General features: G+C 36.8%; 4 protein-coding genes across 5 annotated transcripts; 3 read left to right on the top strand and 1 right to left on the bottom strand.

The window, feature by feature from the left end:
• Nucleotides 1-2,012: 2,012 nt before the first annotated feature.
• rx2 (retinal homeobox gene 2) lies at nucleotides 2,013-17,708 on the top strand. The gene is made up of 4 exons (XM_051700887.1): nucleotides 2,013-2,204; nucleotides 4,417-4,834; nucleotides 14,060-14,316; nucleotides 16,928-17,708. The coding sequence occupies exons 2-4, from the start codon at nucleotides 4,543-4,545 to the stop codon at nucleotides 17,369-17,371; spliced, it is 993 nt and encodes a 330-aa protein (XP_051556847.1). The 5' UTR covers nucleotides 2,013-2,204; nucleotides 4,417-4,542; the 3' UTR covers nucleotides 17,372-17,708.
• A 13,781-nt stretch (nucleotides 17,709-31,489) lies between these two features.
• On the top strand, nucleotides 31,490-43,799 carry LOC127442682 (calreticulin-like). The gene is made up of 9 exons (XM_051700881.1): nucleotides 31,490-31,668; nucleotides 32,391-32,492; nucleotides 34,532-34,735; nucleotides 34,844-34,938; nucleotides 35,227-35,436; nucleotides 38,032-38,145; nucleotides 38,249-38,392; nucleotides 38,942-39,034; nucleotides 42,488-43,799. The coding sequence occupies exons 1-9, from the start codon at nucleotides 31,578-31,580 to the stop codon at nucleotides 42,647-42,649; spliced, it is 1,215 nt and encodes a 404-aa protein (XP_051556841.1). The 5' UTR covers nucleotides 31,490-31,577; the 3' UTR covers nucleotides 42,650-43,799.
• A 2,676-nt stretch (nucleotides 43,800-46,475) lies between these two features.
• Nucleotides 46,476-95,010, top strand: eps15l1b (epidermal growth factor receptor pathway substrate 15-like 1b). 2 transcript variants are annotated; one of them, XM_051700877.1, is made up of 24 exons: nucleotides 46,476-46,535; nucleotides 47,025-47,066; nucleotides 48,798-48,887; nucleotides 48,969-49,016; nucleotides 49,149-49,250; nucleotides 50,189-50,254; nucleotides 50,334-50,459; nucleotides 51,824-51,883; nucleotides 54,241-54,516; nucleotides 57,464-57,624; nucleotides 60,917-61,073; nucleotides 61,355-61,417; nucleotides 61,536-61,621; nucleotides 61,733-61,805; nucleotides 63,427-63,588; nucleotides 64,111-64,308; nucleotides 64,475-64,624; nucleotides 69,286-69,400; nucleotides 69,712-69,812; nucleotides 70,188-70,245; nucleotides 75,452-75,534; nucleotides 77,242-77,335; nucleotides 85,846-86,006; nucleotides 93,551-95,010. In XM_051700877.1, exons 1-24 carry the CDS (start codon nucleotides 46,509-46,511, stop codon nucleotides 93,689-93,691), a joined length of 2,640 nt encoding a protein of 879 aa, XP_051556837.1. In that variant the 5' UTR covers nucleotides 46,476-46,508; the 3' UTR covers nucleotides 93,692-95,010. The 2 variants fall into 2 exon arrangements, with proteins under 2 accessions (XP_051556837.1, XP_051556838.1); XM_051700878.1 differs by lacking the exon at nucleotides 85,846-86,006 and having other exon boundaries at nucleotides 93,551-93,693.
• A 14,841-nt stretch (nucleotides 95,011-109,851) lies between these two features.
• On the bottom strand, nucleotides 109,852-112,755 carry klf2b (Kruppel-like factor 2b). The gene is made up of 3 exons (XM_051700883.1): nucleotides 112,413-112,755; nucleotides 111,159-112,047; nucleotides 109,852-110,756 (listed from the first exon to the last, which is right to left on the bottom strand). The coding sequence occupies exons 1-3, from the start codon at nucleotides 112,482-112,484 to the stop codon at nucleotides 110,581-110,583; spliced, it is 1,137 nt and encodes a 378-aa protein (XP_051556843.1). The 5' UTR covers nucleotides 112,485-112,755; the 3' UTR covers nucleotides 109,852-110,580.
• Nucleotides 112,756-144,179: the final 31,424 nt, after the last annotated feature.

Raw genomic sequence — 144,179 nt, 5'->3', positions numbered from 1 at the left:
ACAATATGCCATTAAAAATTAAATATTCACAGTGCTGTGAAAAACTGTGAACCCTTGAGTTTAATAACTGGTCGATCCTCCTTTGACAGCAATAATCTCAATCAAGCGTTTCCTGTAGCTGCGGATTAGACCTGCACAACGTTCAGAAGGAATTTTGGATCATTCTTCCTTACAGAACTGCTTCAGCTCAGACATATTTTTAGGATGTCTGATGTGAACGGCTCTCTTGAGGTCATTCCACAGCATCTCTATTGGATTAAGGTCTGGGCTCTGACTGGGACACTCCAGAAGGTGGATTTAATTTTTTTGAAAGTGTTCTGTAGTGGATTTACTTTGATGTTTAGGGTCATTATCCTGCCGCATCACCCAAATTCTACTGAGCTTCAACTGGCACACAGCCACCCTGACATTATCCTGTAGGATATCTTGAAAAACTTGGGTATTCATTTTTCCCTCGATGATGGCAAGCGGTCCAGGCCCCGAAGAAGCAAAGCAACCCCAAATCATGCTGCTCCAGTTGGGATGATGTTTTCATGTTGGTATGCGGTGCCCTTTTTATGCCATAAGTAGTGCTGCATGTTCTTCGCAAACAATTCAACCTTAGTTTCATCAGTCCACAAAACATTTTCCCAGAAGTGTTGTGGAGTGTCAGTGTGGTCTTTGGTCAACTTCAGGTGCGCAGAAATGTTTTTGTTGGAAAGTAGCGACTTCCTTCATGGTGTCCTGCCATGGACACCATGCCTGTCTAATGTTTTCCGTATAGTAGACTCATGAACAGAGATGTTTACCGGTTCCAATGATTCCTTCAAGTCTTTATCTGTCACTCTAGGGTTCTTCTTTGCCTCATTGAGCATTCTGCGGTGTTCCCTTTGAGTCATCTTGGCTGTACGGCCACTTCTAGGGAGAGTAGCCACAGTACTAAATCATCTCCATATATAGACAATCTGTCTAACTGTGGACAGATTAATATCTAAGCTCTTCCAGATAACTTTGTAAACCTTTCTAGCACTTGCCAAGCAACAGTTCTAGATTTTAGATCTTTTGAGATCACTTTTTTGCAAGGCATGATCCACATCAGCAGATGCTTCTTGTGAATAGCAAACTCAAAATGTTTGAGTGCTTTTTATAAGTCAAAGGAGCTCTAACCCACACCTCCAATCTCGTTAAATTAATTGAATGCCAGGTTTGCCAACTCCTGACTCTAATTAGCATTTGTTGACGTCATTAGCCTAGGGGTTCACATACTTTTTCCATCCTACACTGTGAATATTTGAATGATGTATTCAGTATGTACAAAAACAATACAATAATTTGTGTGTTATTAGTTAAAACAGATTGTGTTTGTTCATTATTGTAACTTGGATGAAATCAACCCAGATTTAAAGTTTTGGGGCATTTAAAACATTTTAGCCATTTCAGGTTATGGTCATAGTTGCACATTTGCCCAGCTTTTGGACATGTCCAACTACTGGACATTTTCTGAACCCATATAACTAAACCATTAATCAATCCAATATAATAGGACAAAATGATGCCATTTTTATTCATCACTTTCTATTTCATGGGGGGGGGGGGGTTTAATACAGTATTTAGGCTTTCAGCTATGATGGAAATAAACAATAAAATGTATATTAAGGTGTTTACAGTATGTTGATCGTTTTCTAAAGCACTGAAGGCATTTGGCTGCACAGAAAAAACACACATCTTTGTTAAGTTTGGGATTAGAGGGCACTTCAGTGGCTCGCCATTATCATTTAGACAAAAGATTGTTGAAAGGACATTCTGTCGGAGCTTCATTAGCGCAGGCCTCCCTCTGTGGCCAAACCATGGCCAGCGTTTAGTGCAATTACCCCAGCAGAGAACAACTGCCAATCATCCTTAAAGGGGAAGGATTCCAATTATTAAACCTCTTAAGTCTTTTCCTGTTAGCACCGCTCTCAGTGCGTCAGGCCAGTTTTCATGGCTTCATCCGAAAGATCAAGACTTCCATATGCTGTAGGAATGGGATGTATCTGAGTGCCTCGGAATTTAATATCACTTTTGGGACTTTGAGAATGAAATAGTCGTTAATGGTATTTTTATAGTCTGCACCATCTAAACAAAGTGCACTCTGGGTGTAAAGTTGTGGTCTGTGATTTGCTGGGATGTTTGGAGGCGACGACCAGCCTGTGCGATTCTGATGACTCAAGAAGTTGACACAAAAGGTGAGTGAAGTTTAGATTTTCTATTTTTTAACCTATCTGAATTGTTTTGTATTTAAATTGAGATTAATGAGATTATTAATAGATTATTAGAAAAAACTCTGCTTATAAGAACATACGTTATGTATAAAATGGTACATACTTTTGTTTTTTTGACTTACTTAACATTTGTTTGAATACATATACCACATAGGTAAGAACTTAAGTTTGTGAAACATCCTTATTGTGCTGACACTGTATTTCAATAGAAATTAAATTGATACAATTTCAACATTTGTCAAACTCCTAAAATTTGAATAGCTCAGCGAAGGCTTGTATGATTATAATGACTCAAGAAGTTGATGCAAACCTCGTTTGAAGTTTATGTTTTCTATTTAACTTTAGATTGAATAAGTGACATCACTACTTTATAGAAACTTACTTTGCATTTGTGCATCTAAAGATTAAACATTTTAACATGGATCATACTTTTGGTTTATTGCACTGTTTGATTTATATCTGTTTGGTTGAAGGTCTCTATTACATTGTTATAAACTAACAGCTACAGTATGACTGGCCAGTAAAATGAGCTGAAACTATTTCTATTTCTAAAATTCTAACAATTTGAAACTTGTTCTGTATAGAAGAATCGTATTTCAGATTGACAAAATGGGACAAAACTGACAGTTAAATACATAAAAAAGACAACCTTTGTCATGCACAATGTGTCTGTATCATTTGAGAATAAAGCGTCGGAACTCAGTGCCCCAGTTATCATTCAGGGAAATTGATGAAGCATGGAAACCATAAAGGATCAGAGCAGTCAAAATAAGTTTATTGTAACACATGTTGTGCGTTAGCAACATAGTTTTTGGCCCAACATTGAGAAAACAAGTTTTCTAGAGAAATGACTTGGTTTAAGCAGAACTTGAATTAACTTGGCATTCACTTTATCTCTTTATCTCTGATAAACATCCAATATTAACTTGTTATAGCTATATCTATAGCATTAAAATGTCAAATGTAAATGTACTGTATATACGATCTCTATACAGACATTAAATAGATCTATATTGTGACTTCGGTAACACTTTCTATGAAGCCCATATTTATAATGCATTGTAAAGGCATTATAAATGCATTATACTGTATTCATAATGTCTCATAAAAACCCTTATAATAAGATGTAACTTCTCATAAATAATTATAACTACAGTTATAATACATCCTAAGACTTTCCATATTCATAGTTATAACTCTTAGAGTATAATGCATTATAACACAAGCAACATCCAATTTATAAAGCAGCAGAAGTTAATAAAGTTTATGGAATAAGTGCTGTTTAATGTAAACAGTCAAAAGGCTTTATGATGTGATCATATTATAAGTGGTCTTTGCTGCTTTAAGTAAAGATACAAAAGTAATATCTTCTCATAAACAGCCATAACATGAACTTTACATACTACAAGTCAAATGTATATAATGGAAGTTATTTATAAAATAAGTCTCTACAATAAGATGCACAAACAATACATTTTATTGAATAGAGTTCAGTATAGAATCAGTTTGATGTTTTTATTCTTGGGTGTGTTTACATGTGTGATCAACAGACATATTTATTTAGTTTTTGATATATTATAACCTTGTAGCTTGACAAGTGTTTTTCATAAAATCAGAAAATGTACATTGAATGTGTGTTATTTTGTATGTTGTGCATGTGTAATGTATATAACTTCCAGCATGACTTGTAATGTCTTATAAACACTTAAAGATATCTCATGGATGTTTATAAGAACACATTGCTTTTGTCACTTTACTTAAAGCATACCTATTATATATATATATATATATATATATATATATATATATATATATATATATTACAGATATACAGTATAATACATTATAACTTCTGCAGATGCAATTGATCGTTGCTTGTCTTATACTGCATTATACTCTAAGGTATAACTATGAATAGGTAAGTATTATAATGTATTATAATTGTAGTTACAATTATTTATGAGAAGCTATAACATATTATAAGATGTATTACTAATGTATTACAAGGCATTATAAATATGGGCTTGATAGAAAGTGTTACCGTGATTTCTCTTTCCTGCTGGTTTATAACTCTTTTATTACAAGATACAGAACCATACCTTGTAAAACAACAGTTTTACATATTAACAAAACACTACCCCTTTAAAATCACATCAGTCCTGCTCTTCTTCAACAGGCCTTTGAAGAAAGGAATTTTTACGTTGTGACGGGCTTCTTGGAACCTTGTTACGGAACCTGTTCCACTTTTGGGCATAATTTGAATGCTGTTTCTCCAAGGAGACTTGCCGAAAGAGCGGATTGGATGCTTTTGTCACCGGACACAATGAATATGGTGGATGATGGCTGCCTGTCAATGGACACCTACCATGACCTGGGTAAAGGTGGGGCATCGGGCATGGGTGGCCGTGTCCACAGCATCGATGTTATTCTGGGCTTCAGCAAAGACCAGGACCCTCTTCTCAATCCGGTGGGGCCCGTTGGCACACACAAAGTGGACGGACATGACCTGGGAGAACAGGAGAAACATGTGACCTCTGACCCCTACAGTCACCTGCAAAGTGTCCCTGACAACTCACAGCCATCGGCCTATCACGGTGAGAATGGCTACTTCCTGTTTTTGGTCTACTGAATGACATTGCATATAGAGAGAGAGAGAGAGAGAGAGAGAGAGAGAGAGAGAGAGATTTAATGACTATAAAAAAGTGGTGTAACCATCAAGTAAAAGTATTTCACGAGTCACTGGTTCATATAGTCCTGGAGCGCTTTAAAGTAAATAGATTTGATAATGGATTATATGCCTAAAGCAAGAAATAGAAAGACGATTTTGGATAATAATTGGAATTGGCAATATAAAAAAGTGGAGATGCTGCAAGGGAAGCAGCTTTACATATCCTGGGATTTGATTGGCAGGCCTAGATGAGCAAGCTGCTCCCGAACTTACATTTGAAACTTTATTAATACTTCACTTGCTCCTTGAAATACATGTGAGTGTACACTTAATCATTCATTTAAAAAAAACGGTCAAGAAGTTTCAGTAAAAATGTCAAAATAGCAGATATTTTTTAACCCTCCTATTGCATTTGGGTCATTTTTGACCCAGGAGAGGTAGATTCTATTTAATGTCAAAATGCACAAAATTTTCTACATTTTATTATTTCTAAAAAAATGGCATATTAATGCAAAACTTTTATATTTGTCAGTTAGCATGCCAAAAATATAAATCTTTTTACATAAATGAATAGTTAAGAACCTATTAATGACTTACAATATAATTTTAGATGAAAACCATCTCATTATGAATGATTTATAAGCTTGAATTCCACGGGGTCAAAATTGACCCTCGTATGCAAAAGGTGTATGCAGATTCTGAATGCAATAGGAGGATTAAAACTTCACATATACAATAAATATAGCAGAAAAGATTAAATACTTTCTACATTGAATAAATCAGTTTAAGCGTGCACATTAAAATATTAAGTAAATTCTACATTCAAACATGTACAAATTTATGCTTTAGCCTATTTATGATTGTTTGTTATCTTTACCATCTGTCATCAAGTAGAAAACCGTATCATATTTATTTGCTAATTTGAGTAAATTTCTCTGGTAAATAAAAGAAGTACATTTTCAAAGTTGGTGTTCCACGCATGCACTGGGCTTGAATAATTAATGAGCTTGCATGATTTATTTACACCATTTATATTTTGGTCATTACATTTGGTAACTTCATGCTTTGGACAGTCTGAAGTTCATTTTCCACTCAAAATGACCCGTTCATGATAAAACAAATAATAATAAAAAAAAAGGATCTGTTGATTGTCATCTTCATCGTGTTTTGTGCACCAAGTGTTGAGGTCTGTGTGCATTAAGCTGTCCTGTGGGGGAGCTTCCACAAGTCACGTGGTACACCATTAAACATGTGTTTGTAAGGAAAGTTCAAATCATGACATATTCTAATAATATGTGTATTTAAAGGTGCTGTGAGCGATTTCAGCAGTTCTACGTCTTCCACAAGACTGAGCCGTTGAATTAGCCTCGGCCCTCTTTCCAAAACCCTGCACTCCAAAGATACCAAAATGAGCTTTATTGAGAGCAGAATCGGTTGTTAAAAACAACATCTGCAAAACTGCGCCCTCAATTGACAACTGATATGAACAACATGGCATAAAAATGTCAGTATGCCTCAATAATTCGCTGTAACTACAATACTATGAGAAGATGCAAAATGATTGACAGGCAGAAAGCATCAGAGACCGCGGCCTGCGGATACATTTTTTTTTTTTTTTTTTTGCTGTTTACAGAGTCTAGAGCTGTCACAGAGACCGATGAAATATCTCACAACATTTTTTGAATGAAAAAAATCGCTTACAGCACCTTTAAATTTTACTACGTTTTTTAAAACAACATGTATGTCATATTTGTAAGTAACAGTTACTGTATTTTACTATAGTGCTTAATTTACATTTATTCACTTACTTTAATCAATAATATGTCATGAATTTAGTAGATTTTACTTAATTTTATCCCATTAAGATTTACTTTGTAAAAACATAAAAATTAAGTAAATCTTGCTAGTCATTTTTTTCAGTGCAGTCATGAGGGTCTAAAGGGGTCTTGTTTTATTATTATTATTATTATTATTTTTTTTTGTCACATGACAATAAAATGGCTACCTGCATGTTGGTTACACCACCTGACTTTGATGTGATGCAAAAAACAAAACAAAATTTATAATATTAATAAAATAAATTAGATTATTCCAAACTCTTTTTCAAAAATGTAATCTTTTAATGAAAATGTAATTCTTTTTATTATTTTATTTATCTATAGATGGTTACACAATTTAGACATTTATGACTTTCAGCCCCAGGAAAAATATAAAAATGACATCAGGAATTTAAAACATGTTCTGTAAAGTAGAGGTGTATTTAAGCAGTTGTTTTAAGCAGAATGTATTTTTGAATACCTTAAAAAATCCTGACAAAAACAAATCACAGGTCACATCACTGACCCACATTCAAAACTGTCACACTTCAATTTCAACAGAAGTTAACAGTAGACACCAAAATCACTGCGGCCTGTATATAGTTTACAGTATGTTTAAAAAAGTTGTATACCTCAAGATATTTAACACTTGTGCTACCATATAGGCTAACCTAAGATTTGTTTCTAATCCTGCCTAACTTAATTAGATTAATTTTGGCATGGGTCCGTGTACCTTCGGATAATAATTTTTTTTCTTTTTTTTTCTTTTTTGTCTTCAAAGCGGATAAACCAATAAACCAGCCGTTTACTTGTTTTCATCTAGAAAGAAATGAGCAAAATAGAGAAAACACTTTATTTTTCAGTTTTTTCGTTTCATCTAAGAAATAGAAGAACAAGAATCAATCTCGATTTCTCGTTTTTTCATTCAAGTGCATAAAAAAGTGTACAACTTGATTATTTGATTTGCACAGGTGGATGAACATGACACGCCCATTTCTACTGATTGGTTAAACCTGCAATGTCATCTGCTCTTCCTCATTCCTTTTCTTCAGAATAAAAGCCTTTTCATACGGGACGTTGCAAGCACTAAATCACTGCAAGTTTATCGCTTAGCCTACATTGAGTTGAGTACATTTATGTCCATATTTTTGTTAAACAGAACAGAATGAACCTTCAATTTTTAATAGTTTTCATTTATTTTTAGGATACAACAACTAACCATGAACTGATTGAATAAAACGACACCCTCATCTATTAATTAGTTGTATGTATCTCTTTAACATCTGGGCTATCTGACCTGCATAAAGACAAGATTTTACCTTCACTATATGTGTTCAACCATTACACAATAAAATATTATATTTTATGGACAGCAAATGTGTTTAAAACTTAATGGGAATTAAATAAAATAATTGTTGTACATAAGTAAAGCTCTTCTAGCCACAATTTGATGATGGTTTTTAATATTATTGCCTCATTTTAATAGCCGGCCTTATTAAGGCTTATACCCCATGAGAGTGCCTTGGATTTTTGGTTTGATGTACCAGCAATGTGATTCAGTTTGGATGAACAAGGCTTCACTTTTAATACACTTTTGGTGTACTACATTTACCTTTTTGTTACAAAAAAGTTTCAAACAGATGAACAATTACTCATATCAATAAACTGAGTAGGGATTCATGCTTTTGAGTGCGAGCGGTCATTATCGGGTTCAAATCTCTTCATTTATTTTTTTAATAAACCAAGCTAAATGCAACTGCATGTCAGCCAAAGTAAAGCAGGAACAGGGGCTGTTTGGTTGCATTTTATTTCAATGAATTCAATGGATAGGTGGTAAGTGAAGAACTGCGCGTGGCTCGCACCCCGACAATTAACTTAACACTTGCCGAATATTGACTAGAATGCAAATGCTGTTACTACGAATTAATGAAGAAAAAAAAAGAGAATAAAATAAATAATAATACATGAACATTGAGGGATGAGCCCTTACCCTAAAAATATCCTAAATGTCCTAAGATTTTGTATCCTCACTCCTCAAAACCATGACGATGCCCTGCAAGGCTTATTCACATCCAATATATACAGCTCTGGAAACAATTAAGAGACCACTGCAAAATTGTCAGTTTCTCTGGATTTACTATTTATAGGTATGTGTTTGAGTAAAATGAACATTTTTGTTTTATTCTATAAAGTACTGACAACATTTCTCCCAAATTCCTAATAAAAATATGTAATTTAGAGCATTTATTTGCAGAAAATGACAACTGGTCAAAATAAAAAAGAGATGCAGTGTTTTCAGACCTCGAATAATGCAAACAAGTTCATATTCATTTTCAAACAACACAATACTAATGTTTTAACTTAGGAAGAGTTCAGAAATCAATATTTGGTGGAATAACCCTGATTTTCAATCTCAGCTTTCATGCGTCTTGGCATGCTCTCTACCAGTCTTTCACATTGCTGTTGGGTGACTTTATGCCACCCAAAAATTCAAGCAGCTCGGCTTTGCTTGATGGCTTTTGGGCATCCATCTTCCTCTTGATCACATTCCAGAGGTTTTCAATGGGGTTCAGGTCTGGAGATTGGGCTGGCCATGACAGTCTTGATCCAGTGGTCCTCCATCCACACCTTGATTGACCTGACTGTGGTAGGGCTGTCAATTGGGCAAGTCGGTTCATATTCTCAAAAGTAAAAAGATGGGGGAAATGCTTCAATAGGCGGTTCTGTGTTAACATGGTGTTACACTTGCACTGGTGCCACAGTATATACTACCACAGACTCAAACGTCATAATAACAGCGATATACCACATTGTTTTTCATTAATTACAGCTGGATGCAGGGTAGAATTATTCCCAGATAGCAGTGGTATTTGGCTGAACTCAGTGGTAAAGCGGCTCATGATCCCTGGTCAGGGGCTGTTCAAAGAGATGGAACACAACAGAAAGGATCTCGAGACACACATTTCCAACTTGAACTCCTTTACAGACAAACCCATTGCTTAATCTGAGAAATGCTGATAAGAGAGCAAGATGCAAAGGCCAAAGACTCCCACCTATTGTAAGGGGCTGTTCACACCAAACAATTTTGCAACCATCCAGTTTACCACTTGTTTTTCTATGTAAATGTGCTAGACGAACGTCTTTGTTTCGCTTTGTTTTTGTTTATTCAGTATCTCGTGCAGGAGCACTGTTTTTTAGATGTCGTGTCAAGTTAAAAAGAACTTTAAAACGTGTCTCGAGACACCTGGTTTCTGTTAAATTGTATTTTGTTGCGCTTCATCTAGCATTTTTTAGCACAAGAATGCGATCAGTCTGAAGTCATCGCCAGTGTTTGGCACACATCCAAAATTCGAATGCGCAGTTTTAGCATTCGAATGTGCGTATTTTTCTTAAATTCGACAGCCCTACTGTGTGGCATGGAGACGAATCTACCCGATTCCAGTCTTGCTGAAGCACCCCCAAATCATCACTGATCCTCCACCAAATTTCACAGTGGGTGTGAGACACTGTGGCTTGAAGGCCTCTCCAGGTCTCCGTCTAACCATTAGACGACCAGGTGGAGGATTGGTGATGATCTGGGGGTGCCTCAGCAAGGCTGGAATCGGGCAGATTCGTCTTTGTGAAGGACATATGAATCAAGCCACGTACAAGGTTATCCTGGAAGAAACCTTGCTTCCTTCTGCTCTGACAATGTTCCCCAACTCTGAGGATTGGTTTTTCCAGCTGGTCAATGCTCCAAGCCACACAGCCAGGTCAATCAAGGTGTGGATGGAGGACCACCGGATCAAGACCCTGTCATGGCCAGCCCAATCTCCAGACCTGAACCCCATTGAAAACCTCTGGAATCTGATCAAGATGAAGATGGATGGCCACAAGCCATCAAACAAAGTCGAGCTGCTTGAATTTTTGCGCCAGGAGTGGCATAAAATCACCCAACATCAATGTGAAAGACTGGTAGAGAGCATGCCAAGGTGCATGAAAGCTGTGATTGAAAATCAGGGTTATTCCAAAAAATATAGATTTCTGAACTCTTCCTAAGTTAAAACATTAGTATTGTGTTTTTTAAAAATTAATATTAAATTGTTTTCTTTGCATTATTCGAGGTCTGAAAACACTGCATCTCTTTTGTTATTTTGACCAGTCATCATTTTCTGCAAATAAATGCTCTAAATGACAATATTTTTATTTGGAATTTGGGAGAAATGTTGTCAGTACTTTATAGAATAAAACAAAAATGTTCATTTTACTCAAACACATACCTATAAATAGTAAATCAAGACAAACTGATCATTTTGCAGTGGTCTCTTAATTTTTTCCAGAGCTGTATATGTTTCCCCTGCAATTATTCGGTTGTTTTAATTGTCATTAATAATAATAACAACAACAACAACAATAATGACCAGATAACAAAGTCTATTTAGTTACAGTAAAGTCTGTGCACAGCATCCCAGTTCATAATTGTGCTAATTTTCCTTTTGAGATTAAAAAAAGCACTGGCAGCCCATTCCGAGGAGACAAAAGCTAGTTCGTGCATTCAATGGTGGTCGCATCCAGGTGTCCATTGCTTGATGAGATTGCAATAAACATGCAGCAGTCAGAAGTTTTTCTAAGAAATATTAATGTTCTTCATTAAAATGATTAGAATCTATCTTCAAAAACAAAAGGCAAACTTTAACTCTGGTGAACCTCTTATGCTATGGACGGGGTTGAGGAAGAACAGATGACGATGTGTATTGACCAATCAATGGAAATATGTTACACATAATAATATATAACTGAAGTTATAGATTGTGAAATTAAAGATGTGTCATTGTTTGTGTTTTTCAGTTAGCCTAGACTTCACTGACATGCTATCACGATAACATGATTACCCCCATGGGGACTCGATTTACCGGGCGGACTCAATTTATCATGACACCGGTATGGTTTGCTCTTAGCTGATTCTGCTAAATGCAAATCTTGGTGGTTGTCAAGTCTGTTGGCCCCTCGTGGTCAATACGCTGTGGCATTGGGTGAACCTCTTAGCGTTTGGATTAGTAGTCTTGACCACATAAGGTCTACAGGTTTAACCAGTGACATCTGTGTGCTGGCTGAGGGATTACAGAGAGGACTTACTTACAGTGACAGAAGTGATGGAACTTGCAAATCTCTTATTTTCAGGGTATGCATAAAATCGAAAGGTTTTTATTAACATCTGATGCCATCACTGTACCATAGTCAAACCAACAGGATATTTTAGTAAGGGTGGAAGTATGGTAAACACTAATTTTTTTTGAGGACATTTGTTTTTACATTATTATTTTTCACCACCTGCACATTGCAAAAAAGTACATAGACAAGGTATCAAAGCAATGCCACAATGTTTGCAGTGTTGGGGACTAACTAACTAGCTGCAAAGCTACTAACATAACCACATTTTCAGTAGCATGACAGTAATTCAAAATAGTGTAGCTTTTCCAGTGACGAGCTGATTTTTCCAACAAATCGCGGAGTAGCGCGAACAAACGCAACATCCCTGTTTTAAATGTCAAATTTTTGCACACAGATGTACTGTGCAAATTGAGTGAAAAATCTAAATATAAACTTTCCTCTCATCTGTAGCATGGTAAATTTAGAATCATTCTAGTGTATCGGTTCATGCTAAATGGTCCGAATCATTTTAGAAAATTGGTTTGTCCTAAACTGTCTTCTCTTTCAAATGCAGCGTTGAAAAGTCGGAATCTTTTTAGCGAACCAGCTCGTGTTCTCTTATGCTGCGTTGGAAAATCCAAATCATTCTAGTGAATCAGTTCATGCTAAACGATCCAAATCATTTTAGTAAATTAGTTCGTCCTATACTGTCCTCTCTCTGATATGCATGTGGAAAAGTCTGAATCATTCTAGTGAATCAGTTCATGCTAATCTGTCTGAATCACTCCAGAAATTCGGTTCATCCCAAACTGTCCTCTCTCTTTTTATATGCAGCGTTGGAAAATCGGAATCATTCTAGTGAATCAGTTCATGCTAAATGGTCCAAATCATTTTAGTAAATCGATTCATCCTAAACCGTCCTCCCTCTTTCTTATATGCAGCGTTGGAAATCCTGAATCATTTTAGCGAATCAGTTTGTGCTCTCTCATACAGCACTGGAAAGTCCGAATAAATTTAGTACTGTATATTGGTTCGTGCTAAATGGTCTGAATCATTTTAGTAAATTGATTCATCCTAAATGTCCTCTCTCTCTTATGCAGTGTTGGAAAGAATAATTTTAGTGAAGTGGTTTATGCTAAACGGTCGAATTCATTTTAGTGAATTGGTCCGCCTTAATTAACCGTTTTCTCTCTCATGCAACATTGAAAATTCCAAATAATTTGAGTGAATTGGTTCATTCAAGAAGCAAGTAAAACACCCACCCCCCATTATCAAACCAAGCAAGTAACCCCCCCCCCTCCATTATTAAAACAAGCAAGTAAAACACCCCCCAATTATCCAAACAAGCAAGTAAAACATCCCCCCCACCCAATTATCAAAATAAGCAAGTAAAAGACCCCCCATTATCAAAACAAGCAAGTAAACACCCCTCCCATTATAAAAACAAGTAAAACACCCCCCTCCCCCATTTTCAAAACAAGCAAGTAAAACATCCCCCCCAAATTATCAAAATAAGCAAGTAAAACACCCCCCAATTATCAAAACAAGTAAAACACCCACCACCCATTATCAAAACAAGCAATAAACCACCCCCCACCCCCCCACCCCCCCCCAATTATCAAAATAAGCAAGTGAAACACCCCCCCCCCATTATTTATACCATGATCAGTGGAATCATCGGTAAACTGTCCAAATCATTTTACTGAATCGATTTGTCCTAAACTCTCACATGTAGCATGGGAAAGTCTGAATCATTTTAGTGAATCAGTTCTTGCTAAACAGTCCGAATAATTTTAGAAAATCAGTTTGTCCTAAATCGTCCTCCTCTCCCTGATATGCATGTGTACGATAAAACAGTCGAAAAATCCCATAGATTTACATTGATCTGACCTGAGCCATATCTACAGACCAGAATATCTGGAGATTTAATGGTGGACTCTTTTGACTTTGGCCATAAGCAACCACCTAGCAACCACCCAGAGCACCCTAGAAATCACATAGCATCCCACAGATAACGCCTTAGCAATTGCATAACAACGTTCTGTCAACTTTTGCTCAGGCAAGTATAATTCATATTTTCTTCAGAAAATCAAATAATCTAGTTAATAGAAATAATGTACACCTGCCCGTTGTAGAACTTCTTTAAAGAACTTATCAGACAAATAAAGATCTGTCCATTCATTCTTACTGTTCCTTCGCTTTAGATACTGCCGGGCTTTTCTCCACGGATAAGTGTGAAGCAGATTTGGGAGACCCACGGAGTGCCATGGAGAGTGACAGCCGTTCACCGGACCCCCCTGACGAGGATCAACCGAAGAAAAAACACAGACGAAACAGAACCACCTTCACGACCTATCAGTTACACGAGCTAGAACGTGCTTTCGAGAAATCTCACTACCCTGACGTGTACAGTCGAGAGGAGTTGGCTATGAAAGTCAATCTCCCAGAAGTTCGAGTTCAGGTAAGCTTCGGGATGAGACTGGACGGGACTCTTAATGGCATTAGATATGCTGTAATAGTGAAGCGATTAATGCAATAGTAATTAAATTACAATCTTGACATTGGGGTTATTTGTAATGGACTTAGGTTGATAGGGCATTGATTCAATGAAGAGGATTTTGTTCAATACAAGCAATGAAGCCTCTTTTTGGAGCTTTGTTAAAATCACGGTCCAAAAAACCTGTAATCCAGGGATTTGTGGGGTTGGGATTACCAAATTCCTTGTTCAATACAAGTTAAAATCAATTTATAGCATTTGTGGCATAATATTGATCACCACAAAAATTAATTTCGACTCCTTTTATTTAAAAAAGGCAAAAATCCAGGCACTTACAATGGAAGTGAATGGGATTGATTTTTGGAGGGTTTAAAGGCAGAAATGTGAAACTTATAATTTTATAAAAGCACTTCTAGCTATTATTTGAGCTGTAAAGTTGTTTAAATAGTTGTTTTTGCATTGGACTACTGTTCTAGGCGGATTAATTTATAGTTATCTGTCATTGACAACATCATGGCAACGAAGTTATAAAATTGGATATAAGTTTACACAGATGCGGTAAGTACATGATTTTATCTCACAAAAATCATGTTAACACATATTGTTTACGTCTTGTGACTACTTTTGTAAAAGTGAGTATTTTAATGTTTATGGATTGACCCCATTGACTTACATTGTCAGTGCCTCACTGGGACCCAGATTTTTGGGTGGGAAGAGTTGAAATTAATGTTTGTGGTAATTAACATCTTCATCTTTAGTCTTTATGGTGCACAATTCAACAATGTACATTATTCCAAAGAAATCTTTGTCTTCATCATTTTTTATAAAACGTAAACTTGCTCTGCTTTTTTTTTTTTTTCTTTACTAAAAATACTAACATTGAATTAAATCAAAATCTACTTATATATTTAAAGCCGTAACATAGGTATTTGTACATATCACAAGTTGGCCAGATAAAATAGTTTTTTTCCTGGAGGGATCACATATGATTCAATGTCATTTACAAACTGTAAGAAATTTGGTTTACAGAAAGCCCATTTTTTTAACTGTACAATATATATTTCTTTACATTTCAAAAATCACCTTTAAAATAAAATATCACATTAAATACACTAATTCTTACATCCTAATTCTCTCTCAATATAAGGTTCGATGCTCTGCTTCTGAAATGACTTTTTTCAAATGAATTCACAAATCGCTCTTATTTTTACTCCTCCTCTCCAAACCGTAATTAAAAATAATAATTCTAGCAATAATTTTCATGCAATAAATATTCAAATGGTTTATATGTTTATTTTTACTTTTTTGTTTAGATTTTCATAGTTTTAAAAAATGTAATAATTTGTATTTTTAAAATTAATTTTCATAGTTTAAAGGGACAGTTCACCCAAAAAATGTAAATTCAGTCACTGTTTACTCACCCCTGTGTTGTTATAACTCTATATTACTTTCTTTCTTTTTCTGAACACAAAGGGAGAAATTGTTAAAAATGTTGTGCTCAGTGATGTCATACAATGGCAGTTTATGGTGACCACCTCTTCGATCTTCAAAAGAACACAAAAGTATAATTCAGAAGTCTAATAAATTATTCCATGAGACTCATGATTGTTATGAAAGCATACGATAAGATTTGGTGAGAAACAAACTGAAATCTAATGTATTATTTAGTGAAAAAGTTCACTGAAGAGTTTGTAGTTGAAGAATTGATGCATTTCTATGCCCAGCCCAGTACTCCGTTCAATAAAATAAGGCTGGGCATAGAAGTGCATCAATTCTTCGACTACAAACTCTTCAGACATGTTTAGTAAGTTTTGTTCTCTGTTTTGTGTGCAGCTGTGTTGTGTTCTGTTGTCACTATCGCTGTGGAGGACCTGTTTTTAGATAAACAAAACAAGTTTTCGCTTGAACGCCCCAATGTCACGAGGGGGCTGCATGAACTGTTGCTCTCGTGTCCTATCATGAACGCGCACAGGAGATCAACGGCCAGTGAACATTTTCACTAAATAATACTTTCGATTTCAGATTGTTTCTCACCAAACCTTATCGTATGCTTTCATAACAATCATGAGTCTCATGAATAATTTATTAGACTTCTGAATTATACTTTTGTGTTCTTTTGAAGATCGAAGAGGTGGTCACCATAAACTGCCATTGTATGACATCACTGAGCACAACATTTATTCACAGTTTCTCCCTTTGTGTTCAGAAAAAGAAAGAAAGTCATGTAGGGTTATAACAACACAGGGGTGAGTAAACAATGACTGAATTTTCATTTTTGGATGAACTATCCCTTTATTATTGAAATCTGGGTCTGGGACGAGGCAAAAACGGTCAAATCTATACATAAAAGGCATTTGAAAAATACCAAAAATAAATGATGAAGGCCTGGTAAAAAGTTTCTATGTCAGTTTTAATGAGACCTTGATATAACAAAAAGAAAAAAGTTGAAAAATGGTTCATTTTTAATAAAAATCGACCCCTGGGACATGAAAGTGCTGGAAGTTGAAGAAATATCTTGTTCATTATGAGGATAGGTTTGGTCTAATCAGTTCTTGAACTTTGTCACATCGGACAGGTGTGGTTCCAGAATCGACGTGCAAAATGGCGGCGACAGGAGAAGATAGACACTGGCACTATGAAGCTCCATGACTCACCCATGTTGTCCTTTAATCGACCGCCCATGCCTTCAAACATAGGGCCCATGAGTAATTCCCTCCCCCTGGACCCTTGGTTGTCTTCTTCGCTCTCCAGTGCCACGCCCATGCACAGCATTCCAGGCTTCATGGGACCGGGCCAAGGCCTCCAGCCCGCCTATCCAAGTCACCCTGGGTTCCTGAACTCCTCCCCGGGCATGGTCCAGGGAATGCAACCCATGCCACAACCTCCTTACCAGTGTCCCCCGATGTTTAATGACAAGTACCCATTGGAAGACGTGGACCGCAGCTCCAGTATCGCAGCATTGAGGATGAAGGCCAAGGAACACATTCAGTCCATGGACAAAACCTGGCAACCCATGTAGTGGGGAAACATTGAACTCTACAATGTTTTACTGGGATCTTAGAAGTATAAGCATTTTTACAAGTGATTCACTTGGCAAACGCTTTATCCAAAGCGACTTCCAGTTTATTCAAGGTTTACACTTTATCACTCCATGCATTTCCTGGGAATCTTGGCATTGAGCTACAAGAACAAGTTCATCAGATCCGAATAATTTCAGATTAGTACAAGGGTTCACCCAAATGCCATAGATGAGAACTGGCAACGCAAAGAACATCAGCATCCTATTGACGTCAAAATAGCCTGGCCAAGAAAACGTGTCATTTTAAAGTAACAGTTCACCCAAAAATGAAAATTCTCGCATTATTCACTTAACCTGATGCTATCCCAGATGTGTATGACTGTGTTTCTTCAGCAGAACACAAATGAAGATTTTTAGAAGAAGATAGAGCTCTGTCAGGTCCTTATAATGGAAGTACATGGGTGCCAGCACTTTGGCGGGCCAAAAGTCACATTTAGTCAGCATAAAAGTAATCCACACGACTCCAGTCGATCAATGAATGTCTTCTGAAGCAAATTGATACGTTTGTCTAAAAAATTAATTGAAAATTAAAACATTATTAACATTTAAAAAGCACTTCCTGCCAGCACCTGACGCGGTGCATCACATAAGCGCGTTGGCGAGTTCACGTGAGAATTCGGAAGCGGCGCTTATTTACAACAGAAGAACGAAAGTCATGCAAGAGTTCGGCCATTTCAAACAGTGTCAGAGCCCATATAAGTTTCTTACATAAACCTATCGATTCGCTTCAGAAGACATTCATTGATCAAGTGGAGTCATGTGGATTATTTTTATGCTGACTAAATGTGACTTTTGGACCGTCAAAGTGCTGGCACCTGTGTACTTCCATTATAAGGACCTGACAGAGCTCTGTCTTCTTCTAAAAATCTTCATTTGTGTTCTGCTGAAGAAACGCAGTCATACACATCTGGGATAGTATCAGGGTAAGTGAATAATGAGAGAATTTTCATTTTTGGGTGAACTGTTACTTTAAAGACCTCAGATGTTTCAGGGTGGTTTTCATACTGTAACCTTACCAGGAGCTACGCCGTTGGTGAAACCTGGTTGGCACATTCGCTTCATAATTGTTTTGGCAACAAAGCGCTGACAGTTCTGGATTCTGGAATCTACAGTAAGGCATTTCCGTGAAAAATGCCTGCCATTGTTGAGGTCCTTAGGATTTTGTGTCAGTCGTTGCCAAGATCCTCATCATGTGGCCAGGTTGAAGCAATACCAAGTCTGGCACATTGGCAAATCTAACAGGACAGTCCAGCACAGGACAGCTGATACCTCAATGCCTGTTTAGAGGTTAAAATCATGTTCTACCAACAAGACATGAGGAACAACGTACACAAATCAAGGTTAAGAAGGAGTAACTCTCAAAAACGTTGGTAAAAATAAACCCTGAATAAGTCTGCAGGAATTTACTGTCTTCTACTCATTTGAGGTGTCAGACATTAATAGTTGGATTTTTAAGCCATGGTGTGGAGACGATATCCATTTCTAAATTACTAGCAGGTATTTGCCTGTTTGCCATTCAAAATGGGGTTTGACGCAATCATATAAAATTTAAGCATAGACCTCACAAAATCTTGTTGGATTTGTGCTTAAAATAAGAAATACAAAAATGTGAGGTTTGAAAAATTAACCAACATGGTCTCGCGACAACTAGTTATAATTCGTACGAATAATCGTACAACTTGGCTCGTACGAAAAGGCACGACTTTTATTCCCATAGAGACCAACCAATCAACAAACAGAATATAAAATACAGGCATTCAACTTTTTGCATTTCCTATCAAACAGTTTATTTAATAGGAAAATTTAGTGAACAAATTTTGTTACTCATTCCATATTTATTCATGCAATACAAATGACTGATGTATGTCAATAACCGTTAATACACTTCCCTCGTCTTGTTCCAAACTCGATTTTTTTTCTTTCGTACACTGAGAAAAAAATAACAAGTATGATTTACTTAATTTTTATTTCGCAAATTTTTGCACTCAGTTTTTCTAAGTAAATATTAATAGTAAAATCGACTTAACTTCATGACATAATATTGATTAAAGTGAGTGAGTAATTTCAAACAGTAAAAAAAGCAAGCTAATTAATTATTCAAGCACTTGCATGCTGTCAACACCAGCTTCGAAAAGTTAAGTAAAATTAACTTGTTTTATTTACCAGCGGAATTTACTCAAATTAGCAAATAAATAAGACAAGGTTTTCTACTTTAGGACTGATACTCGATGACACATTGTAAAGATAACAAACAATCATAAATGATATTTACTTATAAGTTAGAGCATTCATTTTTTGCTTGAACTGAGGACAAATGTAGAATTTACTTAATATTTTCAAGTTCACACTTTAACTTATTCAGTGTAGAAAGTAAATTCGTTACAACATCGTTTGTTGGTTTGTTTATTTTTCTCTGTGGGAGTAAAAGTTAGAAGAGCTAACTCGTACAATCTCATACTAATTATTTCAAATCATGACACTTAATATCTCATTTCATTTTCCAGTGTTTAGATATTTTTAATGGACAACAAGACAAATATATATATATATATATATATATTTTTTTTTTTTTTGCAGTGAAGTCAATAATGCTTTGAACAAAACTAACTAAATGCAACATTTTGAACAAGCACATAACATTCACCCTATTTGCAGATCAGAAACTCTATGAGGTCATAAGCAGATTGTGTCGCTGTCATAGCAGGTGTGTGTGTTGACGCGGAATGGGCGACTCCCCGTCGCAACTTTGTTAAAGAATATCGATTGGCCCTTTATTCTGAACTAATGGGCGTCCCAGCCAGGTGCCAGAACCTCTACATGTCATTTCAAATGTGCAAACGTTTTCCAGTAAATCGATCAAATGACTTTGACAAACAAGCCGTGAACTAGTTACTTTTATCTACGTCTTTTGTCTACACACAGAGAAGAAAAAAAATGCATATTATGATCATGAGTTTAAATGCACTGTGAGCAAACATGTTTTGAAATAAGTGATGCAAAACAAGGGCTTGACCTGTTTAACTAAAGAAATGTAATGCATTCATACATTATGTTTGAAATATTGTTTATTTTATAGGTGTGTATTGAAGACTCATTAATAAGTTGTATTAATAAACCATAGTTCTTATTAAAGGTTTATGGAATTCAGTGAACTACGATGAAGCCAAAGATGGTGTTTTCTTTAAAGATGTGTATGTACACTTAGATCCTGTCACATATTTGTCACAGCTTTATCAATGAATGATGTACTGCACATATTACAGAAACTGTCAATACTGTATATTTGTTGTTTTTTTATGTGAATTGACATGTCTTTAGATTTGTTTTAAAATAAATGCGGTGAATGTTTTTGCACTAACAGTTGGAATAAAGATGAACTAAAAAAAATGCATCACTTGTTAACTTATAATTCATAAGAAGATATGAAACTATAAAGAGCTCTTATACATTTTTCATGCAATTTAGATCTAAATGTTAACACTGGAAAATAATTTTGTTCAGTCAAAAGTGTTATTTTAAATGACATGATTTTGGTACAGTAAAAACTGTAACTAAAAGGGAAAATATTAACTGTGTTTCAGGTATCATTTCAGCACATTATTATAAATATTAATTGGGTGAAACCTATCAAGAAAATGTCTTGGTCATATTTAACCCCAAATCAATACAAAAAAAAGTAATTATATTTTGCATGTATAAATGCAGCCTTCATTAAGGACATTTAAGATGTTTTTGGATTGTGACTTTATTTTCAGAACACTTAAGCACATTTTACTCTCCAATTCTCATTAGTCCAGATGTTTTCCTTTTATTATTCCCATTGTTTTGGAACACAGTGGGGTTTTTTATTTACTGCATTATAGTAAAAAATATGCTGTTGTTTTATTTTATTAAAATCTGCAAAAATGAAAGGCAGTACCACAGAGTACTATGATGAATAAATACTTTTACATTTAATACAATTTAAATAATATTTTAAATAATTTATTTATTAATTATTATAATTTATTAATTTTATTTTTGTATTAATAAAATGTGCGTAACTGCCATGGAAATAATGTCACAATGTAAAAACTCTTAATGGCCCTACAAATAAGATTTATTTTCTTTATGCAAAATGCAATTTTGGACATTTTCTTAAAAAACAATAAATTAAAAAAATTGGACATTTTCTTGACAGGTTTTGTGAGAATCACCCAACTGATACGTAATACTGCAAATCATAAATAAGGTGCTCAAATTGACATCATCCGAATCATTTGAGCAGCAGTTTTAACTTTTAATCATTCGATTTTTTCATTTTGCATTAGGTCATTTGTTTTGTTAGGAAATCTACATTAGAGATTACACCAATTTAATACATTTTAAGGGTCTAGTGTGGTAGAAAGAGTAACAACTACACATTTAACTTCACATTTACAGTGTAGTTCTCTATGGTCTTCAATTAAAAATACATCACACAAAACCACGGCATTGTAGCTATAGTGATTTCCCCTCATTAGTGAGCGTGTTCAGTGACCCAGACTGTGTTGCGAGCGTAGTGACCTGTCCTCACCAGCTCTCGCAGGTTAACGGCAACAAGCCAGCCCGTTAAGAAGATGAGCTGCCCTTCCATCAGCTCTCCGCAGGGGACAGAGAGAGGGGGGCAGATCTTCTAACCCTATGAACAGCCCTAATTGCCCCACATCGCACTGCTGGTTTCCATGCTTCAGTGACACAAAACACACACTAACATACGGTCCTCTTGCATATGCCATCAAAAACTGATTTAAAGTGACAGTTTGAAACACAGAAGCCATTTATAAAGAATACATTCCCTAATCACACGTAGTTAGAGTGCAACAGGCAGCTTCTTGTAATCCATTTGCATGCAAAGCCAGTGTAAACACAATGCTTTTTTCAGTATCTCTAATCCAAGAATGTGTAAGTATCTTTGAAGGTAGCAGATAAAAACAATCAAGTGATATATTATTGTACACGTAATGTATTTGAATGTTAGTTATGTTACAGTAGTTTGCCTAAACAAATAAAAATCAAATAAAAACTGTCATGCTCACCCTCATGTTGTTCCACACCCATGTGACTTTCTCTCTTCCGTGGAACACAAAAAGAGTAGTTTGGCAGAGTGTGATACCATTCAGTTACCATTCACTTTCAAGGCATCTATTTTCCATACAAAGTGAATGGCAATTCTACCAAATATCTCCTTTGTGTTCCACGGAAGAAAGAAACTCGTAGAGTTTTAAAACCGCATGAGGGTGAGAAAATAATGAAAGAATTTTCATTTTTGAACGAACTATCACTTTAATAATAGGCCTATTTAATCATAGTCAATGTAGTGATGAATGTAAAATATATTATTTTCCTTTAGCAAAAAAATTATAAAAATATATAATCAACAATTCATTCAAACCAAAAATAACAAGTAACCTTTTAAGAAAATAGCACTAAGAAGACTATAAGAAGACTATAAATAACATTTGTAAAATCAGCACAAATCAGCCTGTTTAATCAAGTTAACCAGAAATAGGAAATCAAGATTCTTTAAAAAAATATAAAGTTGAAAATGGTTTAGTTTAGTTTAGTTTAGATTAGATTTGTTTAAAACAAATAAAGTTGAAAATGTTTTACTTTAGTTTAGTAGCACATCAAGGTTCTTCAAAACATATAATGTTGAAACTGTTTAGTTTAGTTTAGTTTAAACAAATTAAGTATGTTTTAGTTTAGTTTAAAACAAATTAAGTATGTTTTAGTTTAGTTTAGTTTAGTTTAAAACAAAGTTGAAAATGTTTTAGTTTAGTTTAGTTTAAAACAAAGTTGAAAATGTTTTAGTTTAGTTTAGTTTAAACAAATTAAGTATGTTTTAGTTTAGTTTAAAACAAATTAAGTATGTTTTAGTTTAGTTTAGTTAAGTTTAGTTTAAAACAAAGTTGAAATGTTTTAGTTTAGTTTAGTTTAAAACAAATTAAGTATGTTTTAGTTTAGTTTAGTTTAGTTTAAAACAAAGTTGAAAATGTTTTAGTTTAGTTTAGTTTAAAACAAATTAAGTATGTTTTAGTTTAGTTTAGTTTAGTTTAAAACAAAGTTGAAAATGTTTTAGTTTAGTTTAGTTTAAACAAATTAAGTATGTTTTAGTTTAGTTTAAAACAAATTAAGTATGTTTTAGTTTAGTTTAGTTTAGTTTAAAACAAAGTTGAAAATGTTTTAGTTTAGTTTAGTTTAAAACAAATTAAGTATGTTTTAGTTTAGTTTAGTTTAGTTTAGTTTAAAACAAAGTTGAAAATGTTTTAGTTTAGTTTAGTTTAAAACAAAGTTGAAAATGTTTTAGTTTAGTTTAGTTTAAAACAAAGTTGAAAATGTTTTAGTTTAGTTTAGTTTAAAACAAATTAAGTATGTTTTAGTTTAGTTTAGTTTAAAACAAAGTTGAAAATGTTTTAGTTTAGTTTAGTTTAAAACAAATTAAGTATGTTTTAGTTTAGTTTAGTTTAGTTTAGTTTAGTTTAGTTTAAAACAAAGTTGAAAATGTTTTAGTTTAGTTTAGTTTAAAACAAAGTTGAAAATGTTTTAGTTTAGTTTAGTTTAAAACAAATTAAGTATGTTTTAGTTTAGTTTAGTTTAAAACAAAGTTGAAAATGTTTTAGTTTAGTTTAGTTTAAAACAAATTAAGTATGTTTTAGTTTAGTTTAGTTTAAAACAAAGTTGAAAATGTTTTAGTTTAGTTTAGTTTAAAACAAATAAAGTTGAAAATGTTTTAGTTAAGTTTAATTAAACAAATTAAGTATGTTTTAGTTTAATTTAGTTTAGTTTAAAACAAAGTTGAAAATGTTTTAATTTAGTTTAGTTTAAAACAAAGTTGAAAATGTTTTAGTTTAGTTTAGTTTAAAACAAAGTTGAAAATGTTTTAGTTTAGTTTAATTAAACAAATTAAGTATGTTTTAGTTTAATTTAGTTTAAAACAAATTAAGTATGTTTTAATTTAGTTTAGTTTAAAACAAAGTTGAAAATGTTTTAGTTTAGTTTAGTTTAAAGCAAATTAAGTATGCTTTAGTTTAGTTTAGTTTAAAACAAATTAAGTATGTTTTAGTTTAGTTTAAAACAAATTAAGTATGTTTTAGTTTAGTTTAGTTTAGTTTAGTTTAGTTTAGTTTAAAACAAAGTTGAAAATGTTTTAGTTTAGTTTAAAGCAAATTAAGTATGTTTTAGTTTAGTTTAGTTTAGTTTAAAACAAAGTTGAAAATGTTTTAGTTTAGTTTAGTTTAAAACAAATTAAGTATGTTTTAGTTTAGTTTAGTTTAGTTTAAAACAAAGTTGAAAATGTTTTAGTTTAGTTTAGTTTAAAACAAATTAAGTATGTTTTAGTTTAGTTTAGTTTAGTTTAAAACAAAGTTGAAAATGTTTTAGTTTAGTTTAGTTTAAAACAAATTAAGTATGTTTTAGTTTAGTTTAGTTTAAAACAAATTAAGTATGTTTTAGTTTAGTTTAGTTTAAACAAATTAAGTATGTTTTAGTTTAGTTTAGTTTAAAACAAATTAAGTATGTTTTAGTTTAGTTTAGTTTAAAACAAATTAAGTAAGTTTTAGTTTAGTTTAGTTTAGTTTAAAACAAAGTTGAAAATGTTTTAGTTTAGTTTAGTTTAAAGCAAATTAAGTATGTTTTAGTTTAGTTTAAAACAAATTAAGTATGTTTTAGTTTAGTTTAATTAAAACAAATTAAGTATGTTTTAGTTTAGTTTAAAACAAATTAAGTATGTTTTAGTTTAGTTTAATTAAAACAAATTAAGTATGTTTTAGTTTAATTAAAACAAATTAAGTATGTTTTAGTTTAGTTTAAAACAAAGTTGAAAATGTTTTAGTTTAGTTTAGTTTAAAGCAAATTAAGTATGTTTTAGTTTAGTTTAATTAAAACAAATTAAGTATGTTTTAATTATTTTAGTTTAAACAAATAAAGTATCAAATGTTTTACTTTTGTTTAGTTTAAAACAAATTAAGTATGTTTTAGTTTAGTTTAAAACAAAGTAAGTATGTTTTAGTTTAGTTTAAAACAAAGTTGAAAATGTTTTAGTTTAGTTTAGTTTAAAGCAAATTAAGTATGTTTTAATTATTTTAGTTTAAACAAATAAAGTATCAAATGTTTTACTTTTGTTTAGTTTAAAACAAATAAAGTATAAATAGTTTTAGTTTAGTTTAGTTTAAAACAAATAAAGTATCAAATGTTTTAGTTTAGTTTAGTTTAGTTTCATTTAGATTAGTTTAGTTGACTTTACTTTAGTTTAGTAGCTCCTCAAGATTCTTCAAAACATAAAGTTGAATTTTTTTTTAGCTTAGTTTAGTTTAGTTTAAAACAAATAAATTATAAAATGTTTTAGCTTAGTTTAGTTTAGTTTAATTTAGATTAGTTTAGTTGACTTTAGTTTAGTAGCTCCCCAAGATTCTTCAAAACATAAAGTTTAAAATGTTTAGCTTAGTTTAGTTTCACTACATATCAATTTGAATAATACTTTAGTATTGTTTAGCTCCTAAAGTCTCTTCAAAACATAAAGTATAAAATGTTTTAGTTTAGTTTAGTTTAGTTTAAAACAAATAAAGATTAAAATGTTTTAGTTTAGTTTAGTTTAGTTTAGTTTACTTTAATCTAGTTTACTTTACTTTAGTAACTCAAGCTTCTTCAAAACATTTAGTTATGTTGGTGGCTGTGAGTAATGCTTTGATGTGATCTAGTTTTTTCTGGCTGTTGATGTGTTGCATGACATCCTATGATGAGCCTGTGACGAGTGTCGAGTAAAGGTCAGAGAAGAGGTCAAAGATCAAGAGGCTGTCTTGTGGACATTTTAACAGAGGATGTCAGTGTAGGGATTTAAATAAGGTGCTGACTGCTTTAATTAAAGAGAATGTAGCTCCAGTTTACAAGAGACAGGTAACTATACATTATTCAACTTATTCATGTGATGCGCAACAGCAGAATGGATGAACATTATAAAATAGTAATGTTTGTAATGTAATGTTTACATTTATTTGCCTCTGCAAATCTCGCTGCCATTTATTTAAAATGTGTCATATCAATATATCATATATAGATAGATATGCATATATGTATCAACAATATATCAGCCATCAGACACCTGCTCAGTAGATGTCGGCATCAGCTTTTGAAAAACCTTATTGGTCAACCATTTATAAGAGATGGGAATGCTTTTAACACAGTTCTGTAGAGGTCTACCATCACAAACCACAACAACTTGCCGTTCCATGCGTTTCACTCCTTGCTTGAGTGATGGTCTGATAATAATGAATCGATTGTGTCTTTCTGTGCAGGGATGTGGAACAGGGGATGTAGTTAACTTGCTGATTAGAGGAACATGTTCTATGGTGAAAATAATAAGGGAAGCAAGCGGAATTAATTGGGTCTGATTTCTACAGCTTTTCTACATTCTCTTCACATGCCGTAATGAGACATCAGTTTGGCATGGTGATAGATGGGGAGAGAGAACGTGCTTGACTGTTGTTTTTCATTTTTAGGTGGCACGTAAGGACATGGGATATGTTCGGAATGGCATACTACCTTATAACGCATACAATTTTTTGTAGTATGTGTATATATATATATATATATATATATATATATATATATATATATATATATATATATATATATATATATATGCAAAATTTGCATGGAATTCCTAAATGACCTTCAACATGTGCCAAAATGTGCAGATATTATATACAACAATGCAAAGCGCTCAACCTGACCTTCCATTTCAAGTGTGTCTCCTTCTTGATGATTTGACCAAGCAGCCAAAAGCTAAGACATTTTAGCACAAAATTGGATTAAAAATGCAAATAACCGTATTTATTTCCACGATGATAACTGGAAGACACTCACTGACTTACACATAATGTAATGTAACAATAATTCAGCATGCAGCATACTGCAATCTGTTTCACATATTGTTTTTAAAAATAGTATGCAGAATACAGTATATACTTCACCATATGCTCGTGTTCTAGTCCAAAACGAGCCAAAAGCTGAGTTCAGAATGGCCTATACTCTATATCTATTTCTTCCATATGTCTACAGTATATACAGCAGAAATAGAAAGTGTATTAAATAAATAATGTTTGGATTCCGAATATCCAAAGCTATAATGTGAATGAGAAGGTGAGAATGAATGGGTTATTCTATAATTGCAGGTACATTTCATGTCCATGGGATATATATTTTCCAAATCACATTATTATTTGTTGGAAAAGCCATCTCTTTTGCTTAAAAAGAAGTTGCGTATGACATAAAACCTTGGTATTCAGCTTTCCGATTTTGTAGAGTTGGTCATTCTACTTTGCAAATATGCATGAAAATGACCTCAAACATAAATAATTTTTATACTTTTGCCTTTATATAGATTACATTATCAATATATTTTATTTACAACAAAAAGTTCTAAGTTTTTATTGTGAAATACTTATTTTTAAGTATGTCCAAAAAATTATTGTCAACTAAGTTACCTGAAAGAAATAGTTTGTCCCAATATCACATGACTTGCACAACATGATTTAATATCCTCAGAAAACACATGAAGGATTTAAAGTCATGTTCTTTCTCTTTTTCCCAAATTTTTGTTAAAAAGCCAAGCCTGGGTCAAGAGTGGATTAATTGACTGTCAACGGTGTTACTCAAGTATAATCGCTTTAAACCTTTACAAGAAAAGACTGCTAAAAATCATTCAATTTTTGGAAAATGCATTTCCAAAGATAGCATGTGTTCAGTAGTTGTAAGCCCCTATGTTGAGTAAAGACACTAAATGTTAAAAATGTCAACAATGTTACCAGTCAACAATGTTACCTAGTAAAGGAAAAATAGTGGACAATGGGTAACATGGTTGACATTTAAAGCACATTCTACAGATATAAAGAGTTAGTAAAAAAAAAAAATAAAATATATATATATATATATATATTTAAAAATATACGTTTTACAAAAGGAGTTACTGAATATTCGCTTAGCATTCATTTGAGACATTTTAAAATCGTGTTCAGTTCAATAACTTTAAAACAAGGTTTTGATGAAATAATAAATACAAATGATCATTGTCATAAATATAACCTGTGAAATATTTTCCCTTGCTCATTTTGTTACTGTACTTTCTCATGTTCAGTCAACTGTTTTACCTGTTAGAATTTTTTTTTTTTTTTTTTGTATGGTCAACTATGTTACTGTGAGTTTTTACATTGGAAAACATTCATTTAGCAGACACTTTTATCCAAAGCGACTTACAACTGAGGAACATAGCAAACAATTTTTCACACAAAGTTCAACACCATCTACAGTGTTGTTCTGCCAAGCTCTCAAGGTGGCTGGAGTAGTATAGGCACTAGCGCAGAAGAAAGAGACAGAAGAAATTATGTCACAAATGATATGACATTACACAGAGAGTTACTTGTTGCTGTCAGTGGGAGTCAGGTGAGTTGAACAAGGTTATCCAGGAAGTTGCAGGGTCAAAGTGCCATCTACAGCTACTCATTTGAACTGCAAGAAGTCATCTTGGTAACACCTCCAGGCAGCTATTTTCAGTCACGCACCTTCTATTCTTGAAATGGTAAAGATAGAAACCCTGACAAAATAACCAAATAAATAACTAAATAAAATCTCACAAAACTGTGGCTTCTTTAGCTCAAACCAGGCTTAAAACCCCTGTATGTTTCAGCCATTTGTACCAATTAATGTCTTGCAGCCCCAATATAATAACAAAGCAGATGAAGAAGAGAGTGTTGAAGGGGAACTCTTTGGCTGTGCACAAGCAGTAAGGCCATACATAAATATCTGTAGCAGGAATAAAATAGTCAATAGTTGTTATGGGCAATTTAGCATTTCTTTATTGTACCTTTTGTGTATTCATACTGAAGTGTTTACTACTCAAAACTTCCTCCACAGTCCAAAAAGAGCTATTTTTTTTTCTTTTTTACTGTTTATTGAAACTAAGTTGTGAAAATGTGTTTTTCTGAACTTTCCGACATCAAACAGTATCCGGGCCGGATCTAGGGGGTTCTGGGATTAGCTTTGTCCCCTCAAATTATCCCTATGCCCCACAAGCGCAAGTAAAGCAAAGGATCGAAATGCATCGTCATGGCGCTTATCCTAACGAAATGCGCCGGAACAGAGGACACATGCAACCCTCCCACCCCGTCGATGACGGAAAACACATGCAACAACTTTTGCTGTGAGAAAAACTGGTTAATTAAGAATTTAAGTATGTTAAGCCAAAGCCAGACTTCCAATATCCATTTATAAAGACCCAGAGCCACCAGGGGGCCCTGCAAAGCAAAGTAATTTTTTGGAATATACTAAAAGCTGCAAGTATAGCCCAAAGTGTACTTCAATTTCGACGCAAACGCTCAGCGTCTACGTATAGTCCAACGTGAGCCTGTCAAAGTATACTCCATTTGACTGTGCGCACATACGCATGCGGTTGGCGCATGTGCGCTAGGACTGCGATGAGACACCAGACTATTTCTCTTCAGGAGTTCAGACCCATAAAGATTTCTTTAACAGTCCTTCAGACTCCAGTTTTACAAATGCAGGTGGTTCCTGACCTTCTCACAAACGCACTCTTGACTTGCAACATCCACTGTTGTTGTTTTTACCTTCGTCTCCTGATGTTTACAAGTGATTACATCTTATTCTAGGCTTCTTTGTGACAGCAACTACTCAAATGTGAGTGTTGCCACCTTGTGGACCCACTAATTAATGCAAATACTTCCAGGCCCATGTGCATTCTGCACGTTCAAAGACGCGAGGTTAGAAAAATCGGGCTGAGTGCATTCAGTGCTCGAGCACTCTGCTGATGATGAGATTTACGTAACGCAAGTCCAAGTAGGATTTTGCTTAGGGCCCCCATATGCTCAGTAATCCACTCTTTATGTCTGGTGACATGTCCCGGTCAGATTTTTCTTATGCCAATCCCCCACCCCCCAGAAAATTAAGATGTAACCCAAGTGAAATTTTGAAGGAGGAGCACACCATAGACAAATACATAAGCTATTGCCCACCCTAGAGATCAGAATGCCCTCCCCGCCCCCACCCCCGGCCCCATCTAGTGAGGTATTAAAACTGTGATAAGCTGAAACCTCAATGGCAATTTAACAAGCTGGAATATATAACTTTACAAAGTAGCTTATTATAAAGACGTTATGAAGGGTATTAAGACCCACTCTTAAGTTGGTAGCTATGTTTTGGAACATGGGAGCTGGTCCATGATGGTCATGAACTGGTCCAGGCTGGTTTGTAGCTACCATGTTCCAAAAACCAGCTTGATCATCTTAAACTGGTATGACCAGTTGCTAGCTGATGGGAGACCATCTCGGACCAGCTAATGAGCCACTTGGACCAGTAAATGTCTTTTAGATTGGGATTCATGACTAAACGTTATTGGAATTAACTTATTAGAAAGCCTTGCGGAATTATCTAATTTTGGAATTTTTGGTTCTCCGTTTCAATTTTCTTGTTGCTGTAGGCGTGTAGGAGGTGTAGGAGTTATAATGATAAATCTTTTAAGTCTTGAAGCCTTTAACGCCTTCGTTGTTGTATACTGGCACGTTTTTAGACTTCTAAAAACACTTATTATGAGACTTATTTCAAATGCCTATAAATCTAAACATTAATAGATTATTTTAGATTGGTTCGTTTTGTTGTAGGCCTAATAGAGTGCTTACTGGGTTTAACACATGGTTCAGAGTTTGTAGATACAACATACATTTATAGTGCATTCCACATGTTCCCTTAGAAAACATAACTGCACAAACTCCATTGCCGCCTACACGTCCTCCATGACAATCACAAACCGGCGAGCCCCTGGCAACTGATCCTGAGTCAGCTCTATCCTGTCATATAAGTAGACCACAGGGTATTATGAACAGTCACAAACTGATCTGAGAACAGAACAGGAGGCGGATGCGGTATCCGGTGTGGATGTGAGCCATGCACTTCGTGGTCTCATTTGATTGGTCGAGAGCGTCGGGATGTGGACCAATGAGCGACAGACATCTGTGCAGCCACGCGCTTCTCGGAAAAACCTCAGGAGAGCGCGAGCACGAGAGAGAGCGAGAGGGAGAAAGAGGGCGCGTGCCGTGTGCTGTTTTTTAAATTAATAAAAATGCAAATTATTAGTCAGATTGTTTCTGTTGTAGTATTGGCTTTGACAGTCAATGCAACAGTTTTCTTTCAAGAGCAGTTTCTGGATGGAGGTGAGTGAATGATTAACTTGCATGCATTAATGAGTGACATTAAAATATGCAACTGAATGGTTAGTAGAATACGAGGACTAATTAAACAGGTGTTTGTTATGATTATGTTTAGAAAGATGATCTTATTACTTTTTTTGCAATGTCAGTGTGTCAATGTTTTGCAAAGTTAAACCCAAAAAGTATGCATCTTCTTTCTTTCTTTCTTTCTTTCTTTCTTTCACATGTATTAAAGACACTATGTTACATGACACGTGCATAATTCATTAGATGCCTTTATAATTTGTTTGTTTAGTAAACAAGATGTGCATTTATTTTAAAGATCTTTTTAAATTATAATTTTATCAAAACATGTCTTGGACACAGTTTTGCTATTGTAAAATGAAAGCAAAATTTGCAGTCCCATATGCAACCCATATGTGTCAAGCAAATCAGTTTGTAAAAGGAAGTTTCTGCCCAAATGTACGTGCCAGTCAAGTTATTTCACAAACTTCCTTAAATATCAGTCAGTAAGTGTGTGTGGAATGTAACTGGACCTGCTACACTCGTACATTTCTTTGATTTCCTCTTAAAGGTCCTTTTCTGTACGTTTTTGGTTTCGTTGTGGAATAACTTGAATTTGTGCATATATGTTGTCATCAAATCTCATTTTACATTCTCTGGTGGTGTTTTAGCCTTATTTCTTTGCTTCTAATTTAAATAAATTTAAATATCTGAATTTGCAGATGCCTGGAAAAGTCGGTGGGTGAATTCAGAGCACAAATCTGACTATGGGCAGTTTAAACTGACCGCTGGGAACTTTTATGGAGATGCTGAGAAAGACAAGGGTAAGCATATGATTCGCTAGTCACTCAACACTGTACTACACCTTCAAAAAGTAAGGTTCTTCAGTGGTTCTTTAAAGCAACTCATCAAGAACCATTTTTGGCTGTATAGGGTTGTTGAGTTGCTATATGGTTCTTTGGAGAATAATAAAGCTCTTTATGTTGCATGGTAGGGATGCATTAAAGTATCGGCTGCCGATATTTATCGGGCAATTATTGACCAAGTTAAAATCATCGGCATATCGGTAATAAGAATGAAAACGCAGATATGAAAAACCAGTGGTTTATTTTAGGGATGCACCGATGTATCGGCTGCAGATATTTATCGGCCAATTATTGACAAAATTAAAACCATCAGCATATCAGTAATAAGAATGAAAACGCAGATATGAAAAAAACTATGGTTTATTTTAGGGATGCATGATGTATCGGCTGCAGACATTTATCTGGTAATTATTGACCAAATTAAAACCATCGGCATATCGGTAATAAGTATGAAAACGCAAATATGATAAACCAGTGGTTTATTTTAGGGATGCACCGATGTATCGGCTGCCGATATTTATCGGCCAATTATTGACCAAATTAAAACCATCAGCATATCGGTAATAAGCATGAAAACGCAGATATGAAAAACCAGTGGTTTATTTTAGGGATGCATTAATGTATCTGCTGCCGATATTTATCGGGTAATTATTGACCAAATTAAAACCATTGGCATATCGGTAATAAGCATGAAAACACAGATATGAAATACCAGTGGTTTATTTTAGGGATGCACCGATGTATCGGCTGCCGATATTTATCTGGTAATTATTGACCAATTAAAACCATCGGCATATTAGTAATAAGCATGAAAACACAGATATGAAATACCAGTGGTTTAATTTAGGGATGCACCGATGTATCGGCTGCCGATATTTATCTGGTAATTATTGACCAATTAAAACCATCAGCATATTGGTAATAAGCATGAAAACACAGATATGAAAAACCAGTGGTTTATTTTAGGGATGCACCGATGTATCAGCTGCCGATATTTATCGGGTAATTATTGACCAAATTAAAACCATCGGCATATCGGTAATAAGCATGAAAATGCAGATATGAAAAACCAGTGGTTTATTTTAGGGATGCACCGATGTTTCGGCTGCCAATATATATCGGGTAATTATTGACCAATTAAAACCATCGTCATATCGGTAATAAGCATGAAAACGCAGATATGAAAAACCAGTGGTTTATTTTAGGAATGCACCGATGTATCGGCTGCCGATATTTATCAGATAATTATTGACCAAATTAAAACCATCAGCATGTCGATATTAAGTATGAAAATACACCAATATGAAAAAACGATGATTGATTTATTATTAATTAGTAACATACTTTTTTAAAAATAACCCTCTTAATTTAAATGCACAATCCAGAAATAATGAGAGCCACAATATGTAGAAGGGTTGGCACTCCTAAGAACATGTCATATTTAATTTGAATTCTTTCTCATTCTCACGTTAATGCAGAAAACAAACGGACGTGACCGTTGTGAAAGCAGAACTTGCCTGTAGGCTACATGACCAAACAAAATACTTTGAAACCAGAAGACTTTGTCTCTGACTGAGATATCGGAAATTATATATATTGGAAGCTATTATAAATTTTTTAAGCATTTCTAAGTAAAACAGTCAACTGATGCCAAAATAAGATAAGTGGCAAAATATTGGTATCAGCCTATAGTTTTTTGTTAAAATCGGTATCTGTATCGGCATATAAATTTCATATCGGTGCATCCCTAGTTATAGGTATTTTAGATCAGTGAATTTGGTTTTTAGTTATTTTAAGCTCCCGTATATAAATGGTTTATCAAATATTCTTTGTGGAAATTTAAAAACATTCTCCTATGACATCAGGCTTCAAAACCCTTTTTAGATGTTAAGTCTTTATTTTTAAGTGTATATGAAGTGCCTTCATTTTATGTAACCGCAATAAAATTCTATATTAGCTATATTTTTCACTTTTGTTACGCCTCTAACCACCAACAGGTCTGCAGACCAGTCAGGATGCCCGCTTCTATGCCACCTCTGCCCGCTTTGAGCCCTTTAGCAATGAGGGCAAATCTCTGGTGATCCAGTTCACCGTCAAACACGAGCAGAAGATTGACTGTGGCGGCGGATATGTTAAAGTTTTCCCCGCAGATCTCAACCAGGCTGAAATGCATGGCGACTCTCAGTATTACGTCATGTTCGGTATGTGTGCCAAGATTCTCTAGTTAACGCCTTTACGCCTAGTTAACGCCAGTCTTGATCATATAAAACATGAATTGATTTTTTTTCTTGTCTACTTGATGTAAACAGGGCCTGATATCTGTGGCTACAGCACAAAGAAGGTTCACGTCATCTTCAACTACAAAGGCAAGAATCACCTCATCAAGAAAGAGATCAAATGCAAGGTGGGTTCATGTCAGAGCCGTGGCCTAGTGGTTAATGCACTTACATGTTCAGCTGTGGCACTCATACGGACAAAACCGGTTTGAATCTGACCTGCGCCATTTCCTGATCCTTTTACCCCCATTTCAGCCCATAGTTTCATTTCCATAATATAACCTAATGTCAGGTAAAAAAGGCAAGGTGGGGATGGTCATACTGGGATGGTCAAAATGATGTGTTTGTTTTTAAAATTAGATAAAGTATAAATTCTATGCTCTCCAATGAATCACTTCTTTCCTTCACTTCTCCAGGATGATGAGCTGACTCACTTGTACACATTGATTCTGAATCCGGATCAGACGTATGAGGTGAAGATCGATAATGAGAAGGTGGAGTCCGGCTCTCTGGAGGAGGACTGGGACTTTCTGCCCGCAAAGAAGATCAAAGACCCCAACGCCAAGAAACCTGAGGACTGGGATGACCGTGCCAAGATCGACGACGAGACCGACACCAAACCAGAGGTATGATCGGGTTAATGGAGGTTTCAGGTGTCATTTCATGTACGAGTTATGGGATGTTTTAATAGGTTTTGTCTGGTGTAGACTGGAATCAAGTTTTAAACTGTGTATAGATGCTCTAATGAATAGAGAGAAGGGTGGGGCACATGTGTGGTATTCAGTGGTTTCCCTATTCCAAAAAAGTACTGTGGCGTAGCATGGTCCAGTGATATTAGTCAAGTCAAATCATTTTTATTTATATAGCGCCTTTCACAACACACATCGTTTCAAAGCAGCTTTACAGAAGATCAGGCATTAACAGAAGATAAAACTGTAATATCTATAATGTCTATATTAGATGACAATAACATGGTACTTTAAAAACAGTATACTTTATTCATAAAGCATTGTAATTTAATTACTTTAATCCTCCTATTGCGTTTAAAATACGCGGACACCTTTTGCATTTGCGCGCCAATTTTGACCCGGTGGAGTTTTAAGCTTATAAAACATTCATAATCCAATTGTTTTCATCAAAAACCATATTGTAGCTCATTGTTAACTTCTTAGCAGGTCATACATGTAAAAAGATCTATATTTGTGGCATGTTACCTGATAAATATAAATGTTATTATGTATGATGTCAGTTTCTTTTTTTTTTTATCAAAAAATTTTAAAATATACATTAACTCCAGCTAAACCAGTGAGATACATGTGAAGATATATTTTTTATCAAGGTCTAAATGAAATTTCATTTGAATATAACATTGCATTAAATTTATAGAAATATTTAAAGTGAGAATTTCTAGTAATTCTCCTGTTAACTTCCATATGAATTAATTACTCATTACTGCTGAAAAACAACTCGCTAGTCAAAATCTACACAAACAAATATATATTTTTTTTATAACCAAACAACTTTACAACAACTATACAACACAACTACACAACATCTGTACTTGTATACAATGTTTTTAAACAAAATGTATTCTGTTTATTGCATGAACTGTTGTTGAACGTTAATGTGTGATTATGCTGCAAGCTTCTTGATTAGATCAGTCTGTAGAGGGCGGCAGAGTAAATTGTGGGCTTTTCTTCCAACCTTTATTCAGACTATGTATGTTTCAACTTTTGCTCTTGCCACACCTCCCTTTAGGCAGTTTGTCATTTGATATAGTTTATTTGTTATGTTTGTTACATCTGTTTTGTCAGTTCTGTGTGTGAGTGTGCATGTTTGTTTGTTTTTTTTCTCCCCAATTTGGACTGCACAATTCCCAATGCGCTCTAAGTCCTCATGGTGGCTTAGTGATTCGCCTCAATCCGGGTGGTGGAGGACGAATCTCAGTTGCCTCCGCGTCTGAGAGCGTCAATCCGTGCATCTTATCACGTGGCTTGTTGAGCGCGTTACCACGGAGACATAGCGCACGTGGAGGCTTCACGCTATTCTCCGCGGCATCCACGCACAACTCACCACGCGCCCCACCGAGAGCGAGAACCACATTATAGTGACCACGAGGAGGTTACCCCATATGACTCTACCCTCCCTAGCAACTGGGCCAATTTGGTTGCTTAGGAGACCTGGCTGGAGTCACTCAGCACGCCCTGGATTCGAACTCACGACTCCAAGGGTGGTAGTCAACGTCAATACTCGCTCAGCTACCCATGCCCTCGTGTGTGCATGTTTGTAAACAAGATACAGTCCCATTTTGAAACAAAAGTGTGTGTGAGAGTATGGGAAAGAGGCTAGAAGTTAAGTATTTTTAAGAAAAATATAATTCATAAATGTGCGAAAATATCTTCGTAATATCATGTGTATAGCCACAATTGTTTCCCAAAAGGAACGCAAAAGTTTTATAAAATAATTATATCTCTTAAATAATTTCTTCTAAAAATCTGATTTTTTTTTTTTTATTATGTGTATTTTGATAGTCTTGACAAAGTCACAAAGTTTGGTTCCCATACAAAAAAACTATGTGGTATTTAAAAATGATGATTTACCTCTACCGGGTCAAAAATGACCCGAACGCAATAGGAGGGTTAAGGTACTTCAAAGAATACCAAGGTACAACTTGGTACATGTCCAAAAGCGTGGTATTACCGCAGTAAATGTCCAATAACACATGGTTTTGCATATGTAAGAATGCTTTTACTGTGGGACCATGTCCATAAAAACATAGTGGTACCATGAAAAAAAATTATAGTAATAACATGGTACCATGACAGCAACATGGTTTTACCATGGTACCATGACAAAAAATAACATGGTATTACCATCGTACCATAGTAAAAACAAATGGATATACCCTGTACCATGTAAAAACAACAATATGATATTACCATGGTACCATGATAAAGAACATGGTAATTACGTGGTACCATGTCCAAAAACATTGTAATACTGTGGTACCATAATAAGAAATAACATGGTATTACTGTGGTACCAAGTCCAAAAAAATGGTATTAAATGTTTGGAAAAATATGGTAATACCATGGTACTTTTTGTAAGGGTTTGCTCTATTCTTTCACTTCAGTTTTTTACCCATTAGTTCACCTGTTTTCCTAAAATATCTGTGGTGGTTACATCAAACCATGTTTAACTCTTGTTTCTCGTGGTTTCAGGACTGGGATAAGCCTGAGAATATTCCTGATCCTGATGCGATGAAGCCAGAAGACTGGGATGAAGACATGGATGGCGAGTGGGAGCCTCCCATGATTCCAAACCCAGAGTACAAGGTACAGAATTACACACCAGAAACGTCTGCATCGGTGGTGTTCAAACTGTCGTTACTTTCCCAATGCTTCAGTCATTTGAGGTTTAGTTGATGTTCATTTTTAGGGAGAGTGGAAACCCAAACAGATTGATAACCCAAGCTACAAGGGAGTGTGGGTGCATCCTGAAATTGACAACCCTGAGTATGCCCCAGATGACGAGATCTACAAATTCGACAACATCGGAGTCATTGGCTTGGATCTCTGGCAGGTCTGTGAAACTTTTAGAAAAGAGACTGACTGTGTTTGGAATGGACTAGCATACTGCTTATTGAATACTGCCTACTATCTTTTTGAATAGTATGTGAAACAGGACGTAGGATGCAATGTAGTGACATTTAAGATGTGTGCGTGTTGTATTGATAGTATGCATTTGTTGCATTCATTTCGATATTTGATGGTCAACACAATAGTAAGTCTGTTACAGGACTTAAAAATCCTGAGATGTCCATTACAGAACTGTTAAAATGACTGTTTGTCAGTACATGCATATGTGTTAAGAGGGTCAGTGACTGAGGCTTTCAGAAAGTTCACACCGTATCACACCTCGGACTGTTCACACACATTAAACCACCACAAAGAGGCAGTGTGCACCATCAAATTCAGTTCAGTTTCACAGATGCCAAAGGAGTGATGTAGTTCTGAACATTTCCTTTAAAATCATAATATATTATGTGTTCACAAACAGACATATATATACACATATTCAGTATATATAACAAGAAACGTACTATTTTTCTGTCTTTATTTTTCTCTGCAGGTGAAGTCTGGGACTATTTTTGACAACTTCATCATCACAGATGACGTGAAGGCAGCAGAAGATTTTGGAAATGAAACGTGGGGTGCTACAAAGGTACAAGATGCTTACACAGGACAGACCTACGGTATCCATAATGTAAACTAAAGATAAAACAGTGGCGGCGTCCTGAGGATTCAATAAGTACATAATACTATCAGTTAAAAGAAAGATTTTGAATGATATTCAACTTAAAGGGATAGTTCACCCATAAATGAAAGTTCTCTCATCATTTACTCACCCTCATGCCATCCCAGATGTGTCTGACTTTCTTTCTTCTGCAGAACACAAATGAAGATTTTTAGAAGAATATCTCAGCTCTGCAGGTCCATACAATGCAAGTGAATGGTGACCAGACCTTTGAATCTCATTAAGACAGCATAAAAGTAATGCATACAACTCCAGAGGTTTAAGCCATGTCTTCAGAAGCATTCCAATCAGTTTGGGGTGAGAACAGACCAAAATGTAACTCCTTTTTCACTTTAAATCTTGACATTGAAGTCTCTAGGCACAATCATGATTTCAAGCTCAATTACACTTCCTAGTCCTTGTTGCATGCACAGAGCACTAGGAAGTGTAATCGAGCTTGAAATAAAGATTTAAAGTGAAAAAGGACTTATATTTTGGTCTGTTCTTACCCAAAACCGATTAGGTCGCTTCTGAAGACATGGATTAAACCAATGGATTTGTTTGGATTACTTTTATGCTGCCTTAATGAGATTCAAAGGTCTGGTCACCATTCACTTGCATTGTATGGACCTGCAGAGCTGAGATATTCTTCTAAAAACCTTCATTTGTGTTCTGCAGAAGAAAGAAAGTCATACACATCTGGGATGGCATGAGGGTGAGTAAATGATGAGAGAGTTTTCATCTTTGGGTGAACTATTCTTTTAATACAAGTAAGATATTAGATAATATAATAACCAGGATCCAAATTTTACACCAGATGTGAGCACATGTTGACTTTGAAAATATAATAAAACAGTGTGTCGGGGTGGGCGTGGCCAGGCTGTGATGGAGCACGGCTGGCGCTGAATCAGCTGATCAGCGGGAGAGTGAGAGATAAAGGGCAGCCGGAGACGCTGGTTGGAGAGAGAGAGACGCACGCGGCCGCGCACCCCTCGCGGTTCAGGATGGGCAAGGAGGAGGTGGGAACCGGCTGAACCGTCAACGTAAAGTTTAATGATAAAACTCAACATAAAACAGACATAAACAAACATAGACACTCATGCAACGTGGCCGCGTGCGTCTCTCTCTCTCGAACTGGTGCCTCCGGCTCGTCTCCGGCTGATTAGCCCTAACTCATGGCTGGCAGGGACGGCCCAGACCTGCCCTCCTCATCACAAAAAAATGTTAAATGACAAATTAAGAACGATATAACCCTTGTTGTTGTTTTTATTATTATCTAATATACAGTGTCAAGTGTTCTGAGCGAATCAAATTTAAAGGAAAATTCAGGTTTCAATACAAGTCAAGCTCAATCGACAGCATTTGTGGCATAATCGTCCCAAAGGAGGCAAAAATGGAGGTTACAGTGCGGCACTTACAATGGAAGTGAATGGGGCCAATTTTTGCAGGGTTTAAAGGCAGAAATGTGACGCTTATTATTTCATAAATGCACTTACATTAATTCTTCTTTTAAAACGCATGTATTATTTGAACTGTGAAGTTGTTTAAATCAGTCGTTTTAGGGTTATAGGGTTTGTTGACATTACATCATCATGGCATATACGTCATTGGATATAACTTTACACAGAAAAGGTTAATAAGCGATTTTATCACACTAAAATCATGTTAAAACGCATATTTTTTATGTCATGTTGCTATACGTTTGAAACAGTGAGTAATGTTTACAGATTTGGCCCCATTGACTTCCATTGTAAGTGCGTCTCTGTAATCCAGATTTTTGCTTTCTTTAAAGAAAAGAAGGGACGAGTTGAAACTTGTATTGAACCTGGAATATTCCTTTAAGGAATATAAACAATATGCTAAAGTAAAGGTCACTGACTTGTCTTCTGACAATTTTTTTTTTTTTTTACCCTGGTGGAAAATTTACCAAGTTTAGCAAGGAATGCATACCCTTTTTTTATCTGTTATTGTAAGTCTAGAACTTACTGTGGCAACACATGCCTGGCACCAAAACCAAAATATGAGGACCAAAGTCACAACATTTTTGTTGCTGCCATTTCACAGAGAGACCGACTAATATATGATGTTTCGAGTGACACAATGACGTGCTGTTTGTTACAAATAAAAAAAAAAAGGGAAAACTATATAATTCCTGTGTCATGAATTGGGGGGTTTACAACCTTTACAACCTCTCTTGGTGACACTTTATAATAACATTTGTCAGAAAATTCTAATTTTTTGACATTAAACTGTTTTAGTACCATTAGACAAACTATGAGAACTATGTTTTGCACATGTTTATTATATTTAGGCTTTAAAGGTCATTATCCTCCTGAGGCCCAGCAATTCATTTCTGTGCAGGACATTTGTTATTGAAGTTTTTCTAAGCCCGTACATGCTACAGTGGTAAATCTGGTATTATCAGAGGACTCTCTGAGCTTTTCAGAGATCCCAAATGTTTGAGAGTTTGGCCATGACAACTTCCTCTCTTTGGTCTATAAATATGGATTGAAATGTATAACAGTTCAATTCAGCACATCAAATACAATATGAATAAAATATTCTTTTTTCAATAAACTATTTTTTTCAGATGTATTTTATGCACAAAACACTATATTGACATTTAAAAAGTGGAAATTGTAAAACTTTTGTCGCTGGGTCTCAGGAACTTATGGTAAGATGACATCATAATAGCTTGTAATGTAAAATAATGAGATCTTTATAATGACAGAGCAGAATGCATATATGAAAATACACAGAAATATTAGTTCACACTTTAAATATATCTTATAAAAAGTATTTGTCAGAATTTTCAAAGCTCTGTGATCATTTTTGTGGTGGGCATGAATGTAATGTAATGGTGATTGAGAGATATTCCTCAAAAGTCTGTTGTATCATATTTGAATACATGGATTTCAAAGGGGATTTTTCAATAAAATAATATACAAAATTTTAACCAAGCACAAGTTGCTTATATTCAGCAAATCTTCATTTTAAAATATCAGTAACAATATAACCATTACTGTCACTTTTACTTTATTAAAATAAGCTGTCATTTATCCCAACATAAGAGTCACGTCGTCATTTTAAATAGATCGATATGAACATTGAAACCACTCTTGAACTGAGAGTGCAACAGAAGCCGTCAAACGTTGTGTATATTCATAGTTGATACACATGGCGTTATAGGGGTAACTAATATTACTACATTCAATAATGCTTAACAGATCATTCGTTGGAGTCAAAAATTACTTCTGAAAATATGAAAATGTAACTTCTTTATGTTTTATATACACTGTCTTCTCCACTGACTGCTTGTTGAAAATCTTGTTCATAGGCTCAAATAATGTCAGGCCTTTAATTTAGCCGCTCTTTCCGCAGGGTCCCGAGAAAAAGATGAAGGACGAACAGGATGAGAAGAAACGGGAGGAGGAAGAGGAGAGAAACAAGGAGCAGAGCACCAAAGCTGATGATGAAGAGGAAGGAGATGAGCCACCAGTGGAGGAAGACGACGAGGAAGCCCTTCCCAAAGATGAACTCTAAAGCAGAAATAAACAACCGTCAACATTCTGCGTTTGCCAGGGAAACGGCTGCAGTGCATTCATTCTAGGTGTGACACCCTTTGGGGAGGGACACCCCCCCCCCAGTGGTGATGTCATAAAGGGGCAGTTGTAAGCTGTTAGGGAGAGTGACTGCCTCAGTCACCATTTACTTGCATTGTATGGAAAAGTGACGCTGAGACGAACAAGTTCTTTTTCCATGCAATGAAAGTAAACTTTCTAAAGAACATTTTCATTTTTGGTTGAACTATTCCTTTTAAAGAGACAGCTTTGTTTGTTTGTTTGTTTGTAAAGAATTGTCTTTCTCTCTATGGTGCCGGAAGTCATAATAATGAACCCTAATTAAATGATTGATGGTCATATTATTGTGCCTTTCACATTTGTAAATGGATACATTTGAAAGGGAGAACATTGATTATGCATCATCATCACTCTTTGTTTATCATGGTGTTGGTCTAATTAGTCTGGAATTGTATGTAAACAATGTTACCAGTCTGGCTATTAAACAATTCATCTCCACATTAAGAACGTGACGAACGCAGAGTGCAATGAAACACAATTATTGAATGATAACGTTGCCGTTTTATCAATAAGAGATTAATCGGGTCACAGGCTGGTTTCCAATCAAGAATGTTTGTACTGAGCGCAAATTTAATGTACAATTACATTATGTTCCTTTGGCACTGATTTTTTTTGTTGTTGTTTGTTTTAGTTTTGTTTTTGTCTGCTACCATATATTTGTTGTGGTTGTTATGAATCACCTAAACATGACATTCAATAAGATTCCTTTTACGCTTTATTTATTGCAATAGAAATTTAATTATTTTTTACCTTACTATCTTGATGGTTACAATTCTGAAGTCCAAGTTGTGGTGTAAATTTCTTCTTGTTTATTTTTAATGCAATCGAAACGTTTTGTTATAATAAGTAAATGAGCTATAATAAGGGAAGTGGTAACATATTTTCAGAGATTAAGACTGTAGTACAACAAACTAGTCGTCTACACACTGTGAATTTAAAAGTCCCGAATGTTCAAATCGGAGTAGTATTGAAAATCCTGTTTAGTGACATTTTACGTGTCCAGAGTTGTAATTAATGCCAAAGTTTTAATAAATAACTTCATTGTAAACTCAGTTCCAGTATTTTGTGAGTTCGAACACAACATGGTTAAACACTTTTGCTGCAGTGTTGGGTGTAATGCATTACTAAGTAATTAATTACTGTAATTAAATTACTTTTTCAGTGGAAAAAGTAAAGTAAGGGATTACTCATTTAGGGATTACATCAGTTACTTCTGATGTAATTGTGTTAAATACTGTATAGACTCTAGAACAATTCTGCATAAAACAATAGTGAATTTAAAATCGAATTTTAACGTCTAATGTTAAAATGCATGTTTTCTATTTAACGCTGCCCCTTTAAATTCTTTGGCCAGTTCATGAATAATTTATTTGATTTTATATGATTTATTTGAAAGAATTAAAAGAACAGTTTCATGTCTATACTTGTATTTTTCATCTGGTCGAGGTTGATCAGGGTTTCAGAAAGTAATTAGTAATAAGTAATGCAGTTACATTTCAGACAGAGTAATTAGTACAGTAATCTAATTCTACACTGTAGAAGATGTAATTAGTAGTTAGTAATTAATTACTTTTTTAGAGTAACTTACTCAGCACTGTTTTGCTGTAGTTCAAGGTGATTATTTAAACAATAAACATCCATATTACATACAGTTTCACCAAAATCACACTACACATTACACATTTGTAATGTATCTTGTAATTCTGATCACTGTAAACCAATATTTTATTAAAATGGTGTGTCATTTTCACTTGTATTATTACTCTTCGCATGCCTCTGAGCAAACGTTTTAGTTACCTAGAACAATACTAACAACCTTTCAGGGCTAGTTTAGGTAAAGTTACTTTATCTTGTAATCTAACCTTACAAAAAGTAACTTACCAAGTTACTTGGCTATTTTTTTTTTTTTTTATATATTTTTTTTTTTTTAACAATTTAAATGATGTTTCATGGTATAGGGGCTCAATGGTTGTAGGCTGTACATTAGAAAAGGAGATTAAAATAAATAATAATAATAAAAGCACCCAATCAAATCACGTTTTTTTTTTGTTTAGTCATTTTTCTTGCAGTTTCTTGACTGGCTCACAAGATGGAGACATTTTAAAGCAGATTACTGTGATCTGGTTTGACCTGATGATTTGTTTATTTTATTTTTTTATTATTAAATGTTCTTAGTAGGAATGGCCACTCCTTATGATACTTCGCTATCCGTGTTGTTACAGCAATCGTGAAGCTGCGTCCATGATTCGCGTCAGCACCTTTTTGGGTCACCTAAAACTTTCTAGCAAGTCAGTCCACTGTCGGCCTATTTGAGGCTATTTCCAGTCATGACAGTACAGCTCCTATCCACTTGAATGGGGGGAACACGGAAATCTCTAAAACGGTTGATCAAGATTACGAACAAAGAAAAATTTTTAAATCAGCAGTAAAATCTGACAAAATGGTAACATAAATGCTGCTTCTTTACCTCATATTACGCTAAAAAACGCAATTTTCCAGGCGTGTTTGTCTAATGCGCATGCGCATTCTTGAGTTGATTGACAGGCGATGTCTGTATCTAAAAGGTGATTGGGTCTTTAACTTGTAAGGCGGGACTTCCGTTCTACATCCGTTAACCGTTTGACGTTCAGCGCTCCTTAGTTGGGCGTTCCAATTTCTCCCATTCATTTCAATAGAAGTGGCCCGTCTCTGCTAAATGATCTCTGACTCACCTTGGAACGTTCATCTTGGCTTGTTTTGTACATTAAATAGCGCTAAGAGCTCCTTTCTCTATCATTTTATCACTGACAGGGAATCGCTGTCAGAGATTCTTTTAGTATTTAAATAACAACCTCCGCGGCTTTATCATATAGAGAGTGTAACTGTCCATTTTTGCGTGTTAAGACATTTACGCCCATAGAATGTCTATGGGACCGCCGCGTATGCTAAGATTGTTGACAGATTGGTAGAAGGGCTCTGGCGTGTGCGTCAGTGTAATAAGACCGGGGGGACACATTACAAAGGTTCCGCTCTTCACGTTAGTGTTATGTTGTATTAAAGATAAACGCGTTCATCGGGATTACGAAAAATAACGCTTTAAACGTTTTAAATTAATCTTGTGCGTTAACGCGTTAATTCTGACAGCTCTAAATATAATATAATATAATATAATATAATATAATATAATATAATATAATATAATATAATATAATATCTAGTGGTGCGTGTTTGATAAATTATAAAAAAAAAAAAAAAAGCCAAGACTCTTTTTACTTATGCGGAAAATGTTTAAATATTAAAGTGTATTTCAATTGATTATGATAAAAATGTAATATTTATATGTGATTTAATTATTATGTCTCGTTATTTTATAAATAAAGTTAAATGGACTAAAACAGTTTAAAATGGAAGTTAAAACATATATCGAAAGTATATCTAAAAATCTTAAAGTAATACGAGCTATGCAAATATTTACTATGCACAATATTTTTTCTATGTGCTGCTTCACTTTCACTGTCATATTACTTTTTACCATACACCCCTGACATTTTTATTTTATAAAAAAAAAAAAAAAAAAAAAAAGTTTTCTGTTTTTATAAAATAAAAATGTTTTTAAAATGTTTACATGTACTCTTGTTTGTACACTTAGAATTGTTCTTAATAATAAAATCATAATAATAATAATAATAAAAATAAAATAAAAAAAACAACATAAAAAAATAAAGATAGCGGTGCGCGTTCATGAGAGAGGCTTCTAAGCGCGTCCTCGTGAACCAGGAAATATGGCGGCGCTCACGCCACTGAGCCAGGTAATGTCTTTAAAAGTTTGTTTAAATTAAATCCGGAGGTACTTTTTAAAGGATAAATCCATATTAAGGACTTTGATTACAGAGAAGTATGATAAGCGTTGAATAGATATAAAACCAGTGCGCGAGGAGCTGTTAGATGGGTCCTTTTGTAAAATGAGCGCAGTTAAACGATGTTTCTATGTGAATATTTTGAAAGTATTTGCAATTTATTTCTCGTCCTATATTGGTGTAAAGTCCAATTATTGAGTAGTAATAATAATAATAAAAATATATAATTATTAATAATATCTATCTATCTATCTATCTATATATATAATATATATATATATATATATATGATTTCTTTCTTTTGATTTTGAGGTGCAATATGACCTGGACATTTTCTTGCTAGACTTTGTGAAATTTTCCTGAACTGGTTCAAACTGTTTACAGGTTCATTTCAGTTATCATATCTCAATCTCTAATGAATGTTCACTTGTATTTATACAGTTATCAAGTGGAAATGCTGCATATGAGAGCTTCTACAGACAGGTAAAGTCAATACATTTCCACTTCCTATTAGAAGTCGACCGATAGTGGATTTTGCCGATAACTAAGGTGGATGACCGATTAATCGGCCGATAGTTTTTAAAATAAATATGTAGAATTTAAAAAAATGTCATAGTCTTTCTTTACTATGAAGGACACAGAGGCTACAAGAGTTCAAAATGAATAAAATCCCAGAAGCAGTTTATTGTTCAACCAAAATCCCAATAATAACCAGAAAAAAATTCAGATTTGGTGCATAACACGGGACATTAAACTGTAAACAAGCCCAAAACACACCAGGGGCTCTTATTTTGAAATGACTGAGACTTGACTTCGTTACGATTATTTAAGTATTTGCCAAACTAAACTTTTTATTGCCTATTTATTGGTTTCATATGTATGTATATTTCATGAGAATATATACATACATACATACACACATATATATATATATATATATATATATATTGTCATGAGGTTATAATGACAAGTTAGGTTTATTATTATTATTATTATTATTCACAAGATATAAATTTAATCAAAATAACAAAATATACATTGAAGTGAAGTTAAAAATATGAATATTGTCAATAATGAAAGATTTAGATACAGCAAATCCCCACGTGATTGTAAATAAAGACATTATCGGCAACTATCGGCACAGATTTTAGCTGATAACCGATCGTCCCAAAAAGCAACTATTGGCACAGATTTTAGCCGATAACCGATCGTCCCAAAAAGCAACTATCGGCACAGATTTTAGCCGATAACCTATCGTTCCAAAAAGCAACTATCGGCACAGATTTTAGCCGATAACCTATCGTTCCAAAAAGCAACTATCGGCACAGATTTTAGCCGATAACCTATCGTTCCAAAAAGCAACTATCGGCACAGATTAATCGGTAAAACCGATATATTGGTCTTCCTCTACTTCCTATAACATATGCATCAATGTCGAATTCTGCACCTGTACCGATAATAATTTTTTTTTTTTAGTTAAGGGCGATAACCGATATTACGGTGGATATTATAAATCTGTCGTATTCACACTAGAGCCCCGATAATGCTTCAAATAATGCCATCAAAGGATTATAATGATAGGAAAGGCGGATTACTGTTAGTACTTTTACAGGAATATTCCGGGTTCAATACAAGTTAAGCTCAATCGACAGCATTTGTGGCATAATGTTGATTACCACTAAAAATGATTTCAACTCGTTTCTCCTTATCTTTATAAAAAGCAAATATCTGTGTTACAGTGAGGCACTTACAATGGAAGTCAATGGGGCCAATCTGTAAACGTTAAAGGCGTCACACACAAGACTTAACAATGTGCGTTAACATGAAGTTATATTTGATTTTACAACTTTGGTGTCATGATGACGTAATGCTGTAAACCCTGTAATCCCTTCACAGCTCAAATAATGCACAAGTTTTAACAGAAGGCTTAATGGAAGTGCTTTTCTAAAATAAGCTTCACATTTCTGCCTTTAAACCCTCTAAAAATGGGCCCATTGACTTCCATTGTAAGTGCCTCTCTGTAACTTCGATTTTTGCTTTTTTTAAAGGAAAGGAGGGAGCGAGTCGAAATATATTTTTGTGGTGGTCAGTATTATGTCACAAATGCTGTCGATTGAGCTAAACTTGTATTAAACTCAGAACATTCCTTTGAAACCTGGCACAGAACGAGTTTAGTGTTTGAATTCAGAAAAAGGATTGACGTGTTTGATGCAGGTGGATCCAGGAAACACAGGGAAAGTGGGCGCTGCGGAGGCAGCACAGTTCTTAAAGAAATCAGGGCTTTCAGACAGCACACTGGGGCAGGTGAGACAAAATTACAACAGTAAGAGTCAGATTTTTATTTGGCATTACTGGTATAAACTGATTTTCCACCTTTCTCCACAGATCTGGGATCTGTCAGATCCAGAGCAAAAAGGTTACTTGGATAAACGGGTAAAAACCTTTGTTGTTTCATGTTATATTACACATAGGACTTGCAGTTAGATAGCTCTTTGACTTGTCATGTTTATATATTTTCATGTCAATATGATGACGTGTAGTATCTGATTTTGGGTTGTTTTTAAGGGTTTCTTTAACGCCCTGAGGCTGGTGGCTTCCGCCCAAGGTGGCAGTGACGTCAGTGTGAACAGTTTGAACCCGAGCGTCTCTGCACCTATCCCAAAATTTGTGAGTATCAACACTTTGGATGTCTAAAAGGAGAATTCAAGCATCCACACACCTTAAAGGGATGGTTCCCCCAAAATTGTAAATCCTCTCATAATTTACTCACCCTCATGCCATCTAAGATGCGTGTGACTTTCTTCTGCTGAAACAGATTTTTGTCCATACAATGCAAGTTTGGCCAGAACTTTGAAGCTCTAAAAAGCATATAAAGGCAGCATAGAAGTAATCCATATAACTCCAGTGGTTTAATCCACGTCTTCAGAAGTGATATGATAGGTGTGGCTGAGAAACAGAGCAATATTGAAGTCATTTTTTACTATAAAGTCTCCTCCCTGCCCAGTAGTTGGCGATATGCACAAAGAATGCGAATCGCCAAAAACAAAAGAAGAAGAATGTGAAAGTGAAAGTGGAGATTTATTGTAAAAATTACTTAAATATTGATCTGTTTCTCACCCACACCTATCATATCGCTTCTGAAGACATGGATTAAACCACTGGAGTCGTATGGATTACTTTTTTGTTTCCTTTATGTACTTTTTGGAGCTTCATAGTTTTGGTCACCATTCACTTGCATTGTATGAACCGACAAAGCTGAAATATTCTTTTTAAAAATCTTCATTTGTGTTCTGCAGAAGAAAGAAAGTCATACACACCTGGGACGGCATGAGGGTGAGTAAATGATGAGAGAGTGTTCATTTTTGGGTGAACTGTCCCTTTAATCTTGTAGATTTATATTAATAACTTGAAAGATTGGCATGTTTCGTAAATAATACTCTTAATAAGACCACTGAAAACTAACTGAATGCAGCAACGCAGATGTTGACACAGGCACAGTTAATCGTTTGTCTTCATATTGTTCCTCATTTGAAAGTTGCTTTGGATAAAACTGTCTTCTAAATCATTGCATTTAAATGTCCTTGACACTGCGTGTGTTTTTCCAGAGAGACACTCTCAGTCCGTCCCTGAACATCTCATCTTCTGCTGCTGATTCCAGCTGGGCAATTAAGGTATACAATTATTAATATAAGTGAGATATTTGATGGAAAACTGATTTGAAGATTCTCATATTCTCTTATTGTTTGCTAGCCGGAAGATAAAGCAAAATATGATGGGATATTTGAGAGTCTGTCTCCAGCTGGCGGGCTGCTGTCAGGTGATAAAGTGAAGCCAGTCCTCATGAACTCTAACCTACCATTTGACGTGCTCGGAAAGGTGAAAATGTGCTTTATTGTTTCAGTTGACAAAATGAGGTACCACAGAAAGTATAGTGACACTTTCTGGTTGTCAAATGTCAGTTGAACATGTCCATACTTCACCCTAAAATACTCATCCTCATGTTGGTCAAAACCTGATGTTTTTTCTTCAGTAGAACACATAAGGAGATGTTGGGCAAAATGAAACATTTTGACAACCAGAATGTGTTGCAATACTTTTTGCCTTCATTTTAAACATTGTATTTATTGTTTTAAAATTTAAAACCGAACAATCCTCTTTTTGTAAAATGTTTTGCTTGAAAAAGTCTGCTTACGCTGTCTTTATATTTTAAGTGTTACTTGTGTGTCTTAACACTTTTGGGGATACTATCAGTTAGGGATGTACCGATACTGGTATCGGAAACGGGTCTGATACCGCATTTCATGTCCTAGTGATATTATTAAACTGCAATGGCTTTGATCTAATGCGATAAATATATAGTTTGCATGTGCTGCACACTTTAAATGTGAGCGCTTGTGAACGTGTGGAGCCGGTGTTGTGCTGACATAAAGACACGAAGTGCTCATACCTTTTAGAGCTCCTTTATTCATACATGGAGAACACAGTCATGAGCATCGCACGCTCTGTTTATAGCAGATGACAGCGATCAGAGCGCTTATTCACTTTGTAGTGCAAGACACATACAGACTACATATTTATTTAAATGGCAGCCTTTTACAGTTTTATAATCATTTTGGGTGGGGGCCTGGCTAGCTCAGCGAGTTTTGACGCTGACTACCACCCCTGGAGGTATCCAGGGTGTGCGTGACTCCAGTCAGGTCTCCTAAGCAACCAAATTGGCCCGGTTGCTAGGGAGGGTAGAGTCACATGGGGTAACCTCCTCGTGGTCGCTATAATGTGGTTCACTCTCGGTGGGGCGGTAACGCGCTCAACAAGCCACGTGATAAGATGCGCGGATTGACGGTCTCAGATGCGGAGGCAACTGAGATTCGTCCTCCATCACCCGGATTGAGGCGAGTCACTACGCCATCACGAGGACTTAGAGCGCATTGGGAATTGGATATTCCAAATTGGGGAGAAAAAGAGGAAGAAAAAAAGTCACATTGGGTCACGTAGCGACCTGCTTTTTAGGAAGTGAGAAGCTACCGTCAAAAACACACAAACATATGATAAATGATGATAAAATTGAAATAAACTGTTGATATGGAATTCAGGAAACAAAAAACATTATCATATCAGCGAGTACCAAAAAGGAAGTATCAGTACTCGTACTCGTTCTCCAAATAATGGTATCGGGACATCCCTTACTATAAATATTCTTTTACATGAACACACAGCTCCTTTGAGTTCTCTGTTTGTAGATTTGGGATGTCAGTGACATTGACAGAGATGGACACTTGGATAAGGATGAGTTTGCTGTGGTAAGTCAAAGGATGTTTTAAAAGAAATATCACCACACATGCTTTCATTTCTTATTGTAATAGGAATTGTGTATAGCAGATTTATCTCAGATTAATATATTTCTCAATGCCCAATATGTAAAGTCTCACAACATGCACGAAAGCTTCAGAGTCTGTGGATATTAACAGTTAGTAGCACTTTAAAGGTTTGATTTAGTCAGACTAAAACCATTTATATTTAAAAAATGTCGTGTAACTACTTGAGTCCGACTGAAATCGCACCAGTCCAATTTTTGCAAAGTTGGACTAACAGACCTAGATAATCCGATTGTAGCTCGGCTTCGTCCAAACTACGAAACTACTGCATATATAGGAATTGCACTAACTGAAGAGCCACACATGTTGGTTATTTTTCATAATAGTGTAGTTTCAGAATTATTTGTACTTCAGGCCTTTGTTTTGTTTGACAAGAAAAACTAGCTTCATACCATGTGACCCACATTTGGTTTTTGACCATCGAAAATGGGTAAAATTGAAGTTATGCATGGACTCACATTGAGAGCCCCATATTGCTGGGATTTAACCATTTAGGGCCTTAAAAATGAAGATACAAAAAGGAAAATTTGTGCCAGGACGCTCTAAGATATCTTTAATACTTCTGGAGTTATAGGCACTCCAACTTTGGAAAAACAACACAAAAAAAGTGTTCATTACCATTTTTGCACGCTCACTATTGGCATACACTGATCAGCCACAACATTAAAACCACTGACCGGTGAAGTGAATAACATTTATTATCTTGTTACAATGGCACCTGTCAAGGGGTGGGATATATTAGGCAGCAAGCAAACAGTCAGTTCTTGAATTTCATGTGTTGGAAGCAGGAAAAATGGGCAAGCGTTAGGATCCTAGCGACTTTGACAAGGGCCAAACTGTAATGGCTAGACGACTGGGTCAGAGCATCTCCAAAACGGCAGGTCTTGTGGGGTGTTCCCGGTATGCAGTGGTTAGTACCTACCGAAAGTGGTCCAAGGAAGGACAACCGGTGATCCGGCGACAGGGTCATGGGCGCCCAAGGCTGACTGATGCGCTTGGTGAGCGAAGGCTAGCCCGTCTGGTCCGATCCCACAGAAGAGCTACTGTAGCACAAATGGCTGAAAACTTAATGCTGGCCACGATAGAAAGGTGTCAGAACACACAGTGCATCGCAGCTTGCTGTGTATGGGGCTGCGTAGCTGCTGACCCCTGTCCACCGCCGAAAGTGCCTACAGTGGGCACGTGAGCGTCAGAACTGGACCATGGAGCAGTGGAAGAAGGTGGCCTGGTCTGATGAATCACGTTTTCTTTTAGATCATGTAGACGGTTAGGTGCGTGTGCGTCATTTACCTGGGGAAGAGATGGCAGCAGGATGCACTATGGGAAGAAGGCAGGCCAGCGGAGGCAGTGTGATGCTCTGGGCAATGTTCTGCTGGGAAACCTTAGGTCCTGACATTCATGTGGATGTTACTTTAATACGTGCCACCTACCTAAACATCGTTGCAGACCACGTACACCCGTTCATGGCAATGGTATTCCCTGATGGCAGTGGCCTCTTTCAGCAGGATAATGCGCCCTGCCACACTGCACACTTTGTTCAGGAATGGTTTGAGGAACATGACAAAGAGTTCAAGGTGTTGACTTGGCCTCCAAATTCCCCAGATCGCAATCCGATTGAGCATCTATGGGATGTGCTGGACCAACAAGTCCGATCCATGGAGGCCCCACCTCACAACTTACAGCACTTAAAAGACCTACTGCTAACGTTTTAGTGCCAGATACCACAGGACACCTTCAGAGGTCTTGTGGAGTCCATGCCTCGACGGGTCAGAGCTGTTTTTGCGGCACAAGGGGGACCTACATGATATTAGGCAGGTGCTTTTGATGTTGTGGCTGATCGGTGTATAATGCAACAAGGGGTGCTGAAGTCAACTGATTTTTGAAATAGACCTACCTATCTCTGTGTAAAAATAAAATCATGATGCTGCCACATTCCCAAGGTTACTTTTTTGACCTGTAGTTTTGCTCCAAAGGCAAAAATTATTTGGATTACTCTGTAAATATAGATCCATGTAATTTAATATTTTGCCGTATACCATCATTTATGTTTATCTTTATTCAGAAAAATTTCAGCTGGGGAAGATTTTATCATTTTGACAGAATAACCCTTGAAAAAGTAATATTCGCGAGCAGTTTTGGAGATTTTGGAGAAGGTGTACTTGACTGCCGCTTACATTGAATACCGTTTCCAAGATTGCTGCCAAATGGACTGACTTGCTTTAAAAGCACTTTGTTATGAATGAGTGAGGATGTTTATAAAATCTGCTTTAAATCCACTGCAGGCGATGCATCTGGTTTATGCAGCTAGAGAGAAAGAGCCTGTGCCCTCCACCCTCCCCTCATCTCTCATCCCTCAATCCAAACGCAAGAAGATTCCAGGCGCTCTTCCAGGATCCGTTCCTGTTCTCCCCTCCAGTCCTTTCTTGCTGAAGGAGAACCTGCGACCCACGCCGTTGTTCGCCAAGAGTCCACTGAGCAGCAGCACAAATCTCTCTCCATCCAACTCATTCAGGATTTCCACCCCGACCCCACCACTACAACCACAAACACACACACAGGTGCACAGCAAAGCAGCCATGGTTGAGTAACACACAGCGTTTATTGCTAACCTGTAAAGCCTGATGTAGCAGCCATCAGACCGGTCTAACTACATTCTTCAAAGTGTTTGATGCCATTTTTAGTGGCTTCTTTAGTGCAATGTTTACATGTCTCACTACATAGTGCTGTACAAAGGCAAAAGGTAGTAACTATACATTTGGTCATAATTGAGTTTTGAGTGGGCATTTACAGATCTGTAGCTCGTTTGATTTATTTTGAAATGGGCTAAAATGGTTACTATGCTGCATTTTCTTCTTGGTTTGGTTCGCTTTCACAAGGCAACATTTCAAAACCGTGCTCGGATCCGAGCGCGATTGTTGTGTTCAGATATGCCTAAATGAACCAAATGAAGGGAGAAAATGCACCATGTTCTGAAACAAATGCTCCAAATGAGCCAGGTGACAACAACAATCTCGGTCCAATTGCAAACAAGCTCTGGAGTGATTCAATTGTGGCGAGAATGCAATCCGACCCAACGGACCAGCGAACCAAACAATATCCCTATATAAACCATTCACATACCTGATGGATCTTTGGAGAAGAATTAAGCAAGTGGCGTTTAGTTGTCATCTTGGAAATCATTTTTAGTCCAAATTAAATTGACCAATCTGATCAAATAAGTCAAGAGGGTGATGTTAAAAAATAGTTGATATTACTTGCGGTTCATTTGTCACGCTGGAAATGGAAGGTCAAGTCGAGCACATTACATCATGTGATACAGTATTTCTTATAGTGTGCTCTGTTGCATTCTGCACATTTTGGCAAATGTAGTATGTAATCTGCATATTCCATGCATGCGGAACACACTGCATACTGCAGAAGTAGTTCTAGTAGTTATGCACAATATATTGGCACCATACCGGTTATCAGGCGATATTAGTGTTTTTGTTATTCTTCCCCATTTATTGGTATCTTAAGCAATGGCCACACTAGACTTTGAGCATGCAGAATTATTTCGGACACTGCAGTGAACCAGGATATGATGTCACGCGCAAAGGCTTCTGGTTTCAATTAATAAAATCACAAATAGCAAATAATCTAATATTCAAAATGTCAAAATATACCCTCTACTAACTTTCGTGCAACAATAAAAAGAAAATGTATTTTTTGTGAAAAATGTATTTTGTGTGACATTTTGATCTTCTAATGGTCTTCAAATGATCCAGAATGCAGCAGCACGTCTGGTCTTTAATGAACCAAAGAGAGCGCATGTTACACCACTCCTTGTCTCTCTTCACTGGCTGCCGGTTGATGCACATATACAATTCAAGGCTCTGATGTTGGCATACAGAACATTCACTGGGTCTGCTCCAGCATACCTAAAATCATTTCTGCAGAGCTACGTTCCCACTAGAAGCCTGCGGTTGGCTAAGAACGTCGCCTTGTTGTACCAACACAAAGAGGCACCAAAACACTTTCCCGGACTTTCGGCTTCATCATACCGCGTTGGTGGAATGACCTTCCCAATTCCATCCGTGAAGCTGACTCACTTTCTGTCTTCAAAAAAACGGCTAAAAACACATCTTTTCCATGAGCACTTCAAGTGTATAAGTAAAAACCTAATTCATAGATGTACACAAAAATCCACATAATATCATGTGTAAAGCCACAATTAATACCCGGGTCAAAATTGACCCGCAAACGCAAAATATGTAACTTTTTCTTTTTTAAATGGTACACTTTTTCTATTGCAGATTTTGCAAGGAATATCAATCATTCCTACTGTATGTTCTAATGTTATGATGCCTAAATTGACTTGTAGCACACAAATCTATCTAGTTTAGTGTGGCAGACACGCCTCTTATTCATCGGGAAAGGAGGAAGCGGATACCGGATTAACAATCAACAAGACTTCAATTACAGCAAAAAACGCTGAATTGAAACATAACACACACACACAAACACTGCTGCGTGTCTCTCTCTCTCTCTCTGGCATCCCTGGCGCCTCCTTTATCTCTCTCCTGCTGATTGGGCAACTCAGCGCCGGGCGTGCATCCTCACGGCCCGGCCACGCCCTCCTCCTCGTCACATACCCCCAACGCCCGATTCAGGCCGGGGGAACCTCCTGGAGGGGAGGAGTGGCCCTTCGACCGCTCCGCTGCCGGCTGGTCTTGCCCGCTTCCTGGGAACCTGGGTAGGATGAGGGGAGGGAGAGAGCAAGGGAGCGGGAGAGCACGAGAGAGAGAGAGGGGAGAAAGCGAGAGAGAAAAGGTTAAAAAAAAAATAAAAAACTCGGGTTCCGACCAGGCCGCCATTCGGTCCTCAGCAAGCTGTCCAGCGATCCTCCACAACGCCGGGCGATGGCACTGGATTTTGCCTCCTGGTGGACGGCAGTGGGCTCCTCTGCCTCCTGGCGAACCGCTCCAGTACCATCGAACCAATCCTCTCTTCGGCGTTGCGATTCTCCGTCAGTGGCGATGGCTCTCTGATGCCGCGTCTTCCTCCAATCCCGGGTTTCGGCACCAGTGTGGCAGACATGTCTCTTGTTCATCGGGATAGGAGGAAGCGGAAACCAGATTAACAATCAACAAGACTTTATTTATAACATAAATGCTGAATTGAAACATAACAACATGCACACACGAACACTGCTGCGTGTCTCTCTCTCTTTCTCTCTCTCTCTGGCATCCCCAGCTCCTCCTTTATCTCTCTCCCGCTGATTGGTCAACTCGGCACCGGGCGTGCATCCTCACGGGCCACGCCCTCCTCCTCATCACATATAGTTTTTATGTTTTAGATTGTCTTTTTTGACAAAGTAGTATAGCTTTATATTATCAGCCATTTATTGGTTATTAGCCATAACATGAAAATAGTCATCGGCTTATTGGTTCAACAATGGTGCATCCGGAAGTACAAGTAGTATTGTAGTGTGCTGTTCCTAACATCCCCTCTGTGTGCGTTTTGCAGGCCTCCTCTGAGCACTGGGTGGTTCCAGCTGATGACAGGGACCAGTATGAGGAGATCTTTGACCTGGCCGACTCTGATTTTGACGGTCTGGTTGGAGGAGGAGAAGTCAAGGACATCTTCATTAACTCTGGACTTCCTCAGAGCGTCCTGGCACACATATGGTGAGACACCAACCATTTCAACTGTAATTTTAGATGCACACTTATATAGGGCTGTCACGATTACTTGATTTCATTCGATTACTCGATTAAAAAAAATCCTCGATTACAAGATTGCCGAATCGGCAAATCGAAAATAAGGCCGAAGTGGACGAGTGTCCAAACACATAACGACAAGAGGTGTAAGAGCACTTCACGTAAGATATGAAAAACAACGCAGGACCTGAAAAACCATAACATCACTTAGGAAATTCAACAGAACTCAAAAAGCTGACATCCAGTTTTCACAGACCCGCTGGACACACGGGTCACTGCATGCGATTTGCGGTGCTATGCATCCAGATGTGCGAGAGAAGGTGAGCCATTAGTTTCCGTGCAGGACACGCTGAACTCAGCAAAAAACACATTGGAATGCACACTAAACCTAACAATCATTTGCAATATAGGTTTTTATGATGCAACATCAAATAACGTAATAACAAAGATGTCTGTCGGACATGATTAAAGTAACACGCAGTGACGGAATACTTTCTGCTCTGTAAATATGATGATCTAAGGTTATTTTCTGCAGATTGTAATTTGCGTTCCGTTCTGTGTACATTAATTACCATTTAAATGTAAATGTGATCTTCCTCATGTTAGTTAGATTTCATGATGATTAAGTTTGTAATAGTTTGCAATACCCCACTTCGGATAAATATTTTATAGTTTATGGCAATTATTAAAGGTAAAACTCAATATAGGAACCCTGAGAACATTATTTACTGACTAAAGCCGACAATATGCTGTCAGTCAAAGCTCAACATGAGCCATTAAAGCCACACAGCTGCGCATCTCACGCCTCACAGACACAATATAAAACATTGGCTTATCTGAAAGAGAAATGAGTGGAAACATGTATCTCTTAGTGATGCGATTAATGTTAATGTTGTATTCCGTGTTGCATGTAGTGATAGTTAAAAAAAAATAAAATAAAATGGCTTTTTATCTCCATAAAATAGTTTAATCATGAATATAACTCCTATAATCCTCATTAAACAAGATTGGTAAGCAGATATTGTGTCTGAAAAGATAAAATCATTTATTTCCATGGCCTGTTTTCCCATATTTGAGTTCCAAACTGAAATGGCTAGATCATGTTGAACTAGTTAAAGAAAAAGTAGATCATGCATAAAAAAAAAAAGGTAAGCACACCTGGAGTGCCAATCTCTGTCAGTTTGAATTATATAATTTTTTTAATATTACAGATGTGCTTTGGGTGTCTGTTGTTGTTCTATCGTACATCAAAACTAAGGCTAATGAATGCATTTTAGCCAAATGTAATAAAATAATTTTTCTGATTATTCAATCTTCAGAAAAATCATTAGATTACTCGATTAATTGTCAGAAAAATCATTAGATTACTCGATTAATTGTCAGAAAAATCGTTAGATTACTCGATTAATTGTCAGAATAATCAATAAATTACTCAATTGTCAGAATAATCATCAGATTACTCAATCGTCAGAATAATCATTAAATTACTCGATTAATTGTGAGGATAATCATTAGATTACTCGATTAATTGTCAGAAAAATCATTAGATTACTCGATTAATTGTCAGAATAATCGTTAGATTACTTGATTAATTGTCAGAATAATCGTTAGATTACTCGATTAATTGTCAGAATAATCGTTAGATTACTTGATTAATCGTTAGATTACTCGATTAATTGTCAGAATAATCGTCAGATTACTCAATCGTCAGAATAATCGTCAGATTACTCGATTAATTGTCAGAATAATCATTAGATTACTCGATTAATTGTCAGAATAATCAATAAATTACTCAATTGTCAGAATAATCATCAGATTACTCAATCGTCAGAATAATCATTAAATTACTCGATTAATTGTCAGGATAATCATTAGATTACTCAATTGTCCGAATAATCATTAGATTACTCGATTAATTGTCAGAATAATTATCAGATTACTGAATCGTCAGAATAATCATTAGATTACTCGATTAATTGTCAGAATAATCATCAGATTACTCAATTAATCATCAGAATAATCATTAGATTACTCGATTCATTGTCCGAATAATCATTAGATTACTCGATTAATTGTCAGAATAATCATTAAATTACTCGATTAATTGTCAGAATAATTATCAGATTACTCAATCATCAGAATAATCATTAAATTACTCGATTAATTGTCAGAATAATTATCAGATTACTCAATCATCAGAATAATCATTAGATTACTCGATTATAAAGTAATCGATAGTGACAGCCCTACACTTATATACATGATACAGAAGAAGGGCTGGGCGAAATGACTACATAAATTATATCTTAATATTTCTCAGCCTATTAACGATGTTCAATAAATATTTGGATAGTTATGTATTTGTTCTGAAATGGCTGAAAAGTGATTTTATTTTTAATCAGAAGAACCATCATTTTATCCAGAAAGCCGTTGTATTATTAACACTTTACAATAAGGTTCCATTTGTTAACATTAGTTATGCATTATGTATCATTAACAAACAATGAACAATATTTTTTTTTTACAGCATTTATTAATCTTAGTTAATGTTAGTTAATAAAAATACAATTGCTCATTGTTAGTTCATGTTAGTTCATAGTGCATTAACTAATGTTAACTAATAAATGTATTAGTATAAGTTGTTACTAACATTAACCAAGAGTAGTAAATGCTGTAAAAGTATTGTTAATTGTTAGTTAATATTAACTAATGGTGCTAACTAATGTTAACAAATGGAACCTTATTGTAAAGTTTTACCAAAAACTTGGAGTGGTTACTCTACTGCTCTAAAAGCGCTAAAAACATGAGCCCATGAGCCCCGCGTGTGCACAGAACGGCGCATCACCCGATTATTCTGAAGCGCACAGACCATTTTTATCTGTCTTGATTCGCAGCCTTTTGCAGTTTAATAATCACATATGACCAACTCGCCATTTTGATTAATTGTGCAGCGCTGAAGGATCTAGAAATTAGTCTGCTGATGCGCTCATTTTGATAAAAGGGTGGCGGATGCTGCGACTGAGAAGGCAGTGTGTTAATGCGGCCCTGGTCATATCTCAAATGTGAATTTTGAAGCTGCTCTCTTTTCTTTCAAATGTAAGGTGCTAAAAAAGAACAAACTCTACAAGAATGTTGTTGATATGCTTGACAAATCAGACAACCGCTTTAGTCCTTATGTAGCGACTTGTTAGCGCCAGTCTGAGGTTGTGCCATCTAAAAGCTTCTATTGACTCATCACGTTACCTGTTGTTATCTACAGGTCCCTAGCGGATACTCGGAGTACCGGCAAACTAACCAAAGAGCAGTTCTGTCTGGCCATGCATCTGATTCAGGAGAGAGTTAAAGGAGTAGACCCACCTAAGAGTCTGACCCCTGACATGATACCACCTTCAGAGAGAGGAGGCACCAACACACCCGTGAGCCACTTAGATATCTAAATTAGGACATATCAGAAAAAGTTTTGGAACAATTAGCCTAAGGTACACTTAATGGCATTGCATTAGATAACGAAACATCAAACCAAGCGGCATCAGTTTTAAAGAAAGATAGCACAAGCACACTTTTGAGGGGAACCGTTTGCTTCTTTTGGGTAAATTGCATGTCTATACAGTAATATCACATTTTTCTGTATTCTCTCACTTTGTCTTTGGCGTCTCTAACTCAGTTGTTTTCTTCTCCATCCTCTCGTCTGCTTCAGGTTCTCTCTGCATTCACACCATCAGTTGGGTCTGAATTAACCCCGTTCACCACTCTGAGCAGGGTGAGGTTGTTGTTCAGGCACTGAAAACGCCATCTAGTGTTCATGAAGAATTGCATAATTATTTGCATGCAAGATCACAGGGTATAACTATCTTTTACATAACATGACATTTGTGCAGGACAGTAGCAGTTCTGTCGGGTTGGTTGAGCTGACGGGAATCAAAGGTCTTGATGACATCAGCCAGGAAATCTCACAGCTGCAGAGGTGAGAGAGAGACTGAGAGAGTTTAATGGAATTGATGGAGCTTTATGTACATTACAGTACCACATCTAACTTTTATCTAATTTACTCTTATTATTTTTAATGGCTTCATAGTGAGAAACGCACATTAGAGGCAGAAATCAGGCAGAAAGAAGAATCCCTGCGACAGAGGAACAGTGAAGTCCAGGTAAGACTGGAGGTCTCCATTCATATTATTGTTGTTTGTACATTTTACCTTAAAATTACAGTTGTGCCATCATTATTATGTATGTTGACCCGTATCTTGTTTCAAACCCTTATGAGAGTCTTTAAACAACATCCTGGTTGCTCGTTCGTTTCCATATAATGAAAGTGTGTCAAGTCCATGTAACTAATAAAGATTCTGCACAGTATTTAAACTCTTCTTATGTATTATCATTATTTTTTAAATATATTTTGAATTATTATTATTTTTTTTCATTATAATAAAATTGAACTGGTTCCAAAAAATGTAGGTAAATAATGCTTTTAATCAGTGCTGGATTAAGGGGTGTGCTGGGGTGGGCTTTGAGCTTTGCCGTGAAGGGGTGTACCTGGTCTGCAATGATGTTTAGGTAGGTGACAGGTGTCAAACTGACGTCCACATGAATGGCCGGACACAGGTTTTCCTCCAGCACATATCCCAGAGCATCACACTCCCTCCACTGGCTTGTCGTCTTCCCACAATGCATCCTGGTGCAATCACTTCCCCAGGTATACAGCGCACATGTACATGGCCGTCCACGTGATGTAAAAGATAATGGGACTCATTGGACCAGGCGACCTTCTTCCACCGCTCCAAGGTCCAGCTCCGACACTCACTTGCCCAATGTAGGCGCTTTCGATGGTGGACAGGGGTCATCATGGGCACTCTGACCGGTCTGCGTCTACGCAGCAGGGTGCAATGCACTATGTGTTGTGACATGTTCCTTCATTAACCATCATTACAATTTTCTGTGACTTGTGCCACAGTAGACGACGGGATAGCCTTCGTTTCCCTCGTGCGTCGATGAGTCTTGGGCTCCCAACACCCTGTTGCCGGTTTGTGGTTTGTCCCTCCTCGGACCACTGTCAGTAGGTACTCACCACTGCTGACCAGGAGCACCCCACAAGCCTTGCTGTTTCAGAGATGCTCTGACCCAGTCGTCTGGCTATAACAATTTGGCCCTTGTCAAAGTCGCTCAGGTCTTTACTCCTGCCCATTTCTCCTTCATTCAACACGTTGACTACGAAAACCATTTTTTCGCTTACCATCTAATCTACCCAGACCTAGACATGTGGCCTTGTTAGGAGATGATCAGTGTTATTCGCTTCACCTGTGAGTGGTCATAATGTTTTGGCTCATCAGTGTATATATTGCATATCGTCAAAAGACTGAAAACGATTTTTATAGCCATATCACCCATTCTTATTGAGTAGGTTATACTGTACTGTGGCACTCGTTTAAAGCACACTCAGTTATTTCTCTTCAAACCAAAATCCAAACTCACAATATAATTGCGTGAAGCACCATAGTCCACTGAAGATAAACGAGAATCAAGTGAGCAATATATCACAGCTTTGAATAACTAAACACTAAAATTAAAGAATTGTAATATCATATAATGACTCAACTATTTATTAAATATGAGGTCCCTGCTGATTCCCAACCCTAGTTTTGAGCATGCTTCACTTGTCGCAGCAAGCAACGTTCTTGTGTGTATCATGAGCACACAACACTTTGATTTTTGGGTGAACTATCCCCTAACCTACGCTAACCTCCAGAACGGTGTTGTGATGTTTCTGTACAGGAGGTGCAGAGAGACCTCGATCTTGAAAATGTTGGTCTTCAGGAGTTGGAGCACCAGAAACGAGACGCTCAGGACCGACTGCATGAGATGGAGCAGCAGAGAGCCAAACTGGAGAGCACACTGAATGAGACCAAGAGCAAGTGGCAGGAGGAGAACGCCAAGGTGAGAAGAACCATGATTTGTGTTTATTAAACTCATCTCATCTGGGGTAGAAGGTAGATGATGTAATAAAGAGGCTTCAGTGAGTCAAAGTATGTTTTCCATAAAATTATACTATAAAGACTATGATTGAGAGAGAGCAGAGTTTAGCTGTGACGTCCTAAATTGTCCTTCAAAAATCTGTAATATCTTGAAAATCCATGGTGTTCAAAAAGGTCATTCGTCTCAGTCTAAGGGGCCGTTTACACCAAACACGTTTGTGTGTCTGCTTGTGCTGCTTTTTACAACATATTGTGCAGGAATTCTGTGTTTTTGTAGATGCCGTGACAAGTTAAAAAGAATGTAAACATATAAAAGCGCATGTTGAGACACCTTTTCTTGCGCACAGGATCTAGCAAGAAATTGTCTGGCTTTACACATCATATGGGTGTCCATCAGGAAACAAAGTCTAGTACAATTAGCACTTTTAAACTAGTGAATTGATTACATGATTCAGTCTTCAATATAGGTGTGCTTTGTTTGTAGATCACATCGCTACAGGCTCAGATCCTGTCTCAAGAATCAGATATGCAGACTCAGGAGAAGGAGTTGAGCAGGACGAAGACTGACCTCTATTGTATGGAAGAAGAGGAGAAACGGTTGGAGGGGAGTCTGGGTGCAGGCAAAGCCAAACTAGAGAGCATCCTTAAACTGCTCAAAACATCAAAGGATGAGATGGACCAGGTCATCATTGCTTAATAAAATAACTTTGTAATACATTTGAATGAAAAATGTAAATATATTTTCATAAGTTCGATTATTTTGTGTAACATTCCAAGCTTCTTTGTGAAAGCACCTGCAGCAGATGCATGTTAAGTAATGTTTTAGTTGTGATCTTTGATTCTTGCAGACACGCAGCAAGCTGAGGGAGGTACAGGAGAGCCAACAGGAACTTAATAAAACCATAGAGCGCTACAACAGAGCTCTCAATGACAGCAAGACTAGTCTGGCAGAGCTGGACCAACTCATTGCTGAGGAGAGCTCAAGCACAGATGCTGTGGTGAGGATTGATGCTGATATTTCAGAAAAGGCTTGGTCATCTGTGTTGTGAGCTTGCAGTCTGAATTGAATGTGATGAGACAGAAAGACTGGGAGCCACAAAATAATAGTTAAAAAATTCATAAAATAAATATCTTTCTATTGCGTTGTCCTCCCTGGTTGCACACAACAGTAAACATATAGTGCAACTAGTATAAACCATTCACAAATAACTTTTATGAGCTGATTCTTTGTAATAAATCGGACAAAAAGACTCACAAATCAGTCTAGAGCTCTAGACTTCCTCAAAAGTAATAAAAGAATCATTAAGTGGAATTTAAACTGGAATCAGAACTAGAATTGTTACGTGTAATACACCGATGAGCCAAAACATTATGACCACCTGCTTATTATGCTGTTGGTCCTCCACGTGCCGCCAACCCACCGAGGCATGGACCCTTGAAGGTGTCCTGTGGTATCTGGCACCAAGACATTAGCAGCAGATCCTTGAAGTCCTGTAAGTGGATCGGACTTGTTGGTCCAGCACATCCCACAGATGCTCAATCGGATTGAGATCTGGGAAATTTGGAGGCCAGGGCAATACCCTGAACACTTCATCACACTCCTCAAACCATTCCCGAACAATGTGTGCAGTGTGGCATGTCGCATTATCCTGCTGAAAGAGGCCACTGCCATCAGGGAATACCATTGCCATGAAGGGGTGTACCTGGTCTGCAACGATGTTTAGGTAGTTGGCAGGTGTCAAATTGACGTCCACATGAATGGCCGGACCCAGGGTTTCTCAGCAGAACATTGCCCATAGCTTTGTCGTCAAGTGCAATCACTTCCCCAGGTAAACGGCGCACGCATACATGGCAGTCCACGTGATGTAAAAGAAAACGTTACTCATTGGACCAGGCGACCTTCTTCCACTGCTCCAAGGTCCAGTTCCTTCACTCGCGTGCCCATTGTAGGTGCTTTCTACGGTGGACAGGGATCATCATGGGCACTCTGACTGGTCTGCATCTCCGCAGCCCCATATGCAGCAGGGTGTGATGCACTGTGTGATGTGACACATTCCTCCCGTAACCATCACAAAACTTTTCAGTGACGTGCCGCGGTAGACCTTTTGTCAGTTCGGACCAGACGGGATAGCCTTCGTTGCCCTCGCGCATCAATGAGCCTTGGGCGCCCAACACCCTGTCGCCGGTTTGTGGTTTGTCCCTCCTCGGACCACTGTCGGTAGGTACTCACCACTGCTGAACGGGAGCACCCCACAAGCCTTGCCATTTCAGAGATGCTCTGACCCAGTCGTCTGGCCATAAAAATTTGGCTCTTGTCAAAGTTGCTCAGGTCTTTACTCCTGCCTATTTCTCCTTCATTCAACACGTTGACTACAAGAACTGATTGTTCGCTTACCATCTAATCTACCCAGACCTAGACATGTGGCCTTGTTAGGAGATGATCAACGTTATTCGCTTCACCTGTGAGTGGTCATAATGTTTTGGCTCATCAGTGTGTATATTGGAACCAGAATCATTACGTGCAGTATGAATTGGAACCAGAATTGTTACGAGAAACTGAATCTAAACCAGAATCGTTAAGTTTAATATTAATCGAAACCAGAATTGCTCCTATAATAGAATGGGGCAAGAATCTGAACGTGCAATATGAATCAGAATCGTTACATGTAATATGAATAGGAATCAGAATTGGAATGTGCAGTATAAATCAAGTCATTTTTATTTGTATAGTGCTTTTTACAGCACACGTAATTTCAAAGCAGCTTTACAGAAAATGATGCTTCAACAGAAAAAGCTGTAATATAGTAATGTATTGGAGTCATAAGAGGAAAAAAAAAGACATGATTGTAAATTGTGCCTTAAAATAAATAATAGAAAATAATTCTATTTATATTTAGACCCCCAGTGAGCAAGCTTAATGTGACTGTGACAAGGAACATAAAACTCCATAAGATGTTGTTAAAGGAGAACAGTAACCTTTGGAGAAACCAGGCTCACTGTGGGGTCCAGTTCCCCTCTGACTAACAGCATGAATATAATGCCAATATTACTTATATATGTGTAGTACAAGTAAAGATTTAAAATTAGTAAACTAAGTAAGAGTTAGGGGCCAATGTTTAAACAAAAATATAATGTATTAACTGTAAGTTTAATGACTAAAGTTTTAGAATTTACATTCTTAATTAACTGCAGAAGTGCAAATGGATGCATTGTCTGTTGTTATTTGTCTGATGAAGGCTGCAATTAATTTATTATCTACATATTCCATTTTAAGAGTGTAGTCCATCCTTTGACCAAAGTGATGCAGGCAGAGGTCAGTAAGGCACACTGCAGTTCGACTGTAAGCTTGTGGCAGATTAGTTTCCGGTGGAGTCCATCTTAAGTCCAAGTTTCAGGCAGTTTCTAGTGAAGTATCCCATGTCTGACGGTTTGTGCTGGCATCAGTTCATCCTCTGTGAAGTCCATCGTAGTAGACTGAAGTGATATCTGGCTGGCACAGGCTGCAGTTAGTCATCACCACTCAGCAATACGTAGTAGTTGGAGTCGGACATCAGGCAGGACCAGAGCTGGATCTGGCAGGCTCTAGTAACAGGATATGTATCCTGAGGTTAAGACCGGGAAACAAATAGGATAATATTAGCGTAGATGCCATTCATTTTAAAACAGGATTATAGAATATGTGATGTGTTTCCTGTTCCGGCAGATCTAACTAATGCAGCATAACTATGAGTTGATAGATAAATTAGGTGTATGCTTGGCTGAAAAGATGAGTCTTTAGTCTAGACTTAAACAGAGAGAGTGTGTCTGAGTCCCGAACCAGCTTCGGAAGACTATTCCATAGTTTGGGAGCCAAATAGGAAAAGGACCTAAAACCTCCTTTTGTGGATTTTGATATTCTAGGTATTCTTAACAGGCCTTAATTTTGCGATCTTAGTGAACGTGATGGAATATAGCATGATAGAAATTCACATAAGTACTGTGAAGCTAAACCATTCAAGGCTTTGTAAGTAGTTACAAAGTAAGTAGTTGTAAGTAGTTTTCAAATATGACCGTTCATGTAGTGTGTTATATAGCTGTTTGTGAATGTAAAAAAAAGTCTGCAAAGTTTCAAAAATCAAAGTGCTCGACAAATGGATTTATTGACTCCCAAAAGAAAGAACCGATTCTGAACACCTGAAACGAGTCGTTAGGAATTCCAGACTTACTTCCTGCTTGCGAACAGCTTTGACCCGCCCTCAAACACTACACTAAGCGGTAGACCAATCACAACAGACTGGGACATCTGACCAATCAGAGCAGAGTAGGCTCTCTGAAAGGAGGAGTTTAGAATGAGTCATTTAGAACGGATCATTGAACGAGTCGTTTTTGACACTGGGGAAAAAAAGGTAATGCTGCAATTTAAATTATGAGCAAATTAAAGTGTCTTTTGACCTTGGATGCATGTAAATCTATTGTATGAGACCTTTAAAACAAAATTAGGCACGTTTAAAAACCATAATAGGTCATTATGGAAATTTAACAGGTAGCCAATGTAGCAATGCTAAGATTGGGCTGATATGATCATATTTCTTGGTTCTAGTCAGCACTCTAGCTGCTGCATTTTGAACTAACTGAAGTTTATATGTGGTACCTGCAGGGCATCCGAACCAACAGAACTAAAATCATTGTGCAATATGAATCAGAACCAAAATCATTACATGTAATATGAATCGAAACCAGAAAAGTTTCATGTAATATCAATAGGAACCAGAATCAGTATGTGCAGTTTGAATTAGAACCAGAATTGTTACATATAATAGAATTGGAACAAGAATTCTAAATCGGAACCTGGATCGTTATGTGCAGTATGAATTGGAATCAGAATCGTTGTGTAATATGAATCAGAACCAGAATTAGTACGTGCTATATGAATCGAAATCATTACATGTAATATGAACCGGAACCACAATGGTTTAAAGGAATCAGAATCTGAACAAGAATCATTCACTTCCTTACGATTCCTTTTCCTATTGGTTATAATGTAGTTTGAGATTATTCAAACCAGGCATTCCCTTCTGTATAAGGAATGTTTTGGTCTTTTCAACATAATGCCAATATACCACATCTTTGGCATGCTGTCAGTTACCACTGATTTTAATTTTGAAATGTAAATATTTATTCACAGGCTTGCCTGCTAGGCTTCCATTTAAAGTGCTTTACAGCGAATTACCATTTTCATAAACTGAGAAAATAATTGACAGCACAGAAGCTGTCCATAGATAATGACGTGAAAACCCAAAATATTCCTTTAATTATAAGGGATAAATGCTTGTCATTGCTGTATAGTTTCACAGTTCTTGAGTCAACACAGGTTTGTTTGCATTAAAATATACTTCACCTTCCATCTAAAGGTTACAGCAAAAAATACACCACCACACACACACTTTTCTCTTTACTCTTGTTATTGTTAGCGTAGTTACGCCACACACAGGCCCTCTGTCATACGGCTCACATTTTTCCTCGAAAGCGCGCCACCTCTGACGTCTGACATCAAAAGGCCCCATACAGGAAATGAGAATGTGGCCCACTGGCCTATAGAACTGAAAGCAGCCGTCTTCATAATCATTACAGTGATAATATTTGCCCCCCAAAAACGAGCTAAATGCTGTATGTGTTTCAGGAGGACTCTCTGGTGAAGTCCAGAATGGCCTTGTTTAACAGTACCAGCTCTCAGGTGCTGAACGCAGACCCCTTCCAGAGAGAAAACCCCTTCAAAATTGACCCCTTCAATAAAGGTAAGATTTGTGACAGAGTAATCACCTTATAACGTTTACTTGAAACACTTGAAACAGTTTGGCAGTAAATAACTAAAAGTAGTGACACTACTAATAGAACTTACTCATGAAAAAAAGATTTTGGTAAATACTGTTTTTTTTTGTTTGTTTTTTTTGCTTTTTTAGTTGCATTTAATATGCGTCTGTTTGTTAGATTATTACACTAATGAACATAATTTAATGACACTCAATGACAGTGAAATGCAATGGCAGGTTATAATTATATAGTCAGAAGTCAGTAGCGTGTGAAATTATTGTTCGGTGTTTTCTAGCTGATCCTTTTGGTGGAGATCCGTTTCAACAGAGCGACCCGTTCAAAGATCCGTTTGCTAATTCTGATCCATTTGGTGAAAGTTCCTCAGGCCATTTAAAGGTAAACGAAAATAAAAACCTCTGGAAATACTCATTTTTACCATCCTACCGTGACACATTATTGCCATTTGTAGAGTGAGTAGAATTTAAATTAAGCTGGAAAAGGAGAAAGCATTTTAACTTGGAAAACATTACACTCTCCTCCTTTAAAGGGATAGTTCACTCAAAAATACAAATTCTTCATTTACTCACCCTTTAAGGTTTCTCCCTTAACTTAAGGTAACTCCTAAAAGTAAGTTCTTCTCATGAGGACTTTATGTGGCCGTATGTGAACTGATGCTTTGGGTCATGTACTACTGTACATTCTCATGATAACCCTGTAAGTGTGTGGTTTGCTGGTTTTTTCTCTCTCTCTGCCTCACACTTTGTCTCACAGACCATGTCATTCAGAAGAACCAGCCAGATGTCAATGAGTCCCAAACCTAAAGACTCAGGTATGGAGTTCATCTAGTTGGTTCTGATCCATAAATATATATCTGATTATATATATGATTTCTTATTTTTTTTGTTTGTTGGTTTGGTTGAGCTAGAAGTATTAAATGGTGTAAATGTATGTAAATGTTGTTTGCACTCTTCAGGAAGTCTATAAGAACAAACTGGGACAAGAGAAAGTAAACACATCAGCTTTAAAGACGAGTAGAGATGAGAGTGGCATCTTGCATCTGTTTGTTTGTTGTTTATCTTCTACAGTTCTTATCTTTTTGTCTCTGTAGATAAATGAACAGTAATGTTTCTAGGAGAAGTTTCTGTTTGAGGAAGCTTACAGGTCTTCTCAGTACTGTTGTGATGCTCGTTTCATGGAGTTGTTCAGAGATAGAGCCGTAGGAAATTGCACAACCTGGTGTAACGTCTACACGCTTTAACCACAGGGGTTATACACAATGACCAAGCAATAATCAATGGGGGAAGACGCAAGAGAGAGTTTTCAGCATCAGAGTCGAGTAAATCAAAGTCTAGACTCTATTACTGTAGAATAACAAAAAAGACAAATGAATACAGTTTTAAATTGGTGGTGTTTACTAAGGAAAGCATCACCATTATTCTTGATTTTCGCCTGAAGGATGATAAAACGAGCAAAAAAATCCTTCAGAAGAATATCATAGTAGGCATATCAATATGGGACGTTATTAGAGGTTGTCTGAATTAGTTGATATTGGAAGCAGATAGAGCATATCAGGTCTTACTTTTTCCAGTTCAAGCTCAGTAAACTTTCTCAATGCCAGGTTACAATAGTACTAATCAGCAAATGATCTTTTATACTGTACGGCAAAATAATATAATTCCTGTTTTTTACTCAAAGGTAGACAAATTAAGCATATTAAATCATTATTGGCTATCATAAAAGCCAAAATGTCAATTTCCGTGCATTTCTAATTATAACCATACAATGGATCCCTTTACCCTTTTCTGACTTTTGAAATGCGGAAGTAAGCTATAGTGGGGCAAACGTCTGTAGGGATGAATGGGAAACCACAGCAACTTTGCGTTCCCATTTTCTCCAAACAGAAAAGCACAACTTTCCAAAAGTGGAAGAAATCGAGCGAGATGGTCACTCCCTCAGCAGCTGTTTGAAAGCCCATATAACACAAAGAGAAATATTATAAATTTACATGAATTAAAAAATAGGAAATAGAGTGGCAAGAAAAAGTATGTGAACCCTTTGGAATTACCTGCATTTATGTATACATTTGTCTTAAAATCCGGTTACAATACTGAACAAACACAATCTGTTTTAACTAATAACACAGAAATTGTTGTATTGTTTGTGTACATATTGAATACATCATTCAAACATTCACAGTGTAGTCTGGAAAAAGTATGTGATCCCCTAAGCTAATGATGTCAACAAAGAAGCAAGTGGCATCTACTGACGTGGACTATGCCTTACAATAAAGAGATCTCAGAAGACTTACGATCAAGAATTGTTGCTTTGCATAAAGCTGAAAAGGGTTAAAAAGTTATCTCAAAGAGCTTAGATATCCATCTGTCCACAGTTAGACAAATTGTCTATAAATGGAGGCGATTTAGTACTATAGGTACTCTCCCTAGAAGTGGCCGTCCAGCCAAGATGACTCAAAGGGCACACCGCAGAATGCTCAATGAGGTAAAAAGAACCCAAGAGTGACAGCTAAAGACTTGAAGGAATCATTGGAACTGGTTAACATCTATGTTCACGAGTCTACTATACGGAAAACATTCAACAGGCATGGTGTCCATGGCAGGACACCAGACATTAACCCAATAGAGATGCTGTGGAATGATCTCAAGAGAGCCGTTCACACCAGAGACATCCTAAGAATATGGCTGAGCTGAAGCAGTTCTGTAAGGAAGAATGATCCAAAATTTCTTCTGAATGTTGTGCAGGTCTAATCCGCAGCTACAGGAAACGCTTGATTGAGATTATTGCTGCCAAAGGAGGATCGACCAGTTATTAAATCTAAGGGTTGACTTACTTTTTCCACAGCACTGTGAATGTTTAATGGGATGTGTTCAATAAAGACATGAAAGATTATAATTGTTTGTGTGTTGTTAGCTGAAGCACATTGTGTTTGTCTATATTTGTGACTTTGATGAAGATGAGATCACATTATATGACCAATTAATGCAGAAAACCAGCTAATCCCAAAGGGTTCACATACTTTTTCTTGCCTCTGTATGAAATAGTTTGCTAGATTTAGTCATAAAACTTTGACATCTTTTGTTGAAAAGTAACCACTGCATAACTTTAACCAGGCGATACACCTTATACACCTTTACCGCCCATATTTAGAGGAATCTTGGCGGCAAAAATGTTCTTAAGTCTGTTTTGAATGCTTTACTGCTCCAAACAAGAACAGCTTATCTGTTTAAATGAAGAAAAAGTACGTATTTAGAATTTTTATCTGCACCTCAAAATTTCCTGTTGCATGATGCTATTAATAGTGCATTTCTGTATGCGTTTAGCTACAGGCTTTCCGAAAATAGTCCCGTTTGAACAGGGGACACTTTGTAGCTATGCGTATCGGAAAAGTCCAAACGTCAGTAGAGAAGTGCTACTGGAACACACTCTCTTTCGTTCTGTTCCTTCTCTGTCTCCCCTCATCCCGTTTTTTTCTCACGTCCATACCACGCAGTGAACAGGTAAGCTCTTTTTGTGCATCCTGTTGGAGGAAGCAGGGTTCATTTATGAGAAACATGCAGACTGATGTGCTTCTTAAATAAATCCTTTTATGAGAACACTAGAGAGTGTGTTCAGAACTGTTAGCGGTCTCACACTTATAGCATACATGGAGGAAACACACACACACTAGTTTTACTTGCTCAGCTTTCTCAGTGTCACAACAAACAGATGGACTTACAATAGTTTGTTTTTGGGTCATTCCTGTTATGTGTAGTACCTTTTCAACTCCGTAATGTAAATGAATGCTTTCATTGAAATTTACTGAGGATTTTTGTAAATGACCATCATAAATGTGCTCTGGTCTAGTTCAGGCACTTACATTTAAAAAATCTTGACTTAATTATTTACACAAATCAAGAAAATTAACAGGATGGAACCGAATGGAAATAAAGAGCTAGACATTTGCTTAGCAAGTGATTGACTGTTAGCTTCCATATGGGTGTCAACTTATATTTTATAACCATCTTTTGAAGTGTTGGTTATCATGATGAGTTTTGTAATTTTATCAAACAGGATTGAGGTCTCTGTTTTAAGAGCTCAAGCATTAAGTGCAGGGCAGTGCCTTAAGTCATAAGTGCTAAGTCAGTGGGCATGGCCATGTAGTTTTGGTATTTTCGTGCAAGTATGCGCTGTAGTCTAGGCTCAAGTGGGTTTGGCGAAATCGCCTGCACAACGCGTAAAAAGGCAGAAAGTGCCGTTTAATTCTGAGGTTCTTCTAAATTCAAATTACACTTCAAACGAAATTAAAGTATAATAAAAATAACGAAATGGTCAAAAAACATACTAAACCCAAACATTTTACTAGAAAAATACTAGTCAAAATTAAATCATAAATACAATTGTAAATATACAAGAATAATAATACATATAAACATAACAATACAAATAATAATAATTGAAAAATAAACCATGACCTCTAGAAAGTTCAACACACATCTCATATTTTTTTGTTTCAACAAACGGCTTCAACAGCGATCGTAAAGGACATTATTTGATGTTCTGTACTTTCAGAATTTGGGCATGAACATTATTACCACATGCTGGTGAAATCTCCAAACTGCAAATGCAGGAACTGAATTTGGAGTTAAGAATTGGTATTGAAACGTCTTAGCGCAATGACATATTTATCAGGAAAATAGCAAATTGCGCTTTGCACCACTTCGTTAACATAGAATACACCCACAGTAGCACAAACACTCCCTCCAACACCCACTTGCGCTTTGCGCTGGCATGAAAATTGCACTTAGAATTTGTGCTCTCACGAAAATTGGATAAGAAGTTGTGTGCAGTCGTAGCATGTAGCGCTGCGCTTTGTACACTCGTGAAAATAGAGCCCATAATTTTTTAGAGTAATATAGGCCAACTAATAGCACAAAACACCACAGATCTGTCATTCTGTTGTAATCTATTGATAATAGTCACTAATAATGTCACTTCCTAGTGGACGATGTCATTAAGGAACTAGTTGAAGAGATATTACAGAAGACTAACAGGATGGAAAGTGGAAATGAGGACACAGGAAAAAAACTATAAATTGTTAAAACCAGTTAAAACATCTAGAAATGTTTTTTGTTTGTTTGGAACATTTAAATCAGGGAATAAAAACGGTTCAAGGAATGAAAACGAAAGCCGAAAAAAAAAAAAAAAAATATATATATATATATATATATATATATATATATATATATATATATATATTTTTTTTTTTTTTTCTCCTAAGCAACCAAATTGGCCCGGTTGCTAGAGAGGGTAGAGTTACATGGGGTAACCTCCTCGTGGTCGCTATAATGTGGTTCTCGCTCTCGGTGTGGTGCGTGGTGAGTTGTGCATGGATGCCGCGGAGAATAGCGTGAAGCCTCCACACGCACTAGGTCTCCGTGGTAACGTGCTCAACAAGCCACGTGTTAAGATGCGCGGATTGACGGTCTCGGACGCAACAGATTCGTATTCTTATAATTCTTTCGAATTTATTAAATTCCTTTGGCAAAAATGGCAACAACCAAAGTAAATTCACCCCTTTTTTCCACTTAATTGTGACATTGGGATGAAGAACGAATATGAACTTTAAAAATCGAATAAGACATATATGATGGGGAAATTAAAATATTGCATAGTAGAAATGATCCAACCATACATCGGTGTTCAAGCAAAGCAAACATGTCTTTCACAAATAATGCACCTTCATAACGTTGTAATTGGCTGATCAGAAACATACGTCACTCTCTGCAGATGGAAAACAAAACGTGTTCTTTTCAGGAGGTGAAAGTCATGGAAAAAGCCAAACACTGGCCACATAGAAGCCACGCTCTGAAAATAGCACCTGTGTTTGTGCTCGAGCTGCTCACTAAACTGACATAACTGAATATTCGCCGTGGGTTGAAATGTTGGGGTTATTATTCCTGTTGTGTTACTAGATGTTTCCATAAAATCATTTGTGTGCTCTCTCTCTCTCTCTCTCTCTCTCTCTCTCTCATAAACAGACCCATTTTCTGCATCAGACCCGTTCAGTAGCGACTCTTTCGAAGGGAAAAGTGGTTTTGCAGATTTTTCTCTTATGTCAAAGGTATGTTAGAGGGCACAAAAAATTAAGCTTTTCAACAGTCCTACCATTAAAAATGTTTCTCTCGGTATTGTAATATTTCTATAAAAAGGTGTCACACAGTGAATTTGAAAATAGTTTATAAGAAGTTATGTATACTGAACACCCTTTATTCCAACCTAACATGCAAAATTGTAAAAGAAATGTAGACTTAAATGTTCGGAATGGCATATTCTCCATTTCTTTATGCATGGAATACCAGGATACCAAGAGGACACTTGCTTGGAATACTGTATCCATTTCCAGTGTGACCAATGAATAGTGATGGGAATGGAAAGGAATTTAAGGATTCTTAACAGGTCCATTAACAATTCTTTTGGTACTTTTAAGGAATAAATATTTGGTTATGAGAAATGCAATTCTTTTTAGATATAATGCCCTCAGCAGTCTGTTGCCAAATTATGAGATCATTTCAGATGTTTAAAGAACAGATATTAAAAAATAATTGATTCATAATTCATAATCCATAACTACACAGCGTCATGTCAACAACCATCGAATAATTTGATTTACAGGCCATAAGTACTCAACACAGTAACAGTTTAGTTTAGAATCAAACATGATGAAATGAATGAATTGCAGTTTAGTACGTTTTTTTTATTCACTAAAAAGAACCGGCTAATAAAAGTAATTTGTTCAATACGTAGCGTTGTATGATTTGCTGTGTAGATTCAGAAGAATCGACTCATGAGACTCATTTGTTTGGGAATCAGACTACACTTGTCCCGCTGTATGTTTTGGGAATCGAACTACAGTAGTTGCATTGTATGTTTTGTGCTGTCGATTTAAAAGAACCTGCTCATAAGATTCACTGATTTGGGAATCAGTGTACACTGGTCGCAGTATATGTTTCACACTGTTGATTCAAAAGATCCGGCTCATAAGAGTCATTGATTTGGGAATCGAACTGCACTTGTCGCAGTGTATGTTTTGCACTTTCAATTCAAAGGAACCGGTTCATAAGAGTCATTGGTTCTGGAATCGGTCAACACTTGTCGCAGTGTATTTTTCGTGCTGTCGATTCAAAAGATCTGGCTCATAAGAGTCATTGATTTGGGAATCAAACTACACTTGTCGTGGTGTATGTTTCACACTGTTGATTCAAAAGAACCGACTCATAAGAGTCATTCATTCGGGAATTGAACTACACTTGTTGCAGTGAATGTTTCATGCTGTTGATTCAAAAGAACTGGTTCATAAGAGTCATTCACTCGGGAATCAAACTACAGTGGTTGCGGTGTGTGTGTAACGGTAGCCAGCTGGTACTTTTCTGTTACTGGTATTTTGCTATGGTGCTCCGTTCACATCTGAGGAAAACTGCACATTTAAGAACCGTTAACAGAACTCATTCAAATAGTTTGATTCCAGTATTTAAAAAAAAAAAAATACTAATCACTGAATTAAACATGAAACGTAGTTAGATCACGTGACAACAATATTGCAGTTATAAATGTTTAGAGTTGCATACTATTTCACATACTACGTTTATAAAAAAAAGTTACTATAGTACTGTATATTTTTTGCAGTATGCAGTAAGCATAGTATCCCATTCCAAGCGTAGCCTATATCTTTGTAAATAGGAAATTGTATTTCCTTTCGTTGCATGCTTAACTCTTTGTTTGGTCAGTTAGTTGTGTAGATGCAACATTCTGATCTGTGATGTTTCTCAAGGGATCAAGCTCAGAGCCGATTGTCCGAAAGCCGACGTACCCTCTGCCCCCTCCGAAAAAACCCGGACCCCAGAGACCAGCACCACCTCCTTATGGTGAGTAAAACTCCTGCCAACAGTGTGTGTACTGTATGTTTATGATGTAGTGAATTAATTATCTATTTAATCAAATTAGCATGAGTGTGTGTTTAAATGATAAAACAAATGAATTCTGCCATTATTGTTATTATTATTTTTAAGTAGAATAAGGTATAAAGGAAAGGAAAAAAGCATATACTAATAACTTTAAGCAAATGTAAAAACTAATGTCTACAGCCAAATCTTTACTTTAAACAGATTTCTATAAATAAGGTCCAAAGCAAGGATTTTAAATTTTATACCCGGCATTTTATTTATCAGGCAATTAATTCTAGATCAGACATGTTTCGGTCAACCCTGCAAAACATGCAAAAATTGTCTTTACAAAGGATGTCTGTGGGGCAAGCGTCCCTGAGGGTTTAAAAGCAGAAATGTGCAGTTTGAATTTTTGTTGAAGTGCTTATGTAATTATTCTGTTTATTAGTTTACTTGTAAAGTTGTTTAAATCATCGATTAGAGATGGGACTGCTTTTCTAGGCGGATGAACCTCTGGCTATGCAAAACAGATAAAATTCCTTACAGACATGATTAGTAAGTGATTCTATCACACTGTTTCATGTTTTCATTGCATATAATGGTTAAGTTAGTGGCTATACTTTGTGAAGCATGTGTATTTAGGGGCCAAGCACCGAAGGTGCTGTGGCATCTATTGTTTTTGTTATTATTATTATTATTATTTATCCCCAATGGGAGTCTATGGCAGCCCAAAGAACCGTACATAGGAAAATTATGAAATTTGGCACCTTGATAGGGGTGGTCATGAATAGCGCCCATACCAAATTTGGGGTCTCTAGGATATACTCTATAGCGCCACCACCATGTCAAATATTCACTTTTCTTTTGTGCGTATCTTTTGTCATAGAGACACAGTTCTTTTTTTTGTCTGATTACTCTCCTCTTGATGATTCCAACATACCCCTTACATTAACACTCAGCCCATTACAGTAGCCACTATCTTGGATTATGTTTATAGTTTTTTTTCCCTACTGTTTCATCAAAATTGTCCGATTTTCCTAAACAATGGCTCAAATAATTCTCCAGACTGAGCTGCACATAATGAATCATACCAAATTTAGATTTTCGACATTGTTGAAATGATACGCAAACATATATTTATTTTTCAAGAGAACCGGCTCACAAGAGTAATTAGTTTGGGAATCGGTCTACACTTGTTGCAGTGTATGTTTTGCGCTGATGATTCATAAGAACCGGCTCATAAGAGTCATTCGTTTGGGAATTGAATGACACTGGTTGCGGTGTATGTTTTACGCTGATGATTCAAAAGATCTACTTCATAAGAGATAAACATATATTTAACGAGGTGGCTGTGAAAATGGATTTGAGGCTGTATCTCGGCAACACTTTGTCCTATTGTCCAATAAAAATGACTTGACTTCTGGAGATTTTTGTATTATGCTTACTGAATAGAGGCTGGGCTTTTCCCCAATCAAATGTTGATTTGCATCTTTGTTGAAAAGTTACATGAATATAAAATTGATCATGGTAAAAGCTGTGCTCGGTTGTGATTCATGTAAGCTTGATATGTCCCTTTGTTGGCTGGTAATGTTGTGGATATGTAGTGCAGTGAGTGGCATACAGAACTGTGGAACGGAAAGTCGTGGATTCAAAACCATCCAGGGGCAATGTGATCTGTGCTTGCTCTGTGAGATCTTTGGGATGTGCAGTGATTGCCATGCTTGGCCCCGTAAATGCTGCTTGCAGCTATATTTATTATTATTATTCCTCCCCAATGGGAGTCTATGGCAGCCCATAGAACCGTACATAGGAAAATGATGAAATTTGGCACACTGATAGGGGTGGTCATGAATAGCCCCCATACCAAATTTGGGGTCTCTAGGACATACCCTATAGCGCTGCCACCATGTCACAAATTTTTTTTTTGTGTGTGCGTACCTTTTTAACCGTTTGTTAAAATTACGTTTACGGTCCTAAACAATGGCTCAAATAATTATCCACACTGAGCCGCAGAGGATAAATCATACTGAATTTTGATTTTCGACTTTGTTGAAAAGTTACGCAAGTACATATTTAACGAGTTGGCCGTGAAAACGGATTTGAGGCTGTATCTCAGCAACCCTTTGTCCTATTGAAGCGAAACTTGGTATGCTTCATGAGGAAAAAGTTGCAACAATCAACAGCATGCCAGTAGGTGCTGTTCATAGAAATTACCTTGTATTGAACCTTGTAAGTAATAAATAAAGGTTTAATTCTCAACAAATCTTCAGGACTCTGCCGCAATTCCCAAGATACACCTACACCATCAAACATTTCACAACATTCCAACAAACTCATTAATATAACAGATCACGCATAGTTAATCTGTCAGTGGAAAGTAAAAATACTTCCCCATTTTGAAGATATCAAAATGCTTCAGTGAGCTGGTGAACTCATGACAGGACAGCTGTTACAGGGAAGATAAGTGCTGTCTTGGCAAGTAATATTCTAACACTGCAGCATCATGCACAAAATTGTCATCATTTACTCACCGTCCTGTCTTTCCAAACCTGTATGACTTTCTTCAGTGCAGAATATTGATGCTGCTCTTTCCCACACAACAAAAGTAGAGCGTGACTAATGGCTGTCAAGCAACAAATGTATCATAAAAGTAGTATATGCTATTTTGTGCACTATATTTAAGTCTTAAGCCATACAATCACTTTGTGTCAGGAACAATCCACACTTACCGACAGCACAAGATATGAACACGTTCTTGTGTACAAACACAGCTTGATGGAGCGCAAATCCGAAGGCAGGGATCTCAAGATGTATTTTTCTTTGTCAAACTTCGTTTGACACAGCGACCTAAAAATGGTACGTTTATGATGCGATGCAATTGAGATGGTCCAAAAGTGTCTGACACAAGTGTACATTGACACATCCTTAAACAAGCCCTTATGATAAATCCGGACTGACTGACTAATTTAGTTGCAAAATGGCTTACTGTGAAATGTAGGCCAATGATTGTCTTATGTTCAGTAATATGCAAATAAACAATATATTGGATTCTAAAGCTACTTTTTGTATTGTCTTATCAATGTTTTACTCATCTGCCACAATAATGTAGTGCATTTTAATTATCTGTATTATTAATATTTTTTGTAAAAGATTCATTTTAGTTCTAATTTTAATATAACTATTTATAATTATTTAATCATTTTATATATTGAATTATTGTTATTTGAGGGACTTTCTAAGCAAATATTTATTTATGCGATTAATTTGATTAATCGGCATACCATGTAATTAATTCGATTAAATATGTTAATTGCTTGACAGCCCTAATATATTTGGGCTTTCAAGCCATTAACTATTTTTGACTTATTAATCGCACAGGTTTCTGATTTATCGCGATTGCATGGTACATGTAAAACAACAAATCATAATTATATCTACTTTATACCTTGTCTCAAAGAACTTGGTTAGTAATCATTTATTTTAAATATTTAAACATTTACATTTTAAAATGTTCAGCTCTTTTGCAAATAGAGCTAGACATATTTTTACAGGTATAAATCTTTGATAAAAATATAAGTTTACATGCCATAAAATCAGTGGACATGCTGTAATTAAAAGTTGGGCAAAATCTTCTGGTGTTCTTCATTTGGCTTTTTTAATAATAGGATCAAATGGGCAGATTCAATTCATATCAAGCTTTATTGGCAAGAGAAACTTAAGTGTACATTGCCAATGCATTATTAGACACTATGCATGCAGATATAATGCATCAAAACTATTATTTTCTCTGGCTGCGGTTCAGTCTCCATTGCACAAACGCTGGGCCTCCTTCGCTCTGTTTAGCTTTTGACACTGGTTCAGATGACAGTTAATGAGCGTTTTCTGGCAAAGCAAAGAGATACGCCAGCTTACCCACACCTGTCTCACCACTTGCGGGTTAAGTCTCTATTCTCCGTACAGTAAAGGAATAAGCGTGCACTGCTCCAATCAATTAATCATAGGGAAATAGTCCCTCATAGTATGTGTGAGGGAGTATTTCCCAGAAGTGAGAGTGTGCATGCATATGCGCAAGCTCACATTTGCGCGTGAATGTCAGTGTTCATGAGAGTGTGTTTGTGTTTTCACACATATGCATATGTGAACACATGGCTGTGTGTTTGTGTTGTCTTCTACAAACATCCTTTTTAGTCCTTATGAACTCGACCCTGTTGACTTAGACACGTCTTGAATGAACATTATCACGGACTGCCTGTGAAACCATATTAATAAAGTCTGTTCTCAGCTGTTGTTTTAGTTCAAACTGTGTATCACTGTGGTGTTACCCGTCCTCTACTTTGACTTGTTTCTGAGTGGGTGAGTGAGTTAGGCCTGTGCCAGCTTGAAATCAATAATAGGTAAGTAGATGGTCATTTAGCAGATGCTTTTATCCAGTGCCACTTACAATACACTTATAATAGGGACAGTCTACCTGGAGTAACTAGATTGGAGTCAAATCTGCATAATTACTTATCTCGCTAAACCTGCGCAGACTAAATAAAACAGTGCTTTTACTGGCAGCAATTCTTTCTTAGTTAATTCACCGCTCAGAATGCAAAAGTGCATTAGCGTTGCATTACGAATTGCGCTTCAGAACATTTTGGAGCACAGCGATGCATTAAAATGCATTTGAATAGCTAGAAGCGTCTGCGTTCGTGTACTTGGGTAGAGTATGTTTTGGGTCCAAATCTAATGAGCTTTATGACTCAAGAGTCCCAATAATTTAGATTGCATTTCAAGATCGAGATCTCAATTGAAAATTATTCGCCAGCTTTCGAAAATGGACACTGTCAATATATCTGAAATCACCTTTAACGCCAACACAATGTGCTTTTGTTTACATTGAGTATCCGCCGCCTCTAAGTTAGGTCTGGGTAACCTTTACATCGAGGTGTTTACACTACTAATTGATTCTTCTGTTTATAGTGTGTGCAAGGCATTGTTTGCATGTGTTTGTTTATAAAACAGGCACTACACGGCATGGGTGGGGCGCTGGTAGTTTCACTACCATCTCTGAGTTAAAGAAAAAAAACTTCCCCTCCATGGCACAAGAACTCTGTCAGGGTGAGAGAGAGATAGAGAAGTGAGTTCCTCTAAAGTTTGTGGTTCACACCCTTGAGCTGAGCACCAGAGTTCCCACGGTTGGCTAAATGTGTTCATGCCAAGTTCTCGCAAGTTCTGTGACTATAAATGCAGAACGAGTCTACTCTCTCATGAATCTGCTTTAGATGATCAGCACCCAGAATAATCCTGCTGACCACTTCAATTTATTCATGGTGCATATTGCTGATGCACACAATAATTAATTTTTTTTGTATGTATTTTAATGTTAGTACATAGTAGTTAAAGACACCTAATATAAAGTGCAACCGAAGTTTTTTGTAAGTCCCATTATTTTCTGTGGTGATTCTCAGATTCTTATTACTGGAAGAGCTCCGGAGCGGAGTTGAGCTTAGCGAAGGGTCAATTGAAAGAACTAGTCTCCCTGTAGGTTGCATTTTAATTACAATGGGCATTAAATCTCTTAAATTCTCATCCCCCACAATATTAATCTGCCGGTAGACTGTGGCTATCTGCTCTCTTACAGCAATCGTGAAGCCGCGTTCATGATTCTGACAGGGCGTCAGCGCCTCTTTGAACTCCACATGAAAAGCGCTTGAAGACAAAAACATCTCATTCTGCGTTTTGGTGATTGTTAAGAATTGACGTGCTTCTATGGTAATTAAAATGTGCCTTACAAAAGCTGAATACTACTTGATTTCTATCACAAGTCCCATCTGGGTTTTTGTACATCAAAGAGCATTAAGACAAGACTACTAAGTACCATTTTGGCAATTCTGGTTTGACAATAACCAGACTTTTAAAGATTTTTTTTATAGAGAACACCATGACTTGTCAAATCAGCTGGAAGACCATTCCAGACATGGGTCAAAAGCAAAAGCTAACTGATCAAAAGCACTCTTTCTTTGTGGTATTTTACAATCACCCCTAACGCCAGACCTAGTTACATTTCCTGTAATTTTATTAATGAACTGTTTAAATATCGGTGGGGCAAGACCATTAAGAATTATAAAAATCGTGGGGGGCCTGGGTAGCTCAGTGGTAAAAGATGCTGACTTGAGTTGGAGTTCGCCAGTTCAAATCCCAGGGCTTGCTGAGTAACTCTAGCCAGGTCTCCTAAGCAACCAAATTGGTCCGGTTGCTAGGGAAGGTAGAGTCACGCGGGGTAACCTCCTTGTGGTCGCTATAATGTGGTTCGTTCTCGGTGGGTCGCGTGGTGAGTTGAGCTCAGATGCCGCGGTGGATGGCGTGAAGCCTCCACGCGCGCTAAGTCTCCGTGGCAACGCGCTCAACAAGCCACGTGATAAGATGCGCGGGTTGATGGTCTCAGATGCGGAGGCAACTGGGATTCATCCTCCGCCACCCGAATTGAGGCGAATCACTACGCGTCCACGAGGACTTTAAAAGCGCACTGGGAATTGGGCATTCCAAATTGAGTGAAAAAAAAATAAAAAATAAATAAGATTTATAAAAATCGGGTGCCTGGGTACCTTGGCGAGTAAAGACGCTGACTACCACCCCTGGAGTTGCAAGTTCGAATCCAGGGCGTGCTGAGTGACTCCAGTCAGGCTTCTTAAGCAACCAGCTGGCCCGGTTGTTAGGGTGGATAGAGTCACATGGGGTAACCTCCTCGTGGTCGCTATAATGTGGTTCTCGCTCACGGTGGGGCCCGTGGTGAGTTGTGTGTAGATGCTGCGGAGAATAGCGTGAAGCCTCCACACGCGCTATATCTCCGCGGTAACGCGCTGAACAAGCCACGTGATAAGATGCGTGGATTGACGGTTTCAGACGCGGAGGCAACTGAGATTCGTCCTCTGCCACCCAGATTGAGGCGAGTCACTATGCCACCACGAGGACTTTGAGCGCATTGGGAATTGGCCGTGCAAATTGAAAATAAATAATAATCAGCAATTGACCTGATAGACATGACAACAATAGACAAGACCTCAGTATTTGCAAGGACGCCCTTTTTAATATTTTTCACAAAACCTTGATGGACTCACTCATTTCTCCCCTTTTGTTTGTATCCTCCAGAATATGAAAGCCTTTTTGAGGTCAGCTGTAATGACAATGTTAAAAAAAAATCTTAAAATAGACTGTTTTTTAATCAAATTATAATTTCTTATTTCTTTGATTTTGTGGTGAAATTTGATGCAGGCATGTTCTTAACCATCATGTTCAATGTTATTTTATCTACTCCAAGCACATCACAATCTTTTTAACAATCACAGTGGGTTGTGGTCGTTGTTGTTTGATTTTTATGGTTTGTAAATTCTGCTCATCATTTGAAGAAATGAAACCAGTGCAGTGGTTTTGGTGTGCCGCTAGTGAATATGAGTCTTTTCACATCCCTGAATCTTATCTAATAAAATCTAGTCCCTGCATGGGCCGGGGAAATCCACATATCCAAAACTAACATTGACTGGTTAAATAAAAAGATAATGTACTGACAGAAAAAAGCAGATAAATGTTGTTAGATTATCGATTAAGCTTTTCTGTAGATACTTTCTCATTTTCTTGTCTGATAGAGCTGTTTGAAATCACTCTTCTGTTTTTTGACTACTGTAATCTCTTTCTCTCATAAATTAAGATAAATCTGCAGCAAGAGACCTTTAAGAGCAGTAGTTCACTCAAATTCTGTCATCTACTCACATTCATGTCGTTCCAAATCTGTATGACTTTCTTTTTCCTGTGAAACACAAAAGAGGAAGGTTAGCAGAACGTTCACCTTGCTCGTTCCTGTAAAACAAACATGAATGGGAACAGCCGCTGTGATTAAGCTACAAAAATAACCAAAATGATCATAAGTGTCATTATAGTAGTCCATATGACTACATATGCGCTGTATTCCAAGTCTTCTTAAGCCATTTGATAGCTTTCTGTGAGGAACAGATTGAAATTTAAGTCATTATCCAGTCAAATTCTTCCCCATCTCATTTGCACTTTTGCATATTTAAATTTTGTCTGTTCATCACAAAAAAATATTGTAAGGCTTCACTGGAGTTGGAATATAGCGTACAAGTCATATGGATTACTTTTATGATGGTATTTCTTTGTCATTTGTACTCTGCTTTCATTGTGCGTGAAATAGCAACATACATTTCCATGGAAGAAAAAGTCACATAGGTTTGGAACGACATGAGGGTGAGTAAGTGATGACAGACTTTTCAAAAATGGCTGAACTATTCTTTTAATCCGTTCTGAAATTTCTGAACTGGACTTTAAGCAACTGAATTTATCGTTGCTGGCCAGGCAGTAATTAAAAAATAAAGTTTGGTCACGACTAAATTCGGTTTTGACAAGCAAAGTAGTTTTTAATTGGATATTCAATGGCCTTTTCCTGAATCTGAAATGTTCTTTTGGAGTTTGAGAGTTTGTCTTTAACACTATTTCAGCAAAGAAATCAGCAGTTACGTACAGTGGTTCAGTGGCTCATAGTCAACCATTTGGTGCTCCGACGGCTCGAAAGACCCAAACGGACAGAGGGCATGTTTCCTCGTCCGCATCGTTACGGTCTGCGGTTAACCCATCCACGGGGTTAAAAGACTTTAGAAGTGTAAGTTCAGTACCTTTCCTCTCTCCATCCGTGTCTAGCTAGTTTTTCTATCTGTCTGCTGTGTCTTTATTTGTCGTCATAGTTGTAGCACGCCCTCTTTTCGTTAGTTGCTGCTTGTCGCTGTAGTTGCATTTATGGCATGTAAACGCTCCCGTCTTCTATGCTGCTTTGTCCACCCAACAATTCCTTGTGCTGCCTATCAAAGCTAATGTTAGAATCATGCTTTGCTTTACGCTGTTAGCTGCCTTACTGGATAACTCACCCACATACTTCAATTATGTCATCATTTACCAAACCCATATGACTTTCTATCTTCTGTGGAACACAAAAGGAGAATTATAAGTACAGTAAAAGTAGTCCTTTACGACTTGTGTGCAATATTCCAAGTCTTCTGAATCCATAGGATAGTTTTCCATGAGGAACTGACTGTTCAATACAAGTGAAGCTCAATCGACAGCATTTGTGTCATAATGCTGATTACCACAAAAAATAAGTTCGACCTGTCCCTCATTTATTTGAAAAGGCAAAAAGTGAAGCACTAACAATGGAAGTCCATGGGGCCAATCCGTAAACGTTAAAATACTCACTGTTTTAGAAGTATAGCTACATGATGTAAACATTATACAAGTTAAACATGATTTTAGTGTGATCAAAATCACTTACTAACCTTATTGGTGTTAAGTTATATCCAATTTTTCACCCAATTTGGAATGCCCAATTCCCAGTTCGCTTTTAAGTCCTCGTGGTGGCGTAGTGATTTGCCTCAATCCGGGTGGTGGAGGATGAATCCCAGTTGCCTCTGCATCTGAGACCATCAACCCGCACATCTTATCACGTGGCTTGTTGAGCGCGTTGCCACGGAGACACTGCGCATGTGGAGGCTTCACGCCATCCACTGCGGCATCCGCGCTCAACTCACCACGTGCCCCACCGAGAACGAACCACATTATAGCGACCACGAGGAGGTGACCCCATGTGACTCTACCTTCCCTAGCAACCGGGCCAATTTGGTTGCTTAAGAGACCTGGCTAGAGTCACTCAGCACACCCTGGGATTCGAACTAGCAAACTAGCGAACTCCAGGGGTGGTAGCCAGCGTCTTTTACCACTGAGCTACCCAGGCCCCCTCCAATTTTACAACTTTGTTGTCATGATGACGTAATGCACGTAAACTTTGCTATCTGGTAAGCACACCAACGCCAGTAAATCCTGGTAAGCACACCAACGCCAGTAAATCCGTGATTTTATCGCACTAAAATCATGTTAACACACATTTTGTTTACATCTTGTGTCTATACTTTTGAAACAGTGAGTATTTTTATTTATTTATTTTTTATCCCCTTTTCTCCCCAATTTGGAATGCCCAATTCCCACTACTTAGTAGGTCCTCGTGGTGGCGGGGTTACCGCAATACGGGTGGCGGAGGACAAGTCTCAGTTGCCTCCACTTCTGAGACCGTCAATCCGTGCATCTTATCATGTGGCTCGTTGTGCATGACACCGGAGACTCACAGCATGTGGAGGCTCATGCTACTCTCCGTGATCCACGCACAACTTGCCACGCGCCCCATTGAGAGCAAGAACCACTAATCATGACCACGAGGAGGTTACCCCATGTGACTCTACCCTCCCTAGCAACCGGGCCAATCTGGTTGCTTTGGAGACCTGGCTGGAGTCACTCAGGACTCCACTGTATTTTATTTAAAAAATGCTATATTTTTTTATTATAATTTAAGTATGTTATACATTGTGTACACAAAAAAAGTTTAAAAATGTTACAATATAAATTGGTTATAGTTTTTCCACAAAAAAAGCTGTTTGTTTACAGTAGGACCATTTAAACGACTTCACGAATAAATGTTAGAAATACTAAATCATAATCTAAACTACATGATTTTTTTTTTTTTTTTTAATTAGTTTATGCATGCAAATGCACTTTTCCTTACTGTAAAGTGACGTCACTGACAGAGCATCTCCACGCACGGCTCATATATCCGTTTAATCGACAAGAATATTTGTCGATAATTTTTTTTTTCTATTACTATCAATTTTATCGATTAGTTGTTGCGGCACTACTAAAACCCTTTTGATCTCTAAAACCTCGAATAATCATAACTCTTGTGGTTTAAAAAGAATTCACTGTGTTCATATTTTAAATAAACTTGAGTGACCTTACAAACACAGCATGACAATATGACCTCAGAATGACTCTTCAATCGTGAAAAGTGAGAAGCTTTTACCAAAGCACTTCCTGTTTTCTGAAACACAGTGGCAAGCAACTGCATTCACCACAATGCCACCATTGTTTCAAGTTCTTTGTCAATTTCTGTATGCTTTTTGAACACAAATACAGTGGAATCAATTTCACTAGGAGTAAATTTGTGTCTTAAAATAGCTTTATACGTCTACAATGCTCATCCATACTACTTAGTAGTACAAGTGAGACCACTGAATTATGTTTGCATCATAAAATTATGAATTCCAGGACTGCAAAAATGTATGGAACTGAATTAAGTTGCTCAGCTCTAAAATAGCAAGATATTAGTATCTGTGAGTGTTTGTGTAGAGTAAAACCTACTCGCAAACCATTGTAAATAAAAGTAAAATCAATCCGCCTGTTTGTTTGTTGATTAGTATACGAGACATTTGTATACTAATATGTTTAATCATTTCAATCTATTCATTGAAAGAGATTGGTACCTGACATATAAATAGAAATTCGCCCAACAAAATTTTTTAGGATTTTATAAAATCCTTTTAATCACAGACACCTGGGAATGTACTGGAAAAGCGACATTAAGATTACACAATTAAGTGCTGAAAAAGAGTGGTTTATTGTTAGTTCATGTTAACAAATGCAACCTTAGTGTTCTTGTAAACTCTGTTTTAGTTGTGCATCTAATTACACATTGTTGAAATTTACTGTACGCATTTGAAAGATGCTTTTATCCAAAGCAACTAACAAAGTATTTAGGATGCATTCAAACATTTAATCAAATTATTTGTTCCCTGGAAATTTAACTCACTACCTTGGCATTTGAGCTATAGGATCCTAATTTAACATTGCACAGTTAACTGTTTTGCATGGCAGCAATGCCGCGTTTGTGTGCGTGTGCCATTTTTGCACATGTTGTGCATGTTGCATGGCCTGTGTGTTGTGTATGCAGTGCTTTCTTATGTCTTTAGAACTGTGCTGTAATTTGTTTTTCTCCCAGGCACTGAACATATCAAGGTAAGGTGATACAGAGGTCTGCCGACCACATCTGAGCGCTCTGCATGTGTTTGTGTAAACCATAAAACAGCTACTCCACCCTGCGTGCACACAAATCCCTTTCACAAATCACTCTGAGAAATCACACAAAATATTGAAGCTCTTCAAAACATCGTCAGCAAATGTAAAAGCCAATCCTTCAACTATAGTGTGAAAAAAAAATCAAATGTTTTAGATATTAAGTTCACACTAATAAAGCGATTTAAGCATGAAGATTAATTCAAAGAAGTAGCAAATTATTTTCTCATTTTCAATGGCCCCAAATAGTATTTGGATGCTTAAGTCACACTTAAAAATGTCTGAATGGCATTGCATTACACCATAAGATGTCAAAGTGTCATGCATTTTAAAGAAAGATAACATGAGCATGCATTTCAAATAACAATTATTTGGACACTTAAGTTACACTTAAATATCTACATTTAGATGCATTACCAAATTTAAATAAAAAATATGAAAGCAAGTGTTATCTGCATTATCTAACTGTTTAAAATGACACTTTAAGCCACTGATGTCAAGTTGATTTTTAGTTGTTTTTGCTAAATGTTTTGTGTTAAAAGTGTGCTCATGCTATCATAAAATAAATGACTTTGGGGTCATTCTGTGTCAAATCATCCAAAAGGGCCCCAGCTAAAAACAATTTGTTTTTGATCTTTTTTTTTCTTTTTTTTTTATTGGTGAAAGATAAACATAAATAATGATAAAAGCCAAAATATCAGATACCATGGATCAATAATTACTGAATAATCCATTATTTTGTAGAACAGGGTCAAAATTACAATTTTCACCTGCAGTTTGGAGCAAAACTACAGGTACAAAAAATAACCTTGGAAATGTGACAGCAACATGAATGTATTTTTACACAGAGATAAGCAGGTCTATTACTCAAATCAGTCAACTTCAGCACCCTTTGTTGCATTATAAGTCAATGGTGTGAGTCCAAAAATGGGGAAAAAAAACACTTTTTTTGTGTTGTTTTTCCAAAGTTGGAGTGCCTAAAACTCCAGAAGTATTAAAGATATCTTAATTTTCTTTTAGATTCTGGTTCAGAATAAACGTAACTTTTTGTATTTCCATTTTTAAGGCCCTATATGGTTCAATCCCAGAGATATGGGGCTCTCAATGTGGCTCAGTGCCTAAATTTCAATTTTACCCATTTTCAATGATCGAAAACCAAACGTGGGTCACATGGTATGAAGCTTGTTTTTATTGTACAACAAAACAAAGGCCTGAAGTACAAATAATGTTAAAAGTACACATGTACAGTACCTTTATTAATTCACATAAAAACAATAAGGTCAAAATCTTTATTTTTTATGAGTCTAAAAAGCGAGATATATGGCTCTTTAGTTAGTGCAATAAATTTATCTAGCTTTAGTGTTCAGAAATGCAGGTCTGCGAAGCTCTGGCAACACTGGCATTTAATTCAACAAGGAATGCTGAAGTCAGTGGATTTTAGTAATAGACCTACCTATCTCTGTGTAAAAAAAAAAATAATGATGCCGCCACATTTCCAAGGTTATTTTTTTATATATAGATTTTTGCTTCTAAGTGCTTCAAAATTGAAGGCGATTTTTGTCATTCTGACCCCCCTCTACAAAACAATGGATTACTCTGTAAATATTGATCCATGACATTTACTATTTTGGCTTTTGTCATCATTTATGCTTATCTTTTAGCAGTAAAAAAAATATATATTTCTGAAACTAATTTCTGAAATTTGGTTGATTTGACATGAAATAGCCCATTTATTTGGCATCTTTAAGTGTGGCTTAAGTGTCCAAATACTTTTAAGGAGCCACTATAGTGTTTTATAGAGGATTTCTCAATGTAATTAGGCAGAAGTTTTGTAAATGATCTCAAACAGTGGATTTTTTTTGAATAGGTTCATCATAATTTGACTTCATTCATTACTGTATGTTGGGTCACAGGTATGTTACATTTGACCGCAGCTAAAAGCTTCACATCTTTGTTTTTTTCTTTGCATTTAATCACTGGTTGCGCAACAAACGATGATGTTTGGTCTGCTTTTGATCAATTAAAAAAATCAGATATTATGTCATTTTTACTCAGATCACTTGTGCTTGTGAAATGATTGATGCCTATTTAATTCACCCTGTTATGTAAACTGATGTAAGCAGTAATTAGGGCTGGGCGATATAACGGATATTCACAAAATATTTGCAATGCTTTTTGTTTGTGATATCAAATTAAGCGAAATTGTGAATATTATAAGGTTTTTAATGCACTGTATATTTGGCCATTACGTTTCTTAAAGAGCATGTCAAACGATTAGTTTCGTGATCCTTCAGTGTCTCGCGACTAGCATCCATAATTACATTTACAAAAGTTACAACAGTTGGTAAGTTTGATAAAAAAAAATTTTTTTTTAGGGCTGTTGATTTAATGCGTTAATTCAGTGCAATTATTGAAATTAAAAAATAACGTGTTAAAAACAACCCAATTAATCATGTCCCCGGACCATAATAAGGAATATTCCTACCAATGGACAATTCAAGCTTGAAGTACCACCTGTTTTCTCCAGGGGGCAGTAAGCGAAACTCCAGCTGTATAGGCAACACGCAGTTTATACAGAGAACAAACCACACTTACCGACAGCAGACAGCACAAGGTGAGAACACGTTCTTGTGTACAAACACAGCTTGATGGAGCGCAAATCTGAACCCAGGGATCTCAAGACATATTTTTTTAAACTTGACACAGCCACCCAAAAATTGTATGTTTATGACACGATGCAACTAAAGTGAGACGCTCCAAAAGCATCCGTCTGACGCAGGTGTACATTGACACGTCCTTAGAAAAGCCCTCATAATAAATCTCGGACTGATTGACGAATTCAATTGCTAAATGGATTGCTGTGAACTGTAGACCAATGATTGTATTATGTTCAATAATATGCAAATAATCAATATATTGGATTCTAAAGCCAATTTTTGTTTTGTCATCAATGTTGTACTTGTCTGTTACAGTAGTGTAATGCATTTTAATTATCTGAACTATTATTTTTAGTAAAAAAAAATATATATATATATATATATATATATATACACAGCTATTTATAATTATTTAAATATTATAATTATTGTTATTTGAAGGGCTTTCTCAGCAAAAAATTACATTTACCATGTAATTAATTCGATAAAAAATCGTACTCGATTGACAGCCTTATTTTTTTTAACGAATCAATTCAAAACTCTGATAGAAGTATTCCTCACTCAAAATTGACTTTTTTTTCAAATATTAAAATGTTTTATTAAAAATACTATATGGGTATTTCTCCAATGTCTGGCACTTTCACGTCCCAGGGGTTGATTTTTCTTAAAACAAACAGATTTCAACTTTTTTTCTTTTTGTTATATAAAGGTCACATTAACACCAAATTGAAAGATTTATACCAGGCAATCATCATTTATTTTTGGTACTTCTCTAACGTCTTTTAAGTAAAGATTTTACTGTTTTAGCCTTTTACTAGACCCAGACTTTCAATATTAAACTATAAAAATACAAATTATTACATTTAAAACTATGATAATGTAAACAAAGAGTTAAATAAATATAAACCGTATAAATATTTATTGTGTGAAAAAGATTTATACCAATTTTAAAAAGATTACGACTCACACAGTTGAGGCAATTTTGCCGCTAACAACGTTTTTTCAAAAGTTAGTGTACTACTAAGTCGACGAAATTTACCTTGATTTTTCTTAGTTTGCTCTAAACATCATTTATCTGATTTCCTCGCAAGCATGCTCTCCACTATATCACTTTTTATTTGCCGTCATTTCCAATCAAGCTGTAATTTTGCCAAATTACAGTAAGAAAGTGTGTGTTAGCAATGTTAGCTATGCAGTTAGCATTAGCAAGACAAAGTAGTCGGCCAAATTTATTTCCATCAGCGTCATTTCCACCACAGAATTTTAATAATACAATATACAATTTGAGATGTGCTAGAAATGACACTGGTGGTAATAAAAAATAAAATAAAAAACATTGTACTGTATTTTACTTTTTGCGTTAAATCTATTTGGCAACAGTAGCTGTTTGGTTAAAATTAAGGATCCTCTGATTTTACTAAAATATTTTAAGCCTTTACGAAGGACGTACACACACACACACATATATATATATATATATATATATATATCGTCATGTTTTTAAGCTATATCGCCCAGCCTTACCAGTGATGCAATCTGTTGTTTGTGTTTGTGATTTAAACGTTCCTACTATTGTACTGATATTTATTCTCCGGTTCAGTTCGGAAGTGAGACGCAGCAGCTGGAGTGGGCCAAGCGAGAGAGCCAGCGAGAGGAAGTGGAACGTATTCAGAGGCTCCGCCTACAAGAACAACAGGACCTGGAGCTGGCTCTCGCCCTCAGCCGAGCTGAAATACCCTGAACGATAAACTGTTACATTCCCAAAGCCGAGACTGACACCACCACTTTTGAATGGAGGTTTGGAGTGAGGCTGCCTCAATCACAAGCTCTTTCTGATTATCACTCAGGTTTGCTGTCGCTGTGCCTCATGATGTCACTCGCACATTAAAACCAATCAGCACTCAAAGATCCCTGGACCGATGAGGTGCACCAAAACAGTCTAATCACCCAAATATTTTAACACATAAACCAAAGGTCTGTGTATCTAAGTGACCCATGAAGATACAGATTAACTGCATTGTCATGCACTGAAGGATGATGAATTATGCTTTTTGAAGTCTATATATATATATATATATATACAGCTTTTACCAAATACTGTAGGACCAGCAGGTAGGCAAGATGCAGACCTCTTAAGAAAACACACGATTAAAGATATCTGATATCATCAGAAATTGCACAAACACGTCTGTGCTTACATGCTGTATGTACCGGGGTAATCCCAATAGTCCCAATAGTAAATATCAAATCCTTCAGTATCTACCTTACCCTACTTATGCACTATGCATGTGTTGATATACTGAACGTTATCGAGTGTTATTAGACACATTATAATCCAATGATCTATTCTTTTCTTCCGAAGGAAAATCACAAACTAGTTTTGTGTTTTGCACTATTCATATTACACTTGAAGAATAGAAGAATATCTTAGCTCGGTGGTCAGATCTTTGAAGCCCCAAAAAGCACATAAAGGCTGCACAAAAGTAATCCAGGGGTTTAATCCATGCGTTCTGAAGCGATTTAATCATTTTTGGGTGAGAACAGACCAAAATATATCTCCTTTTTCACTGTACACCTTGCCAGTCTCTTGGCACGATCATGATTTCAGGCTCGATTACACTTCCTTTAACGCCATCTAGGACTGTGCTTTTGTCGTACCTTCAGAAGACTTGGAATATGACATGACGGGCGAGTTGCATGGACTACTTTTAAAGACCACTTTTGGGTGCTTTTTTAAGCTTTAAAGTTAGTCACTATCAATGACCATTGTATTGACATGAATTTAAAATGTAGCTTTTGTGTTCCACATAAGAAACGTCATTACAACATGAGTAAAACACTGACAATTTTCATTTTTGGGTGAGCTATCCCTTGAAAGTCTCTACAACAGCTTCAGACCAAATCATTCAAACCAGCACTCCTGAAAAATCTCTTGCCTTAGCCAAATTTTGAGTAATTTCTAGTTTGCTGCTGCAAAAATTATACTGACATTTTTAAATTGATGTTTGGGGAGTAAGCTTTCTAATGGGTTATCTAAATTTATTAAAGCATTATACTGTATATTGTGCTTTTTCCTTTTTAAGTATTCATATTTATTGCATTTGTCATATTCAACACTAAAATCCACAGGTTATGGATTGTTTATATGTTAGAGAAGTAAATTCTGGTGTTTGGTTTTAATTTTCTGTCTTTTATCATCAATTCTACTGACCTTAAAGTTTCATGTGCTTTTGTTGTTTTAATTGTGGAAGGGATGAAAATGAATTTTAAGTGTGATGCTTTTGAACATTTTATTAAATGTCAGACATATATTTATGTGCATCCAGTGGAGATTTTTTTTTTTCCCCCAGTAGTTTTTTAATCTTTTGAGGCTCTCAACCAAAATAGTGTCATGAAAACTCGAAATATGTTGTATGAGATATCGTATGACTCTGCTTATGACTTTTATTCCCATAGAGACCAGCCAATCAACAAACAGAATTTTAAATCGACACAATATTGGCATTTATTATTTAAGAAAGGAATTGCCAGTAAATACATTTTGTTACTCAATTCCATATTTATTTCTGCAATACACATGACTGATGCATGTCAATAACCTGTAATACGCAGGACGGCCTGTGTAGCTCAGCGAGTATTGATGCTGACTACCACCCCTAGAGTCGGGAGTTTGAATCCATGGCGTGCTGAGTAACTCCAGCCAGGTCTCCGGTTGCTAGGGAGGGTAGAGTCACATGGTGTAACCTCCTCATGGTCGCTATAATGTGGTTCTCGCTCTCACGTGGGGCGTGTGGTGAGTTATGCGTGGATGACGCGGAGAATAGCGTGAAGCCTCCACATGCGCTACGTCTCCGCGGTAACGCGCTGAACAAGCCACGTGATAAGATGCGCGGATTGACTGTCTCAGACGCGGAGACAACTGAGATTCATCCTCCACCACCCGGATTGAGTCACTACGCCACCACGAGGACTTAGAGCACATTGGGAATTGGGCATTCCAGATTGGGGAGAAAAAGGGGGAAAATAAAAATAAATAACATGTAATACGCTTCCCTCGCCTCGTTCCAAACCCTGATGTTTTCTTTCTTTCGTGATGCACAGAAGTTGTTTTTCATGGTTTGTGATTAATCTTAGGAAAAATCATAATAACATCGTTCGTGTGTTTATTTTTCTCTATGGGAGTAAAAGTCGAATGTTTTTGTACGAGCCAACTCGTACGATTTCTTATGATTTTGCCATCTCGTATTATCATCAATACGACTTGTCATGAGGTAGAGTTGCTCCCAACAGTCTTTGTCGCATTAAAATCATGTGTAATGGGCAGCAACTTAAAGCCATAGTAACAAATTACTTTGTCAAATTGGAAAAAGAGACATTGTTTTTTACAGGCATGATTTGGATTAAGTTACTGTAGCTTTTCTTACCACGGCAGTTTTAATTAAAATAGAAAATGGGAATGATACAAGAAACTGTACGTGAGATATTACATCTGCTTTTCAAATGGCTAAGTTAATAGTGAGTTTATGGCCAATTGCCCCCAGCTTCATTGGTTGCCAAAACAATCAAACAGTTTGCAGTCGAATGCGGTACAAATCTCAGCAGAACGTTCTGTTTGCACCTGTTCCACATCACTAGAGAACTTCAGGATTTAAATGTTTCATGTCTACTCATATGCTGGTTATTACTACTAATCACTTGTGGTATTTTCTTTAGTTAAACTCCAGTGAGTGATCATATTTTTGCTATAGTTTTTAATTAAATGATAGCTGTTATATAGGTAAAGTGAATACAGTAAAACCACAATGGCCTACATTCAGGCAAGAGTCAACTACTATATATAATAAAGGTAGATTTTAAATGAAAGATTGAGCAATGTTCTTGGACAATTTGGGGGCAAGTTGCTACATTTTAAATGTCATACTATACTTATACTTTTTAATTTCAATATTTGTTGGCCAAAACAATGGTTTGAACGTTTTTTTTATGTTTCATATTTGTTGTATTTTTTAAAATTTTGCTAATAAGCCAATTATAGTCTATTTAATGGAAGGTTATATTGTGACAACTTACCCCATTTAGTATGACAACATTTCCCAAACAACAGCAATAACTGTGGAAATCATTTTCAAAAGTTTTTTTGTGGCCAGTAGTTAAGGTATGTGCATATACAAAATGATTGTATACAGATTATTCTTAATAACTAATAAGCCGGTGTCACTTTGCATGTAAACACCTTTACCGGTGTTCTTATCCAACGTGCTTAAGCACTGTGTGCATGTCTCAAGCACTTTTGACATTTAATCATGTACAGGATATAAATTATAAATATCCTCATTTTAAGATCAGAATCGCTAAAAGGATATCAGATCACACATCATTTCACAACAGATTGTATTTTATATACATAATTATGTTTTCCCACATACCAATTTATATTTATACAGATGAATATGAATATGCATGAGGCACAATCATCATGAGATCGGTTAGAGCTCAATGCAATTCTAGTAAGAATCAACATTGTAGAGCTCTGAAATTACATTTTTATTGTAAATGTTCAATGACAGAGCTAAATGCAATTCAATTCAATTATAGAGCTCATTAATTGGAATTCTTATTAAATAAAATGCAATTGCAGAGCTTTGTAATTCAATCAAAGAGCTCTGCAATTGCATTCTTATTAGTAAGAATGTAATTGCAGAGCTCTGTTATTCAATTACAGAGCTCTGCAATTAAACATCTTTAATCAGATTTTTTTTACTAGTAAAAATTCAATTGTAGAGCTCTGTCTTTTGGAATTCTTATTTAAATTTCAGTTAGAGAACTCTGAATTTTTACTAGTAAAATTCAATTGTATAGCTCTCTAATTGGAATTCTTACTAGTAAAATAAATAAAACATCAGTTGTATGTAATTAAAATGAATGGGAGTCAATGAAAACATGATGGGTAAATATACAATTTTAGACCTGTGATTGTAATTTTTACTAGTAAAAATGCAGTTATAGAGCTCTCTAATTGGAACTCTTACTAGTAAAAAATACAATGTAGAGCTCTGTGATTAGAATTCTTACTAGTAAAAATTCAATACTCAATATAGAGCTCTGTGATTAGAATTCTTAGAAAAAACGCTGTATTGAACTCTAACTGGAATTCTTACTAGTAAAAAAAAAATCAGTATAGAGCTCTGTAATTAGAATTCTTACCAGTAAAAATGTAGTACAGAGCTCTGTAATTAGAATTCTTACTAGTAAAAATGCAGTTTTAGAGCTCTCTAATTGGAATTCTTACTAGTAAAAATTCAGTATAGAGCTCTGTAATTGGAATTCTTACTAGTAAAAATTCAGTATAGAGCTCCGTAATTGGAATTCTTACTAGTAAAAATTCAGTATAGAGCTCTCTAATTGGAATTCTTACTAGTAAAAATTCAGTATAGAGCTCTGTAATTGGAATTCTTACTAGTAAAAATTCAGTATAGAGCTCCGTAATTGGAATTCTTACTAGTAAAAATTCAGTATAGAGCTCCGTAATTGGAATTCTTACTAGTAAAAATTCAGTATAGAGCTCCGTAATTGGAATTCTTACTAGTAAAAATTCAGTATAGAGCTCCGTAATTGGAATTCTTACTAGTAAAAATTCAGTATAGAGCTCCGTAATTGGAATTCTTACTAGTAAAAATGCAGTATAGAGCTCTGTAATGAGAATTCTTACTAGTAAAAATGCAGTTTTAGAGCTGTCTAATTGGAATTCTTACTAGTAAAAATTCAGTATAGAGCTCTCTAATTGGAATTCTTACTAGTAAAAATTCAGTATAGAGCTCTGTAATTGGAATTCTTACTAGTAAAAATTCAGTATAGAGCTCCGTAATTGGAATTCTTACTAGTAAAAATTCAGTATAGAGCTCCGTAATTGGAATTCTTACTAGTAAAAATGCAGTATAGAGCTCTATAATGAGAATTCTTACTAGTAAAAATGCAGTTTTAGAGCTGTCTAATTGGAACTCTTACTACTAAAAAATCAGTATAGAGCTCTAATTGAAATTCTTTCTAGTAAAAATGCAGCATAGAACTTTGTAATTAGAACTCTTACTAGTAAAAATGCAGCATAGAACTCTATAATTAGAATTCTTACTAATAAAAATTCAGTGTAGAGCGCTGTAATTAGAATTCTTACTAGTAAAATATCAGTTGTAGAGCTCTGTAGTTAAAATTCTTAATAGTAAAATTCAGTATAGAACTCTGTAATTAGAATTCTTACTAGTAAAAATGCAGGTATAAAGAGTAATTCTGGAAACATTAAAAGATCATTTGGCCTTCCATGTTTTTACTAGTAGAATTTCACAATGATCTGTCATTTAACTATTGTTCAAAATCCAATTACAGATATCTATAATTTCTTACTAGTTGAAATTCCAATTTCACATATCAGCAATGTTCTACTTACTAGTAAAAATTATATTTTTATATCAATAATTACATTGTTACTAGTACAAATATCCATTACTGTTATCAACTATTGAACTATAACTAGTGAACATGCTAAATTGTATATCTGTAAATGTATCTAACATTTTAGATTTGATATATCAGATATCTGGAAATTGATTTCAGATATCATTAAATTGAATCATAGTTTTATATATATATATAACTCAGCAAAAAAAGAAACATCCCTTTTTCAGGACACTGTATTTTAAAGATAATTCTGTAAAAATCCAAATAACTTTACAGATCTTTATTGTAAAGGGTTTAAACAATGTTTTCCATGCTTGTTCAATGAACCATAAACAATTAATGAACATGCACCTGTGGAACAGTCGTTAAGACACTAACAGCTTACAGAAAGTAGGCAATTAAGGTCACAGTTATAAAAACTTAGGACACTAAAGAGACCTTTCTACTGACTCTGAAAAACACCAAAAGAAAGATACCCAGGGTCCCTGCTCATCTGCGTGAACGTGCTTTAGGCATGCTGCATGGAGGCATGAGGACTGCAGATGTGGCCAGGGCAATAAATTGCAATGTCCGTACTGTGAGACGCCTAAGACAGCGCTACAGGGAGACAGGAAGGACAGCTGATCATCCTCGCAGTGGCAGACCACGTGTAACAACACCTGCACAGGATCGGTACATCTGAATATCACACCTGTGGGACAGGTACAGGATGGCAACAACAAATGCCCGAGTTACACCAGGAGCGCACAATCCCTCTATCAGTGCTCAGACTGTCTGTAATAGGCTGAGAGAGGCTGGACTGAGGGCTTGTAGGCCTGTTGTAAGGCAGGTCCTTACCAGACATCACCGGCAACAACGCCGCCTATGGGCACAAACCCACCTTCACTGAACCAGACAGGACTGGCAAAAAGTGCTCTTCACTGATGAGTCGTGGTTTTGTCTCACCAGGGGTGATGGTTGGTCTCAAGTTTATCATCGAAGGAATGAGCGTTACACCGAGGCATGTACTCTGGAGCGGGATCGATTTGGAGGTGGAGGATCCGTCATGGTCTGGGGCGGTGTGTCACAGCATCATCGGACTGAGCTTGTTGTCATTGCAGGCAATCTCAATGCTGTGCGTTACAGGGAAGACATCCTCCTCCCTCATGTGGTACCCTTCCTGCAGGCTCATCCTGACATGACCCTCCAGCATGACAATGCCACCAGCCATACTGCTCGTTCTGTGCGTGATTTCCTGCAAGACAGGAATGTCTGTGTTCTGCCATGGCCAGCGAAGAGCCTGGATCTCAATCCTATTGAGCACGTCTGGGACCTGTTGGATCGGAGGGTGAGGGCTAGGGCCATTCCCCCCAGAAATATCCGGGAACTTGCAAGTGCCTTGGTGGAAGAGTGGGGTAACATCTCACAGCAAGAACTGACAAATCTGGTGCAGTCCATGAGGAGGAGATGCACTGCAGTACTTAATGCAGCTGGTGACTTTTGATCCCCCCTTATTTCAGGGACACATTATTCTATTTCTGTTAGTCACATGTCTGTGAAACTTGTTCAGTTAATGTCTTAATTTGGCACCAACAATCAACTATGTGATTATATAATCAGCCAATTGTGTGGCAGCAGTGCAGAGCATAAAATCATGCAGATACAGGTCAGGAGCTTCAGTTAATGTTCACATCAACCATCAGAATGGGGAAAAATGTGATCTCAGTGATTTGGACTGTGGCATGATTGTCGGTGCCAGACGGGCTGGTTTGAGTATTTCTGTAACTGCTGATCTCCTGGGATTTTCACACACAACAGTCTCTAGAATTTACTCCGAATGGTGCCATAATGTATTTAATTACATTATTGATATATTCTTTCTTTTTTTTCTCACGAGATGAAGCTAAATATGTAGGCTACACAAATTGTGGAATACTGTATGTTGTTAAATGTGTTTTCTCTTGGTATTTCAGACATGAATTTCTGCTGAAACAGAATTTTAGTTTATGTTTGTGCAGTGTGCAAGTATAACAATGTTATTCTGGAGGCATGAGGTGTGAAGCAATTGTAAAATGTAAAGCACACATTTTGCAGTGAATATTAAATACAAATACAAATATTAAAAGAAATGAGAATAAATTAATGTAGCCTATAAACTGAAAGCACTGTAAATCTCAATCAGAAAGTGTTATGATTCACTTGAGGCTTATTTTGTGTTCACATATTTTTGTGGAGGACATAATTAGTTAAATTACATGTGCAGAATTAGTGAAATGTAGTGGCATACATTGCAAGATCGAGCCTCTATATATTTCTAGAAAAAATATGCATGCATTTATTTATTTTATTTATTTATTTTTTTGCAACCCTCCATGTGCAGGAATATTCTGAATAGAATTACACTCTATGAAGTATTTAAACCTCTATGGAGCATTTTAAATATTTTTGGAATAAAGGATTAACCAGATAATTACCTTAATCGGTCATGTGTAATGTGAACAACTTAGTCGAGCTCTGCTATAAAATCGTCACTTCTCTGGTCAGGTTGGTTTATGAATCCTTACGTTGAATTGTGTGAAACATTTGGAGTTAATGTGTTGCAGATCAGACATTTCAAGAAGTGGAAAATGTGTATGATATTCAGTAGTTAATACTCTTTAAGTCTTGACAAGCTTAGATTTATAAGACACACACAGTTGAAGGAGACTGTCTGCAAACGGAGTCAACACATCCCATCTGACCTTGAAATCGCATCGTGTGCATTTTCATTCATATGTTTACACTCTAGTAATATTAGCTACACAGACTCATCATTGCTTTGTAATTTTCTACGTTTATTTAAAATATTGCGTTATACCTGTGCTCATTGGATGATCATTCCTCCTAATATTTTTTCTATTATTCTGATTAATTCGTTATTCATTTGGAAGTCATTATTTGTGCCTTTCCGAATAAGTTATTTGGCATCAGGCACATCCCTTGTAACTAGTTACAATCACATTACATCTGAAATTAACATTGCCAATAGTGAAAACCAAATTACAGAAATAAAAAAAATTAGCCTTTTTACTAGTTTTACTAATTCAGTTGTTGATATCAGGAATAGACGTGCTCTAGTAACAATGTAATTATTGTTATAAAAATAATTGTTTTTACTAGTAAGTAGTACATAGCTGATATGTGAAATTGGAATTTCTACTAGTAAGACATTAATTGGTATTGTGTTCTGAACAGGAGTGAATGACAGATCATTGTAAAACTCTACAAGTGAAAAGGCCTTAACAGATACACTGTATGGCCAGAAGTTTGTGGACACCCCCTTCTAATTAATGAATTTGGTTACTCCATTAAATCCAGTAAAGAAAAATCTTAATGTTTCTTAATGTAATGGCTTGGACTTTGTGTGCTTCCAAATGTGTGGCAACTGTTTGGGGATAGCCCTTTTCTGTTCCAGCATGACAATGCCCCTGTGAACAAAGTGAGGCCCATAAAGAAATGGTTTACTGTGTCTGGCGTGGAAGAAATTGACTGGCCTGCACAAAGCCCAGACCTGAACCCCACTGATCACTTTTGGGGTGAACTGGAACAGCAACTGTAAGTCAGGCCCCATTGACCAACATCAGTTCCTGACCTCACTGATAGCCTTGTGTCTGAATGAGAGCAAATCCCTGCAGCCATGTTACTACATACAGTACAGTGGAAAGCCTTCCCAAAAGAGTGGAAGCTGTTATTACAGCAAAGGGGGAAATTGATGCCTATGGTTTTGAAATCAAACGTTCATCAAGCACATATGGTGTCCACATACTTTTGGCCATATAGTGTATCAGTAGTTATGGAATTTACTATAATCCTATGATTTTAAAGTTTCATGTAAACACGGTTTTCCTGCGTTGTCGGATTTTTGGAATATTAAGCTGATTTATGGTAGTTATAAGTATATAGGTGTGAATGTAAATGTGCTCACTGACTTTCAAAATATAATTATCTTGACATAATCAAGATACTGTGACAACTAGCCCCGTTCTCCCCTATTATTGTGCTCATCCTGATCTGCGGGCTCTGTCTGATGTGTCTGTACGGCGTGGCGCTCTTTATCTCATTCTGTATGTGATTAAACAGTCGGCATCAATGAAGCCTCTGTTTCAGTTAGACTCTATCAGATGTTTGTCTTTTGGAAATGTGCTGTGAAACTCTCGAGCAAATTGCTGTTTTCTCTGGATCTGTTGAGTAACACAAGCTGTAAGAATGAGCTCTGGAGTTTGAGCTGAATGTGAAACTGAGTCCTTGGAAAGATTGAGATCTAAGTGTGAAAATAATTTAACAGCTGCATGAATTTGGGCTTTGGTATGTTAATTACCCCCATTTGAAATAACAGGAAATTCTTGTGAGTTTTTATTTACTGACGACCAGTGAAAGAGCTGATTTTAAGATGACAAATGAGAGTGGCTCAGGTAACACAGAAATATACGGCTCGAGTTCTTTCCTCATTTGTGTTTGTCTTATATTCGATCACTCACCTATACTTAAATATCCACACGTGTGCTTCATTTACAAGAATGTGTGGCAGACATTCTTGTCTAGTGTTTGGATTTAGTGCTGAGTGGTTAAATAGTGAGTTCAAGGATTACGGACAATTTTCAGAGCACACTACCATACAACTCTTACTGTAAAGTATGCATATTTTCTGGCTCTGCTCGGAATGGAATACTATCAGTACTCACTGTATACTACCTACAATTCTTTCAATATAGCAAGCAAAACAGTAAGCTTTATTCTATGATAAATGTTTCAAACAGTAGTACTAATTTTAGCATTATTTAATTAAAATGCATTACATTACAAGAAAAGAATTGATAAGACAATACAAAAAGTGGCTCTAGAATGCAATATATTGTTTATTTGCATATTATTGAACATAAGCCTATCATTGGCCTACAGGTCACAGCAATCCAGTTTGCAATTGAATTCGTCAATCAGTTGGAGATTTATTATAAGAGCTTGTTTAACGACACGTCAGTGTACACCTGCATCAGACGGACGCTTTTGGAGCATCTCACTTTGGTTGCGTTGCATCATAAACCATTTTTAGGATGCTGTGTCAAGTTAAACATAGTTTAATACTTAGAAAAACACTTCTTAAGATCCCTAAGTTCGGATTTGTACATCAAGCTGTGTTTGTACGCAAGAAGCTGCACGTTGCCTCTACAGTGAGTTTCGCTTACTGCCCCCTGCAGAAAACAGGTGGTACTTCAAACTTGAATTGCTCAGGAATCTTCCTTATTACAGTCCGGGGACATGATTAATTGTGTTAATTTTTTTAATGCGTTATTTTTTATATAATTAATTGCACTGAATGGACATGTTAAATCGACAGCCCTAGTCAAAGCATAAACAGTCATATGCACAACTCTTGTGCACATTGGAAAACCAGGTTAGAATGCTGGTAAAGGTGTTTACAAGCAATGCAAAGTCATTGTAATGGGTAAAAATCTCAATCAGTTTATGCTTAAACCGTTTATGACATTATGCTGATAAAGTAACAGTTTAAGGCATTTACATGACCACACACGTTGTCGTTTTATTAAGCTTAATCTGTGCTAGATTGTATATATAAACGCGTGCACTTTGTCTTACCATGACCTTATCGCGTTGCATGTTTAATTTAGCAAGTGGCGAACAGTTAGTTGGTATGTGAAATGGTTATTTCACATTTTTATTCAATTTTGTGTACAAATGTCATAACTTTTGGCAGTGCGATCAAAGAAGTACTCAACACAGAGATGTCCTTTAAATTACAGTAAGCACTGTAAACACCAAGCTCTTTATATTGCCTTGTGAAAATAAGAAAAGTTTGTATTTGTGTTCATGTCAGATTGGTTGTAAACGTTACTATCCTCTGCACACTGAAGTGAAATGAGATTTCTAGAGTTTCGCCTCACTGAGTTGGCTAAAAATAGCCAGGATCACATTTCTGCTTTTCTCTGATGAGAATTTGCGTAAAAGGGAACACTGGTGGTGTTTTCACATGTTATTCACTGAACAAGTGCAGCTCTTAGAAAACTACAATCTTTTTGACATAAAACGAGTCCCATTTGATGCATTTACAATAAAGTGAAAATTTGGACACACCTGTCTGAATGTTTTTAAAGGTTTATCATGGTCTTAAAAACTTTTTGATGCCTAAATGCTTGAAATTAGTTTTGTAGACAAATAAAAAACTGTTTTACACTGTTTATAAAGGATTCCAGGATGCACCTCAGTTAACTGACTTGTTCTAAAATGTGGTAGATAATATAGAAAAACTTGGTTTGTGCAAACTTTTGACTAGAAGTGTATCAAATAAATGTATTCTATATGTATTATTATTTTGGAAAAACACATTAGTCGTCTTATCTAGTCTTTGCGCCCCAAAGCGAAATTATTTGATGTTGAACAAATAGGTTTTATTCCACTATATGTTATGAAATATCTTTCTGTGTCAACAAAGTGACATCAAAGCATTGGCTGTGTGTGCCATTGGAGTCTCTTTGATGTCCGTGTCTCTGGAGTCTGGGATCTTCAGCAGCAAGCCGAGCGCCCCTTCGTCCAGACGTATCTAAATTCTCTCTCTGTAATTATGTAAATGTTGTGTTTGTATTTATAGGCAGAAGCCACAGGCTGCTGGCCTCAACCTGACTCAGCTGGAAAGCATCTTGGTCTAAACTATAATACCGACTCCATAAGCTCGAGTGGGGGGTTCAGGAATAGCACTCGTGTACCCTTGTCCTAACCAACCAAATGCCATGTAATGACCCTCGGTCGCAAAAATGGCTTGAATTTCTGGGGACTTCATTTTCCAAAGTCAGTTCAAAGACGCCCATAATAAGAGACTAGTGGATTGAGCTTTGACATGGAATATGATGTTCCCGTAGCAGCTCGTGCAGAGAAGAATGGCACTAGCAATGCCATGGTCATGGGTTCGATTCCCAAGGAACACACTGGTTGTTATTCAATGGGTTCCTGTTTCTTGTCTACATAGGCAGCTGCATACTATGGCAGCATGCTAACTGTAATGAAGCCTCATAAGTGAGTGATTTGGACTGCTCTTCATAGCAGCAACTCTATATATATATAAGTAGCGCTCCTCACGTGCAGTGCACGAGAGACTCGCAATTGATTTCAATACATGTGATGCAAGAGGAATGACACAATACTCTAATGAGCATAAATATACACAGGGCACACATATTTGGGGGAAAATAGCCAGATTGATATTATTTTAAACTATTTGATTGATACTTTTCAGTATTGAATGGATAACAAGCAGTGAAAAGTAGCGACGCTAACTTTTATTTACATTTTTCAGTAGCTTGACATTAGTTCAGCTATTTTTTTAAATAGCGTTGCTTTTTTTAGTAACAAGTAACATTTTCGAGTAGTGCTGTAGTGTAAAAAAAAAAACGCTTTATTTGTCGCACTGTATTGTACACACGAGGTAGACCGATATATCGGTTTTTACTGATTAATCGGTGCAGATAGTTGCTTTTTGGAAATATCGGTTATCTGCAAAAACAAATATACCTATAGTTGCTGATAGTTTATTTTTATTTTTATTCCTCATCAAAAAACCTCATCTGGTAAAATATATTCAAACAAACCTTTTATCTGTTGAATATATAGGTTATAAAAAGCTTCATTTATTAAATGCATACAGAGCATTTTAATGGAGGCAAGACTCTGTCATTTCAAAATAAGAGTCCCTGGTGTAAAAGTTACATTTTCCAATGAGTAGCGCTGTAGTGTCAAAAAAAATGCTTTATTTGTGACATTGTATTGTAAACACTAGAGGTAGATGATATATCGGTTTTACCGATTAATCTGTGCCAATAGTTGCTCTTTTTTTTTTTTTTTTTTTATCCCTTTTTTCTCCCAATTTGGAATGCCCAATTCTCACTACTTAGTAGGTCCTCGTGGTGGCGCGGTTACTCACCCCAATCCGGGTGGTGGAGGACAAGACTCAGTCACCTCCGCTTCTGAGACCATCACATCTTATCACGTGGCTTGTTGTGAATGACATCGCGGAGACTCACAGCATGTGGAGGCTCATGCTACTCTCCGCAATCCACACACAAGTTATCACGTGCCCCATTGAGAGCAGGAACCCCTAATCGCAACCACAAGGAGGTTACCACATGTGACTCTTCCCTTCCTAGCATCCGGGCCAATTTGGTTGCTTAGGAGACCTGGCCGGAGTCACTCAGCACACCCTGGATTCGAACTCGTGACTCCAGTGATTGTAGTCAGCTACCCAGTCCCAATAGTTGCTTTTAGGAACTATTTGTTATCAGCTAAAAAATATGCCGATTGTTGCTGATAGTTTTTATTATTATTATTATTATTATTTAATTTTATTTAACAAAATGTATTTCTCATCAATAAACCACATCTGGTAAAATATATTTAAACAAAACTTTTCATATGTTGAATATATAGGCTGTAAAAAGTTTCATTTATTAAATACATATAGAACATTGTAATGGAGGCAAGTCTCTATCATTTCAAAATAAGAGTCCCTGGTGTAAAAGTTACATTTTCCAATGAGTAACGCTGTAGTGTCAGAAAACGCTTTATTTGTCGCATTGTATTGTAAACACTAGAGGTAGACCTATATATTGGTTTTACCGGGTTATCGATGCCGAAAGTTGCTTTTCGGTTATCTACAAAAAATAAATAAAAATGCAGATTGATGCCTGTAGTTTTTTTTTATTTATTGTTTTTTTTTTTTATTCCTCATCAATAAACCTCATCTGGTAAAACATACTGGTGTATCTGGGCTTGTTTATAAAGTCGTGCGTTATACACCAAATCGTATTTTTATTATTATTATTATTATTATTATTATTATTGGGATTTGGGTTGCACAATAAACTGATTTGGGGATTTTATTCATTTTGGGGCCTCAGTGCCCTTCATAGAAAAAAAAAACTTAAGACATTTCTTATCATTCTATGAATCGGTTTTAAATTACTATCGGCCAATTAATTGGTTATCAACCTATAGACCACCTTAGTTATCAGTATCGGCAAAATCCATTATCGGTCGACCTCTACTGAACAGCAATAGAGCTGTGGGAGTAAACAAACACACTCACCTGAACTCTCCTTTCTCTCTCATGTATCACTATCACCCCTGGAGTCACAAGTTCAAATCCAGGGCTTGCTGAGTGACTCCAGCCAGGTCTCCTAAGCAACCAAATTGACCCGGTTGCTAGGGAGGGTAGTCACATGGGGTAACCTCCTCGTGGTCGCGATTAGTGGTTCTCACTCTCAATGGGGCGTGTGGTAAGTTGTGCGTGGGTCGCGGAGAGTAGCATGAGCCTCCACATGCTGGGAGTCTCCGCGGTGTCATGCACAATGAGCCACGTGATAAGATAAGCGGATTGATTGTCTCAGAAGCGGAGGCAACTGAGACTTGTCCTCCGCCACCCGGATTGAGGTAACCCCGCCACCACGAGGACCTACTAAGTAGTGGGAATTGGGCATTCCATATTGGGGAGAAAATGTATAACAATTCTGTAGCACTTTATTTTACCTGTTCTACATTTAGGTACTATATAATTACAACAACTATAGTAATTACTAGGTACTAAACCTAACCCATATTAAGTACATGTAGTTACCTATTATTACTCAGTACTTTCTTGGGTAATACACTGTATACTGAAAGCACACGTACTGTAACTATAACATGCAACCCATAATTCTATATAGAGTAATCTTTAAAGATGCACTCAGTAACTGTTGTCTTTGCATCATCTTGGACTGACACTGACACCTAGTGGCTTGGATGCAGCTTCATTTAAAATCACTAGTTTCCAGTTTTAGATGTTATTATAGAAATTGAGTATTCACAGTCAGCCATGATTACTTTAATCAATGAGTGAAAGTGTCCAATAACAGGACGGTTACTGAGATTAAGTGAGTAGTATTCGGCTGGTCATGTGATTCTAACATGGCCGCCCCCATGTGCGGACCATCTCCATGTAGAATAAAACAGCTTTCATAAGATTAATGATATGACTGGAGTCTATATTATAATGTGAGTGCTCATGATTTCCTGCATATATTGCAAAATTACAATTCATGTCTTTAGGAGAACTTTTTTAATGAGGAAAAATAAATAAATACTGAGTGCACCTTTAACAATTAAAATAAAGCCTAAATATTTTGTTTTATTGTTTAAGATCAAAACATCTCTCCCATTGCCTGCCATCTTAGATTCGTTTTTTCAACCTAGCTCATCGCAGGACATTCTGGGATAGCCTACCTCATGATGAGGCCTTAAAATGCTGCCTCCTGAAACAGCTCACTATATGTTTTGGAATGAACCCATTGTGTATCTTAAATACACTGCAAGATCCTTTAGATAAAAGTGTCTGACAAATATGTAAATGTAAGAACATTTTAACAAAGAACAAATACAACTGCATGATTTCATTCAAACTTAGTTTAATATTTACAATAAATACAGTACTTACAATATAAAACGAATGTACATACTCTTATAAAAACCCAGGGCCTCAAGCCCTAATACAGACTGTGCTAGTGTACAGCGAGCACAGGCCACTTAATGTGCCTTCATTAACAATACGTTTGGAAAGAAATGCTGCTTGCAATACAAATTCGAGTGCATCAACATCACAATCGAACACAGTTCTGTTTGTGGTACGATAGAAAGGCAGTTTCCAGAGATAAAAACATTGTCATCATTGCATTTTTGCACTTGAATGTCATTACAAATCAGAAAACTTGGAGGTTTGCTAGTCGTCAGGCGTTTTGCACTCGTCAGGCAGTGGGTGAACCTCACGAAACTACATTTCCATGTCACATTTCACCCCCAAATCGATTTGATTTGGGGTAAAACATGACCCGGATATGTTTTGGTGAGATTCTCCCTAATATGTGGCTTTGAAAGGCACGTTTTGAACATAAATACTGTATCCACATGGGACACAGATTCAGGACCAGCCCCTAAGTATGCTGTTCTCCCCCTAAACACTCTTAAATGGCATTTTAAAAAAGAGCTCTGCATAATCTATGTAGTACCAGCTACTTTGTTACAAAAGTATGATAATATATATATTTTTCTTTATCGACCAATGCCATTTGGTGTTGTACAGAGTCATTAAATAAGGCAGTTATGTGGTTGTGGATCCAGTCCTTACAGGTGTCTCTTCATATGCAGCGCCAGGTGATCCGACCTGGAGAAGGCGCGCTCGCACAGGTGGCACTGGAACGGCCGGTGTCCGGTGTGCTTGCGGAAATGACGCGTCAGCTCGTCGGAACGGGCGAATTTCCATCCGCATCCCTCCCAGTTACAGTGGTAAGGCTTCTCACCTGATGAATCAAAGCGAAAATAACTTGTTTTAGTCACTGATGCACATTTCGCGCATAAGGAACGCTTTGGTCAATGGATATAATGAAGTGCCTTTTACGCACGATATTTGGTTCGTTTAAAGGTTTTGCTTAAAAGACTTATCACATATAACGCTTTGAAAGCGTTTGGCCAATATATATTATGAAGTGAAGTACGTAAGTAAGTCTTTTACGCTTGATAACTTGTTCTTTAACAAGTTTTGTTTATGTTTGGTAACTTGCGCGTTTACGCGCTGTGGCCAATTAATGTCTTAAAAGATAGTACGTCTTTTACGCTTGATAATTGTCATTTATGGGCATTTTTAAACTCTAAACGAACAAATACAGATTAAAGGCAGTTTAAAGAGTAAATGTTGCCCTTACCAGTGTGGGTTCGGTGATGCGCTTTCAGGTGCGAGCTCTTGGTGTAAGTCTTGCCGCAGCCAGCGAACGTGCAGGTGTGCGTCGCCGTGCGCTTCCTCGGCCAGGTGCGTCTTCCTCGCTTGGGTTTAGACTCCATTAGTTCCAGAGGGGAGGACGGGGGTGTTAGAAGCACCCTTTGCATGTTCGGTTGCATCGCCATGGCGTCCTCGTACATGCCGAACTGGTGTGGCGCCGTGTAGGGCAGCTGCATTTGCGGGTAGGCTGGCGGTGAGTGATGGTAACCCTGCGGGAACACGGTGTGACGCAGCTGGGATGGACACCCGGAGCTGCCCTGGTCATCCGGACTCAACGGAGGCGTCATATTCCCCATCGCCTGCGGAGACACAGCGAGTCTGGGCTGCTCAAAAGACATCATGCACGAAATGTTGCCCTCTTGCTTGATTTTTTGGCAACTTTGGGGCACCATGCCCATAACGGGTCCGTAACCGTCCATGGGGGGCTCGACTTTGATGTCAACGAAGTCCTGTCTAGGGAAACCCGTCGAGTTGATGATGAATCTTCCTTGAATCGCGGTGCAGTTGTTCATGTCATAAGAGTTGTCCACCTCGGATCTCAGAAGCTCGGCCATGAGGCTGTTGGTGTACGGCGGCGGCGGCGCGCACTGCTCCGATGATGGATACGCGGAGTAGAGGGCGCAAGGTTCCGCAGGTGAGATGTACTCGGCACATGCCTCGAGAGGTCCGGTTGTGTTGGCTAGGATAAACTCCAGATCTAAATACGTACTCAAATCCTCGTCATCTTTACGGGCACGACATGTGTCCATGTTCTGTGCCACGTTGAGCGGAGCGCAGCTGGCACTCAGTGGTTTCTCCACCTCGCTTTTCCACCTCTGGAAAAACAATTGAGGGTATTTAGAATAAAAACAAGCTGTTGTTTGATACTTTAGCAATAGACTCATAATACGATTATTCAGTGTTTTAAATAAGATGAATTGGGGACAGTTTTGTGCGATTTACTGTGATTGTCGCCTTAACACTTAAGAACAACTAATGAAACTTTAACACAGCTAGAATAATGCAAATATATCATTTTTAACGAGTTACAACACTCAGACACGTTTATAAAACAAATAGATTAGCCTAATAAGCAAAAGTGCGTGAAATATGATAGTTCAGCCACTTATTGGGTAAATGTATCTTGTTTAAAATATATTTACCCAATACTACCAAGTGCATAAAAGTGTCAGATACTTACATCTTCCCAAAATTTTTCTTTCTGGTTCGCGAATGTTGAAATCGAAGGCAAAATGGTCCCAAGTAAGGCCATTTCCAAGTGTCAAACTGTGCAAAATGTTGTTGCTCGAATGCTCCGTTGCACTTGCTCTGGGAGAGATGTCAAAAGTCGGTGCGCTTTTCCGTCGAGTGAACTTTTAGAGTCATGAACGAAGTTTGGATGGCAGGAGTAGCACCTCCAACCTAATAAATATTGTTCCTGGACCAACTGGAAACGGCTCTTAGAGTTCACAAATATAGGCAGTATATAAAGCACAGTGTGCTTTCCACAACACTCCACAGTGTCTTTGTGCCGAACTTGAGCTCTTGAGCGCATTTAAAGAAGCTGGTGCCGCGGATGCCACGCCCCCTGTGGAGGTGCGGCCCAGTGTGTCAGGCGTGTAGCGCACATACTGTAGAAAACTGTTACTGAGGCGTTGAAACAAAAGCTCGAATTGATCCAAGAGTAATTCTAGTCTCAAATCATCCTACATGCGCCGATGCGTAATTTAGACGTCTCCAAATATATGCGCTTTCCAATGAAAGCAAGTAGCTAAACAATAAGGTTATTTAGACTTTAGAAGTTGCATTCTGATGTAGTAATTTTCTGTACAATAGATTAGTAGGTGATCCAAGATGGAAAAACGTGCACAGATGTCACACACACACACACACACACACACACACACATATATATATATATATATATATGCCTATATAAAGATTTGCATTTTGGCACTGAAGACACACCCTGTATATCATTGCATATATAAAACCACCATCAAACCAAGTGGCATTTATTTGAAAGAAAGATGCCAAGCACGCATTTCAGGCAAACATTTCACGAAATGATAAAACAATAGATGCACTACACTGATCAAAGTTCAAATAAAACACTGTCACACTTTCTAGTTCATAGTTAATGTGCTGCTCTGCTGCTATAGGACACCTGTGTGGACTTAAGGGGAACTGACTTCACGCATCCACTAAAACTCACCAAGACACCAGTTGCGCAGATGACACTTATGCAATGACATTCATATATTTTAAATGGCCTTTAAGTGTCCAAATGCTTTTGGAAACACCGTAAAAGCGGCAGTTTGTCTATAGGAAAACTCTGGGAATGACAGTTTCTACAGTAGTAACGGGTTTCAATGAGACCTGTTAGATGTTGTTCCAGGAATGCATTTACAGCGCGATTAATGTGCAAACGTGGAGACACTCGCAGTCGCTCAAAGGCGCATTATCATGATGATTGTGTGCGCGCAGCGGGTTTGTCTAAACGCGGACAGCAGGCAGGCGCCAGTCTCACCTGATCTGCGCTCTCGCTTCTTAGATGTTCGCGTTATTTTTCGCCTCATTCAGGTGTAAATGGAGGGGGATTACATAGCTGGAATGCTGAAGTTGGTGGGAATTATTGGCTTTGCTTTACCAGCCATTAGTTTCTTTAATAATGTCCCGGGGACGCGGAGCGTCACTCTGGAGAAGCTGTTTGTGGTGCAGCGCATAAGCTTCATCATTATAGAAACTGACAGTAAAGGAGAAAAAAGAGACAGTCAGGTTCCTTTGTTTGTTTGTTTGTTTTTTACACCATCAGTGTGTTAGATGAGTTACCAAACGAGAAAAATGTAGAACTGAGCTGATTCCTGGTTTCCCTTATTTAAAAAAGAACGATTGTGGCACCATGGTACATAATATCTGTGTCTGAATGCAATACCTTGTTACTTTGATATATTCCATGATACTGAATGATCACCATATTTGTATCACATGGTACTCCAAAGTACTGCAAATAATTTATCACAATGTTACCAGGTCAAAAATATGGTATAACCATGATACCTTTTGGACCTTGTCTGTGAATGTTTAAGCATATTCAAAAATGGGACATATTAAAAAACATGGTATTATCAAGGTACATATTCAGAAAACATGGTAATACCATGGCACATATTCCAAAAAACATGGTATTACTATGGTACATATTCCGAAAACATGGTATTACTATGGTACATATTCCGAAAACATGGTATTACTATGGTACATATTTAAAAAACATGGCATTACCATGGTACATATTCCAAAAACATGGTATTACCATGGAACATATTTAAAAAAACATGGTATTATCAAGGTCCATACTCAGAAAACATGGTATTACCAAGGTACATATTTAAAAAAAACATGGTATTATCATGGTACATATTTAAAAAACATGGTATTACCATGGTACATATTTAAAAAAACATGGTATTATCAAGGTCCATACTCAGAAAACATGGTATTACCATGGTACATATTCCAAAAACATGGTATTACCATGGTACATATTTAAAAAAACATGGTATTATCAAGGTCCATACTCAGAAAACATGGTATTACCATGGTACATATTCCAAAAACATGGTATTACCATGGTACATATATAAAAAAACATGGTATTATCAAGGTCCATACTCAGAAAACATGGTATTACCATGGTACATATTCCAAAAACATGGTGTTACCATGGTACATATTTAAAAAAAACATGGTATTACCATGGCACATATTCCAAAAACATGGTATTACCAAGGTACATATTTAAAAAAAACATGGTATTATCATGGTACATATTTAAAAAACATGGTATTACCATGGTACATATTTAAAAAACATGGTATTACCATGGTACATATTTAAAAAACATGGTATTACCATGGTACATATTTAAAAAAACATGGTATTACCAAGGTACATAACAATATATATATATATATATATATATATGTATTAAAGGCCTATTACCATGGTATCATGTCCAAAATAAAAACATCACATATCAGTCATGATGAATATAGATTAGATATACTGAGAATGCATTACTCCTCTGGTGCAGCTTCTCAGGATTTTATCTGTGTTTGAACATATTTGTGGTCTTTGTGTTGAGTAAGGATGAGTTTGACATGTTTCTCATCGCTTTATATCATGATTTCATTAATGAACTGACGGTGCTTCATATCTTTTTCTTAATCTCTCTTTATCATGCAAATTAGATTTCTTTGCAAACCAGAGATTCTTGTGTTTCTAGATTGATTTGAGAATGATATGAATAAGAGAAGAATACTAGTTCTCAATTTACTCGGAGACACAGATGAGATACAGTATATCTCATCTCTCTTTCCCGCAGGTGTAGAAATATCCCTGTATGAGCAGATTTGTGTGTGTTTGCTGGGAATCGTACATTTGCGCCTGACAAATGCGTCATCGTTCCAAGTTCTTTCTGGAAGTGTGTGATTGCTCGGATGGTCTGTTAGCATTTCCTCCCTCCTGATTACTCAGGTGACCCTTTATTCACTTAAAAGTGTGAATCACAATAACTATTTCTGATGTTCATACATGATTTGAACAAACTGTTAACAAGCTAAGCACTTGACTTCAAGACATGAGTGACAACTCAAATCATGCGTCTTGTTGAGGAGAGATGTGCTGTTACTTTTCTAAGCAATCAGACTAACGATTTTCCACCTGGTGGACTTAAATGTGTATATCTACTTTTAACGTAAATGCACTTTGCAATGGCTCAACAGTCTAATGGATTCAAATATAAGATAGCTTTGTGCAAAAACATGTACGCCTCTTATGTCATGCCCTTGAATGTAATCAATCCATAACAGCACATGTTTATGGTAACGGTCGGTGTGTGTAGGCAGACAGAAAGCAAATATTCATACAGGTAATTTTTTCCATTCACTAAATGCAAGCAATTACACATGTCATACGCTCACACGCTGTTTGACATGTGTTCATACTGTCATGGCAGTCTTCCAGCACTCTCCCAACCCAAATTACAAGCATCATTTCTAAATGATGTGTCAGTGTGCAAGTGTGTACTTGCTGTTGAGTGTGTGTGTGTGTGAGATATATTCTGTAATTTGCTATTTCCATCCATGTGTGCACGAACAACCATGTTTGCTTATGTTTAGGCCTCTTGGGAAAATGTATTTGGCAAAAAACAACATCAGCTGACTTAAAGGTGTCTAAAATGGTTAAATAAGGAACTTGCAATGTACGACTCGTCCCTACTTTTCTTAAAAAAAAGAAAAAAAAAGAGAAAAAAAAGGAAAATCGAGGTTACAGTGAGGCACTTACAATGAAAGTGAATGGGGGCCAATTATTGGAGGGTTTAAAGGTAGAAATGTGAAGCTTATAATTTTATAAAAGCACACATTAATTCTTCTGTTAAAACTTGTGGATTATTTGAGCTGTGAAGTTGTTTAAATCGTAATTTTTACAGTGGTTTCAAAAATTTAGGAGTTATGGCGTTATGTCATTATGGAAACAAAGTTATAAAATTGGCTATAACTTTACACAGATGTGGTTAGTAAGATTTAATCACACTATAATCATGTTAACACACATTGTATTGTCTTGTGTCTATACTTTTGAAACAGTATTTTAATGTTTACGGATTGACCCCATTGACTTCCATTGTAAGTGTCTCACTGTAACACAGATTTGTGCTTTTTTTTTAAAGAAAAAGAGGGACGAATCAATTTTATGAATCTTTTTTTTCTTTCTTTTTTTCTTTTTGTTATGCCAAAAATTGCTGTCGATTGAGCTTAACTTGTGTTGAATCCTTAAGTCGGCTGAGGTCATTTTCTGCTGCCATAAACTTAGTATTACAATGGTAAATCTCCAAAAATCTGGTATTACCATTGTATATGTCCATTAAACATGGTAATACCATGGTAAATGTAAACAAACATGGTATAATTATCATGGTACTGTACATGTCCAAAAAACATGGTATTACCATAGTATGTAAAACAACAACAACATGGTAATACCATGGTACATTTAAACAAACATGGTACTACCATGGCAAATGTAAAAAAACAAACAAAAAAAAAAAAAACATGCTAATACCATGGTACATGCCCAAAAACATGGCAATTCCATGCTGCAAAAAATATTGTTATACCATGGTACATGTAAACAAACATGGTGTTATCATGGTATACATATATATATATATATATAGAAATACAGGCTGCTCTGGAAAAAGACGGTGTGGTTGTTTCAAGGAGCACAATACTTGTTGACCCCTCTCCAAACATAGCGCTTATGGTTGTGACCATAAAGCTCTATTTTGGTCTCGTCACTCCAAATTACAGTGTGCCAGAAGCTGTGAGGCGTGTCAAGGTGTTGTGGGGCATATTGTAACTGGGCTTTTTTGTGGCATTGGCGCAGTAAAGGCTTCTTTCTGGCAACTCGACCGTGCAGCTCATTTTTGTTCAAGTATCGTCGTATTGTGCTCCTTGAAACAACCACACCAACTTTTTCCAGAGCAGCCTGTATTCCTCCTGAGGTTACCTGTGGGTTTTTCTTTGTATCCCGAACAATTCTTCTGGCAGTTGTGGCTGAAATCTTTCTTGGTCTACCTGACCTTGGCTTGGTATCAAGAGATTCCTGAATTTTCCACTTCTTAATAAGTGATTGAACAGTACTGACTGGCATTTTCAAGGCTTTGGATATCTTTTTATATCCTTTTCCATCTTTATAAAGTTCCATTACCTTGTTACGCAGGTCTTTTGACAGTTCTTTTCTGCTCCCCATGGCTCAGTATCTAGCCATGTTATGTTAAGTGTTAAGTTATCATTATGATTTAAAAAAAACAACTATGTGATAATAAATGGCTTCATATGATCACTATCCTTAAATAAAAGACTCATATTTTCAAAATCAATGCCAAAATTTCACAATTTCTGCCAGGGTATGCAAACTTTTGAGCACAACTGTATAATATATATATATATATATACTGTATATGTACGTATTTATAAACACGGATCACCATGGAACATGTGCAAAAAACATGGTATTCATCTAATTGTTTTAGATGCCATTTAGTCTGCTTAATTGGCATATACTATGCTATTACCAGGTTTATGCCTACTGGTAAAATGTATTTGTCAGAAAACAACCTCAGTTGACTTAATGGCATCTTAAACAGTTAGATAACTTGAGAACTTCCTGTAAGTTTCCTTAAGTTTCATTTAAGTATCAATGTAGTCTCAGATGTTTCTCCTAAAATTCCTTAGGAGAAATAAAAATAGACACAAATGGGCGAATTGTTGACATGCGGTGAGAGTATAGAGCTATAAAATGAACGTGGATAGCATAACTCAGATCATTTTCTCTTGGGAGATTTTAATGAGAAATGTTTGAGTTCATAACAGGATTTCTGACTTTTGATTGCAGACATGGGAATCTGAACAAATCTGAGCACAGTTTGAGACATTGTTGAGATCTTTGAAACTCTAGGGATGAGATGTGTGATTACTAAAGTTCTCAGGAGAAAACTCTGAAAAGGAGACTTGCTCTCCATTTAATGTCATCACTGTCTAGGAGAAACAATTGAGATGTTAAAGAGATCTGATTTGTGATTTTATCCCTTTGAAGTATCCTAGTTGGTGATCATCCATCAATCTTAAATTAGGGTTGAAACTAAATTGTATAATTTCATTCAAATTATTCATATGATTATTTTTGGATGGACACTCCTTTAATTCATGCCAAATCAGACGTCCTCTAAGAATGAGCAATTATTTCTCAGAAGCTTTCAAAATAATTATTTGCACAATATTGTAATGATTGGGTAACATGTGAAAGTTGCAAAACATGTCAAACAAGTCATACAGTTCTGAAAATGAGAGAATATATGTTGCACTGCAGTAATTAGTCTCATTGTGTTTTAACCTGACATAATGAACATGCTGTTATAACAGATACCATTTTTACCTGCTGTTACTTACAGTATACTCTATGAAGTTATGCATGTGACATAAACATCGCTCTAACAACGACCTGGAATTATTGTATAAAACAGCAGCTCTACTCTCATGATCAGATACTGAAAAAAACTATTCTCATGTCAATCTCACGTCACGTTACAGGTGTTCTGTGTGTGAAATTCACGCTTCACACCCACTTTACATACTTAGCTTTGTAATTATGATTTATAGCCCAGAAGGATGTGTCCAAACTGTTCTCTTACCCATAATGCAAACAAATGGTTTCAATCGGGTACATTTACCGTAGATATGTCATGTCAGGTGTGTTAGTTTTTGTTATTTTCTCAATTTTAGGCTTAAAGACAAACCAGCTTAGGTTTTTGGATAGCTGTCTTGCATTTAAAGTTAATTCACACACTAATAAAAATGTACCAAAAAGTACCATGGTACTACAATGTTTTGTTTAGACATGTACTGTGATAGTACCATGTTTTTCTGGACATATACCATGGTAATACTATGTTTTTTTTCTACATGTACTAAGGTAATACCAAGTTTGTTTGGATGAGTACCTTGGTAATACTGAATCATGTTTGTTACCATATACCATGGTATTTTGGACATGCACCATGGTATTGCCATGTTTTTGGACATGTACCATGGTATTAGCATGTTTTTGGACAGTAACTATGTTAATATTATGCAGCATAGTATTACCATGTTTGTTTTGGACATATACCATGTTATTGCCATGTTTTTTGACATGCACCTTTGTATAACCATGTTTTATGGACATATACCATCGCTATATAATGTTTTTTTGGGGGGGGGATTTTCTCCCCTTTTCTCCCCAATTTGGAATGCCCAATTCCCAATGCACTCTAGGTCCTCGTGGTGACTCGCCTCAATCCGGGTGGCGGAGGACGAACCTCTGCGTCTGAGACATCAATCCGCGCATCTTATCACGTGGCTTGTTGAGCGTGTTACTGCAGAGATGTAGCGCGTGTGGAGGCCCACGCTATTCTCCGCGGCATCCACACACAACTCACCATGCGCCCCACAGAGAGCGAGGACCACATTATAGTGACCACGAGGAGGTTACCCCATGTGACTCTACCCTCCCTAGCAACCGGGCCAATTTGGTTGCTTAGGAGACCTGGCTGGAGTCACTCAGCACGCCCTGGATTCAAACTCACGACTCCAGGGGTGGTAGTCAGCGTTTTTACTCACTGAGCTACTCAGGCCCCCACTATTTCATGTTTTTAAGACATGTACCATGGTATTACAATGTTTTTGAACTTGTACCATTGTATTAAAACATTTTTATGGACATGTACCATGGTATTACCATGTTTTTGAACTTGTACCATGGTATTACCATTTTTTATGGACATGTGCCATGATATTACCAAGTTTTATGGGCATTACTATGGTATTGCCATGTTTTATGGACATGCACCATGGTATTACCATGTTTTCTGGACATGTATCATGATATTGCCATGTTTTTTTTACATTAACAATGGTAATACCATGTTTTCTGGACACGTACCATGGTATTACCATGTTTTATGAACATGTACCATGGTATTACCATGTTTTTGGACAGTAACTATGTTAATGTTATGTTTTATGGACATGTAGCATGGCATTACCATGTTTTTTTTTTGGACATGGAGCATGGTATTACCATTTTTTTTTTTACATGTACCATGACATTGCCATGTTTATTGACATTAACAATGGTAATGCCATGTTTTATGGACACGTACCATGATATTGCCATGTTTTTTGACATGTACCTTGGTATAACCATGTTTTATGGACATATACCATAGTTATATAAAGTTTTTAAGACATGTACCATGGTATTACAATGTTTTTATACTTGTACCATTGTATTAAAAAAAATGTATGGACATGTACCATGATATTACCATGTTTTATGGGCATTACTATGGTATTACAATGTTTTATGGACATGTACCATGGTATTACAATGTTTTTTTTACTTGTACCATTGTATTAAAAAAAATGTATGGACATGTACCATGATATTACCATGTTTTATGGGCATTACTATGGTATTGCCATGTTTTATGGACATGTACCATGATATTACCATGTTTTATGGGCATTACTATGGTATTGCCATGTTTTATGGACATGTACCATGATATTACCATGTTTTTGGACAGTAACTATGTTAATATTATATTTTATGGACATGTAGCATGGTATTACCATGTTTGTTTGACATGTACCATGGATTACCATGTTTTTTGGACAAGTATCATGGTATTACCATGTTTTTTGGACCTTAACAATGGTAATTCCATTTTCTACGAACATGTACCATGGTATTACCAAGTTTTGTGGACATGTACCATGATATTACCATGTTTTTGGAAAGTAACTGTTAATTTTATGTTTTATGGACATGTAGCACGGTATTACCATGTTTTTTTGGACATGTACCATGGTATTACCATGTTCTGTGAACATGTATAATGGTATTACCATGTTTTTTGGACGTGCATCATGGTATTACCATATTTTTTGGACATGTACCATGATATTACCATGTTTTATGGACATATACCATAGTTATATAATGTTTTTAAGATATGTACCATGGTATTACAATGGTTTTGAACTTGTACCATGGTTTTACCATTTTTGTATGGACATGTACCATGCCATTACCATGTTTTATGGACATGTGCCATGATATTACCATGTTTTATGGGCATTACTATGGTATTGCTATGTTTTATGGACATGTGCCATGATATTATCATGTTTTATGGGCATTACTATGGTATTACCATGGTTTTTGAACATGTACCATGATATTACCATGTTTGTTTGAAATGTATCATGACCAAAAACCATGGTTTTTTTACTTGTAACATTGTATTAAACATTTTTATGGACATGTACCATGGTATTACCATGTTTTTTGGACAAGTATCATGGTATTACCATGTTTTTTGGACCTTAACAATGGTAATTCCATTTTTTACAAACATGTACCATGGTATAATCATGTTTTATGGACACACACCATGTTTATATAATGTTTTTTAGACATGTACCATGGTATTACCATGTTTTTGAACTTGTACCATTGTATTCACATTTTTTATGGACATGTACCATGGTATAACCATGTTTTATGGACAAATACCATGGTTATATAATGTTTTTAAGACATGTACCATAGTATTACCATGTTTTATGGACATGTACCATGGTATTGCCATGTTTTTAGACATGTACCATGGTATTGCCATGTTTTTTGGATATTTACCATGGTAATACCATGGTGTTCTTTGAAATACACTGGAGTACATGAATACATTAATATGTACCATGGTACCTTAAGAGTACTTTTTTATCCTTTATTTTGTTGCATATGAAAGTCTGTTATTGAGTTGTGTGGTGTGTATTGGTGTTTGTCCTGGTTGTATTCATGGAAAAGGCCCTGTAGTGTGACATTCCCGGGGACTGCGTGTCTCAAGCCGAAGCAGGAACCTGTTTAGTACGGAACGCCGGAGAAACATCCCACCAGTGAGTGTGCGAGCGAGAGTCTGAGGGTGAGTGGGATTCTGCCCTGACCTTTTATACCAAAGTTATTTTTAAACACACACCCCTTTCTAATTTCCGTGTTTCCTCTCCGAGCAGCTCAGGAAGCCAGTTTGGCCCCATTTCCTGAACACACGCAGACAGATTCGCGAGGAATCAAAGAATGATTGCATTGAGAAGCACGGCCCCTGTAAGAAAAACACAAGGCGAGGGGGATGCGGGTGAAAAATTAAAATCAGTGTTTGTCTAGCACGTGCAATGTACGCATTGGAATTCAAAGGCCTGGATGGGGTCCAGCTCTAATTTTAGTACCCTTCAAATATTTGTGGAAAATTCTGGACCTAATGCACCTAAGAGTTGTGCTGTTCACTCTACTAATGGCAAAAAATGATCAGTATCAGTATTTTTGTGTTATTTTCCAGTAAAAATATCCAAACATCCTTAAAACAAGATCTGATATATTTCAGAGAGTATATATGTACTGTATGTTAGAATGTATGTTACTCTCAGTCACCATTCACTTTCAGCATATTGTTTCATATGATGAAAATGAATGGGGACTGGGTGAGTAAATGGTTTTGGTGGAACTATCCCTTTAAGAATAAATGACTAAATTTAGTTAGATTTACGCTTAAAACATTTAAAAAAAAAAAAAACGATTTGCCAAATGGGTTAAGAAAAATAAACTTAATTTAACATATATTCTCAGAGTACAAGTCTTATTCCGTTTTGTTTTAAGGACAATTAGATATTTTTACTGGAAAACAACACAAAGTACTGTTCAAAAATGTCAAAAATACATCCACATTTCAAGACACAAAACATGACAAACAGAAACACAAACTGAAGTATAGTCACAGATGATTTCCTTATTGTCTGCACAGGAAGTACACCTATTAAATTAGACTGTTTCACTCTGTGTTACATAAGAGCATGCAATTGTATTCAGTTACATCATTCCACCTTGTATATATAGTTTGTTACTAATAATGATACACACTTGTGTTTATACATGTGTGCTTCTCACATAAGCCAAGTAAAGTAATTTTTATTTAAAATAAACAGAAAATAAAGCTGTAATGTCTTAAAGTCATCATTGTGTGGTTTGATGAGAAATGTGATTGTAGATTATACCTTTAAAAAAAATAAAAATAATAATATATATATACAGTTGTGCTCAAAAGTTTGCATACCCTTGGAGAATTGGTAATATATGTACCATTTTTAAAGAAAACATGAGTGAGCAGGCAAAACACATTTCTTTTATTTCTTATGGGATTCATATTCAACTGTAGGTTATAACAGAATGGCACAATCATAAAACAAAACATGACAACAAAGAAAAAAATGAAATGACCCCTGTTCAAAAGTCTGCATACCCTTAGTTCTTAATACTGTGTATTGCCCCCTTTAGTGTCAATGACAGCATGCAGTCTTTGGTAATAGTTGTCTATGAGGCCCCAAATTCTTGCAGGTGGTATAGCTGCCCATTCGCCTGCCAAAATGCCTCCAGGTCATTCAAAGTCTTTGGTCGTCTTGCATGAACCGCATGTTTGAGATCTCCCCAGAGTGGCTCGATGATATTAAGGTCAGGAGACTGTGATGGCCACTCCAGAACCGTCACCTTTTTCTGCTGTAACCACTGGAGGGTCAACTTGTCCTTGTGCTTAGGGTCATTGTCATGCTGGAAAGTCCAAGAGCGTCCCATGCGCAGCTTTCATGCAGAAGAATGCAAATTGTCTGCCAGTATTTTCTGATAACATGCTGCATTCATTTTCCCATCAATTTTCACAAGATTCCCCGTGCCTTTAGAGCTCACACACCCCCAAAACATCAGTGAGCCACCACCATGCTTCACAGTGGGGATGGTATTCTTTTCACTATAGGCCTTGTTGACCCTTCTCCAAACATAGCGCTTATGTTTGTGACTATAAAGCTCTATTTTGGTCTCTTTGCTCCAAATTACAGTGTGCCAGAAGCTGTGAGGCGCGTCAAGGTGTTTTCGGCATAATGTAACTGGGCTTTTTTGTGGCATTGTCGCAGTAAAGGCTTCTTCCTGGCAACTCAACCATGCAGCTCATTTTTGTTCAAGTATCATCGTATTCTGCTCCTTGAAACAGCCACACCATCTTTTTCCAGAGCAGCCTGTATTTCTCCTGAGGTTACCTGTGGGTTTTTCTTTGTATCCCGAACAATTCTTCTGGCAGTTGTGGCTGAAATCTTTCTTGGTCTACCTGACCTTGACTTGGTATCAAGAGATCCCTTAATTTTCCACTTCTTAATAAGTGATTGAACAGTACTGACTGGCATTTTCAAGGCTCTGGATATCTTTTTATATCATTTTCCATCTTTATAAAGTTCCATTACCTTGTTACGCAGGTCTTTTGACAGTTCTTTTCTGCTCCCCATGGCTCAGTATCTAGCCTGCTCAGTGCATCCACATGAGAGCTAACAAACTCATTGACTATTTATACACAGACACTAATTGCCATTTTAAACCTGTGTGTATCACCTTGTGTGTCTGTAACAAGGCCAAACATTCAAGGGTATGTAAACTTTTGATCAGGGCCATTTGGGTGATTTCTGTTATCATTATGATTTAAAAAGGAGCCAAACAACTATGTGATAATAAATGGCTTCATATGATCACTATCCTTAAATAAAAGACAGTTGTTTTTGCATGATCAGTCATATTTTCAAAATCAATGCCAAAATTTCACAATTTCTGCCAGGGTATGCAAACTTTTGAGCACAACTGTATACAGTTGAAGTCAGAAGTTTACATACACCTTAGCCAAAAACATTTAAACTCAGTTTTTCACAATTCCTGACATTTAATCGTAGAAATCATTCCATCTTAGGTCAGTTAGGATCACTACTTTATTTTAAGAATGTGAAATGTCAGAATAATAGTAGAGAGAATTATTTATTTCAGCTTTTATTTCTTTCATCACATTCCCAGTGGGTCAGAAGTTTACATACACTTTGTTAGTATTTGGTAGGAGTCAGGTTTGTAGGCCTCCTTTCTCGCACACGCTTTTTCAGTTCTGCCCTCAAATTTTCTATTGGATTGAGGTCAGGGCTTTGTGATGGCCACTCCAATACCTTGACTTTGTTGTCCTTGAGATCTTTGTCCCCATGTGCACTTGCAAACTGTAGTCTGGCTTTTTTATGGCGGTTTTGGAGCAGCGGCTTCTTCCTTGCTGAGCAGCCTTTCAGGTTATATTGATATAGGACTCATTTTACTGTGGATATAGATACTTGTCTACCTGTTTCCTCCAGCATCTTCTCAAGGTCCTTTGCTGTTGTTCTGGGATTGATTTGCACTTTTCACACCAAACTACGTTCATCTCTAGGAGACAGAATGCGTCTCCTTCCTGAGCGGTATGATGGCTGCGTGGTCCCATGGTGTTTATACTTGGGTACTATTGTTTGTATAGATGAACTTGGTACCTTCAGGCATTTGGAAATTGCTCCCAAGGATGAACCAGACTTGTGGAGGTCCACAAATGTTTTTCTGAGGTCTTGTCTGATTTCTTTTGATTTTCCCATGATGCCAAGCAAAGAGGCACTGAGTTTGAAGGTAGGCCTTAAAATACATCTACAGGTACACATCCAATTCAGTACACCTCCTATCAGAAGCTAATTGTCTAAAGGCTTGACATCATTTTCTGGAATTTTCCAAGCTGCTTAAAGGCACAGTTAACTTAGTGTATGTAAACTTCTGACCCACTGGAATTGTGATATAGTCAATTAAAAGTGAAACAATCTGTCTGTAAACAATTGTTGGAAAAATTACTTGTCATGCATAAAGTAGATGTCCTAAATGACTTGCCAGGACTATAGTTTGCCAATATTAAATCTGTGGAGTGGTTAAAAAATGAGTTTTAAAGATTTCAATCTAAGTGTATGTAAACTTCTGACTTCAGCTGTATATATATATATATATATATATATATATATATATATATATATATACATACATTTTCAATAAAACATTTTTAATCAAACCGCATAATGATGACTTTAAGACATTATAGACATTACAGCTTAGTAAATTTAAAAAATTGAATTAAGTGGCTATTTTTTTAATAAATTTGTGTCTGCTATTTATTTGTATGCTTATTACAGTGTTAATGACTATTGCGTTGTTAACTTAGCAGCATGCTAACTTCAGACTCTAGTCTCCTGTGCACAGGAACAGGAACAGAGTGCACTGTGCAAGGCAATTCACTAGGTTTTAAAGCAGAGCTAAAGTGTTTATAAGTTGCATCAGGTATAAACATCAAATGTTAGCATGTGCTACACACATTAGCATTAATATTCTCAGTAGCACATTTCTGTCTGGAATAATACATGCATAGTAGCATACGTTAACACCAGATTTTTACAAATGTCTTTTTTCTGTTCAAACGAAAGGAATGCAAAACTGAACTATAAGGCACTTGTTCCAAACAAAGCGTCACGTTAGCCATATTTCATTCTGCTAACACCTTTTGGTGAGTGGTTGAACACAGTTCAATAACATAACTGTGAGTCTCAGCTATTTTGACAGAGGGACCTTGCTTACATGTTAACATTCTGGCAGGTCAGGTTAGCATGTAGACTCCATAAGGTTGTAATTGGGTGTAGGGACTCAAGCAGCGCGAGTGTGGTTTCAATTTATTAGCTGTTAACACCTAATCACGCCTCTGTTCAAGCTGTGCCATAAAACCACACCAGAGTAGACCCTTAAAATGTTTTCATTTGTCAAAAGTGAGATTGTGAAAGGTGCCTTGTTTGATTAACGGAAACGGAGCAATGTAGTTGCGTGACATGTAATGTTGTGATTGTGGGTTGTGTCAATAGTAAAAGAGAGACAGCGCTACGCTATCAGTTTCATTACTCGTAGTTGTGTTTTCTTCAATTTGAAACTTCACTGATACTGTTTTGGCAGGTGTTTTGTTTCACAATTCACATTTATCCTGTTAAAAGGCAACAAAAAGTGACATTTTGTGTATAAGATAGTTTCTTTCAAATTCACAGCTGTTAAGTATAAGTAGGCCTGCACATAATCTGTAACATGTCAATGAGACATCATTAACAAATAAGGTTGTCTGTGGTGATTAAAATTAGTTTAAAACACCTGTTAATTTCATAGAAATGTAATACTTGTGTCCATGTGGGTTTCATAACTTTTGAAAAACATTTGTAACATTTTCTAAAAAAAACAAACAAACAAAAAAAGACTTAAAAATGTCAAGTGGGGTTACCATCCGTTCAAGGTATCCTTGCACATTGAAAATGTGTATACACAGCTTAATAACAGAAAAACATAATTTAAGATAAAAAATTTTTTAATACAAATATCATGAATGTGAGTAATGAATATCAAGTTTTCTTAGGGTTACTCCATTTGACCTGATTAAAATGTGCCTTTAAAAAAAAAAAAGAAAAGTCAAAATATCTGATATCCTTTTAAAAACACGTCTTGAAGGTGTAAAGTTTTTTTTTTTTTTTTTAGTCACATGACAACAGAATGGTTACCTGCATGTTGGTCACACCATCTGATTTTAATTTGGTGGACAAGCGTTTTTCAAAAATGAATAATATTTTGAAAAAAAAATAAAATAATAATAATAATAAAAGATTATTCCAAACTACAAATACAACATATCTTATATATGTATATATATATATATATATATATATATGACAGACAGTTAAACCACTTTTTTTTATTATTATTATTGTTGAATTTTTTATTTTGTATTTTATTTTGTATTTTGTATTTTTTTACTTTAAAACCTCAGAAAAAAATAAAATGGCATTCCAATGGGTTATGAATGCCATTTCTTGTTGACTTAGAAATGAAATACATTTAAATATTTACCCTGCTGAAAAATAAACAGCTTAAACAAGCCTAAGATGGTTTGCTGAGATGAAGTGCTGGTCTGTTGGCTGTTTTTTTTTTTCCAGTAGGATACACATTCTTAATATCGTTATTTGTTTAAATAGGATATCCCAGGGAAGCTTTGAAATGCACATAGTTAATAAAATTCATGCAACCAGCAACCGTATGATATTTCATAGTGGCTGTTTGTGCAGAGTTTGACAGCAGTCGTCTGTATTACAGACACATCTGTCTGTTTCCTCTCTTGCAGATACAGGCGCAAATGCATTTCAGCATTCCGACTGCAAACTCAAGCAGCTGAGAAAACATTGTACATTTAAACTGAACAGCCCTGTACAGTCTCTTCATTTAAGTGCTCACTCAAACACACTCACTACAACCTTCATCAGTTAACCACAGACATTTAGAGACACCCTATCAGTACCTTCCTATATAACCCCCAAAGCAAAGAGTAACATGCCTTCATAACTGCTCAAAAGCAGCCTAAACCTTATATCAGTATCACTTGTTGTATTAATGGGATCGTTTGTTTTTTTGACATAATGTCACTATTGCTATTGCTCATATTTATGATTAGGATTCTGAACAAATTCTAACCCCTATATTGATCAGACTGACATTAATATGCCTGGTCAGTGATAAAAGACCCAAGCCATATCAAGAGACCAAAAGAGACTTCAGGTTGAACTCTTTTGACTTGGGCAGGTAAGCAACCACATAGCAACCATGCAGCAACACCCTGGCAACCGCCCACTGTAGCACTGCAAGTTTTTCAGGGGCAATCGCAGGTCTGGTTATTTACATTCACATAGGGTCTATATAAAAATATTAATCATAGAAGTTCATGACTTTATAGCCTTTGAATGAACTGCCTAAACTCTCACTCAGTGCTTACTGTCATCATATCATCATCTTAAGCAAATTGCTATGACTATTCTTTTGTTTCTTATGGAAATGACACACAATCATTTGTTTGTGTGAATCATAGACAGAATACTATCAGTACTTGTATATTTTAAAATGTAACCTACAAACAAGGAAGTCTTAAATAATGGCTAAACTAAAGACTCTGCTAACTAAATTCAGCTGACTCGATACATGTGTTAACGGACTATGATAATGACCTACTTGTACAACACATTGTTTACTAGAGCTTGCAGAATATACTCAAAACAGACACAAGCGGGGGCCTGGGTAGCTCAGCGAGTAAAGATGCTGACTATCACCCCTGGAGTTCGTGAGTTCGAATCCCAGGGCATGCTGAGTGACTCCAGCCAGGTCTCCTAAGCAACCAAACTGGCCTGGTTGCTAGGGAGGGTAAAGTCACATGGGGTAACCTCCTCGTGATCACTATAATGTGGTTCTCGCTCTCGGTGGGTCACGTGGTGTATTGTGCATGGATGCCGCAATGGGCGACGTGAAGCCTCCACACGCTCTATGTCTCCGCGGTAACGCGCTCAACAAGTCACGTGATAAGATGAGCGGACTGGTGGTCTCAGACGCAGAGGCAACTGAGATTCGTCCTCCGCCACCCGGATTGAGGCGAGTCACTACGCCACCACAAGGACAATTGGGAATTGGGCATTCCAAATTGGGGAGAAAAGGGGAGAAAAAAAAAAACAAACACAAGCAGTGTATCTATCATGCACAAATAATATAATATTGAGCAGCAGCCATCAGAGTCGCATTGGAGTGACATCACCTCCCCTCTTCCAATGATTGGCTAGAGGAGGAGCTGTCGGTCAAGAACTAGTGGACCAATAGGGACGCAAAATGCCCCCTGATTTACATGAAAGGAAAACCAAGCGTAGAACTTGGAAACAAAAGCAAAGAAAAATACAGCGTAAGAGTACAAAAAAATGAAAATATGAGCAAAATTGTCAGAGAGCACAAAAACAGTAATATAACCAAGGAAAACATGATTTTGTTTGCAATTCTGATGACTTTGCTTTAATTTTTCTGTAGTTTTCTGTTTTGCAGCATATTTTGAATGTTTATATATTTTTGATTCATGCTTGTAATTATTTTGATCTGCGCTTTTTTTTGTTTTTTTTTTGTGCTTATTTTTTTTTATCTGTGCTTATTATTTTTTTATTTATGCTTATTATTTTGATTCACGCTTATTATTTTTGGATCCGTGACTGCAATAATTTTGACAGGATTTTGATCCCATACGGTAGTCTTAGTCACCATTTACTTTCATTGAATGGAAAAAAGATTGAAAGTGAATGGTGACTAAAACTAACATACTGCCTAACATCTCCTTTTGTGTTCCACAGAAGAAGAAAAAAACATGGTGGTGAGTACATGATGACAGAATGTGCTTTTTTTGGTGAACTACAGTATACATTTCAAGGTTCTTAGCTGTTTTTTTGGAGGGGGGGGAGTTGCCAATGGTTTAATAGCAAAAAAGCATTTTTGCTTTTGCCATTGGAAAAGCCAAAGGTTCGACGGGTGTTATTCCTCTGTCACGTGTTTCCTCCATTAGCAGAGGAAACGCAACAGAGGTGGGCCGCTCACACACCCGTTCTGTGTTCTGACACTTATCAATCGTCATAAACTCTCCGGGGCCATTTTAGGTTCGGACCGTTTCCTGAGCACACAGTGAATTTCGTCACTAAGGTCACACAGGTCAAGAGCTACTGACTGGAAAAGTGGGTTGTGTCTGGTTGAAAATGCTGATTTGGGTAAACTAGCTTCAACTGGTTCATATGACTCTTCTATTACAGTTGAGATGAACAGACAGACAGACAGAGAGATAGATAGAGAGATAGATAGAATGACAGACAGATCGATGATGGATGGATGGATGGATAGAACAAAGATAGACAGACGGATAGATAGACAGACAGACAGATAGAACAACAGACAGATAGATGATAGATAAATGGATGGATGGATAGAACAAAGACTGACAGACAGATAGATAGATAGAATGACAGACAGATAAATGATGGATGGATGGATGGATGGATAGAACAAAGATAGATGGATAGAACGACAGACAGATAGATGATAGATGGATGGATGGATGGATAGAACAAAGATTGACAGATAGATAGATAGATGATAGATAGATGGATGGATGGATAGAACAAAGATTGACAGACAGATAGATAGAGAGATAGATAGATATAATGACAGACAGATAGATGATGGATGGATGGATGGATGGATAGAACAAAGATAGATTGACAGACAGATGGACGGACAGATAGACAAAGGTATGTGGATGGATGGATGGATAGATAGACAGACAGAGTGGTAAGAAAAAGTATGTGAACCCTTTGGAATTACCTGCATATATGTATAAATTTGTAAAATCTGAAAATCTGGTTTGAACTTCATCTGTTACAATAATGACTAACACAATCTGTTTAAACAAATAACACACGCATTATTGTATTGTTCTTGTACATATTTAATACATAATTCAAGCATTCACAGTGTAGGTTGGAAAAAGTATGTGAACCCCTAGACTAATGACATCAGCAAAAGCTAATTAGAGCCAATTAATGAAACGAGATTGGAGGTGTGGGTTAGAGCTACTTTGACTTATAAAAAGCACTCAAACATTTTGAGTTTGCTATTCACAAGAAGCATCTGGTGATGTGGACCATCCCTCGAGAAAAATAGAACTCAGAAGACCTATGATCCTAGAAGTGGCCGTCCAGCCAAGATGACTCAAAGGGCACACTGCAGAATGCTCAATGAGGTAAAAAAAGAACCTTAGAGTGACAGATAAAGACTTGAAGGTATCATTGGAACTGATAAACGTCTTATGAGTACTATATGGAAAACATAAAACAGGCATGGTGTCCATGGCAGGACACCACGAAGGAAGCCGCTATTTTCCAACAAAAACATTGCTGCACGCCTGACATTTTCCAAAGACCACCCTGAGACTCCACAATGCTACTGGGAAAATGTTTTGCGGACTGAGGAAACTAAGGTTGAATTGTTTGGGAAGAACACGCAGCACTACGTATGGCGTAAAAAGGGCACCACATACCAACATGAAAACATCATCCCAACGGTGAAGTACGGTGGAGGGAGCATCATGATTTGGGGCTGCTTTGCTGCTTCAGGGCCTGGACCGCTTGCCATCATCGAGGGAAAAATTAATTCCCAAGTTTATCAAGATATCCTACAGGATAATGTCAGGGTGGCTGTGCAGCAGCTGAAGCTCAGAAGAAGTTGGGTGATGCAGCAGGACAATGACCCTAAACATCAAAGTAAATCCACTACAGAATGGCTTCAAAAAAAGAAAATCCACCTTTTGGAGTGTCCCAGTCAGAGCCCAGACCTTAACCCAATAGAGATGCTGTGGCATGACCTCAAGAGAGCCGTTCACACCAGACATCCTAAGAATATGTCTGAGCTGAAGCAGTTCTGTAAGGAAGAATGGTCCAAAATTCCTACTGAACGTTGTACAGGTCTAATCTGCCTAATCCTAATGGACAGATAGATAGATGGATAGATGGACAGACAAATAGATAGATCGACAGACTGATGGATGGACGGGTGGATGGACAGACAGATAGATAGATAGACAGACAGACCGACAGACAGACACGGTTCTCATTGTTGTTAAGTATACTAATTTGAAAGGTCATAGGGTCATACATAGAGTTGTGTTAGGTTTGATACATGATTATGTTAATCATACCAACAGGCCTGTATTTGTGCCTGACATATATGCAGTTTCTTTAAGGATCAAAACAATAAATGTACAGTTGCTTGTTAATTCAGTTGTTAAACAGTTCAACAGTCATGAGTAAATTGGTGAACCTGTTCTAGGGTGTGTCCCCCACTGACTAATTGCAATATTTGGGCTTGGCTGTTACGACGGCCACAGGACAGTTGAAAAGTCACTGAATTCAACCAAGATCTGGAGATGTGTGATTGGGTGTGAGCACACGATATCGGCTCTTGGCACACGCCGTCAGGAGCGAGTTTGATAAAGCTGTGTTTTTCATTGGTCAGGCCTCAAATTCTTGTGGTCGTGCGGTTGCGATTGCTGCTCTTGATGTAGTTTCATGATTAGTGCAGGTAACGATAGAGAGCATTGCATTGGGTTTACACCAGCAGGAAACGGGTATAGGTTGTGGCTACGGTCGCTCTCAGTTGACACACCCTCCACTGACGATTCGAAGAAGAGCTGAATTAACACCTTAAGAACTGTTAACTTTAAGCATAGAGAAATTTTGACTAAATCAATGTTCATGCGGTCAGTCCGTCAGTTCCGAATGTCATCACAACTTATAACATGCATTTGAGTTTGATACAATGTTTCAAGCATGCTATTTTAGTCTTCTTGGGTGAAACAAGTTATGAGCCTTTTACACTTTAACACAAGGTTATTCTTAAAGCAATAGTTCACCCCAAAATTGATTTTTTAAAAATCATTTACTCACATTCTGCTTAACATCTCCTTTTGTGTCCCATCAAAGAAAGAAAGCCACAACTTAAACTACATATGGGTGAGTAAATGATGACAGGATATTAATTTTTGTGTGAATTGTCCTTTTAAGCTTTCCAGCTTTTCCTTTTGAGTTACTTAATGCTAGTTCACACAGTGAGATGATTGTAAAATTTGATTGCATGCCGTTTGTTCTCATAGATAGAAAGCATAAATCATCTTTTCAAGTAACAAATCACTTAAGAAGACAGTTGGGGCGTTTACTGTGTGCAACAGTCAAAAAAACAGGTGGGTGGGGAGGTATTTTATTTTTTAAGTAAAGATTTACAATTTGGGAATAGATTGATTTAGGTACAGTTGACTATTTTGAACATCAAGAAAAGAAAACATTGGCCGACTTCAAAGCCTGTCCAAACATACATTGCTGACGTGTTCTTGAGCTTTTGGGTAATACTATAATTGGCTCGTGGTATTTTCAGAACTGTCGTTTCTCACAAAAGCCTGACTATAATAGTTGTTAAACATAACTGAAGGAAAAAGAGACATGACAGGCATTGGAAAGACACCCAAAAGGCTTTGCAAACCAGATAATTAAGATGCATTGCATTTCAAGTGCACTTTGAAACAGTAGGTGCATAGTTTGGGGGACTCGGCTCTGTCATAATACATTAAACATGTACGTCTGGATTGTGCTGAACAAAAATCTGACAAATGATTATCTCGAACCGATCTTATGCAGCTGGTCTGGGGTTTGGCAGGGTTTGACCTAATGTGATTAAGTGGCTTGCGTTGATCCCGCTGTGACGGAGTGGGTTCGAATTTCATCAACTGTGGGGGTGAATACACAGTGGAAAATGTATTGCTCAAAGGATTCTCTTTCATAGCTCATTTCATTTAAATATCAACATAATCTCAGATGTTGCTCATAACATTCCTTTAGGAGCACAATTTGAGACTATTGAGATCACTTCTAAAACTCTAGAAGAGACACGTGAAATTGCTGTGGTCTTTTACTAAGGAGAAACATCTGAGAAGCATGAAGCGCAAGCAAAAGCAATTTCCAAACGCCTGAAGGTACCACGTTCATCTGTACAAACAATAGTACGCAAGTATAAACACCATGAGACCACGCAGCCATCATACTGCTCAGGAAGGAGACACATTCTGTCTCCTAGAGAAAGTACGAAAAGTGCAAATCAATCCCAGAACAACAGCAAAGGACCTTTTGAAGATGCTTGAGGAAACAGGTAGACAAGTATCTATATCCACAGTAAAACGAGTCCTATATCGACATAACCTAAAAGGCTGCTCAGCAAGGAAGAAGCCACTGCTCCAAAACTGCCATAAAAACAAAACAACAGTTTGCAAGTGCACATGGGGACAAAGATCTTACTTTTTGGAGAAATGTCCTCTGGTCTGATGAAACAAATATTGAACTGTTTGGCCATAATGACCATTGTTATGTTTGGAGGAATCCTTTAGTATCACAGTTTGAGACGCTATTGAGATCACTTCTAAAACTCTAGAAGAGACACATGTGAAATTGCTGTGGTCTTTTACTAATGAGAAACATCTGAGAAGCAGGAAACTTAAGCAAAAGTTTCCATTTCCCCTTATTGCTGTCTAGGAGAAATTATTGAGGTATTAAAGAGATCTCTTTGGTGATTTTTCTTTCCTGTGGGTAGATTTTGTTCCTTCACAGAGGATTTTTTTTTCTTAGAGGTTTTTGCTCTTTTATACCTTGCAAGACTTTTATGAAACATAACCTGAGAACTCCATATAGAATCAATGTTGTCTCAGATATTTCTCATAAAATTCCTGTAGGATCACAATTTGAGACATTGTTGAGATCACTTCTAAAACTATAGAAGAGACACATGTGAAATTGCTGTGGTCTTTTACTAACGAGGAACATGTGAGAAGCAGGAAGATTAAGAAAAATGCTAATTTAGCTCTCATTGCTTTCTCGGAGAAATGATTAAGATAATAAAGAGATCTCATTTGTGATTTGTGCCTCCCCATAGTAATAATTTGTTTCCCTCAGAGGTTGCTCTTTTTTTTAACTTGCAAGACTTATTGTGAAACACAACCTGAGAACTCCATAAAGTATCAACATTGTCTCATACAATTTCTTTAGGAGCACAGTTTGAGACATTGTTGAGCTCTCTTCTGAAACTCTGGAGGAGAACATGTGAGATTATTGGGGGTCTTTTACTGAAGAGAAACATCTGAGTAGCAGGAGCCTTAAGCAAAAGTCTCAATTTACTCTCTTATTGCTGTCTATGAGAAATGTTTGAGTTTATATTGAGATCTCTGACTTTTGATTGCAGACTTTGGTATCTTGGTCAAACCTGAGCACAGTCTGAGAATTGTTGAGAACTCTTCAGAAACTCTAGTGGAGACAAAACTAAGGTGCTTTTCTCAGGAATTACATCTAGAGACTTCAGCAAAAGTCTTCTTTTGAACTCCATTCAATCTCATCACTGTCAAGGAGAAACTATTGGGATAAAGAGATATTTTTAAAATGAATGTGGATATCAAGAATCTGATGAGCAGTGTTGAAGTTCATATTGAGATCTCTCACTTTTGATTGGATCTTGGCAATCTGAGCACAGTTTGAGACAATGTTGAGATCTCTTCTGAAACTTTAGAGGAGACACTTATTTCAGAGAAATCGTTGACGACTTTATTCAATCTCATTGCTGTCTTAGAGAACCAATTAAGATATTAAGGAGATCTTGTTTGTGAGCTTTCTTGTCTGTGGACAAGGACTTTCTTGTCCGTGTCTGACGTAACCTCAGCCGTTCCCTCTCAGTAGTGATGCAATATCATCTCAAATGACACAACCAGTCTGTGTTTGTTATACATACTAACTCTGGTTGCCTAGCAACATCATGCATTGGGAAAAATCTTATCCACTCTAGAATTTGGGCATTCCTTGGCTGATGGAGCTCTGATGGAGTGGTTTTGTGCTGAAAGAGACGGCATGAATTTTGGGTGGTAGGTCAAGCAGGCCATTGGTCAGATTGAGGAGGACACAAGGCCTGGAGGAGGTTGTTCTGTGACCTCTGTGCTCCTTGGCCTTGACTGTCCACCGCCTTCTATCCCGCCAAAGTGACCTGCCATTGCCTCCAGGCTTGTCGAATAATCAGTGGAGCTGTCAAAGTTTGACCTAAGCTCAGGGTGAGTGTGTGTCTGAAGAACCAGGCACTTGTCGCATTAAGCATTTCTTTTGTTATTGTTTAAGTGGAGTAAAGGTGCAGGTCTGGGCAGCTCCATCCAGATTAGGGTACGCTTTTGTCCATATTTGTGCAATCAACGGATAAGAACGTCTGATCCCTAGCGCTCTTAAATGGAACGATGTGTCCCCTCGAGTTATAAGACACGCTCCTGAGACTACACCTGTCTGAAAGACCAACTCTACTGCAAAATATATGTCCCTGTGACGCATAGGAAAGAAAAATCCCCAATGAGATCACTTTAATATCTTAATTGTTTCCCTTAGATTTAATTGAGAGCAAATGGAGAGTTTTAGTCTGAAGAAGTCGCCTGCTTCTCAGATGCTTCTTTTGAGAAATAGACCCCAGTAATGTGTCTCCTCTAGAATTCCAGAAGAGATCTATGAATAATGTCTCAAGCTGTGCTCAGATGTGCCAAGATACCAAACGTCTGCATTCAAAAGTCAGAGCTCAAACTCTTTTTATACCCTAAAAATGAATCGCACACATTTGTATCTGTCAAACACCAGAGCTTTGTGTGTAAAAGCCCCAAGTTACTCTAGTAACTCTAAACCATACAATTGTCCCTCTGCAGAAGTAGAATGTATTGTAGATTTTTGTTTTCATAAATTAGACATTGCAGCATTGTTGACAAACCTTTTCTAAACTCATGCATTGCGATAACTGAATTCAATTGGGAAATGTATTTATTAAATCTGGTTTGCTTTTGTCATGAATCAGCACCTTTTCCACGTTCGTTCTCATTGTAGTAAAACTGATAACGTGACCTACTGGCTTGTTAATCTTTTGCACTGTCATTGGACTCAATATAATAGCAGCGAAGGAGAAAGGTCGGGGGGTTTTGAAGTAGTTTCATGCCTTAACCACTTCCTTTTCAAACCTGAGCAGTTAATCTGCTTTCAAACGTCACAGAAACGGGGGAAAAGTCCCGTAAAACACGCGTTCATATTTTCATTATGACTTACTTTTCTCCAACATACTTAAACATCAAATGCTTTTCTGTACTGGTCTTATTATTTTGCATGTGTTTAAAGGAAACGTTCGCTTACTCAAAATTATGTCGTTATTTACTCACCCTAATGTCATTACCTGTATGCTGTTATATTTTGTGTGAAGTACAACATTTTGAAAAACAACAGGCTTAGTTGATCTATGGTGACAGGTGACCAATACTTGACACAGAAAATGCCTGTCACACCTTTCATTTCGAAATGAGCCCAGGTGTATCTGTGTTTTACCTGAGGGGCCTTAGAGGTCAAAACTTCACACCTGAAATGAGCTGTCAGCTGAACAAACCTTGAAACAAATCAGCATTGCATCGACACACAAGAAATGAGCAATAAAATATCAGTCTGGTGGTTTTTGAAAACTTTTCAATGAAAAGGGCTTTTATTTCCAGACCTATTTGATCATTAAAGTCAACATGAAGTCAAATTAACCTTATCAATTACATTCCCGGTCTTATTGTGCAAAAATAAATTTGTGCACATTATTCCAAAGAAAAAGGTTAATTTGGAATCGTTTGCTTAGCATCATGCTAACATTGGAATCAACTCTATTGGAAACAACAATAATTCCATCCACAATTTCACCTAATATTTATGTGTGCAATGTATTTTTGCATGAATTAGAGAAACCATTTCTTTGTTTAGCAACATGCTAACATCAGACTCTATCAACTGTGAGCATTAGGCACGTAAAAGGTATCAATAAAATAGTTTCATAAAATTAATACTGCACAAGTTCACCCAATATTTTTGTACTGTGTATTTTTAGCATTGATTTGTTTGCTTAGCATCATGCTAACACCAGACTCCATTGGAGTCAACAGTTGGCAACAATAACTCTATCTAATTAAAACTGCAGAAGTTCACTTAATATTTATGTTTCTGTGTTTTTTTGCATTTATAAGTGAAACCAGTTGTTTATTTGTTTGCTTAGCAACATGCTAATGACTCAACAGGTATCAACTGTGAGCATTAGGCATGTAAAAAGTATCAATAAAGTAGTTTATCTAATATATACTGCACAAGTTACACACATTATTTTTTGTGCCATGTATTTTAAGCATTGATTTGTTTGCTTAGCATCATGCTAACATAAGACTCTATTGGAATCAACTCTATTGAAGTCAACTGTTACTCTATTGGAATCAACAATAACTCCATCTAATTAAAAAAGTTCACCCAGTATTTATGTTTGCTCTGATTTTATATGTTTATTAGCACATCAAGTTGTTTGCTTGTTTGAATAATGTTCACATCAGATTTTAAAATAAAAACAGTTTCTAATTATTACCCAGAGTTCTCCCAAAATGTTGTGTTTATTAGAATATTGAGTTGTTTGCTAGGCAACATGCTTACATTCAACTCTACTGGAATCAGCTGTGGGTCGAGTTTCTCCTGCAATTCATATGAGGAGCGCTACAGTATCTGCCTGCGGAGTTTGTGATCCTGAAGAACGGTTCAAAGCAGTCCTTTTGAGGTTCCATTTCATTTAGGATGCAGCTTTAGAAGGTACAGTAGCTCTTTGTGTAGTCCATGGTTCGAAACCAATGTGTTTATGCAGTACAATGTGGTTGTTTTTTTAGTCTGTGAGTAAAGACACATTCCAAACACTTTATTGACCCATTCATTGCTAATATGGAAGTAACATTCAGGTCTGGCGTTGTGATTCACTGTGCAGTGTGTAATGTGATTTTCTCCCTTAGAACAGGAATTCTCATATGGTTTTTCTTCTGGGCCCAGATTTGACATTGGACATCAAGTGGCAAACCAACAGGGTTGCAAACTTGTGTAAAACATAGGAAAGTAAATAAAAATGCTCTAAAATCAAACATTGAGATTTTTTAATATGGCAACGAACTGCAAAGGCCCAACAATATGCACAGTTGTTAACATGACACACACGAGGAATTGTCTCCTAACTTTGGATGGTTTTATGCTTTCTGTATCCAAACCACACTGTGGTTGCACAAACCATGTGAACCTGTATTTAATGTTCTTTTACCTTGTGTAGTTTTTTCCTACCAAGACAGATTAATTTGCAACAAAATAGCATAGATTGTTATTGTAAGCGCAGCCTTTGACGCCAACAACAATAGATGTGGGAAGCTTTTTCTCCTCCCATTAAGAAGTCAATAAGTCTATTTATTTTGCTGTCTTAACATTAGCATAATTATATATATATTACATATATTTGCTTTTTTTTTTTTCAGGACAGCTGTGACCCATTTTTGGGTCATGACCTACCAGTTGATAAGCACTGCTTTAGAATAACTTATTGTTGGGTTGGTTAGGTGTTTTTCTGTTATTGGGTGGGAGTGTTTACTAGAGTATGGAGGTTGTTGTTGAGGTTCAATAGTGGTTTGTGTGTTAAGGAGGGTTACTCTCTAATGCCGCCCTGAGAGAAGCCCGAACAACACACACATATACTCATATCAATAACAGATTTTAAGAGCCAGATTTACTATAGAATTAAACATAAATCAGTTATCCCAATGCACAAAATGACTAGCATTCATGCGTTCCCCACGAATCGAATTCACCAGGAATTCTGCTCTTAAAAATTGTTTTATTTAGAATTTAAAAATGAAGATGAAATATCATGGACCGATGGCTTCCGCAGAAGCATATATTATCAATTGACAACCTCGGAGCTCAGAGAAGTTTGTCTTTTAAGACAGAACCCCTTACTTCCTGTTGTACTCTATAAGCTGTGGGCTGGACTTTATGCCATTAGTCAAAAGTCTGTCTACATGAGACAAAGGCATAATTTACAGGTGGGACGGGTGGGATATGTCCCTACCACTTTTTGCCTTAGCCAAATTTGTCCCCACCACTTTTTGAAATAGCTTTCGTCAGGTAATTGTTTAATACAGAAGAAACATCTCAAGTTCTTGAGCAGGAGTTTCCATTTCGTTCATGTGTGTTAGAATAGGCGGCGATCCAGCGCTGAAGATTTAGTTATTTTTAATGTTATGATTCGTGCTTGTTGCGGCTGTTAGCAGTGGCGTTGAGTGACAGCGGGCGGCAATGTTATCTGGTGCATCCAGACGCGCGCTCTACTAACTGCTCGTGGTCTTTTCCAATTAAATCGCAAAGCAAAATGTGAACACGTGTCTTCGCTCGTGATCTACATCCACTGACGTACAAATGCAATCTTTGGTTTATTTGAATAAAAAGTTATATTAGGGTGGATAAGAACCCGAAACTCCTTGTATTAGAGGCAAAAACTTTACCATGAGACCAGTCAGTCATTCTGGCTAAAATGAACCAATCCATGGGCCTCATTCTTGAAACGTTAGTAAATATATGAGTAAATTCGTAGAAATTTGCACGTTAAATGGACCTTCCTGAAAACGTCCCGCCGGATTCACAAACACTTCTCCCCAGATTTGTTAGTAAAACGTGCATATGTTAGTGAATTCCAAACATTCGTAAATAGAACCCGTGTGCATGTTCATTCACAATTATCATAATCCACGCCCATGAAAACGCCATACACGGAAGGCACCAGACTCGCTAGTAAATGCTTTTAACATCTACGTGGAACAGTAATGAAATCGTTTTTATGAATGAAGTGCATTCCCATCGTAAAATTTTTAATTATTAAGCATAATACCGTGTCAAAGAATGTGAGTTACTGTCATTGCATGATTTCGCTGTCATCTGAGGCTCTTTTGTGAATCAAACAGTTCAAGAAGTCAATAAAAATGGTTTGACATGAGTGTAAATAATGGGAGGAGGATGTCCACTATCATTAATCTTCTCTGGGTCAGTTCACAGCGCATCGCCAGCATCATTTGTGAACTGGTGGCCAAAAGTTTGGAATAATGTACAGATTTTGCTCTTATGGAAGAAAATTGGTACTTTTATTCACCAAAGTGGCATTCAACTGATCACAATGTATAGTCAGGACATTAATAATGTGAAAAATTACTATTACAATTTGAAAAAAATGTTCAGAACTTCTTAAACTACTTCAAAGAGTTCTCATCGAAAAATCCTCCACGTGCAGCAATGACAGCTTTGCAGATCCTTGTTATTCTAGCTGTCAGTTTGTCCAGATACTCAGGTGACATTTCACCCCACACTTCCTGTAGCACTTGCCATAGATGTGACTGTCTTGTCGGGCACTTCTCACGCACCTTACAGTCTAGCTGATCCCACAAAAGCTCAATGGGGTTAAGATCCAGAACACTCTTTTCCAGTTATCTGTTGTCCAATGTCTGTGTTTCTTTGCCCACTCTAACCTTTTCTTTTTGTTTTTCTGTTTCAAAAGTGTCTTTTTCTTTGCAGTTCTTCCCATAAGGCCTGCACCCCTGAGTCTTCTCTTTACTGTTGTACATGAAACTGGTGTTGAGCGGGTAGAATTCAATGAAGCTGTCAGCTGAGGACATGTGAGGTGTCTATTTCTCAAACTAGAGACTCTGATGTACTTATCCTCTTGTTTAGTTGTACATCTGGTCTTCCACATCTCTTTCTGTCCTTGTTAGAGCCAGTTGTTCTTTGTCTTTGAAGACTGTAGTGTACACCTTTGAATTAAATCTTCAGTTTTTTGTCAATTTCAAGCATTGTATAGTCTTCATTCCACAAAACAATGATTGACAGATGTCTATACTAAATTATGAAATCTAAATTATAGAGCTCATATCAAATAAAAAAAACTCTATGTTAGAGGGCATACATTTTTTCGAGAAAAATCAAGCACTTCTGCTGGAAAAACAATAAGCAGATTTGGGAAAAAATTATATCTTTGACAAAATAAATTCAAGCAGCAAAGAAACATTTCTAAACAAGTGCATAGGCTATGGTTTAAATAGAAAACAATGGTTGACCCAGTACTGACAGATGCTATCATATTAATTATATGCAATATTTATTGAAGCTATTGAAATGGACATAAAGAATGACAATTATTCATGAGTTTCACCACTTCGTGACATCCCAACCAATTTTTACAACAAAGTGACGCCCATGACGCGATACCAACAAAAAAGCTGCCTGTCATGCAAATGTGCAACAGTAAAGCCAAAGGGCCAATGAAAATGCATCCTGGCAAAGACTCCACCATTCACAACACACAGACACATCTGCTAAACCTCGTTCCTACAGAACCAATGATGATGAACTCCCTCCTAAGACATGCAAACACACTCATGAACATTTGGACAGCTGTGCTGTGTTTTCCCCACTGTTGCCATAGTTTTATTTTGCCTCCCAAAACAAAAGCTCTCTCACATGTTTTCTCTCACCACCTGAGGCTCCATCTGTCTGTTTACACTTTTACTTTATTACAGAAGAAATTCATGTGTTTTTTCATACAGGTTGATTAGCTTCTGTGTTTTCCTTTTGAGTGGACTTATAGCAGTTTGAAGATTTCCTCAAACAAAAAACTATTTCCAAAATTTCCAATGCCAAAACAAGTTTTCAGTTAAAGGTGCTGTAAGCGATTTTTATATGAATGAATTTCATTAAGATATTAATGAAATAAATGTTGTGAGATATCTCACTGGTCTCTGTGACAGCTCTAGACTCTGTAAACAGCAAACAAATATATGTCTGTGGTCTCTGACGCTTTTGACCTGTCAATCATTTTGTGCATTCTCATAGTATTGTAGGTACAGTGAATTATTGAGGCTTAATGCCATTTTTATGCCATGTTGTTCATAATAGTTGTCAGCTGAGGACGCTATTTTGCTGCTGTTGTTCTTAACAACCGTTTCTGTACGATTTCGGCCTCAATAAAGCTCATTTGGTATCTTTTGAGTGTGGGGTTTTGGAAAGGGGGGTGTGGCTAATTCAACAGCTCAATCTCGTGGAAGTAGAAT

Source organism: Myxocyprinus asiaticus, chromosome 6, assembly GCF_019703515.2.
Source record: "Myxocyprinus asiaticus isolate MX2 ecotype Aquarium Trade chromosome 6, UBuf_Myxa_2, whole genome shotgun sequence".
In the NCBI taxonomy this organism is placed as follows: domain Eukaryota; kingdom Metazoa; phylum Chordata; class Actinopteri; order Cypriniformes; family Catostomidae; genus Myxocyprinus; species Myxocyprinus asiaticus.
This window is presented reverse-complemented; position numbering and strand designations above follow the sequence as displayed.

Bases quoted from the DNA above. Each gene is read 5' to 3' on its own strand.
- LOC127442682 (XM_051700881.1), top strand. From the start codon at position 31,578: ATGCAAATTATTAGTCAGATTGTTTCTGTTGTAGTATTGGCTTTGACA. The intron at 31,669-32,390 runs GTGAGTGAATGA...CTGAATTTGCAG, and splicing joins AGAGCAGTTTCTGGATGGAG to ATGCCTGGAAAAGTCGGTGG. The intron at 34,939-35,226 runs GTGGGTTCATGT...TCACTTCTCCAG, and splicing joins AGAAAGAGATCAAATGCAAG to GATGATGAGCTGACTCACTT.
- rx2 (XM_051700887.1), top strand. From the start codon at position 4,543: ATGCTTTTGTCACCGGACACAATGAATATGGTGGATGATGGCTGCCTG. The intron at 4,835-14,059 runs GTGAGAATGGCT...CCTTCGCTTTAG, and splicing joins ACAGCCATCGGCCTATCACG to ATACTGCCGGGCTTTTCTCC. The intron at 14,317-16,927 runs GTAAGCTTCGGG...CACATCGGACAG, and splicing joins TCCCAGAAGTTCGAGTTCAG to GTGTGGTTCCAGAATCGACG.
- eps15l1b (XM_051700877.1), top strand. From the start codon at position 46,509: ATGGCGGCGCTCACGCCACTGAGCCAG. The intron at 57,625-60,916 runs GTGAGACACCAA...TGTTATCTACAG, and splicing joins AGCGTCCTGGCACACATATG to GTCCCTAGCGGATACTCGGA. The intron at 61,418-61,535 runs GTGAGGTTGTTG...ACATTTGTGCAG, and splicing joins CGTTCACCACTCTGAGCAGG to GACAGTAGCAGTTCTGTCGG.
- klf2b (XM_051700883.1), bottom strand. From the start codon at position 112,484: ATGGCCTTACTTGGGACCATTTTGCCTTCGATTTCAACATTCGCGAAC. The intron at 112,048-112,412 runs GTAAGTATCTGA...TTGTTTTTCCAG, and splicing joins AAGAAAAATTTTGGGAAGAT to AGGTGGAAAAGCGAGGTGGA. The intron at 110,757-111,158 runs GTAAGGGCAACA...TTGATTCATCAG, and splicing joins GCATCACCGAACCCACACTG to GTGAGAAGCCTTACCACTGT.